General features: G+C 39.4%; 1 protein-coding gene across 2 annotated transcripts; it reads left to right on the top strand.

Moving 5' to 3' along the window:
• The first annotated feature begins 8,158 nt into the window (after nucleotides 1-8,158).
• On the top strand, nucleotides 8,159-121,405 carry PRKAR2B (protein kinase cAMP-dependent type II regulatory subunit beta). 2 transcript variants are annotated; one of them, XM_022554346.3, is made up of 11 exons: nucleotides 9,249-9,929; nucleotides 39,961-39,996; nucleotides 78,924-78,976; nucleotides 86,140-86,223; nucleotides 96,480-96,586; nucleotides 100,041-100,194; nucleotides 104,828-104,929; nucleotides 106,323-106,397; nucleotides 115,893-115,958; nucleotides 116,087-116,225; nucleotides 118,692-121,405. In XM_022554346.3, exons 1-11 carry the CDS (start codon nucleotides 9,629-9,631, stop codon nucleotides 118,823-118,825), a joined length of 1,251 nt encoding a protein of 416 aa, XP_022410054.1. In that variant the 5' UTR covers nucleotides 9,249-9,628; the 3' UTR covers nucleotides 118,826-121,405. The 2 variants fall into 2 exon arrangements, with proteins under 2 accessions (XP_089773942.1, XP_022410054.1); XM_089917816.1 differs by lacking the exons at nucleotides 116,087-116,225; nucleotides 118,692-121,405 and having other exon boundaries at nucleotides 8,159-9,929; nucleotides 115,893-116,066.
• The last annotated feature ends 491 nt before the right edge of the window (nucleotides 121,406-121,896 follow it).

The following is a 121,896-nucleotide window of genomic DNA, read 5'->3' on the forward strand; positions in this document are numbered from 1 at the left end:
TCCAATAGGATTGGTGGTCTTATAAGAAGAAGGAAAGAGAGATTATCCTCTTTCTCCAAGCACACAGACTGAGGAAAGGCCATGGGAGGGCTTGGTGAGGAGGTTGTCAACAAGCCAGAAGAGAGCTCTCACCAGAACCTGACCATGCTGGCACCCTGATCTCAGAGTTCCAGCCTCCAGAACTGTGAGAAAACAAACTTCTCTTCTTTAAGCCAGTCAGTCCATGGTATTTTGTTATGGCAGCCTGAGTATACTAAAACAGAGACATTAGGAACGGCAGAGAGAGGACAAATGGCAGCAAGACAGCACGGAAATAGAATTGACAGGATTTGACAACTAATCCAGTTTGTGATGTGGGAGGCAAAGGTCAACAGTGACTGTAAGCCAATGACTAGAAGGTGTTATGATGCCGTTTATGGATATAGAGAACAAAGGGGAAAGAACAATTCTGTGGGGCCAGAGCTTAATTTTTGTTTCTGACAAGTTTGGTGATTGAATTTGAGGTGTTGGCAACATAGGCATGCAGTCTTCCAGCAGGTGAATGAAATTGTGGGTTTGCTGGTTAAAAGAGATGCCTGAATTAAAAATCTAATTCATTTTGGAGTCCTCTGCAGAGGGATAACATCAAGGACTGATTGCAGATGAACAAAAACATTCATGCACAAAAAGATCTGAATGACCCCGAGTCTATCAAAAATGATAGCTCTCTCTATGTTTGCCATGTAGGCCTGGCTTATATGTGTTTTTACAAATTCTGGAACTTGGGCAGTAAAAGAGAGTTGGAAAATACAGAAGATCTACCTTTAAAATGGTAAATAAAATGTAATTTAAACACCTCCAAGTATCCCCTTCTGCTTTGATACATGTGTAATTTGTTTCTGTTGACAAGAAAAAGGCCAACTAGAATTTTCTTGACCATGCGGTTCGACAAACAAAAGATAATGTGACCCTGAAGCAGGGTAAAGGGTAAAACTTTTCTTCAAATAAAGCACACATTAGCTCTAAGAGAACTCAAAGCAAAAACGGAACATTCGATCCCAGAAGGATGCTGATTAGCAAGAGAATTCTACACCTGGGAACCTTGGTTCTTGAATTTCACAAGTGACAATGGAGTAACTAAATTGGAGACAGAACATGAGGAACAACAAAAGGACATAACTGAAGTAGAATAAGATATTATAAAACAAAGGAAAATTTCATAAACATTCAACTCAGTGAGACAATAAATAGGATATTTAGAGAATGAATACCTTGAAGGTCCTTCCCTGTAAGAAGTAGCTACCTGTCTTAGGAGCAACCGATTTCTAAAATTCATGAAACTTGATGCAGGTTTGGGTTTTCCCATGATATGTTCAGCCCACTAAATAAGGACTGGAAAATCACAGCTGTATGATCTCCTGAACCCAGAAAAAAAGAAAGAGTTATATGAAATGTGGGAATCCCTGTAACTTAGTACCCGCCATAGTAATTCATACTCTTCAGTTTAACAAAGTATCAATAGTATGTGTAGGTCATTCCCAGTTGCTGGAAACAACCACTTGCAGTTAAATTTAAGTTATTTCTTTTGCTACTTAATGACATATTTCTAAATAATATATATGTTAACTATTTCTTGATTCTCCCATTAGATATTTCCATTGACTTCCTGTTACAGAATGTCAGGATTTAGTGCACTTATGCCATGCTTCCATAACACATAAACACACACGCAGATGCACTCTTCCCTTTTTTCTTTTTCTGCCCAGTATAGTCATACCACACTTTTTGGTTGAATCAGTTCTCATTGTTATGACTACATAAATATTGCTCATGGCTAAGTCACATAGTGTTCTTTGATTTTATTTCCTTTCTTGTTCAACCTTCTGTTTTCCCTGGAGTAGATCTTGCTGTTTTCTTCAGTTGTAGTTTTCTCTTAAACTATTGTTCATTCATTTCCCGAACTCTCTGCCAGAGGTGTAGTTTTCTTAGTATAATCAAGCACATTAGATAATTTGTCAGTGCCTTTCTTCTTCCTTGGGGATTTCCTTCCTATGTCTCTGATTTCCTGCTTCAACTGGGCCTGGACGATCTCTAGACCTGCAAACAACTGCTATCTCAGGCCTTCTTCACCATCATCCTAAGAATTCCCTTAGCCTTCCTTCTGTGTGCATTCCCCTCCCCCAAACAACTTCTTCCTTTCTTTTCCCTTTCCTTCTTCCTTTTTACTCAGTAAAGATTGAGTACCCATAATGAGTTCAGTGTTGGACGTGGTGAGTTTGAGGTGCCTATTAGACATCTCGCTGCAGCTGGATATAGAGGTATTGGGTTCAGAGAGAGATTAGGACTGGAGATGGAAATTTGAGAATCATTCAGATATAAATGGTATTGAAAGCCACTGGGCTTGATCACCTGGGAAGTGAGTGTGGAGAAAGAAGCTATCTGGGGTGCCTCAACATTTAGAAGACAGAAGGATTAGACATATCCAGGAAAGTAAGACTGAGAAGATATGGCCATGAGGGAGAAGGCAAACAAAGAAAAGTAGTGTCCTGAAAACTAAGTGAAGAGGACTTCCCTGGTGGCACAGTGGTTGAGCGTCTGCCTGCCAATGCAGGGGACACGGGTTCGTGCCCCAGTCCAGGAAGATCCCACATGCCGCAGAGCGGCTGGGCCCGTGAGCCGTGGCCACTGAGCCTGCGCGTCCGGAGCCTGTGCTCCGCAACGGGAGAGGCCACAACAGTGAGAGGCCCGCGTACCGCTTTTATTCTACCTTTATTTTGCTGGATACAGAAATTCCGGGTTGAAAATAATTTCCTTCAGCATTTTGAAGATGTTGTTCCATTGTTTTCTAGCATCCAGTGCTGCTGCTAACTAGTCTGATGATTTTCTTTGTTTTTATACTCTTCTGTTTTTGTTACTGTTCTGAAATTTCAGTATTATAGGCTTGGTGAGAGTGTTTTCATTTATTATCCCATGGGCCTGTCTATTCTTACTCTCCAGTCTAGAAATTCACATCTTTCAACTCTGGCGAATATTCCTAAATGATTTCTTTAACAATTTTAGCCATTTCTCATTGTTTTCTTTCTTGAATTCCTATTATTCAGATATTGGGTTTCCTGGATCAATCCTCTAACCTTCTTATTTTCCTCTGCCATTTTCTACATTTTTTTCTTTGTGTTCTGTTTTCTGATGTCTTCAACTTTATCTTGAACCCTTTTATAGATTATATTTTTGCTATCATAGTTTTAATTTCTGAGAGTTCTTTCTTATTCCTTTCAAATACAGAAGGCTGGCTAAAGAGCCAGACTGCCTAGGGTCCCATCCCAGTACTATTTGTGAGCTGTGTGATCCTGGGCAATGACTTAACCTCTCTGTGCCTTGGTTTATTCATCTGTAGTATAATAATATTTATATCTCATAGGGTCCTTGTGAATATTAAATGAGTTAATAGACTTAATATGCTTAGAACAGTATCTGATAAACAAATGTTAACAATTGTTATATTTTTATTGTATCAGAAGATATTAAAGTGCTTCTTGATTTTTCTTCTGTTCACTGCAGCCTTCATCTCTCTGAGTTTATTTTTTTAGTTCATTTATTTTCATCTCAGTCTTTCATACTAAAAGTTTTCCCTGGAGATTCCTACCTGAATTCATGTTTATGAGGTGTGTAGGGATGGGGGTGGTTATTGACTGGTGAACTTCAAATAGGGTGAAAAGACAGAGAGCTAAGTTTTTCACCAAGGGAACCTCAAATGTCAGCATCTGTAGGTCTTGTTTCTTGGGTTGGTCAGTTCCCTAAAAAGGAATCCTCTGATTTCCCGCCTAGGAGGGTATCTGCAGTGTCCAAATCAGAATCTGCAGAGTCCAGTAGGGGAAGGAGGCCACTGATAAGTAGTTCACCAAATCAGAATCAGTCCCCTTCCTTTCAGTAGAGAACCTTATCCCCACAATCAGCTGTGCCAACCTCTATAGAAAGTCAACGCCTCCATCTCCTGCTGGGAGTGAAGGAGAGCAGTTGCTCGCCTCTGTAGAGGAGGGGCCAGAGAATGCAGAGTGTTGTCAACACCCGTTACAAACATTTCACTAACCCTTGCTCCTTCTCCCCCTTCAGGGGCACCCAGTGTCTTCAGATTCTCTGCTTCTGAGCCCTGGGACACAGAAGTGATCTTGCCTCTTGCTGGCTTCCTCTCACTGACCTCTCACCCGAGCTTGTGTTCCAGCATACTCTAGTTTGCTCAGTTAGTTCCATAGTTCTGGTAGACAACTGTCACTTGCTCTCTTGTCTCTTCTCCTGTTTTTTTTCTTTTAATTAAAAAAAATTTTTTTAAGTTTTTAACTGTGGTAAAATACACAAAACGAAGTTTACCATCGTAACCATCCTTAAGTCTATAGTTCAGGAGTGCTAAATATATTTAAGTCTATGTAGCGTCAAGTATATTCACATTGTTGTGCAACCAACCCCAGAATGTTTCCATCTTGCAAAACTGAAACTCTTTTACAAATTAAACAACTCCTCATCTCCCTTTCCCCTAGGCTCCTGGAAACCATCATTCTACTTTCTGTTTTGAGGAATTTTGACTACTCTCGATACCTCATACAAGTGGAATCACACAGTGTTTGTCCTTTGTGACAGGCTTAGTTCACTTAGCATAACGTCCTCAAGGTTCATCCATGTTGTAGCATGTGGCAGAATTTCCTTCCTTTTGAAAGCTGAATAATTAAAATTTTTTATTGTTATGTAAAATTTTTATTATGGTTCTTTTGTCCTTATGAGTTTATAGTTTTATTTTCCCCATTCCTTTAGCCATTATTTTAGTAGAGTTTCAGGAAGCAGAGATAAACTTGAGAGTCCACCCTAGTCCTTAACAGGAAACCCACATTCTATTTATGCAATGTAGCATTTCAGGATCCATCCTCTATTGCTTTTGAGAATCTCTTTAACTTTGCAAGAGCCCTTAAAGGAGAACAGAATAATGAAGTTGCTTTTAGTCCTCATTTAGCCAAAGAAAAACTTACGCTCTGACGTTAAGCAAAAAAGTTATTTCAAACAGTTGTTTTCTCAGAACACATATGGTATGTGTATAAACCCTTCCCTGGGGAATCTGGTGTAGAGGATCTCAAAGTGTGGTCCCTAGACCCACAGTATATGCATCACCTGGGAGTTTGAGAGAAAAGCAAATTCTCAGACTCCTCCTCAGACTTACTGAATCTGAAAATCTGGGGTATGGGCCAGCCACTGTATTTGAACAAGTCCTGCAAGTGTTTCTGGTGCTCCCTAGAGTTGGAGAACCATTGGTCTTCTAGAGGCAATCCTTTGAAAAGCTGCATCTAGAGATTAAACATTTTATCTTGTCTCAGTGCAAATGTTTACAAGATTTTCAGGCTATGAGGTGACCATCCTTTAGCATATAAGTGTGTGGTGCCTATACCACCGACAGTGCCCATGTTTGGGACTTCACTCTCTACTGAAGAGGCAGGCTTTGTCATGTATTTGTACTACCTAACCACTTTCTTTATTTTTTAGTATTTATTTTTTTCTGTTTCCATTATGGTTTATTACAGGATATTGAATATATTTCCCTGTGCTATACAGTAGGACCTTGTTGTGTATCCATTCTATATATAATAGTTTGCATCTGCTAATCCCAAACTCCCAATCCAACCCTCCCCCCCTTCCCCCTTGGCAACCACAAGTCTGTTTTCTATGTCTATGAGTCTGTTTCTGTTTTGTGGATAAGTTCATCTGTGTCATATTTTAGATTCAACATTAGATATCATATGGTATTTGTCTTTGTCTGACTTACTTTGCTTAGTATGATAATCTCTAGTTGCATCCATGTAGCTGCACATGGCATTATTTCATTCTTTTTTATGGCTGAGTAATATTCCATTGTGTGTATATATGTGTGTGTGTATATATATATATATATATATATATACATATCACATCTTCTTTATCCATTCCTCTGTACCTGACCATTTTCTTATCCTGCACCCCACTGGCCACACTGACTGAACCAGGAGAGAACCTCTCACTCAGGCCAGCCAATCCCACTGGATTCTCTTGAGAATATGAACTAGAGACACCAAAACTGTAGTCAGTGCTGAACTGTTAAAGGTATATGAGACTAAGAGTGATAGCCACAGTGGGCCCTGCTCAAGCACAGCCCCTGTGTCCTTTCAATTTGCCTACTTTTTTTCCTTGTGTGGGTATGTATTTCTTGCACCAAAGAGGCTTGATCAGGATATATCTATTGATGTATTACATAATCAATAGTTAATATATGAATTATTGAAGTGCTGTATAATTATAAGAAGTGCTGTATGATTGACTGGCCATAGTTATTATTATCCATTGTAAAGGTTGCCCAAACTATTGGCTTCTCCATGCTGTTGTCTTGTTTTAGCTGCAGCATATCAACAAACTGATGTCTCTGTCTAATATCTGTTTAATTTCCCATGTGCAAAAACAAATTTGGTAGCACTCTTATTTCATTCCAATGCTGAACTCTGAGTCCTTTTGCAATTGCTTCTGATTCTCTGAGGAACTAGTGCAAATTGCTTTGTAAATCAACAACCAAAGAATCAATATCAATGATGTTCTTTTAAAGAAATCAAAGATAAATGGTCCTCATAAGTCACTGTCACTGTACTTCAACATTCAAAAGGAAATATTCTGAAAATGACAGCAAGGGAAATCATATAATATTACCAAAACAGTTATGGGATAGTGAATAAAGCCAGAATATGATTTGAGAAGTGAACGTTTGTTCTGAGAACAATATTAACATAATAGGAATATGAGGACCAAGCTTTACTTTTTCAGGCCATGGTTATTGATTTAAGAACGGACGCAAATAAAAATTGTTATCAGAGAGCTGTTTGCAAAGATGTTTTAAATCCAACATGTCTTCTTTTAATATTGTACTACTACTATAGAATATCCCAAGATGGAAGAGACCATATAGGTCATCTAATCCAATTATGCATTTCATGTTTGACTCACCTCTATACCCCTAAAAAAATGACAGCCACGTGACCCTGGCATTGTGGTTGATGACAGACCCACCTACCATGCTTCATACAGTAAATCTACGAAAAGGAATAATGGCATTTTGAAACACAAAATATAGGATGCTACTTTGAAATATGGCTCTTGTTAATGTTTGGGGAAGTAGTGCTTTTTCTTCTGTCATTCCTGGGGGAAAGGGTGTTAAGCATTGTGGCAGACACTGATTATTGCTCCCAGAATTGGTTCTCCTGCATCTCCAAATGTTTGCTTGGCACAGGACTGCTCAAAATAAAGCTCAAATTCCCAAGCTTTCCTTATAGCCATGCATTTGAGTTACTATTGTTGTGGAAAGTAACAAATTACCTCAAAATGTAGAGGCTGAAAACAAGCTTTTTATTATGCTCAAAGATTTGGGATGGGGCATCACACGGCTGGCTGCTTCTGTCATGCTGGCACGACTTCTGTCCATGCAGTCACAAGCCCACCCAGATTCAAGAGGAGGGCAATTAAGGCTTCAACTCTTGATGGGGGAGTGGCAAGGTCACACTGTTGAAGAGCACATGGCACAGGTGAGATTTCTGAAGCCACCTTTGGAAAATGCAATCTGTCACACCATAGGTGTGGCCGTTGACTAAGTTCTGGCCAAGAGGATATAAGAGGAATTGGTGTGTTTAACTTCCTGGAAGTGTCCTTAGACGGGGGATGTGTATGTGGTAGGAGGGGAGGTTCCCTTCTCTTTTCCACTTTCCTCTTGGCTGAAATATGGATGTAGAAGGAAGGTAGAGCAGCAATTTGGACAACAAATTTAGGATTACATAGCAACAAGCTGGAAGGAGGCTGGGTGCCTAATGATCCTAGAACCACCATGCCAGCCCTGAGCTGCTTGCATTTACATTACAGAGAAATAAACTTCTATCTTGTTTAAGCTACTATATTTTGTATTTTCTTGTTAATCTTAATAAAAACATCATCATAAATGAAGAAAGATGATGCAAACTTGTCTTAAATTACTGGATCTATAAAGATAATAATGTTTATATGGTCTATATAATATTTATATGGTTAGAGTTTGACTAATATCGTGGGCCATGAAGTGAGGATCATGGTGTTTCATAAAAGCTTAATTCTTAAAATGCTTGACCCTTACCACTAGAAGTGAATGGAGTGAATATAAGTTGTGTCATTCATGGAGTGAATGTAAGTTGTGTCATAAACAAAGGATTAATGTCAAAATGTATTTTTATTAAAGGGACTAGTTTGTTACATCTTGATTTCTAGTCTTTGACGTTTCTGAACCATGTATGTACTTTTTTCTTTTTTTTTTGTGGGTAGAAAGATAAGCTAAGTGAGCTTGCTCTTGAGATATTTTATTTTACAATGATGGTCATGGTAAAAAATGATGTGTTTTTAAATACCATTTAATTGGCAAAAGACATTTTCTAATTCAAAACCGGAAACATTCGCAGAATAAGCCTCGTTTCAAAGTCCAGGACTTCTTTAAAGCACACATCTCGAATTCTATTTCTCTTTAGAGTGAAGTACATATTCCTATTTTTGGAGATATAATTCAAAACCACTGAAAGCGTAAGGGAACTTTTTAAAAATAAACAATAACAGTTTAATCAGGCAAAGGTTTTTTTGCTTGAGGGCCATCTGTCCTGACACTGACATTTTATTCAAATTGCTGCACGATCCTGTTTGAAGGGCATCGACTAACTTTAAGTGCCTCACAATAAATGGCACATTTGTCTTAACAAGTAGTAACTGCATAAAGTGGACAATGGGATAGTATCAGTGAAGCAAAACAATAAAACAGGATGGATGGAGAAAGACTGGATAAAATGTGGCGAAAGAAAAAGAAAGGTGTCACAAAGATGGGGCATTATTTCTTTGTCCAAAAGATAACCAGTACCACTATACGACTTTAAACAAAAGACATCACCCACACTTATCAATCCAACTAGATTCTCGGAGGAAAATAAAATGCCGCTACCGAGGTGGAGGCCGAAGTTTCAGGGCAAATCGAGTGGCGCCAGCTCTGCGTGGACTCCGTTGGTGAATGACGCGTGGGAATTCTGCCGAGTGGCCCGCCCGCTCCGGGGCGTGCGGACAGGCGGACGGCCAGGCGCGCCTGGGCCGGGGGATGACCCGGGGGATGGCCCCCGCCCCCAACCCGACCGCGCCCCTCGCAGTGCGCCCAGCCAGCCAGCCGGCGCCCGCGTGCGTTTTCAGCCCCTCAGCTGTCCAGGCACCCGGCGCCCGCAGGCGGAGGTTGCCATGGTTTCCTGGGGTCACGTGGGGCGCGCTGGCGCCCCCTCCCGCGCTCCGCGGCGGGGCGGGGGCGGGGGCGGGGCGGCCCAGGAAGGGGAGAGGAGCGGCCGCGGTGGGAGCGGGAGGAGCTGGAGATGCTTCCAGCTTTCCCGAGGCCGTGCTCGTTCAGCCGCCGCAGCCACACGGAGCAGCCGCGCGACGGGAGCCGCGGGCCGGGCCAGCCGGGCCTCCGGGGCCCAGTGCGCCGCGTTCGCAGCGGGTAGCGCAGCCAGCGTCGTCTCCGCTCGCTCGGCGGCCGCGGGGCCCGAGGCCGGTCCGGGGAGGGGGCGAGGGCGGCGCCCCGGCGCCCGTTGGCAGGGGAGGCAGGATGAGCATCGAGATTCCGGCGGGACTGACGGAGCTGCTGCAGGGCTTCACGGTGGAGGTGCTGAGGCACCAGCCCGCGGACCTGCTGGAGTTCGCGCTGCAGCACTTCACGCGCCTGCAGGAGGAGAACGAGCGCAAAGGCGCCGCGCGCTTCGGCCATGAGAGCAGGACCTGGGGGGACGCGGGCGCCGCCGGCGGGGGCGGTACCCCCAGCAGGGGGGTCAACTTCGCCGAGGAGCCCGTGCACAGCGGCTCGGAGAACGGCGAGGAGGAGGAGGCCGCAGACGCAGGGGCGTTCAACGGTAAGGAACCGACCCCCGCGCGCCCCCTCCCACCACCGCCGCTCCCCCTCGGCTCTTCGATCCCGCAGCTCGGCTCAGCCACCTCTCCCTGCCTTCCCCACCTTCCCTACCTTCCCTTCGCGCCCACCCCCTCAGCATCCATTTCTGTCTCTCCCGCTCGCCCACCTTCCTACTCCGCGCTCTCGTTGTGCCCTCCCCCTCGTCCTCTCCTCTGGAGGTGGGGAGCCCAAAGGTGAGGCTTCTCTGCCCACCCGCCCCCTCTCGTCCTGGGCTCGGAGGCAGAGGCCGGCCAGTTTGGGGTGGGCATCTGAGAAACAACTTTCACTGGGGTTGGAGAAATTTCCCTTGACGGATGTCACTGTGCATAAATGAAGCTGGCCCACTTGGCATTCTCTTTCAGCCTTTATATTTATTAATGGAGTGTCCAAAGCGAAAAGGCGAGGGGTGTTCAATCGGATTGGCTTTACTGTTGTTAGGACGGCAGATTCACTAAAAAGGAGCATGAAATTGGACCCACGGGGCAGAACAAAATTTATGGTGATAGCTCTGGCATTCTTGGAAACAGTCATCTATTATTTTCCAATTTAGCAATACCGCGTTGTACTATTTTGGGACACACAACAAAGGATCCCGTTTAGCCTGCAGTCACTGGGGTGTTTGGAATGAGGAAACGGGCTAATGGTTTGCTTTTTATTTGAAACAAATATTGAATGATTTGGTGCCTTAAAAAAAAAAGTGTGTGAAAAACACTGTAGGAAGTTCTGAAAGCTTGTCGGTTGTCTTTAGAATGAAAAGCCAGTGAGTAATTCTAAGGACTGTGCCAGATACTTAGGCTAGTAAGAATGAATGGGAAAGAAAAAGGGATTTTCTCAAATAATTGCTCCTGGCAGGTCCTACCTCTTCTGCTTATAACCCTCTTTCTCTGACACACGCAGACACACTTACACATTAACAGCCTTCTGTATTTACACAACGTGTCTAAATCCCATCTTTGTGGCATCCCAAGCTAAAATACCCGGGTGTGCAAATGTGCAAGTGCTTTTTCTTTGTGGTGTAAGGCAACCATGCATTCAGCATCGCACCAGCTTTTATTTATTTACACTTCTTGTGGTTTGTGTGTCCGCAGTGCATTTCATATAATGAAACCATTTTAAAGTGTCATTTCCTTATATATGTTCCTAGGAAGCTGTTTCTTTTCTTTGCAAAATTGTTGAAAAGTGTTATAAAATTAAGGTATTTTTAGTTTGTCTGAAGCAATCATAAAAAGCACTGGAAATTAGTGCTCTGAGGATAAAGGGAAGATTGTTACTTTAAAAATTTTAATTTTGGACTTTTTAGTGTTTTCAGGGGTAGGATAATCATAGTCTTCATTGTTCATTTTGCACAAGAATTTAATCGAATACTTTTCTTATTAGAAATGAGAAAAGGATAAAAGAGTACATATTTTAAACAGATGGGCAGGAGAAGCCAATGATGAATGACACAGAAGGGGTAGAGAGATCTAATATATACTTCTTTTATGCTCCTGAGACACACATGTACACACGAGTACATTCACATGCACACGGACACACACAAAGAAAAAAAAAAGGACTAGTTTCCCAGATTGGAGAAAAGCAAAGACTAAGGGACTTGATAAAGAACGTATATTTGTTCAGTACAATATATTGTTAGTATAAGTAAAATATTTTCTTTGTATAATGTTTTTGAAGTACTTTGCATTTATGATTCTGTTTTCTCTTTACAACAATGTAGATTATACACAGAACAGATTCGATTTTTGTTTTGCAATGAAATAAGCCGTTAAGTTCTGAGTGGTAGGGATCATTTTATATGGTTTTATGGTCTCCAAAGCACCTTTATTGTAAAAATTACTCAGTGTGAGTTTTACTAAATATTTGTTAACCAATTGCCCTATTTATTCCCCATTCCTACCCGCCAAAGACTGTTCTGACTGCAACCAATTTGATCATTTTCCAGTGCACACATATGCATATACGTATAACAGAAACTTTGGTGATGGTACTTCCCTTTTCTAGGTGTAGTAAAAAATATCTGTTTAGAGTATTTTCTATTCTAATCAGTTCTCTCTTAATTTTTTTAAAGTAAATTGTGAGACCCCCAGTTTAAAGAGAATTTTAGACTACCAAGGGTTGGCAAACTGTTGGTAAAGGGCCAGAAAGTAAATATTTTAGGCTTTGTGAGCAATGTATGGTCTCCATCGCATATTCCTCTTCTTTTTTTTTTAACTGCCCTTTAAACACATATCTCTTCTGGAGGTTAAGGTTGTACAAAACTGGCCACAGACCAAGGCCATAGTTTGCCAACCCTCGGTCAGAGGGGAAGAAAAAGTCAAAATAATGACATTGCGGGGCGGGGAGGGGGGAAACAATAGGAATGAGCCTATCAGTTTAATGTCTAGGTCTAAAAAAGTGCTAGAATATAAAAAATACCAGATACTGGGTAATCCTCCTGTTATAGTAAAGAATTAGAAAAGTAAGTACTAAAGAAGAGTAAAGTACTAGAAGACAAGTCTTAATTTACTGAGACATAGCACAAGACCAAGTGGATCAATCATTCTTAAACTTTGTATACATCTCAAGGATGTTTGATTCAGAAATGAACATTACCTCGTACTATTCTTGGAGAGCTTTTTTGAATAGGTTGGGGTGGACATCGGGTTTCTTTTTTTTTTTTTGCAGACATCCCAGCTCTTTCTGATATCTACAGTTCTCTGACCACACTTTGAGATATATTGGTCAACAGATAATGATGATTATAATATCACTTTCTCTTATTAACAGTTTAAAAATAGCTGCCATTTACTGACATTCACTGTGCTAGGCACTATCTGAATGTTTTAATTCATTATTCCAGCTTTATAAGAAAGATGAGACAGACTGTCACTTGCCCAATGTTTCACAGCTAGTGTGCTGCAGGGATTGGAACACCTGTGGGCCTGGCTCCATCCCTGTGCTCTTAAGTTCCAGATTTTATCTCTGGAAGGGGGTGGGGCTGGCATCACTTGAGCATCCCTTGTATGTCAAGCTCTACTTGAGGTCCTTAATGTGTTTTATCTTTAAGGCTCAGAAAAATTAACTTGTCCAAGGTCACACATAGGACTAGTAAGCAGCAGAGCCTGGTTTCTTACTCACATCTCTCTGACCCACGACCATCAGAGGTTTCTTCCTTAATGGAATTTGTATGATGGGCTGACTCACAGGTCAGGTTTTCCTGGTTATTTTTCCAGTAATGGTGATAAATTTGCTTTGATTGATTCATACCCACTCTCATGAATCCCTTAGGACAATGTATTTGTCGATGGTATTTGTGAGAGGTTGGGCAAAAAGGCAAGTTTTTGACCGTGAAGCTGGTGCCCATTGACTCACATAGAGGGATCAAGCATATGACCTTGAACTCATAGTATGGTGGTTGAATCAAGCAAGTGAACCAGGATTTGGGACCATGGCCACCAATGGCCCTAGCCCAAAAGTCAGATGGGTGAAGGTGGTCTTGACTTCTCTCCTACCTTTCCAAAGGATTTCTTCCTCTGCTGATTGCTTTCCGATTCCCCTTGTATTCTTTTCTAATTTTATCACTTCTAATGTTTACTTTCAGTTTGCTGTCAATTCTCGTTAAAACGGCAACCATTAGGTGTTAGAATGGCATATGGCGATCCCCTTTCTGGGGGAAAAAAGCTGTAATGGAGTCTCTGCCTCGCTCTTCCCCATCCTACAGAAAGCGAATATAACATGACATGTCTCTTCTGCAAGGGCAGTGTCCCCAGGCTTGGAATTTATTAGGAGGGTTACAGTAAGCCAAAGAGTTGGAATCAGTACCAATTTGTAGTGGAATCTGTGGTAATTAATACAGGCATCATTGTGAGATCTTGTGTTGCTCAATTATTTCTTCAGTGAAATGGCTGAAATTATAAAATGAAGTAAATAAAATTCTCAGTTGACAAGTAGTCAGTAACAAATTACATATGGACATATGAAGAGCAATCAAACTGGAAGAAAAATAAACAAGTATAAAATATGGAAGACCTATTGTTCTGTATTATGGAAGGCAAAGATCTGGAGTTCAAAGTGGATACACAAGGCAAAAATATAGAACCATAGCTTATAAGCAAGCATGTCAAAGGTATATAAATAGAAATTTAGCATGTAAAATCTGTGACTTAATTCTCTTAACTCTGATTTACGTCAGATGTTTTTGGAGAACTTTATCTACCTTTGCATTTTTACAGTTTAAGGGGATTGTGGAGACTTTACCAGAGATCCTGAAAATTATGCAAAATATTGGAAAGTTGGAGCTTATGGTGGGAGATTAAGGGAACAAAGGTATTTATCATGAGAGGAAATGGTTGAAAGAGAGTTAAGAGTAACATTCATGTGTCTGAAAATTTTTCTTAGAGGATTCTGAGCAAATATTCTTCATCTCTGTTATATACAGAATTAGAAGACCTAAGCTTCATTGTAACTTGAAGAATAAAAGTCAGAAATTCATCTGTCTGAAATGGCGTATGTGGTCTTCCAAAAATGAGGTGGCAAAGCAGTCAGGGTAATAGATTGACTTTCCAAGAATCTGCTGTGAAAACGTTCTTAAGCTTGTTCATACTGGGAGTGAAAAAATAGGTTGATCTGTATGTTGCATTCATGGCCTAACTGACAGCAGGAAACTATAGAGAGTAGTAAAGGAGTGTTGCTTTGGCCGATTTTTTAGGCTCACTTCTATGGGCCCTTATTTAAGAACTTGCTCTCTCTATGGCTATTAGAGACTGTTGTGGGACAAGGCAGCCAATCCTTAGCTCTTGCCTCCTACTTCATGTAGCTGTCAACATATGACTAAAGAAAGACATTTATTCTAGTGGTGGTACTTATGCAATGGACTGAAAGTTAAAATATCTTTTTAATATATTATGAAACTCTTAAATCCATTTAATCGGTTTGAAAAACGGGCATGGAAGTCAGTTTTGGGGGGTTAACTTTAAATTCAGACAACATCTATTTTCTTTTATGTATGAGGCGCTGTGTGAGGCATGTTGACATGTTATCATAGTAACAGTGCCTGCCTCATGAAGTTATTAGCGAGGATAAATGGAGTAATATTGGCAAGGTCCTTACTGATAGCGCACCCAGCAAGCGCTGATTACCTGTTAAACAAATGACCTCATTTATAAGAAGTATTCCAGAAATGTGTTCTTTCTGAGTAGCAATTTCATTGTTCTTGGTGGAGATGAATCTAACGTTTGCACTTTATAGAAAGATGAAGTAGGAAATGAGCTTACTGGGCAGTTCCTCTTAGGATTTAATGTGAAGTTATGTTGCATAGTAATAAAACCAACATCCTTTCAGCTGATAATTTGTAGCTAAGCACACCAGGATTTTGTAATTAATGAGACTTTGTGGTCTTTGGCTATTACAAATTTATATAGTAGTTTTAAATCCTCCTGAAGTGGATTACATCCTTCATGACAATGGCTAAAATGTTGAAGCCATTATTTTATTTATGAGCTTAAAACAGTAACGTTAGAGAAGATTTTAAAAATATTTTGAGTTATAGATGGTAATTGTGATTTTTCAAAGAACAGTTAAGAACATTATTCATTTTAATAGTAGTATTAAATGGATTGCTTTAGGAATTGAAATTGGGAAATCAAAGGATTTTGAAAGAGTGTCGTTTCTCAAACTCTTATCCATCTATTACTTTAAACTTTGGGAAGAGGGAGGGAGGGGAGGGATGGAGGGATGGGAAGAGAGAGAGAAGGCGGAAGAGAGGAGTAAAATTAGTTGGAACTTGTGAAGGGTTCTTTGAGTAACTTACACCTTTTCTGAAGGGATGGCAGAGAATGAAAATACCTAAACAAAAATTGAAGCACTGGATACTTTCATATCTTAAAAATCAAACTGTTTAGCTATTATTTAATGTAAGAGCATTATAAGCTTTCCATTTGAAGACATGTAAGTAAGTCTTCCATTTGAGGTCGCACATAAAGTGATGTACTGTATCTGGGTGGGACAGAGTAAATATTTAATGGTTATTTATTGTTGCAAATCTCACTCCATGGATTCCAGTAAATTTCCAGCTGTCAAGGTTTTGTTCATAGCTGTGTCAAAAAAATGTGTTTCTTTTTCAGCTGTACTAACAAGAGACTTTTGAAATTGTCAAGGAGGAGTTTATTTGTGATCCATTAAAAAAGCCACTTAATGAGAGTAGTAGCAATAGGGAAGGCCTGCGGTGGAGGTTGGGGTTGATGGGGGCGAGGGGTTCAGAGAATGTGATTGAATGACTGAGCTTGGGGTCTGCCTTAGCAGTATCAAGAGTCACAGAGTAAAGGGGCCAGAGACCTGGGTTAGCCCATGAGGAGGAGGAATGTGTATAAGTTGGGAGGTGGGATGCTGTGCTCATTCACTCACTGCAGACATATTTATAGAGAGCCAACTCCTTCCTTTTTTTTATTTTTAAGAAAAAAGAAATAATTATTCTCTTAAGTTTACTATCTCTACACTTCTTAAGAAACAATCCTTTTGTCAGAGACTGTCTCATAGATAGAATATGTTGTCTATTTCGCTTAACAGATGGAGCAGCTGAAAGCCAGAGATGTTCCTTGCCCAGATTTAGTCTGCTTTGGTCTTTTTGTTCATAGAATTATCACAATTTGTGTGCTGTTTATATTAACTTACATACTATGAATCCTTTCTGTCTTCCATCGGGGTGATAGATAAGGTCTAAAAGTCTAGGCTAAAGAGAAGTACTTTTGTTCTTTTGCCTTCAGAATTACCAATTTTTTTTTCTCTTTGATTTTTTTCATTGAGGTGAAATCTAGTATTAGGTTTTATTTTTGTATCAATTGCTTAAGAAGAGACAATGGAAAAGAAAAAAGAGTGCAGTGACTTTTCTGAGGCGGATGAGTTATTGTCATCATGTTCTTGGTCCTGTTCTTATTGTCCTTCCGCCTTATCTTTGCCGTTTAGTTGTGGTTGGGTTGGTCCCAAAACCCCATGTAAAAACCTCACTGTGATACTGATCATTATCTTTATTTTATGGGAGTTTTTGTGTTACGGAAATTCAGAATGACTCAGACTGTTCCATTATGTAATTATTTTGTGGAAAGAATTTGAGCTAAAATTTTCAGGTCATGGCTTACATGAAAACAAAACAATCTAAAAAAATCAGAAATATAAACACAGTTGGTGTAACATTTATAAATGTTTCAGCAATAGGCTCTGCCATGTGTAGCTTAATATGTTTGGAAACTAAAAAAAAAAACCATAATTCCAGTTGCTACTGTTTAAAAAATGTTTCTGTGTTTTACAAAAAGACAAAAGGTCAAAATATAAACACATGTTCTACATAAAAGTGAAGCCAAGAAGATACACTGAATGCAGTGATTCTGGTATCCGTTTGGCTGGGGACTGACACTGTTTAATTTACATTAGCTGTTCCAAGACAAAATAGTTCAAGCGAGTGATATTGAGGGGAATTTATTCTTTTTTTTTGGATAAAAAAGAAGGAAAAAGCTTCCATTCGTTTAAATACATTTTAGTTAGACTCAAAAGCATCTTTCCAAAAGGTTCTGAATTAATACATGACTCAGCTGTTTCATTTCAGTTGCTATAGAAAGCTAATGTTTGTTAAATGATATTCTTTTTATTTAATCATTGTTAACTTTTTTGGCTGCTTAAGTGCCAGACGCTGAGTAAGGCTATTTATACATATCATTCAGCTCTCCCCAAAGTAAGTGGTAGAGTCAGGATTTGAACCTGACAGTCTGAGTTCAGAGCCCATCTCCTTAACCATGGTACACAGACTTCATTTTTAGTAACTCTTACAGCAGTAACATGGTTGAAAAGAACCACATATCAAAAAATAAGCCTCCAACTTTTCCCTCTAAAAATTTACAGCCTAGCTCAGCACTGATCTTTCCCTTTTACAATTTGTTTTTTCCGTCTATTCTACACAAATTAGCACTTGGCATACTTTTTTTTTTTTTTTTTTTAAAGAGAACCTTTATTTTATTTTATTTTGGCCGCGCCATGCAGCTTGCGGGATCTTAGTTCCCTGAGCAGGGATCAAACCCAGGCCCTCGGCGGTAGAAGTGCGGAGTCCTAACCACTGGACCTCAAGGGAAGTCCCAGCACTTCATATACTTTAGAAATTCAATAAAATGTTTATTTTAAAAATGAACACCTCATATACTGAGTTGTTTAATTCTCAAAACCTTTTTGATTATGTACAGTCATTAACAAAATATATTTGAGTATACATATCCCATGTATGTTTTTATAAATTTTGTGCATGTCCCAGTATATTAGCTTACTATGTATATGAGAAAGCATCCCACAGTATAAATTTTGAAAGGGAGAAGTAACAAGTAATTGTAAGCAAGTTCTAATTTTTACTACACCCTAAATGATTGCCTTATACTCTGCCTTGGGGTGCATGACCCCATTTTGGAGACCACAATCCTAACAGTAGAACTTAACCCATACTCTATTAATATGTAAGCTAGCTGTAGTAAACTTTGGCTTCCTCTTTTAAGCTCCTGGATTATAAAGGACCTGCAGGTAGGCAGGGTCCTAATGTGTGTGTGTGTGTCTTTTTTAGTAGACATTCATTAGGTAATTGTTTGACTCAGCCAAACTTTTGCAGAATAAAGAGGAAAATTCTATCTTATAAAAAGGAAATAAAATCATGTTACCTGACAGGTAAGATCTAGGCTTTTTCTTTTAAATCTGTATTCCTGTCTGTACCTTGAACTTCAGCCTCGATTATAGAGTACTCATGTCCTTGGTGCACATATTGGGGATGTGACAAACAGAATCATACCATGTTACAGGTGTTTAGTTAAGTTTAGTCATGGAAGTGCCAATCAGAATTAGAAGAAAATCTAAAGTTTAAAATAGTTTAAAAGATTAGGACCAGGCAACATCCTAAGGAAAAACATAAAATAGTTTAAAAGAAATGCAGTTACATAGGGTATCTGAGGAAGGCCATCTCTGGAGATGACAGTTCGTTAGGAGGTAGCCTTTTCACTATCTCCCTTTCTGTAACTTTTGAAAAAAGCTTGTCATATACTTGTATTACCTATTAAATACATTTTAAGTGAAAAAAGACATGAAAGAAAGGCGATTCTTTTATAGACGTCCGGTGGGTAGTAGATAAAACACTATAGAGGCACACAGTATGGTTCGAAATTGATGTAGCCAAATATTCTTGCCTAAGTTATTCTCTTGGTCCTGGGTACCCAGTCCTCTTTCCTTAACTTTCTGCCAAAATCCCAGTTTTTCTCCAAAGGTTAGCTTACAGTTCACCCTACCAGAAAATCCTTACGAGATTCTCTGGTTGACATGAGTGGTGTCAAAATGGCAGGATGAACGTGCCCTGCTTCAGAGTAAGCTTGGCGGATGTCACATGTTCCTGGCACAGGCAGGCATGGAAACACAGGAATGAGCTCCCTCCCTCCAAGACCTTCCTGCACGCATCTCACTTGGCCCACAGAAGGTGCTCAAATACACTTTAAATTAACCTCAAGTTGAATACTGAACGTCTCATAATAGTAAATATCTATAAGTGTGTATTTCTAAAGTGATTGAAACCTTCTTGGGTGCATAAATATTAAAAATAGCCTCCTGGTAATCCTTTATATTGATGCATTTTAAAATGTTTTCATGAAATATAAAAGCCTTAGCCTGTGTTCAGTTTCATAGGTTTAGACTTCTTTATATTTAAAAAAAAAAGGTGGCATATTATATTTTGGCCTGATATTTGATCACTCTGCCACATGCAAAGAACACAAGTGCACAGGCTCGCCTTGCGGGTGAGGATTGCACATTCTCATCGAGGAGACGTTCTGACCCCCCTAAACTTCCCGTGTCACTGCTTCTGCTTCTGTGAGCCCTGTGTTAAATCCCAAATGCCTCTATTGCCCTGAACCTGCTTTGTCCTGTTTTCTCTCTCCATCTTGCCTCATTCCTGCCACGTTGAAAGCAGGCTGTCTTCCTCCCTTTATTGCATGAATCCTGCTCACCACCACCACCTGCCTCCCGGCCCCGAGGTGAGCCTTTTGGAGCCCTCCAGTTTTAACTGTAGCTCCAGCGCAGACCTCTCGCCTTCAGATTTAGGTTGACATATCTCCCTGCTTACCAGCCACCTCTGCTTGCATCTTCTTCAGGCACCTGCAGATAATTTTGTCCTAAACTGAATGTGTTATCATCTACCTCTATTATTATTCTTTCCTACTCATGTTACTTTTTTCCCGCCACTGATTTGATAAACACAGTCAATAGAACCCCTTTCCTCTGCCTCCTACTTCTTAAACCTGGTAGTTTATGGAAAACAAACAAAACAGATTGCTTTTATTGCTGAAAATTTTTAAGTAGTGCTGAAAAATCAGAAACACTGGAAACGTTTTACAAATATGACTTCACTTTGGCATAGGCTCTAGGTTTGAATCCTGACTCTGCCATTTATAACTTTTGGAACCTTAAACAAGTTACTTTACCATCTGTGCCTCAGTTTCCCCATCTGTGAAATGGGAATGATGGTAGTACTTACCTCAGAGGGTTCTGGTAAGAATAAATGAATTGACAGTGTGTGGCATATACTAAGCCTTATATATGGGTTTGTTAAAAAAAAAGAGAGGAAGGAAGAAAGAGAGGAAGGCAGGTTTTAGAAGTTAGAACCTGAGGGTTTTTAAAAATGAAGTCTGATTTGAAATGTAAGAAACTAGAGATTGTTTTCAAGGCAGTGTGATAATAGTCCTTAAAGAAAATGTTATTAATGAAAAATATAAAAGTAAAGTCTTCAGATCTTTCAGCTAAGTGTTTCAAACGTTTAAAAAAAACCCTGCTCTTTTAAGTCTCAAGTCCTCCTTTAATTCCTTTGAAATGCAAGGAAAATAGTCTGACTTAAAAAAAATAAGGTTAAAAAAAAGCAATGGGATAAAGCTTTGCTTTGTTTGCACACCGTCTTCTCCCTTGAGAATCAGTGTTTAACTGGTAGAATAAATAAATTTGTGTGTGCAGAATCTCCACGTTTATGGTTTTATTCAAGTTCTAATAAGTTATTTTAAAACAAACTTGGGAAAGAGTAAGTAGGGATATTGAAAATAGTTACTTAATTTAAATGAGGCAGATGCTTATAGTAAAAAACATGAATATGTGCCTGAAATATAAATTAATTGGAAAAAATTGGTTGTATTAACTTGACAGCTTGTTGCCATTTCCTCATATCATAATATTTATGAAAGTAAGCTCATGGTGGGAGAAACTTTTTTTTTTTTTTTTTTTTTTTTGCGGTACTCAGGCCCCTCACTGTTGTGGCCTCTCCCGTTGCGGAGCACAGGCTCCGGACGCGCAGGCTCAGCAGCCATGGCTCACGGGCCCAGCCGCTCCGCGGCATGTGGGATCTTCCCAGACCAGGGCACGAACCCGTGTCCCCTGCATCAGCAGGTGGACTCTCAACCACTGCGCCACCAGGGAAGCCGAGGAGAAACTTTTATACCTAAGTTTTACATTAGAATGTGGTTTTATTCTGAAAACCCATCATTCTGTACTTGCTCCACTACAAATTGCTATCTTAATAGATTTCAAAAAAAAAAAAAAAAAAAGACAGTTCTTTTGGATATCTTTGCTTTTACACAGAGTTATTCACAGGTCTTTGATTTTTTTTTTTTAAGGTGTCATTGATTTTTTTTTTTAAACCCCACATTTGTTTATTTATTTATTTTTGGCTGTGTTGGGTCTTTGTTTCTGTGCGAAGGCTTTCTCTAGTTGTGGCAAGTGGGGGCCACTCTTCATCGTGGTGCACGGGCCTCTCACTATCACGGCCTCTCTTGTTGCGGAGCACAGGCTCCAGACGCGCAGGCTCAGTAGTTGTGGCGCACAGGCTTAGCTGCTCCGCGGCATGTGGGATCTTCCCAGACCAGGGCTCAAATCCGTGTCCCCTGCATTAGCAGGCAGATTCTCAACCACTGTGCCACCAAGGGAAGCCCTGTCATTGATTTTTTAACGTTAGTTGTTTTTTTTTTTTAATTTTATTTTTGGCTGCATTGGGTCTTTTTGTTGCTGTGCATGGGCTTTCTCTAGTTGCAGCACACTGGTTTCTCGTTGTGGTGGCTTCTTGTTGTGGACCACGGGCTCTAGGTGTGTGGGCTTCTGTAGTTGTGGCTCATGGGCTGTAGAGCGCAGGCTCAGTAGTTGTGACGCACGGGCGTAGTTGCTCTGTGGCATGTGGGATCTTCCCGGACCAGGGCTCGACCACGTGTCCCCTGCATTGGCAGGCAGACTCTTAACCACTGTGCCACCAGGGAAGTCCTCGATATCTTATTTGACTGGCTCGAACCTGTGTCCCCAGCATTGGCAGGCGGATTCTTAACCACTGTGCCACCAGGGAAGTCCTTGATATCTTATTTTACTGTCATTAACAACAGTTTACCAACTAAGCAATATTATGATTTTGATTCCTCATAATACCTTAAAATAATTTCCTTATAATTTCTTAAAAAGAATTCAGAAGGTATTTTAGTGTTCAGATTTTAAGAAAAATGCATTTGCAGAAAGGATATTTAGTGAAATATATTTTAGGAGCACATTTAGCATTAAAAGTGTACAAGGCTTCAGTTATGCAAGATGAATGAGTTCTGGGATCTAATGTATATAGCATGGTGACAGTTACCAATACTGTATCGTATACTTGAAATTTGCTGAGAGGATAGATCTTAAGTTAAATCTTAACACACACACACACACACACACACACACACACACACACAGAGTGGTGACTGTAGAGGTGATGGTTAAATTATTTAGCTTGATTGGGATGATCTTTTCACAGTGTATACATATATCAAAACATCAAGTTGCACACCTTAAATATATGTAATTTTTATATGTCAAAGGTAATAAAGTAAAAAAAAAAAAAAGCAGTGTGAATTAATCTGGTTGGGCTGATAGTATTGAGTATACTGAGAGATTTTTATCTCCGAAACCAAGCAGAGCAGAAATTTTCTCTTTCCCTCTCTCCCTCTTCTTCCCTCTCCCTCCCTCCATCCCTCCCTCCCTCTTCTCTTTTTTAAAAATTATGAAATATTTCCAATATACAGAAATGAACAGACACTAAATAAGGAACACTCACATGAGCCATCCCCTGTCTCCAACAGATTTTAACGCTTCAGTTTTTTTACTTTGAAGAAAATATCACATGTACAGTAGGAGTCTCCTTGGATACCCCTCTCTTATCCCGTTCTCTTAACTTCCTTCTCCATAGATAACCAGCACTATGATGAATTTGGTGTTTATATTTCCTATGTATGTTTTTGTATTCTTACTACAAAGGCATTTATTCATAGATTAGAAATAATGATATTTTGCATGTATTCAAAGTTCACATAAATTGTGCCACTTACGAAAGTTGCACTTATGCAAGTTATCATCCTTCAGCTTGTTTTGTTTTTTTTTTTTTTCTTTTGCGGTGCGCGGGCCTCTCACTGTTGTGGCCTCTCCCCGTTGCGGAGCACAGGCTCCGGACGCGCAGGCTCAGCGGCCATGGCTCACGGGCCTGGCCACTCCGCGGCATGTGGGATCTTCCCGGACCGGGGCACAAACCCGTGTCCCCTGCATCGGCAGGCGGACTCTCAACCACTGCGCTACCAGGGAAGCCCTAAGCAAATAATTTTTAAGAGTGTAAAGAGGTTTTGAGACCACAAAGTTTGAGGACTGCAGTTCTAGGGTATATACCTAAGCATAGAAAGGCTGGTTGTAGGGAATGCCCAGCTTTCACTGCACGTCATATTGCCATATTTGCAAAGCTGTTATACTAGTTTATACTCTCAGCAGTAGTATAAGAGTTCTTGGTTCTCCACATTCAAGCGACCATTTGATATTGTCAGATTTTAACCATCTTTGCCAATGAGACAGATGTTAAATTGGAATCTCATTGTAAATTGAATATGCTTTTCCCTGCTTACTAGTGATCTTGACCATCTTTTTTATCTTCATTGATCATATCTCTAGTTCATCTTCTGTGAAAAAAGTTTTTTTTCTTGTCATTTTTCCTGTCTGTATTGTTCTTACTGATTTGTAGGAGTGTCTCCTCTCCTCTCCTCTCCTCTCCTCTCCTCTCCTTTCCTTTCCCCTCTCTCCCTTCCATCCTGTCTCCCTGCCTCCCTCCTTTCCTTCCTTCCTTCCTTCCTTCCTTCCTTCATTCCACATTCTGGTTACTAATCCTTTGTTGGTAACATGCATTGAAAAAAATTTTCTCCCAGTTTTGGGCTTGTCTTTTCATTTTGTTTATGTAGGTTGAACAGAATTTCCTTTGTTTTCTCTTCCAGTGTTATTGAGATGTAATCGACATACAGCACTGTACAAGTTTAAGGTGTACAGCATAATGATCTGACTTAAGTACATCATGAAATGATGACCGCAGTAGGTTTAGTGAAGATCCATCATCTCATATAGATGTAAAAGAAAAAGAAAAATGTATTTTTTCCTTGTGATGAGAACTCTTAGGATTTACTCTCTTAACAACTTACATATGTAGCACACAGCAGTGTTGATTATATTAATCACATTTTACATTACATCCCTAGTACTTATTTATCCTATAACTGGAAATTTATACCATTTGACCATCTTCATCCAGTTGCCCATCCCCTCAACCCTTGCCTCTGGTAACCACAAATCTGATCTCTTTTTCTATGAGTTTATTTATTTGTTTGTTGAAGTATAATGGACCTACAACACTATGTTAGTTCCTGGTGCACAACATAGTGATTCAGTATTTGTATACACTGCAGAATGATTACCATGATAAGTCTAGTTACCATCCCTTGCCATACAAAGATATTACATTTTTATTGACTATATTCCCCATGCTGTACATTTCATCCCCATGTTCTGTAACTGGAAGCTTGTACCTCTTAATTTCCCTCACCTATTTCACTCTTTTCATTCATGTTCATACCATTTAACTCAAGAACAGAATTTCCTGATTTTATTGTAGCCTAACATTAATCCCTTCCTTTATACTTATACTTTTTTGTGCCTTAAGGAATCTATCTCTATCTCGAATTAAAAAGATAAGCTCTTCATTTTCTTGTAGAAATGAAAAAGTCTTGAGTTTCACACTTAAGGCTTTAATCCATCTATAATTTATTTTTGTGCCTGGTATGAGATGAGAATCTCATTTCATTTTTTAAAAATATGCATCATTTATTGACTTTTTTCCCCCACTGATTTTTAAACATCAATTTTCCATTTTTATGTGAAGGTACTTACAGTCTATTCTGTTCTGTTGGTTTGTCCATTCTTTCATTACTCTCTCTTTCTCCTAATATGACTTTATATGGTCCTGATATGTGGTAAGTAAGTACATCCACCTTATTTTTCTTCAGAATTGTTTATTCATGGGCTTTTATTATTCCACAGAACTTTTAGGATGAGGTTCTTCAATGATGTGAAAAACTTTATTAGGTGTTTGTTGGAATTTATGAACAAATTTGGAGACATAAATATTCCATATACATTGCATATCTCCATTTATCTGGTCTTCCTTTCATTTCTTCAGTGTTTTGTCATTTTCTACATAAAGGATTTTCTTGTCTTTTCTTAGTTTAATTTCTAAGTAACATATTGTTTTTGTTGTTATTATAACTGGGAGATTTTTCTATTATTCTAATTAGTTGTTACTGAGAATATATAAAAAGAACTGTTAAAACTCAATAACAAAAAGCCCATCAATCTGAGCAAAATCCAACCAAGCAAAAGGCCTAAACAGTTTAATAAAGAAGACATAAACGAAAATGGCCACGTGGGAAGACGTGGAGTTAGTGTCTCCCCACAACTAGGGTGCCTGCCAGCCCATGGTGGGGGACTCTGATGCCCAAGGAGACGGGAAGAACCCCAAAGTGAACTGGTAGGATGTAGGGGGACTGAGGGGAAAGGAAAAGTGGAGGCCAGACAGGATCGGCGCCCCTGTGGCTGGGGAGATGAGGAGAGGCAGGTGGGAGGGACTCTCCAGGAAGAGCGGGAGAGGAGTGGAGGGCATTTGCCTGGCCCACTCGGGCCGGGGAGCCTGCTGAGCTCCCAGGCATATCCCCTGCCCTCCAAGTCCCCTCCAGGCTGCGTGGGTCCTTGGGGGCACAGGAGGGAGGCAGGGGAGAGCAGGAGAGGCAGGTGGGAGGGGCCCTCCCAGACTGGAGGAGCAGGAGAGGAGAGGAGGGCATTTGCCCGCCCACTCGAGCCCAGGAAGCCTGCTGGACTCCCAGGTGAGGTCCGCTGCCCTTTGAGACCAGGGGTGGGGGACACGCCTGGGCCCCTTCTGTTCCTTGAGCCTAAGCCCCGCCCCCCACTGCCCCCAGAGCCTTTTCCAGCCCTGTGGGTCCTGAGCATTGGCCCCGCCCACCACCCAAACCTCGCCCTTGCTTAGGCCGCGCCCTCCACAGCCAAGGCCTTCCCCACCCACCTTTTTTAAAATTTTCCCTCCTCCTCTTTTTTACTATTGTGGTACTGATGTACGTTCCAGTTGTTTATTCATCTATATTTTTATTTTTATATTCTTCCTAACATATCTGTTAGTTTCCTAGTCTAATTTTATTTTTTTCTTTGTTATTGTGTGTTTTTTTGTTTGTTGTTTTTGCTGCCCCAGGTGGCTTGCAGGATCTTGGTTCACAAGCCCAGGGTCAGGCCAAAGCTCCTGTGGTGGGAGCTCCGAGTCTGAACCACTGGACTAACAGAGAACCTCAGACCCCAGGGAATATTCATCTGAGTGAGGTCTCATGGAGTTCCTCATCTCAGCACCAAGACCCAGCTCTACCCAATAGCCTACAAACCCTAGTGTTAGAAGCCTCAGGCCAAACAACCAGTAAGACAGGAACACAATCCCACTCCTTAAAAAAAAAAAAAAAAAAAAAAAAGACACAGCAAAAAAATATATCACAGATGAAGGAGCAAGGTAAAAACCTACAAGACCAAATAAATGAAGAGGAAATAGGCAATCTACCTGAAAAAGAATTCAGAGTAATGATAGTAAATTGCGGAAATAGAATGGAGGCATGGATTGAGAAAATACAAAAAATGTTTAACAAAGATCTAGAAGAACAAACAAAGATGAACAATACTAGGAAAAATCAATAACAGAAAAACTGAGGCAGAAGAACGATTAAGTGGGCTAGAAGACAAAATGGTGGAAATAACTGCTGAGGAGCAGAGAAAAGAATGAAAAGAATTGAAGACAATCTCAGAGACCTCTGGGACAACACTAAACACACCAACATTCGAATTCTAGGGGTCCCAGAAGAAAAAGAGAAAAAGAAAGGGTCTGAGAAAATATTTGAAGAGATTATAGTCGAAAACTTCCCCAACATGGGAAAGGAAATAGTCAACCAGGTCCAGGAAGCACAGAGAGTCCCATACAGGATAAACCCTAGGAAAAACACACCAAGACACATATTAATCAAACTAACAAAAACTAAATTCAAACAAAACATATTAAAAGCAGCAAGGGAGAAACAAAAAATAACATACAAAGGAATCCCTGTAAGGTTATCAGCTGATTTTTTCAGCGGAAACTCTGCAGGCCAGAAGGGAGTGGCAGGATATACTTAAAGTGATGAAAGAGGAAAACCTACAACCAAGATTACTCTACCCAGCAAGGATCTCATTCAGATTCGACGGAGAAGTCAAAAGCTTTTCAGACAAGCAAAAGCTAAGAGAATTCGGCACCACCAAACCAGCTTTACAACAAATGCTAAAGAAACTTATCTAAGCAGGAAACACAAGAGAAGGAAAAGACCCACAAAAAAGCCCCCGAACTTAAGAAAATGGTCATAGGAACATACATATCAATAATAACATTGAATGTAAATGGATTAAATGTCCCAACCAAAAGATACAGACTGGCTGAATGGATACAGAAACAAGACCCATATATATGCTGGCTACAAGAGACCCACTTCAGACCTAGGGACACATACAGACTGAAAGTGAAGTGATGGAAAAAGATATTCCATGCAAACAGAAATCAAAAGAAAGCTGGAGTAGCAATACTTGTATCAGGTAAAATAGACTTTAAAATAAAGACTGTTACAAGAGATAAGGAGGGACACTACATAATGATCAAAGGATCAATCCAAGAAGAAGGTATAACAATTTTAAATGTTTATGCACCCAACATAGGAGCACCTGAATACATAAGGCAAATGCTAACAACCATGAAAGGAGAAATGGACAGTAACACAATAATAGTAGGGGATTTTAACACCCCACTTACACCAATGGACAGATCATCCAAACAGAAAATAAATAGAGAAACACAAGCTTTAAATGACACAATAGACCAGATAGATCTAATTGATATTTATAGAACATTCCAACCAAAAGTGCCAGAATACACTTTCTTCTCAAGTGCACATGGAACATTCTCCAGGATAGATCACATCTTGGGTCACTGATAATCAAGCCTTGGAAAATTTAAGAAAATGAAATCGTATCAAGCATCTTTTCTGACCACAGCGCTATGAGATTGGAAATCAATTACAGGGAAAAAACTGTAAAAAACACAAATACATGGAGGCTAAACAGTGCACTACTAAATAACCAAGAGATCACTGAAGAAATCAAAGAAGAAATTAAAAAATACATAGAAACAAATGACAATGAAAACACGATGACCCAAAACCTATGGGACGCAGCAAAAGCAGTTCTAAGAGGGAAGTTTATAGCAATTCAGTCTCACCTCAAGAAACAAAAATCTCAAATAAACAATCTAACCCTACACTTAAAACAACTAGAGAAAGAAGAAATGTACAAATTCTTGGAAAGGTACAACTTTCCAAGACCGAACCAGGAAGAATTAGAAAATATAAACAGACGTATCACAAGTATTGAAATTGAAACTGTAATTAAAAATCTTCCAACAAACGAAAGTCCAGGACCAGATGGCTTCACAGGCAAATTCTATCAAACATTTAGAGAAGAGCTAACACCTATCCTTCTCAAACTCTCCCAAAGAATTGCAGAGGGAGAAACACTCCCAAATTCATTCTATGAAGCCACTATCACCCTGATAACAAAACCAGAAAAAGATATCACAAAAAAAGAAAATTATAGACCAATATCACTGATGAACATAGATGCAAAAATCCTGAACACAATACTAGCAAACAGAATGCAACAGCACATTAAAAATATCATACACTATGATCAAGTGGGATTTATCCCAGGGATGCAAGAATTCTTCAATATATGCAAATCAATCAATGTGATACACCACATTAAGAAATTAAGGAATAAAAGCTATATGATCATCTCAATAGTTGCAGCAAAAGCTTTTGACAAAATTCAACATCCATTTATGATAAAAACTCTCCAGAAAATGGGCATAGAGGGCACCTACCTCAACATTATAGAGACCATATATGACAAACCCACAGCAAGCATCATACTCAATGATGAAAAACTGAAAGCATTTCCACTAAGATCAGGAACAAGACAAGGATGTCCACTCTCGCCACTCTTATTCAGCATAGTTTTGGAAGTCCTATCCACAGCAGTCAGAGAAGAAAAAGAAAGAAAAGGAATACAGATTGGAAAAGAATAAGTAAAACTGTCACTGTTTGCTGATGACATGATACTATATGTAGAAGATTCTAAAGATGACATCAGAAAACTACTGGAACTAATCAATGAATTTGGTAAGATTGTGGGATACAAAATTAATGCACAGAAATCTCTGGCATTCCTATATACCAACAGCGAAAAATCAGAAAGAGAAATTAAGGAAACACTCCCATTTACCATTGCAACAAAAAGAATAAAATACCTAGGAATAAACCTGCCTAAGGAGGCAGAAGACTTGTGCCCAGAACACTATAAAGCACTGATGAAAGAAATCAAATATGACATAAACAGTTGGAGAAATATACCATGTTCTTGGATTGGAAGAATCAATATTGTGAAAATGACTGTACTACCCAATGCAATCTACAGATTCACTACAATTCCTATCAAACTACCAATGGCATTCTTCACAGAATTAGAACAAAAAATTTTCCAATTCGTATGGAAACACAGAAGACCCCAGATAGCCAAAGCAATCTTGAGAAAGAAAAATGGAGCTGGAGGAATCAGGCTTCCTGCCTTCACACTATACTACAAAGCTACAGTAATCAAGACAGTATGGTACTGGCACAAAAACAGAAATATAGATCAATGGAACAAGATAGAAAGCCCAGAGATAAACCCACGCACCTATGGTCAACTAATCTGTCACAAAGCAGGCAAGGATATACAATGGAGAAAAGACAGTCTCTTCACTAAGTGGTGCTGGGAAAGCTGGACAGCTACATGTAAAAGAATGAAATTAGAACACTCCCTAACACCATACACAAAAATAAACTCAAAATGGATTAATGACCTAAATGTAAGACTGGACAGTATAAAACTCTTAGAGGAAATCATAGGAAGAATACTGTTTGACATAAATCACAGCAAGATCTTTTTTGATCCACCTCCTATAGTAATGGCAATAAAAACCAAAAATAAATAAATGGGACCTAATGAAACTTAAAAGCTTTTGCACAGCAAAGGAAACTATAAACAAGATGAAAAGACAACCCTCAGAGTGGCAGAAAGTATTTGCAAATGAAACAACAGGCAAAGGATTAATCTCCAAAATACACAAACAGGTCATGGAGCTCAATATCAAAAAAGCAAACACTCCAGTTAAAAAATGGGCAGAAGACCTACATAGGCATTTCACTAAGGAAGACATACAGATGGCCAAGAGACACATGAAAAGCTGCTCAACATCACTAATTATTAGAGAAATGCAAATCACAACTACAGTGAGGTATCACCTCACACTTGTCAGAATGGCCATTATCAAAAAATCTAGAAACAATAAATTCTGGAAAGGGTGTGGTGAATAGGGAATCCTCCTGCACTGTTGGTGGGAATGTAAATTGATACAGCCACTATGGAGAACAGTATGGAGGTTCCTTAAAAAACTAAAAATAGAAGTACCATATGACCCAGCAATCCCACTACTGGGCATATACCCTGAGAAAACCATAATTCAAAAAGAGGCATGTACCACAATGTTCATTGCAGCTCTATTTACGATAACCAGGACATGGAACCAACCTAAATGTCCATCGACAGATGAATGGATAAAGAAGATGTGGCACATATACGCAATGGAATATTACTCAGCCATAAAAAGAAACGAAATTGAGTTATTTGTAGTGAGGTGGATGGACCTAGAGTCTGTCATACAGAGTGAAGTAAATCAGAAAGAGAAAAACAAATACCGTATGCTAACGCATATATATGGAATCTAAAAAAAACAAAAAAATGGTACTGATGAACCTAGTTGCAGGGCAGGAATAAAGAGGTAGACATAGAAAATGGACTTGAGGACATGGGCTGGGAGGGCGAAGCTGGGGTGAAGTGAGAGTAGCATCGACATATATACATTACCGAATGTAAAATAGTAGTGGGCTGGGATAGGGAGGATGGGAGGGAGGCTCAAAAGGGAGGGGATATGGGAACATTTGTATGCATATGGCTGATCTGCTTTGTTGAGCAACAGAAACCAACACAGTATTGTGAAGCAATTATACTCCAACAAAGATCTATTAAAAAAAACCCAAAAGGGCTTCCCTGGTGGCGCAGTGGTTGAGAGTCCGCCTGCTGATGCAGGGGACACGGGTTCGTGCCCCAGTCAGGGAAGATCCCGCATGCCGCGGAGCGACTGGACCCGTGAGCCATGGCCGCTGAGCCTGCGCGCCCAGAGCCTGTGCTCCGCAACAGGAGAGGCCACAACAGTGAGAGGCCCACGTACCGCAAAAAAACAAAAACAAAAACAAAAAAAACCCAAAAGACAAATGTCATTTGGAGTACTAAAGACTTGGGAAGTCCTTTAATTAATAAACCTGTTTTATTAAAAAAAAAAAAAGACTTAATGGCCAATAAGCCCATGGGAGGGTGCTCAGTATTTTTAGTTATTAAGGAAATTAACATTAAAACCACAGTGAGTTGCCACTAAACACAAGAATGGCTAAAATGACATACCTTATGTTAGCAAAGAGATAGAGCAACTGGAAGTCTTGTTTATTTCCTATGAGAGTATGAAATGGTACAAAGCATTAGGAAATCAGCAGGTTTTTATAAGGTTAAACATTCACTCACCTATGAACCAGCATTCCCACTCTAGGCATCTGCTTAAGAAAAGCAAATGTATATGTTCACAAAACGATTTGTATAAAAATATTTATAGAAGTTTTATTCACAGTAGCCCAAACTGGAAAAAAAAAAATCAACAGGAGAATGAATAAACAAATTGTAGTGCATTCACACAATGAAATACTACTCAGCAATAAAAAAGAACTATTGATCCTCTCAACAGTGAGAATAAATCTCACATTTATATGAAATTCACGGAATGGCAGAGCTAAGCTATGGTGGTAGAAATCCTAACAGTAGTTTCCTAAGGGATAGTGGGAATTGACGGTAAGGGGGCTTGTGGAACCTTTCCAGGGTGTTGGAAATGTTTTATATCTTGATTGGAGTGTTGGTTATATAGGTGTATGCACGTGTCAGAACTCAGTGAGTTGTGCATTTCATTGTATGTCAGTTTCACCTTGATTAAAAGTAAAACCGTTGGAAACATGGATGCTTTTGAAATCCTCTTTTCCACATTTTAATTGAGAAGTGTCATTGCTTTCTGCACTGATTATCTTGTGAAATTTTTCATTATTTTTGCTGGAAACTAGCATCTGGGTTACATTTTTGTAGTTATGGGGCATAAGTGGGACTTCTTTTTGCAGCTTGTACAAAAAGCCAAATGCCAGTCAGTCAAGGTCTGCTGTTTTTAAGTCTGTTTTACGTTTCAGCCAGTAATGTATTTTAATTTATGGGTTTCATAAATACAGTATGTATATAAATTATCACTTACATTTGTCCAAATAATCTTTAAGTATCAGGGAATACCTTTATTATACTAATTTTTCATTAGCACTTTTCATTCAGTATTTGTTGAACCAGATACATATTATATCAAGCAGTGTTCTAGGCACTGGGGATACAGTAGTAAAACAGCCAAGGAAGGATACTGCCCTCCCAGTAGTGTGCAAAAAAACACACTAAAAAACACAGTAACACACAGTAACCACACAGTAAACATAATGTACTAGATGTCTTCTGATAATGCGTGGAAGAAAAGAAGCAGGATGATGTGATTGAGAGGACCTGGAGAATGTTTAGAGAAAGGCTTCTTTAAGAGGAGACATTTGAGCTGAGCCTAGAATAGCAGGAACATCTTAATTCTGTGAAGACAATGGGGAGGATTTGAATATGGTATTTTCTAAGACTGTACTTTTATGATTAGGCCAACCTTAATCACATTCCCCTGATTGTTTTCTCAGCCTTCATTTCAGAGCCCTTTATTTTCCTTAATTACCCTTTTCTGGGTCTGTTTTACTGTGACTTCAGGGATGTGTGACAGTTCAAACTCTCCGAGCTTTTGGTTTTCCTAGTATTGTTAGTGGTCTAGTCTGGAGTGTTCACTCTTACAAACAAAACATTAGTTTCCATAAATCTGCTTCACACATACATACTTGCACATACTTGATCCCATAAGTTTAGAAGAGACAGTTTTAGCATATGTGGAAGCAGAGATTGAATTGATGTAATTTTTTTTTAATTAATTAATTTATTTTTGGCTGTGTTGGGTCTTCGTTGCTGCACGCAGGCCCTCTCTAGTTGCGGTGAGCGGGGCTATTCTTTGTTGTGGTGCATGGGCTTCTCATTGCTGTGGCTTCTCTTGTTGCGGAGCACAGGCTCTAGGCACGCGGGCTCAGTAGTTGTGGAACGCAGGCTCCAGAGTGCAGGCTCAGTAGTTGTGGCGCACAGGCTTTAGTTGCTCCGCGGCATGTGGGATCTTCCCGGACCAGGGCTAGAACCCGTGTCCCCTGCATTGGCAGGTGGATTCTTAACCACTGCGCCACCAGGGAAGTCCCTGAATTGATGTAGTTTTGACAGTGACCTTTCCCATCTCCTGCTTTTCTTCTGAGCCCACATTTTAAAATCCTAAAAGTATTTGGGAGCCTTTTTCTCGACATTGGTATTGCATCAGCTCTGTGTGTGGTTTTAAATGCTTAGCTACCTTAGGACTCTGCTAGCTAAAGCTATATTTTTCTTCCTGTTCCTAAGAGGGTAGAATCCTCATGAATTGAAAAGTAAAGGTGGCTTCCCTGGTGACGCAGTGGTTGAGAGTCCGCCTGCCGATGCAGGGGACACGGGTTCGGGCCCCGGTCCGGGAGGATCCTACATGCCGCGGAGTGGCTGGGCCCGTGAGCCATGGCCGCTGAGCCTGCGCGTCCGGAGCCTGTGCTCTGCAACGGGAGAGGCCACAACAGTGAGAGGCCCGCGTACCGCAAAAAAAAAAAAAAAAAAGTAGAGGGACTTTTTAAGCCCGTGTGCCACAACTACTGAACCTGCGAGCCACAGCTACTGAGCCCACGTGCCACAACTACTGAAGCCCACGTGCCCTAGAGCCCATGCTCCCCGACAAGAGAAGCCACCACAATGAGAGGCCCGTGCACCACAACGAAGAGTAGCACCAGCTCACCGCAACTAGAGAAAGTCCGCGCGCAGCAACGAAGACCCAACACAGCCAAAAAAAAAAATTAATAAATTAAAAAAAAAAAAAACAGTAGAGCATCAAGTTCCTTTGTAAGCAAAAGTAACTAGGAGTGTATTTTCCCCCTATGGTAATAGTTATATTTTATGACCTCAGTATTTTAGAATATCAGTTATATTTTGAGGAGTTTGCTTTGTGAATAGAAAGAACAAAACTGTGCATCTTTTTAGTGGTCTTTAAAGCCGGCATTTTTTAAAAGCTGAATGTCTGTTTCATTTCATTCAGCCCTACCTGCAGCCATGCTCCGTGTGTAGGGTAGGTTGATGCCTGATCTCATGCTGTATAATCAAAAAGGAAGAAGAAAATTGGTCCCCCAAATGCCAGCCTCTCAAACAGTTCCCATCATGTCCAGTCAGAAGTACGTGAGCAGACATGGCTTTAACAAAGACACAGAAAATACAGTCCTTTTCAATGTCAGAAATTAAACCTGTATAAAAAAGTTTGAAAATTATGCCTGTTACATTAATTAGCAAAATATTTCAGGTTTTGTTGTTGTTTATTTGCTTTCGTTGCTGTTGATATTTTAAAAAGTTAATTCTTCCTTGGTTCAAGGATGAGCCTTATTTCAGTTTTAATTTTTGAAGCCCAGGCATAAGAGAAATTAATTTACTCTGAGCTAAGTATTTATTCTATCAAATATAATTAGTTAACATGGTTTCAGTTGACATAATTTCTAGAATCTTTTATTTAGACAGCAGATTTGGAAAGTGTTTATTGCTAGAAAAGGCAACTCATAGGAGGCTAGGTGTGCTAACTATTGTGCTGACTCCAAGATTGTTGTGTACATCTCACTTCAGGGCATATGAACACTTCTGCAAAAGTCCATTTAACCAGTGTGGCTCCAATATAGATAGGGTGGCTGTGTGTGTGTGTGTGTGTGTGTGTGTGTGTGTTTAATGACCGTAAATTACAACTCAGCGCTCTTATTTCTTTAACCTGGAACTTCTCTCCCAGCATTGTGCTCAGAGGTGCAAACTATCTGCATGACTGTCAACCTGGCTTTCCTTTCTGGAGGCCAAACTCATTGGTTCATGCTTTCAATTGACTGCTTTTGTTTCTGTAGAATTTCTTAAGTTTTCTAGTTTTCTACGGAACTTCTCTTTTTACCTAAATTTTTCTGTTAGGGCAGCTGCGTGCGTGGCATAAGCCCTTGCAGTCATAGTATGTGAAAATACCCCCGACTTGGTCAAGCTCTTCAGAGGCAGGGACTCTGTCACATTCCCAGTGCCCGGCATCCACATCCAATAAACAGCGGAATAAGTGGGACAAGGAGACTTGCTCTGTTTACTTCACAGAGTTGATTGATTCACACCACAGCTGTTAACTCAGTGCCTCTTATCTACCAGGCACTGCTTATCTTGGGCTTCAGGCATAAAGAGGTGAGAAGATAAGCAGGTCCTGCTGGCTCCGCGAAACTCCAGTCCCAGGTGTGGGAGGCTGTTTTCACTGCTAGGAACAGAGAGGCTCATTCAGCCACCTCAAGTAGTAGAGAGTTTTTCCTGTAAGGATACTCCAGGATTAAAGAAGACTTGAATCAGTTATACTTCTGGGGGCTGAGGAATTAAGACCCGTCTAGTTTGGGAACTGATGGGATCTCTGGATAGACAAGCGCAAAGACATTCATAGGAACACAGGACTCTCCGTATTGCGCTGGAATGGCACTTGGGAGAAAGTCAAACCTACATAAACATTTCTGTATTTTTCCTTAGGATTCATTAAGATCTTAGGTTATATCTCCTTAAAATGTTAGGGGCGTTTAGTATATTCTTAAATCATATTTGTTTCTCCAGGCAGATAATATGTTTGCTATATTTTTCCTTCTATATTCTCCTAGTGTGTGTGTGTGTGTGTGTGTGTGTGTGTATAAATACACTTACAGAATATCTATAGAATAGGAAAATACAAAGGTGGAAACCAAGAGTCTGAGGAAACCTAATTTGACTTAGCACATTTTAAAGCATCATCTATTAACTTTTTTGTGAATTTGTGCTGCTGTTTACTTTGTATATGCAAAAAATGTAATGTTAAGATTGGTAATATTAGCTCATAGTAAACATCAGTCTCTTATATTTGAATAGGAATTTATAGTTTACGGGCACTTTCAAAGATGTTTGTTTACTTTTTCATAAAACCCCCCTTGAATTACGGAGGGCAGATCTTACCTTGCATGTTTTTTAAGTTGAGGATTTAGGTCAAAGTTATACGATTCATCCAAGCTTTCCCGGAAGGCGATGGGGCCAGCAGTGGAGCCCACACCTCCTGACCCCAGTCGGCGCCCGGTGGTGCGTCCTTCCTCATCTTCCTCCTGCTCCCCTTCCCTGTACTTGGGTTCCTGGGAGAGAAAACACCAGGCACCCCAAGCCCAGCTGCACATCGCTTTACTTACAGCAGAGTCTCCACCCTGAATCTCAATCTTCTTCCCCATTTTGGTAACTAAACTAAAAAGTCTAGAAAAATTGTGAAGGTTATTGTTAGCTTGCCAAGAGTTGGTACAGGAAACACTTGTGTTTCATCCCTGCAAGTGGATATGAAGGGATATGTTTTGAGGGATTGGAGTTTTGGTAATTTTGTCAAAACCCAGTGTTTACCTTAACTACTGGGTACCACATGCCTGGTGCCCCCATCTTCTTAACTGCCCAGTCCTGTGCCCCATTTACTATTGGGAAATGGAAGTCACAGTCATAGAACTTCTCTACTCACAATTTAAACATTGATATAATTTCTAGCAAAAATATAAAGGAGAAATGAGGCAATTAATTTATAGTAAGTAAAATGTGTTTCAGAAGGTATGTGCTTACATGTACACAAGAAGGCATAATGCAGTTAGATTCTCCCACTTACATATAGAATCACTAAGAATATGAAAGCTGCAAATGTAGTCTGATCAGGTGTATTGTACTGGTTATTCAGATACCACAAGTGATACAGCAGTGACATGATTTTTTGAAATGATGAACATCTATTAGTAAAACTGCAAACAAAACAAAAATACCCCCCAAAACCCCCAAATTCCTTTGATTTATGTTGTATTTGTGTTGTAGAAAATCTGATGTATATTAAAACTGCATATAATAATCGTATTTATGTATAAACAGTGTTAGAATTTAGGCTCAGGTGGTTATAAATTGACTTGTTTGCCAACATGAATGTCCAGTGGGATATGTGAAAGTAGTGCAGGACAAAAGTTTTGGGATTCATGATAGTTCTCTGTTGTATAGGATTGTCCTGTACGTGGTCTGTCAGATGCCAAGGATGTCTTCTGAATTATTGTGACAGTTGAAAAAATTGCTCCCACAACTTTAGAATACACCTCCTAGATGGTGATGCCACTTCGTTGAAAATCTCTGCCTTAAACACTTCAGAAAGACACAGGGAATTCGCCGGCAGTCCAGTGGTTAGGACTCCGTGCTTTCACAGCTGAGGGCTGGGTTCAATCCCTGGTCAGGGAACTAAGATCCAACAAACTGTGCAGTGTGGCCAAAAAGAAAAAAAAAGGCACAGAAACCTAAGGGACCGCAAGGGAACAAAGATGCCCCAACATTTCAAACCAGTGCTCACAGTGCTGTGATTTCATTGTCTAGAGAGACTAGAGGGGGAGGAGAGTGTCTGCTCTGTTTTTTGCCCCAAGGCTGAGATATGCTTTTTTACCTTCATCTTGCCTTGGGCAGCCAGCACTATCTATTCTGCATTCCTGTGGTTGAAGTTTCCCCTGTCCTTGTAGCTTGCTGGGGAGGCTTTTTTTAGACTAGGTTCTGAAGGAGTTGTGCAAAAGGGGGTTGAAGGTGTCCAAGAAAACTGATGAAAGTTTTTTTGTGCGTGCGATATATAAAATATAACTACACTTTACCTGATGAAAGGTTTTTATATAAGTAATTTGTGACTTTGCAGCTATATGGCTGAATTATTTTGGTATATAAGTAGTGGGAATTTTCTCTTGCTCAGTTTAGAGTATATAATTTTGCTATACATTATAGTGTTTTAATAATTGGGTTTGTGAATGATTTCACACAGTTAATCCTTAGTAACAATGGAGATCAATATGGAAGGAAATATTTACCTGTTACGTGGTGATTTCAGGCGTCAGTATTTTTGCTTTCTGTTCTTGGCGGGGCAGCTTTTTGGTGCTAGAAGTGCCCGCGTTGGAATTCTCAAGCTCTGCCACAGGGTGACTATGTGATCTAAAGCAAACTAATCCATATCTCTGAGCTTTACTGTAAAATGTTGTCATCAGTAATGTTGCAGTGCTGCTACTTAATAGAATGGTTGCAAGGATTAGTGTGAAACATCTGACAGTTTTCTTCTAGTACTTATTCTGAAGCATCTATATTTTTTGTACTCTATAACCATAATGCTGACAAAAATTTTAAGTCTTCTTTTTTTACTTGACCTATTTCCATAGTGTAAACAGTCTTTACTGTTTAAAAAGTATTGAAGTATTAAAAAGAATCATAGTAGACCCATGACATCCTGCTACTAAAATATACAGTGTAATACATGATGTCATTTCTGTATATAATATGAACTGTAAACTTACCTGCTTCTCTCAAGAAATAAAGTTTTTAAAAACCTAATGTCTTGAGATAACTGTAAGATATCTGTAAGCAAAACCAAGAAGAAACAACAGAGCTAAGTTGAATGCAGGGCGTGGGCCAAGGTTGGGCTTACCAGCTGAGCAATGCATTCCCATACACCAGCCTGAAATTGCAGCCTTCCACAGATAGATTTGCATATCATAGACCTTTGGGTCGCACAAAAATTGTCAAAACCACAAATATACCATCCTTTACCTAATAATGATATCAGTATATGTGAGCATTTTTAGTTTTGTTTCCAAATATTTTCACTGTAAAAATGATGCTGTTGAATAGATGTGTGTGTGTGTGCGCACACGTGTGTGTATCTTTTTCCTTCTCTAGTAATACTTCTTTAGGATAAATTTCTTAAAAGTAAAATTACTCTCTTAAAGGAGACACACCTTTTATGACACTAGATGTAATTGCCAAATTATTTACAAAAATATTATATAGGTTGGCACTGTCCCAGTTAAGTAGTTTCAGCCACACATAACTAGGGATTTTCATTTGAAGTGTGTTGGGGGGACTAATTTAACAGGTGAAATATTGATTTTAATTTATATTTCTTTGGCTACTAGTGAATTTAAACATTTAATTTTCATATATTAATGTTTTTTTCTTCTTGCATTGTTTATTCATTCATATCTTTCTCCTATTTAATTTATGGGATCACTTAACAATTTAGGTCGTTTTCAGGGTTTTGGATAAATTAAAATTTTATCTAATCACATTATTCCGCTTTTCTCTTTCAGCTCCAGTAATAAACCGATTTACGAGGCGTGCCTCAGGTAAGTCTGATGATGGATTTTGCTCACTAATGGTGGCATTTTTAAAATGGATTGGATAAGAAGGTATGAAAAGAATAATTGCTATAGAGTAATAACTTATTTGTCAGTCATTTTCCCAGAAAACACAACCATCTGATAAAATCAAGAACTAGGAAATAATTGGAAATACACACTGAGTGGCTAAACTTAAAACAACACTGTGCACTGAGGCTAATGTATGGAGACTCTTGCCCCAATTTGTTTATTTCTGCTCTTGATAAATTATTACCTACATGGTTATCTGGTTTGCCAGTCACAGTTTAGAAGAAGTAATTTAGAACTTAGGTAAAGAACACTCTAGAAACAGGGAAGGATGGAGAGTTTTTAATAAAGGACAGGAAAACTCATAACACTCCGATATAAGACCTTGTCATCATGGGGTCCTATTCAGAATAGGAGCAAATTGCTTTATATTTGTTCCTGCCCCAGGAGCTATTGCTGTCCTAGAGATACCACAGTAACCTTCTGCATTTTCACAGTGAGGGTGACCTTAACCATTGACAGGTGCTTAAATTTGGTTCACTATACTGGGCACCACCTGCATTACATTGGTGGGGAAGTAAAGCATTTCTATCCTAAATGAGTTTGGGCGCTGAAATGGATAAACTATTGTTTGGAAAATTCACTTCTGTGAAATACCTTCTTCTCTAAAGATAGAGGACAAGTGAAGTACTACCATGTTTGGTTTGAGAAAATGACTTTCTTTTATATATAACTAGAGTTTTTTGGTTGAAAAACACAAGAAATAATTTCAAACAGATATCTTTGACATTTATATAATACAAATGAGTCATTTGTTTCATAAAATTACCTAATTTCCATCTGTGCTATATTATTAAATGTGTTTTAAGATTGAGTTTTATTTTTAATTTGTCAGCAGTTACTGGTATAATTTACTCTTATTATGTGGTGACCAGGTCTATAAGGAAAAAGACAGGGATTAGGATAATACGCTGTATTGTGATGGTACCTACTTTATCCTCCTGAGCTTTTTGTAATGTTGAGGCATATCTATTTTTAATGTTGAAAACAAAGTGTAGATTATAATGCCTTTCATGGAATGAGAGATTATGTCAGTAAGGCATCAATCAGACTTTATCCCAGAGTAGAGCTATCAAGAGTGATCATATTCTGGTGTAATATGTAGTCTTTCATGAGCAGTGGTGGAAACAGAGAGGAACAATAAGACAGAATCAGTAGTGAGATATCTTGTCTCCGTGATGTAAGATTCTTTCTGTAGGAACATAGTTAAGACTCTTAAAATAAATTGTCTCCCTTTCTGCCTCAAACTGACATGAGACATTTATTTCTGGGCAAATTCCATTAATATTTGTTGTTCAGTATACTTAGCATCAGTTGAAGGATCAGGGGCTCTAGTATATAGGTTCGTTTTGAAACACCCTATTTCACTCCTCACCACCACTGTTGAATCTGTGTCCAGTGTATCTCAGCAAGATTGGCTGGAAATGTAGACAAGCTAGAATGCCGGCAAAGAAATACACGTTCAAGTCAAATGTTGCATTTATTCCAAGTGACAGGCAATAGGAAATGCCAGTGAAAACAACAGGGAGCAGTTCGATTTAAAGAAAAATGAAATGATATCACGTTCAGAAGTCATGTTGTAAAAGCCTTAAAAGGTGTAGGTATTGTTACCCTAATAATATAACATGCTGGAAAGCACTATGAGAATGAATTTTGACATTAATTATTGGAAGGAAAAGAGAATTGACTTATGGAATACTCCTGATGGGTCAGGCACTGTGGTAAGCATTTTATACACATTTTCAGTCTTTCAGGCAAGGGAAATAAAATTATATTTACTGCCTTGGATAAGAAGAACAATGGTCTTTGTCTAAAACTTTTTTGACAAAGAAAGCAGAAACTGTCTTAAGACATCTTGGGGAGGAAATTCTACAGTTCTCTTTGTTAATTTAATCTAGTGGTGAAAAGTAATTCAGTGCAGTAGTAGACTTCAATTTCTTTGGAAGTAGCATTTCCTGAACATAAAAAAAATAGACATCTACTTAAAATAGGGAAATTCATATCTGATAATTAAAAATATTTCTTAGGATATCTTTTTTTGATAAAATTTTAATTCAGAAATACTTTTTCTTTTCAGAAGTAAATTGTAACTTTAAATTTGTAATGTAATACCTTATTTTTAAGGGAAAAAAAATAAGTCAACCAGAAACGTAGGATACAAGAGTTTACTTCTTGATACAAGAGTTTATTTCTTACTCGTCTATTTTTTTTTAATTTATTTTATTTATTTATTTTTGGCTGTGTTGGGTCTTCGCTGTTGCGCGTGAGCTTTCTCTAGTTGCTGCAAGCGGGGGCGACTCTTCGCTGCGGTGCAGGCTTCTCATTGCTGTGGCTTCTACTGTTGTGGAGCACGGGCTCTTGGTGCCCGGCATTCAGTAGTTGTGGCGCGCAGGCTCTAGAGTGCAGGCTCAGCAGTTGCGCAGGGCTTAGTTGCTTCGTGGCATGTGGGATCTTCCCGGACCAGGGATCGAACCTGTGTCCCCTGCATTGACAGGTGGATTCTTAACCGCTGTGCCACCAGGGAAGCCCCTTACTTGTCTATTTTTTAATAATAATTACAACAATAAGTACTGTATGTATACATTATAACAATAAATATACTATGTGTAGTGCTAGGTATTCAATCACTTTTGATTGAATGAAAATTTAAAAATAGTGTGTTATGATATAGTCCTGATTTGACTGAGTTTCCTACATCTTTGAGGTTTTGGCTTTTGATATTCATACCGCACCTATCAAAAGTAAATATTTCAACCTGAATACTTCAAACAAAACATTTCTCCCTTTTATACATTTTTCTTTTGTTATGGTTCATGAGGATGAGGGCAATGTTTATATTAAGGATGTGTTTAACAAATACACAATTTCAGATCATTTTTATAAATAACACTGTTTCTGCTGAACTCTCCTCATGTGTTTTCAGTGCCTGCCCACAAACCTGTTGGTTTTTATTTCTATAAGTAAAAGGAATCAGTTTCACTCAGTATTTTCAAACAAAATTCATTCCTAGAATTTTAAGAGTTTGTAGCGGTTTCAGGGTTTCGTAAGTTAGTTTTCCACTTGGTTCAGGAATGAAAGGCATGTAGTGGAGTGTGATTAATGGATAAAAACAGGTGGGCATTTGGAACAGTAGGGTCTTGCCTTATACGGTAGAGAGGATAAGTTCTACAAAACTTATGATGATGAAACTGTCAGATTTTTTTTTTTAACATCTTTATTGGAGTATAATTGCTTTACAATGTTGTGTTAGTTTCTGCTTTATAACAAAGTCAATCAGCTATACGTATACATATATCCCCATATCTCTTCCCTCTTGGGTCTCCCTCCCTCCCGCCCTCCCTATCCCACCCCTCTACGTGGTCACAAAGCACCGAGCTGATCTCCCTGTGCTATGTTTCCCACTAGCTATCTATTTTACATTTGGTAGTGTATATATATACCTGCCACTCTCTCACTTTGTCCCAGCTTACCCTTCCCCCTCCCCGTGTCCTCAAGTTCATTCTCTAGTAGATCTGCGTCTTTATTCCCATCCTGCCCCTAGGTTCTTCATGACCTTTTTTTTTTTTAGATTCCATATATATGTGTTAGCATACGGTATTTGTTTTTCTCTTTCTGACTGACTTCACTCTGTATGACAGACTCTAGGTCCATCCACCTCACTACACATAACTCAGTTTCGTTTCTTTTTATGGCTGAGTAATGTTCCATTGTGTATATGTGCCACATCTTCTTTATCCATTCATCTGTCGATGGACACTTAGGTTGCTTCTGTGTCCTGGCTATTGTAAACAGAGCTACAATGAACATTGTGGTACATGACACTTTTTGAATTATGGTTTTCTCAGGGTATATACCCAGTAGTGGAACTGCTGGGTCGTATGGTAGTTCTATTTTTAGTTTTTTAAGGAACCTCCATACTGTTTTCCATAGTGGCTGTATCAATTTACATTCCCACCCACAGTGCAAGAGGGTTCCCTTTTCTCCACACCTTCTCCAGCATTTATTGTTTGTAGATTTTTTGATGATGGCCATTCTGACGGGTGTGAGGTGATATCTCATTGTAGTTTTGATTTGCATTTCTCTAGTGATTAATGATGTTGAGCATTCTTTCATGTGTTTGTTGAAAATCTGTATATATTCTCTGGAGAAATGTCTATTTAAGTCCTCTGCCCATTTTTGGATTGGGTTGTTTGTTTTTTTGATATTGAGCTGCATGAGCTGCTTGTAAATTTTGGAGGTTAATGCTTTGTCAGTTGCTTCGTTTTGTCAGATGTTTTTTGAAATCCAGGTAAATGTATCTCTGGTATCTTCCTGACAGCAGCCCATAACCTTTGTTTGCTTGTTTGTTTACTTATATTTTTATTGAGATATAATTGACATGTAACATTGTGTGTGTTTAAGGTATACAGCATGTTGATTTGATACATTTATATATTGCAGTATGATCATCCATAACTTTACAGTACCCCATAATCCTATTGTTAAACAAAAGAAAAACTGCTTTTGTTCTTTTTTAATCCATTTATACTCTGAGTAATCACTTCTTATCTTATGTCTTTTTAAATACACAGAAGTCATATACATAATCTATTTTAGAGTTTTGATAGAATTAGCACTGACAGTTTTGCATTTAATTTCTCTTAGAGCTTATTATGGACTTTCTGTTTTGGAAGATTATTCTTTTTGGTGGAAAAATGGGAAACATACCATTTATTGTTGTAATTATTATTAAAAATTATTGGTAGTAGTAGAGGTAGTAGCTGAATAAATCTTTGAAGAGTAAAACTTCAACCAAACAACAATTCTGTTGCTTTGTTGTTCATCTAGTATATTATATGGGAAAGACTCTAAGATGTAGAGTTATACAGACCTGAGTTCAAACCACCCATTTACTGTGTAAATTTGCTTGTAAGTTATTTACCTCATTGAGTGTTACTTCCTTATTTTCATTTTCTTTCATTTTGGGATCACAGCAGCTGTATTCACTTTTGTTATGATGGTTAAGTTAGATGGTTTTTATAAAGCAGAGTGTCTAGGCTCTCAAAAATGTTAGTGGTCAGCTCCCTTGAACATAGCTTAAGACAAAACAAAACAATAAAATGCTCATCTCTGTGTCTTAGTCTGTCATAAAAAGGCCTTAAAGAGTCACAACACTATTTGATGTTCATCCTTTAATATGGGCCTCTCTTTTTATTGTTTGTACATTAAAGTTTTTTTTAAAAAAGAGTATAATGATTTTCCTCTGTGGTTTTGGCTCTGAATTGAAAAACAAATTGAAATGACCCATTAATCTTGAGCCAGTGCCTTCTCAGGAGGTCAGACCTCTCTGAATTTCTTTTAATCTCAGGATTTTATTTTGAAAAAATCAGGCTTATAGGAAAGTTTGAGGAATAGTTCAATGAACACCTTTATCTAGATTTCCCAGCTGTTATTATTTTGCCACATTTGTATGCTCTTTTCTTTCCTTCCTTGCACATGCACTGACACACACTTTTAGTTTTTTAACTGAACCTTTTAGGAATCCTAAATACCTCATGCATGTCTCCTAAGAACAAGGACATTTTCTGAATAACTTAATGTGCAGGGAATTTAACTTTGATACAATGCTGTTATCTAATCTATAGTCTAGACTGCAGTTCCTCAGTTGTCTTGCTGTGTCCTCTCTCCCTCTCTCTCTCTCTTTTCGTTCAAGCTCATCCAAGGATTTTATATTGCATTTAATTGTCATGACTCCGCTGTCATTGTCTTTCACAAAATGGCTCCCTGAAATTTTGAAATCTGCTTTTTTAGAGCTCTGACGGTTATCCCCAACAGTGGGGCAGTTCCCGGTTATCACCTGTTATGAGTTCTTACATTGTATGGGCATGTCCACTGTCTGGTCACGATGCCCCATTGATTGCCATGTATTGCTTTCACGGACTGCTGTTGAGCACTACTTGCTCTAATATGTCATTATTTCTTATAATAGAAGTGAAAATGGAGCTCCAAATTATGAATTGGCTAATTTTCTTTTCACGTGTAGATAATTAGCCACTCTTCAATTTTTAGCCATAACATGAGCATTGAATTTTATGGTATATTTTTAACAGATCTAAAATCTTCTAATTTTCCCTAAACTAGCATTTGGAATAATTCAGAGGTGAAATTAACTTTTGAATCTCACACACCCACTGTGTAAAATGGCACATTAAAAACTCAGTGAAATCACCCCAGACAGAAACTGATTAAGTCCCCAAGAAAAGTAGCGAAATAGCAGAAGTTCAGATCTTGTCTTGAATCTGATTCAGGGAACATATGCTTCCTTGATTCAGGGAACATATGCTTCCTTCTGTTTTGTTTTGGAAAGATTTTGTAGCCTTGGTATTAGTTTTTATTTTAAAGTTATTTGACAAGAGCTTTTAACCCCCAAATTATTTTTTCCCAGAGGTCATTCTCATACTTTCAAACCAATTTGCTAGTATGAATATATTTACATTTATATTTTGTTATTAGAAGCTTATTTCAAGCTTGGTAATCACCAACACTAGATAATGCATTCCAGGAGAATACTACTTTAATTCATTTACTAATCCGTTCAGCAGACGTTTACTGATTCTTTACTTTGTGCCAGATACAGTGCTAGGGATGCAAGAAGAGTAAGATAGGGCCCTTAGGAAGTTCACAGTCTAGCAGGGAAGCTGGCTGTGACTCAGAGTGTGCTAAATACCACAGTATCCACAAAGTGAAAAGCAGAAAATGTATAGTTCTTCCCCGGCATGGGGCTCACAGAAAGGGTGCTATTTGAGCTGGTCTTTAAGGCTTATGACATGGGTTTCAGCAGGAAGATAAGAGTATTTGTGTTTTATCACTAGTAGGGGCTGTTTTTATTATAAGTCCTTTTTCATAGTATGCTGCTCTGCACTTGACCTCTGCCGTCAGTGGCGTGGAGTAAGCAGATGCCCAAGGCCATGGACAGCAGTGGCTGAAGGCCAGGAGTTATTTTTGCGTTTAACTTAACCATTGCTTCAAAATGTTAGCATCTCTCTCATCAGGGGAGGCAGTTTAGGCTCTGGATTGAGACCTGGGTTGGAGTATTTGCTCTGCTACTCACATATCCACTTACTAAAAGTGTGTGTGTGTGTGTGTGTGTGTGTGTGTGTGTGTGTTGGTCTTAGTTGCCTTTGTTCTCCAGGTAGAACATGGAGATAATACCTATCTCACAGAATGATTGTACTGATTAAACAGAAGATAATCCATGAAAAACACTTCACACTATATTCTCCCCAGTTTAGTTTCACACTTTCAGCCTGTTGTCCACATGGGTCTCCTAGACGGGCAGGGGGCTTCAGGAGCCTGGACTGGATTTGAGGGGGGTCATAAGTAGCTCATGGACTGCAAAGCTTGACACAGAGAATTCTTTAGAAAGATGACACCCTGGGTGGGGCTGAGATCAAGAGTCAGACAGTTCCACTGAGACAGCTGGGTGAAACCAGAGGTGCCCGCGCTGGGCAGGGAGCTGCAGCTGGAGAGGGCCTCTGAGAGGCCAGAGCACAGATCCCGGGGCTCTTTGGGGAGGGAGGGGTTCCAGACCACCTCCGTCCCTGTTCTCTTTCTGTCCCCAGGCTCCTGTTAAAACAGACCCTCCCCTGGGACTCATCACAAGTCAGAGCAGGTGAACAGAGCAAGTGCTGCCCCCTTCACACCCTCAGCTTCTTCCCCCCTCCTTCCTCTCTGGCAGTACTAACTGACTGGGGCTTTTGGCATGCAGTGCGAAACAGAGCCCAGTGGGCTCCACGGCAAGTGTTCAGTCTCTGGTTCTTTTTTGTTAGGCTCAGGAATGCTGACGAACTATCTCAAGGCCAGTGGGAGATGATCTCTTGAGCTTTATTGCATTTTCTCCAAAGTTCTCTTAGAGACCCCCGGGGAAGGGAAAGAGAGAGGCAGCAGTAAAACCTTGATCTACATACAGATGGGGGCTGGGCAGGACGTCTCCTCTGCTCCTGTAGTGTCCTCAGACCAGCAGATGTGGAGGGATTTGAAAGATGGCATGGAGGCCTATGCAGTCTGCTCAGCCCCTTGTGTGCCCCAGTCCCTGGACACTGCCTGTGAAACAGACAGGAGGAGATAGAGTGGACATTTGAACTTATCGCAGCCGTCCTCTAAGTGTGATCAGAGTGGAGGTCACTGCTCTGCAAACTCTCCGTGTGAAGGCCCAGATCCTCCTGCGCCTTCGCCCCCAGTCCACTGCAGGCCCTTCCTTTTGTAAACGGTAGTGAAATTGCCCCGGTGGTAACACATCGCTGTACCAGTTGTAATAGTACAACTATTTCTATTAGATGCTCCCCCTCTCTGGACTTATTTCACTGTGTACACTGAGGTTTAGGTGACATGACCTTGGAGTGATCTGTATGAGACATGGAAGTTACCATAAGAAGCTTTATAAAGGGAAAATGCACATTTATCTAAAGGAACTGATGATTAAAACAAAACCAAAAAACATATTTTACCACTTGGGCATTTTGTAAGAGCAGACTGCAATGTGAGCGGTGCCCTTGGACAGGTAGGATGCTGGTGTGTGGGGGAGGGGAGGGGCGGGCCGGGCCGGCCCCAGGTTCGTGGCACACGTGTCCTTACCTCTGCTTCCGGCATCCATGCGCCTCCTCACGTTGGGAACGCTTCACGGGCTTCGCTTGTCTGGCCTTGGGACAACTCACCCCGCACCATGTTCCCCACCACTCAGCACTCTTTCTTTCTTTCTGGATGCCATCTGTGAATAGAGTATGCATCCATGTCGCTCTTACTGTTGCACATCGTTTGATATTGTGGTTGTTCTCGTGTCTCTTTCCCTCTACTAAACCGTGAGCATCCTAATTAATGAACTGAGGGAAAAGGGCATTTCTGGATGAAGTCAAAGAAAAAAAAAGAATGGAAAGTAAGGAAATGGGCATCCCAGAAAAATGGGAAGAATTGGCCAGATGTGTTATAACGGGGTTTAAGATTCCAGAGGAGTCATGACCAGCGTGTATTAGTTGCGGGGTGAGACTGCTAAAGTGGATATTGGATGAAGCTTTATTGGAGTCAAGGAATTAAAAAAAAAATTGAGGGTGGGCATGGACATTGATGTGTTCTGTGATAATGGCAAAACTGGAGTGGAAAGAATACAGAGCTAGATGCCGGTCTGGAGGGTACCTGAATGCCACAAATCTAAGGGGAGCAGGGCATCGGCAAGGACTACCAAGTCTGGTCTGGATGCCAGAGTGGGGAGCCAGGGGCACCCCTCACTATCATTCAGATCCCACTGTGTGTAGGGGGTGGGACCTTCTGAGAGTAGTGGTTTACTTACAGTGGAGGGGGGCAGGGGGGTGTCCCGCAGGTCAGCTGCTGAGAGATATTTATTGAGCAGTTAGCATCACCAGGCACAGTGCTGGGCACTGGGTACAGCAGCAGTAAACATGCCCTGCCTTCTAGGACCAGTGGGGAAGCTTAAAGTGTGGAGATGAAATTGGGGAAAGGTGGTTGTCTGGAGGGTCTTGCATCTTGTGGATGACCAAGGATGACAGAGCAAAGAGGGCAGAGTTGGATGGAGGGTGTTTCGGTTATAATTTATTCACTATGAACGCTTGTTTAACTAAACTTTCTTTAAGGCTAACTCTGTCAGGTTCCCAGTGAGAGCACCTTAACCTTCTGATGTTTACCGTGAGTACGGAAGGCAGGAGGTGTAGAAACGAAGAGCTTGGAATGGCCATTCTTCCATTTATTGATCAAATATTCAACGAGAGCCTACAACGTGTCTTGCACTGGTTTGGGCCAGAGGCCAACAGACGTAGTTTAGGATTTTAGTTGCATCATTGTTTAGCTCTATGAACTTGGGCAACTTACTTAAACCCTCTTCTGAAAATTCATGAAGAGATGTAGGCAAAGTTTTCTTTGTTTGTTTGTGTGTTTTTTTAAGCACAGTGCTGACACACAAGTGCTAAATAAACTTTTATATATCATTAGGCTCAATTTGTCAAATTTTAATCTAATGAAAATGCCACAATTTTAGTATCTATGATATTTTCTCCTGTAATCTCTCCCTCTTAATTTTAATTGGCCAAAGTGCATAATTCAGTGTATCTCTTACAGCTAATTCCCTTACTTCAAATTTGGATTAACTTAATTAACACTGCATTGATATTTGTGGGGAGATGGGAGAGATTTCTCTCAAATGTAACATCCTTTAGCTTTTTAGATAAAAACAGAAAAGCAGCTTCAGTCTCCCCTAAATTATAAGCTGTATGATCTGCTTTTTAAGATTTAACCTTTAATTTTAAATGGGTGTATGTACAGCCCTCCCTTCCCCCCCCTTAATCAGATTGAACCAGCTGCTTCTCGGAGCTGATTGCTGGAGAATGTTACTGTCATTGGATTCTGAGACTCTGAGAGGCCAACAGTGTCTAGCTAATCCTTTGATCACGTTTTCTGAAAATTAATCGTACAGCTAAAAACCACAGAACGTATCCAAGTAATAAGCGGGTTTCACCACCACCACCGTTTTTTCCTACCTTCAGTCTTGCATTATTAAAATCAGAGAACATTGATTTTTTTGTTGTTGTTTTACATAAGACTGTATAATCAAATTGCTAAAAAATGAAAATATAGATTAATGGTATATTGTTTTCAAGATGGTAGAAAAGAGGAGCCTTTCATTTGAAAGACTAAACAGCTTAAATAATTGTATCATTATACATGTTTCATGGAATTATGAATGTTATCATCTTTACTGACCTTCATCAAAAAAGGTGGAACTGACCTTCTACTTAGATATTTTAAAGCAGAATTCTCAGTTATAGCTCCCATTTAAGAGCAGATGCACGTAGTTTGATATGCTCACTGCATAACATAAATAGGGTACCAGATGCAGAGTGCTCCAGAAAATGTACATGGCTTTCATGCTATAGGGTTCTTTTCACAGCTGAGTTTCAACAGGTTGCTGAGTGGTGAGCTGCTGTAGTAACTGAAAACTTCAACTCTTGTGGCTTTCTAAAAATAAACCGCTACTTTCAGGTTGCCTTTTTATTTGGCATTTTCACTTTATTCAGATTTTGTGGCCCTCTTATAGTGTTGCTTTTCTTTTCTTCAGCACATTTACGTGAAGGGGACGATTTAATCTATTTTAAGTAACTTTCTTAAATTTGAGAGCTATTCTGGGAATTAGAATAGTGAAAAGGCTTATAATCCAGAATTATTTATTTCATTTATTTATTATTATTTATTTATGACTTATTTATTTTATTTATTTTTATTGATTAAAAAAATAAACATTCATGTTGTATCACCTAGGCAGTTAAATTAGAAGTTAAATAAAACTGAAGTTCTTCTCTAGTTAAATCTTTTAGAAGGGATTCTTCTTGTTAAACTGTATAATCAGAGGGACTGGTGTCTCTTGGTTTGTTGTTGTAGCCACGGGAGAATCACCCTGTTTGTCTCATCCTGGACAGAGATTCAGAGGCAGAGACCATTACATATTCTGAAGGCAGCCTGTGAGTCCTGTTAAAAGATAAACTGAGGCATATTAAACACTTCAGGAGTTTACTTGAGCAAAAATTGTTTCGAATCAGGCAGCGTCCCATCTAGCAGATAGAAAGGGGCTCCGAGAAGCTGCCGAAAATGAAATAATTTTATGGGCAGAAGGGAGTGGGAACAAGGAAGTTACACTAGGAAAAAAGTGAGTTGGTTATTGCAAGGTCCCTTTCCTTTAGGGAGTAGCAGGGTCTATCAGGCAGATGACCTCCCTAGGGCTGACCAGGCAACTCCTGATTGGCTGATCTAAGATTCAGTTTCTGGGAGAGCAGAAACTGTAATTAAGTCAAGTCTCAGTTTGGTGACCTGAGGCTTATTAGAGGCAACTCCATTTTGGGCCTGTAGTCTTGTTTTTAACAGTCATGAATGTTTCTCAGGAATTTATAATTCCTAAAACTCTCCCCCTTGCTTTCATCCAAGAATAAATTTCTCTAACGAGAAGTTGCTCAAAAGCTTATTCAAAGAACCATTTATTTTGGTTATGAACCGTTGTAGTCTAATTTGTGAAGGTATTGTAGATGGTGATGATGATACTAAAATATATGCAGGATGGACTGTGTGCCAGGCACTGCTTCTTAGCAGCCTTCCCCATGATAACCGACGAGAATCACTGCTGCCATCTTTGAAGGAGGGTTTCTTATTGTCTCCATTTTACAGGTGTGAAAACTGAGGCATAAAGAGTTTAGCATGCTTAAGGTCATGTTTTTATTTTTTAAATATGATTAATTTATTCTTTAAAATTGAATCAAAGTAGTTTTTAACAGTTTTATTAAATGGAATTCACAAGTTAGTAGTACTATAAAAATTTTGGATACTTCACAGCCAAATCAAGCCCTTGTTTGTGAAGATTCTGGAGTACACTAAATCGAGCAACTCCTAGCTATATTTCCATTATAATTTTCATCCTGAATTTTGAAATTATGTTATATATTTTATACACTAAATTCCAGCAAAGTAAAGGAAAAGCACTGGTTTCTAGTACCATTCTAGCATTGTATTTCTACCCATACTTGTACAAATAAAGCATTTAATTTACTGTTGTTGTTTGCTAACAGCCAAGGTTAGTCAAGTTTTCTGTGCCCAAAATTACAGAATGGTTTACATTCAGATGCTTTTAGCCATCAGTTTGAGTGATTCAGATTTCTTTTTCTTATTTTTCTTTCTTAGTATCAGAAAAGGTTTATTAAAAAATCGTCACCCTGAACTGCTGTAGCATGTGATGCTACCATTTATTAAAACCAACTTTTCCAAAGTGGTCCTTATACAAAGTGTATAAAAAGCAGTTCCTGGTGTGACTTATGCTCTGCCTCTGCCCCTTGACATCTTGATTCAGATTAATTTTGATGTAAATTTAAGTATTATCCCCTTTCCTTTTCAGCTAGATATCTGAAAATACTGTGTTGCCACCCAAATTAATGGATAAGTATCTGGAAATATTATAAACCATGATACTACTTGTTTATACATAGAATTAACTACATTTTTAGAAACGATTTGCTTGCAGTTTAGTTAGGTTTATTATGTCTCTTTGTTTCTCCCTGGAGAAGGAAAAAAAACTATTAATATTGGGAAAAATCAATTTAGTTTATATTGTCATGACTACCATCTCTATGCTTTTCAGATGTCTGCAAATCGAACAGAAGATTAATGATGCAAGTATACCTAAGGAAGGTGCTTAGAACTGAATAAGTCATGTTTGCTTGGTTTATAGAATTGTATTATTGCAATTATGGATCCTCTAGAAAATAAAAAGACCTAGTTACATCTGTTTGTATAAACTAGGAACCACTGAGTCCAGCACTCTGAGCAGTCTAAAAACAGTATGTGAGATGCTCCGTGGGGACAGAAGGGAGAGGGTGAGATGAGAAGCACCAGGGGAGGTAGGCATGGACGGAGGGGAGGGCCGAGAGGTGATGGTTGTTCATTTTCTCTGTGTTGATTTGAAATCATTTTCGGCTCTCCCTTATCTTTGGCAACAATAAGTCAGCATCTTTTTTTCCTTTTTCTTTTTGGCCTTTTTAATGATGAGGTTTCCCACTACATATTAAGTGCAACTTTTTTTTTTTTTTTTTTTTTTGCGGTACGCGGGCCTCTCACTGTTGTGGCCTCTCCCGTTGCGGAGCAACAGGCTCTGGACGCGCAGGCTCAGCGGCCATGGCTCACGGGCCCAGCCGCTCCGCGGCATGTGGGATCTTCCCGGACCTGGGCACGAACCCGCGTCCCCTGCATCGGCAGGCGGAGTCTCCACCACTGCGCCACCAGGGAAGCCCAAGTGCAACTATTAATATGTTTCTAAAATGGAATCTTTGTGAATCAGTAGCCATGGTTTTTATAGCTGTAATCAGTGCATAATGTACCTTTTATATCATTTAGAGATTTTTTTATTATAAACTTGGTACATGCTCATAGTAAAAAGTCAAATGGTACAAAGGGTATAAAATGAACACTACAGGTGCTTGTTTGTCCCATTGTTCCCAATCATTGTCCTGGAGGTGACCACAGTTAATGGTTTCTTGAGTACTTTTCTGGACATTTTTATGCACATACATATTTAGTTAGAATTAAAATTATATCCAGCTTTGCATATTGCCTTTTTCACTTAACAGTATGCCCTGTACTACTCTTCATGTCCTTACATCTAGAGGTATACCTCATTCTTATTTTAATGACTGAATGATATTCTATTATATGGACACATTAAAATTTATATAACAGGCTGTTTACATTTTAGGTACATGTGTCTTTGCATGATTGTGCAAGTACATCCAGTGGATATATTTCTAGAAGTGGAATTGCTTAGTCAGAGGTATGAGAATGTGAAATTTGTGTAGGCATTGTCCAATTGCCTTTTAAAATAGTATACTAATTTATACTCTTATGTTTAACATATAATTGCAGAATTTTAAAATTTGTATCAATTCGATAGATCAGTATGTTTTAGTTGGCATTTAAAAAAATTTATGAGTGAGGCTTGGCATCTTTTCATTAATTTTGGCCATTTGTATTTATTTTTCTGTTAACTGCCTGTCCAAAAAAAAATTTTTTTTCCCTTACTGATTTAAGTGTTTGAGCTCTGAGGTCAGATGGCTTTGGGTTCAAATTTGGGCTTTGCCATTCACTAACTGCTTGACCTTGAGAGGGTTGTTTAGTCTCTTTGAACTTTAGTTCATTTTCTGTGGTGGTAAGAGGACCTAACTCATGGGGTATTCTCAACTAATTGATGAGATAATCAATGTAAAATATTTAACCCATTTCCTAAAGAATAGTAAGAATATAATATGTTTCCTAGTAGCATTACTAGCACTACTGAGATTTTTTTTTTTTAAATAAGAATAGAATTTGTCAAATACCTTCATGGCATTCATACAAGCATTTGTTTTTTTCCCTTTTAACATAATGGTATGGTAAGTTGCATTAACAGATTTTCTAATATTGAACTATCCTTATATTCCTAGAATGAATCTGCTCGATCATAACATCAATTATTAATTGTGTTCTTAAAATATAACTGACACACATCAACTATTATTTTAGTACAAGTCAAAACACATTTTGTAACACAGAATTCAGCTCTGAATTTTAGGTATATTTCAGAGAACATTGTTGAATACGCTTTCCCGTTTTAGGTGAATAATGAGGGATCAGAACTAGGAATGATCTATTTAGAAACTGTTGGTTGAAGCACCTCGTAAGCCCAACAAGAGGCATTAATTATGATTCAGATGTACTAGTCAGTATATATAACAAGCAACCATTGTTCTATCCAAACTATAGAGCAAGAAATGGCATAGGGAAATGACATTTTGTTTCTGCATCATATTTTCATGTTCTTTGAGATTATATATACACTTTAGGGCTTTTAAAATAATAATCACAGTGTAGTTTTATAAAACTGCAAGAACACTTTTTCATACATAGGAGGTTAGTATATGTTCTAATTTGTGCCTTTTAAGGACATGTGCAGCTCTGAAATAGTATGTTGTATTGTTTCGATGACTCAGATTCGGTTACTTAAGGTTAATTTTAGACTGGGAATCTAGCAGAGAAATGAAATAAATACATAAGGAACATTTGTGTAAACCACTTCTCATGGTTTTCCTTCCAAAACCATTTTCATCCATAAAATACTGACTTCTTTTTTTTAATTCTTCCTTTTTAACTTCAAAAGTACTAAGGGCATTAGAAATGTGGTATGCATGAGGTGAAGATATTTTATACTGAAAAGTTAGAATTTTAGTTCCATGCTATGGGTCCATTCTGTATACAAACTTGTATATAATTAGAACCTGGAATTCCACTGAGAAACCCTTTGAATAATCATAATAGTTACCATTTATTGAGGGCTTACCGTAAGCCAGGAACTGTTCTGAGTGCTTTGCATGTAGTAATTAATTTTATTCTTAAAGCACCTCTATAGGGCAGGTAGTGTATTGTCCTAACATTACAGGTAAGGAAACTGATACACAGAAGTTAAGCCCTTGTCCAGGGTAACAGCAACAGAGGGGCAGGACAGGATTCAAATTCAGACCTTCTGTCTGCCAACCCTGTGCTCTTTCAAATATTCCATTCTGCTGACGAAGATGGAGCTACTGCCATTCAACAAATATTTATTGAATGTCTTCAGTGTGCTGGAAATTCTTAATTGTAGATCTGAGGCATTGCCATGGTGAGCAAGATACACAAGCTCCCTGCTGTCATGAAGAGTACTTTCTTGTGGAAACAAAATAAAGGCATAAACTCCATAGTTTATGAAGGTCCTTCATAGGTATAGCCAGTTGTGTTTTGCAAAGGTATTTTATAATAACGATGAATGTTGTTCCCCTTTTCTCCGTTTACCTAGTTGGTTCATGAAATCCCTGTCTTGGCTACCCGTGATATGTTTTGTTTTTATGTAGACCCAGGAGACTGGGCATTGTAGGGGAAAATTCCTGTGCTTTGGCATCTGAAGACGTGGGTAAGAATCCAAGCGCTCCATAGTGTGCTAGCTGTGTGTGAACTCTGGCTTTGGTGTCTTCATTTATAAACTGGGCATTGGGTGCCCTATCCCCTACAGTGGTTGTTAGGATTAGGTGAGCTCAGGTCCCTAGCACAGTGTATGACATAGAAGGATCATCTATTAGTTTCCTACTTTCTATACCTTTCCTAGTCTTAATAATTTTCAGTGAAAGATACAAATGCAGGTAGAGGGGATAAATTGAGTTCCCTGTAAATGATGTTTAACTTTTTTCTCACCAGAATGCTATATTTGTTCAAGTAATTTTTGTTTGAAATCATCATTTAGGCAGATGTTGAAGAAAGTTGATGTTGCAGAATAACTTAGAATATTCAAAAAATATTTTCTTGAAAGAGTTAAGTATAAAAAATGCGTCTTAACAGACTGCTTTCTCAAAATGTTCATTGGTATATTATATTACTGTGCTAGAATTTACTTCTTGTTCTGTACCATGAAAATAATACGTTTTAATTTCATATTGCTTCTTTTTTTTTTTTTTTTTTGCGGCACACGGGCCTCTCACTGCTGTGGCCCCTCCCGTTGCGGAGCACAGGCTCCGGAGGCGCAGGCTCAGCGGCCATGGCTCACGGGCCCAGCCACTCCGCGGCATGTGGGATCTTCCCCGAACGGGGCACAAACCCTTATCCCCCGCATGGGCAGGCGGACTCTCAACCACCGCGCCACCAGGGAAGCCCCATATTGCTTCTTATTTGCTTATATTTAGTAATACCCATATTCGTTTCATTAGAAACATTTGTTTCTGATATTCAGTAACTCAGTGTAATGTGATAATCAGATTTGGTTGTACTGTAGTGAGTTCTTGATAGAAACCATACCTGTTAATTAAATTATTCATGTGTACACTTAATAACCTTGACCCTGTGTCTAGTCTGTCGCTGGATTAGTGCTGACTTTCACTGTGGCTTTTCCTTTCTTTCTATTTCTGTTGGCACTGTACCACTTACAACACACATAGGTCGCTGTAACAAGGCTAAGTAATCTCTCTTGCTTTAGTCTTCCTTCTTTTTCCTAACTCATCTGGCACATCTTTGTCATAATATGCTACATATCACACATCGTAAATTCTATACATTTTAAATTGATATTCGACTCAAGGCCCTGAAGAACTTAGACTCAGTTACCCTGTAACCCTGTTTTCTCTTACCCTTAACTCAAACCTCCCCATCCAGTCTAGCTGTGGCTGCCTACTGTGTTGTAAACATGCTTTGATTTAAAATATGCCATGTAATCCTCTCATCAACTTTTTGAGTAAGTTATTATTTTTATCCCCATTTTGTAAACAAGGAAACTGAAGCACAGAGAAGTTAAATAACTGGTCCAAAATCCTTCAGCTTGTCTGGGGAGTAAAGCTTGAACCCAGTGAGTTTCCCTATGGATGTGTGCTCTTCAGCCCAGACTTTCTTAGGGACTAAAGCCCCACTCAGGTGTCATCCTGAATAAGAATCTATGGGGTGACTCAGTTCTTCACTGAGTGACTCATGACACCTGTTGACATGGGGGAGAATGCCTCTCCCAGGAGGTGACATTTGGGCCAACAGGTCGGAAGCACAGGGTGGCAGGGCTTGGGGGGGAGCGTTCCAGGGGAATTGTGTGTGCAAAGGACCGCAGCTTAGTCTCATTCATAGGCAAGTGTGAATGTTTATGTAGTCTACTCCGTCCTTACGCCAGCCAAATATGTCAATCTGTTTTTCAAGGTTTACACCTCATGTGATTCCTATACAGCTGGCATTTACTTAATCACAGCAACTCTGTGAGGTTGGTCTTAATAGCCACATTTTACTGCTGAGAAAAGTTGAGACTGATAATGCTTAGTAATGTCAAGAGGTCACACAGTAAGTGGCAGGAAGAAAGTGGTAGAGCTGGGATACACCTCAGTTTTTTGTAAATCCCATGCCCTTTCCCCACACTGTAGATCAGTCACTCTGTATAACCACGGATAATAATTTATACTCCTGTCTTAGATGAATCAACCTCCCTAAGCAGGATATAAGCTAGTAGGGTGCAGGGACCCTTTTTAGTACTTTATTGTCATAAATACCAAGCACAGCTTTACAAATAGTCAGCAATGAAAGGTCGTTTGCGTGTGTTAGTTAGATTTAGAGGCATTTTGCATATAGTAAAACAAAACTTTACTAGTTAAAAAATGAGTTGTTTGCAGAGTGCATGTGTCATTTTCATAAAAATAATAAAACTATTAAAAATACCAGTCAATGGTTCTGAAATCCATGGAACATAAAAACTAAATTGAAGACCTAAGGCCAACCTTATTTGTTCTGCAAGACAGCAAAACTTGGTGGAAGAGAAGAATTTCAGTTATGCAGACTACCTTTATCATTTGCGTTCTCTGACTAATATCATAGGTAAAGAATCATGGGTACTTCTGTCAGAACCATACGTGGTCCCCGAGTTACGTATCACCCACTTCTGTTGTTAGAATTCCATTGAATAGTCATTAGATTTTGAACGTGTTATTTTGCAAATACTATCAATGACTTTTGCAAATACTTATCAATGACTGCTGTATGGTTTTATTTTTAGTTATTTTTGGTATTGGTTGGACCTTTATTATCTTGTTTCCCTTATTGTCCTGATCTTTCTGAACCAGTGTTCCCCTTAATTTCTGAGGTCTCCATGACTGTGAGTGACTGAAATGCACGTTGAATTCCATCAAGTGAAATTGGAAGGTTTATTGAAATAATGGTGGCGGTGGGGTTCTCACAAAATCATCCAGCCACAGGGAGGGCAGGAATGCAGCTGGGCACCTGGCACCTGGACTTTGAACAGTGGTAGGGATCTCCCCATCTCTTGTCTCTGATTCTCTCCCCTGCTGTAGGCTGCTTTCTCCACGTGATGGGAATATGACCACCACAGCTCCCCACTTTACAGCAGTAGCCACCAGAAAGAGTCCCACCTGGCATTCCCTCTGGTTCAAGCCCCCCAAAGATCCCAGGAAAGGGTTCTAATTAATTAGGCCAACCATCCTGGATTGACCTGGAAGTTGTCTCGTTTTCCTGTCAGGGGTCTGCTAGGACACAGGGCTTGGAAACCCTGACCTCCCCAGGGAGTAATTTTATCTGCTCTATTTTGGGTTATTAGGATCCTGTCCGCTAGCTGATTCCTAGGTTAGAATGGCTGCCCTGAAGAAGCCCTCTGTGTTTGTGGAAGGCAGTTTCTCCCATGGCTCGTGAACTTCCTTTCCAGCCTAAGGGGACATCTGCAGTGTACTCAGTACCTTTGTGAATCAGAGACAGTTGATGAGCCCTGAGCTCTGGGTGTGAGGGACGCTCCTGTCACTTGTTTCACCACCTGCCTGTATGACTACAGGTGACCCATTTGGATTTGTCTTTTTCTGTTGAGAAACAGTACCGTTTCATGATAGAATAATGCTTTACACGCAGAGTGACAGTAAATAACAATACCAGACAAATGTCGCTTCTCTTTAGAAGAATGGAACTATTATCAAAAATATCAATTCATCTGGCTACTAATGGAAAACGCCTCAAAGAAGAAATAATACTTTACATTTATACAAGTTTTTCTAAGAGATAAAATGGGAGGCTAAAGGTCACTGTAATTTTCCCTTCACAAACTTTTTTTATGTTATTTTCTTCTGAACATTAAGAGCAGCCAACCACCTGGCTCCTTCGTATTTTGCAGTTATTGAATTTTTAAATCAGATTGGATTTTTTTTCTAGACTTGCAAGGGTTTGTAATTTGTGAGAGAACTGCTTTTTTTGTGCAAAAAAATGTTTGTTTTTGGAATGTTTATACTCTGATAACTGTAGAAGAGATGGCTTTGTATCTGGTTGGTTGTGCTGTCCCTTCAGTTAAGTTAAAAAACATTTACCATTAACTCAGTATTTGCAAGACACTGTTCAGTGAGATTGCTAAAGATGTGTAGGATTTAGCTTGTGCCCAAGCCTTTGGAAGAGCTGACCTTGTACCCATGACTGCCCTACCAGACAGCTGTAGGACGGCACCGCAGAGCTGGGTTATGGTGCCACCACTCTGATTCCATAGTACACACTCTACAGGGAGCTTGTGCGCAAAGGAACAGAGGGACAGTCCGTTCAGTGAGTTTGTGCCCTCAGTGGGTGAGGCAGAGATGGGGGTCTCCCCTTCTTGCTGGCTTGCTCAGTTCCTGTATGCCTCTCAGAGTAAGAGCACCTCTAGGGTTCAAAGGAATCCATTTTCCACACAACATGGCTTCTTAATGTAAGCCAGCAACAACTTCTGCTGCTCAACAGAAAAAGAAGCAATCTGTTTTAATGCTGGAGAGAAAACGCATTGTTGTGGACTGAGAACTATATGGCCATCTTCAGCAATGGCTTCCTGTGGCATTTTCAAGAATAACATTGACTGTTGGCGATTTTGCCTCATATATTGTTTAGAATTTAGCCCCCCACATGATTCCACTGAAATGAAGATACAAATAAGGTGCATTCTGTGTTCCCACCTAGAAGGGAACCTTTAATTCTAACTTTCATGCTTGGGGAAAGTGTCAGGGAGGATGTGGCATTTGTGCAGAGCTTTGAGGAGAGAGTAGGGTTTTGATAGGTGGGAATGGGGAGTGGAAGGGATACATTTCCAGTGGGGAAACCATGTGAAATAATAATGTGTTGAGATAATAGTGAATAGTCTAGTAAGGTTAGAAATATATGAGCTTTATTATAGTAGGAGGAAAGTCTTGAAAAATAGGTTAGAATCAGATCATGGTTTGGGGGGGGGTCCTTGAAAGACTTGGTAAGAATTTGGGCTTTATTCTGTATGTTGTGGGAAGCATTAAAAATTTTGGTCAGAGATATCATGCCCAAGAATGGTCAAGATGGATTCCTGATGTTTGAAAATAAGTGCATATTGTCCCCCCCGACCCCTTTCACCTCAGTTATTACCCAGGAACAAACTGAGAAGAGGTGATCTCTTCCTGGGGATAGTCACATGGAACGATCAGACTGCCTTACTCAGGTGTGTGAAGTAGGAGTGGAAGTAGGTAGGGTTAGACAGTCAGCTCGCTGTGCTGTTATTGACATATGTATTATATATGTTACAAACCCAACAGTTTGGTGTTATAATTATTGCTTTATGCAATCCTGTCTTTTAAAGTAAAAATTAAGAGAAAAAAGAGCAAATGTGTGCATTTGTACAGTCTTTTATATTTACTCAAATGTTTATCTTTCCTGGTGCTCTTCGTTTCTTCCTGCTGATTTGAGTTAGCCTCTGGTGTCATTTTCTTTCAGCCTAAAGGGCATCCTTTAGTATTTCTTATAGGGCACATTTGCTAGCAACACATTTTCTTAGTCTTTGTTTATCTGAGAATGAATTCATTTCACCTTCATTTTTAAAGGAGCTTTGCTGGATACAGAATTCTTGTGAGAATCTTTTTCTTTCAGCAATTTGAATATGTCATCAGTGCCTTCTGATCTCCATTGTTTCTGATAAGGTAACCATTAATTATTTTATTTTTCCCTTATATATGATAAATCTTTTTTTAGCTGTTTTGAAGATTTTGTTTTTGACTTTTAACAGTTTAACTAAGATGTGCCTAGGTATGAATTCCTTTGTGTTTATTCTAGGCTATGGTTCATTGAGCATCTTGGGTCTGTAAGTTAACAGTTTTCATAAAGTTTGAGAGTTTTTTGGCCATAATTTTTTCCTGTTTTTCCTACGTCTTTCTCTCTTTTTGTGGAACTGCCATTATGTGCAGGTTAGTATGCTTGCTGTTATCTTACAGGTCTCTGAGGCTTTCTTCATTTTTATTCATTCTTTTTAATCTGTTCTTTAGATTGAATTATTTCTGTTGATCTTTCTTCACGTTTCTTCATTCTTTTTTCTGCCAGCTCAAACATGGTGAACCCATCTAGTGAGTTTTTCCATCTCAGTTATTGTACTTTTCTATTTCAGAATTTCATTTGTTTCTTTATCATAATTTCTACCTCTTTAGTGAGATTCTTTGTTGAGTTATTGTCATCATACTTTAATTTTTAAACATGGCTTCCTTTAGTTCCAGAGCATTATGGTTTGCTTTGAGGTCTTTGTCTGAGAAGGCCAACAGCTGGGCCCAGTCAGAGACAATATCTATTGACTGTCTATTTTCCTGAGTATGGAACACACTTTCGTGTTTCTTTGCATGCCTTACAAGTTTGCTGAGAGCTGGCATTTTAGATTATATTTTGTAGCAATTCTAAATTCTGATTTACTCCATCTCAGGCTTGTTTCTGCTGTTTTTTTTGTTTAGCAGCTTTGCTGGGCTAAATCTATGGACTCTGTCTTCACCATGGTGTGTAGATGCTAATGTCTCTGCTTTTTAAATAAATTTTATTTATTTATTTTTGGCTGCGTTGGGTCTTCGTTGCTGCGCGCCGGTTTTCTCTAGGTGCGGCAAGCGGGGGCTACTCTTCATTGTGGTGCATGGACTTCTCATTGCAGTGGCTTCTCTTGTTGCGGAGCACGGGCTCTAGGCGCGCGAGCTTCAGTGGTTGTGGCTCGTGGGCTCTAGAGCGCAGGCTCAGTAGTTGTGGCGCATGGGCTGAGTTGCTCCACGGCATGTGGGATCTTCCCGGACCAGGGATCGAACCCATGTCCCCTGCATTGGCAGGCGGGTTCTTAACTGCTGCGCCACCAGGGAAGTCCCTTAAATTTTTTAATTAAAAAAATTTTAACCCTGGCTCTCCAGGGTTAGCCCCTGTGTCTGCATGGCTTAGTGGTCAGTCCGTGATTGGTTAGAAGTTATAGTCAAATGCCTTTAGCTGATGGATCTCTGTGTGAGTTGGGGAGCATGTTCAAATTTCAGGTAGCATTTTTTCCCCTCTGACAACCATCAATCTGTTCTCTTTGTCTGTGAGTTGGATTATTTTGTTTGTTTGTTTAAAGATTCTCTACATGTGAGATCATACAGCATTTATCTTTCTTTGCCTTATTTCACTTAGCATAATGGTCTCAAGGTCCATCCATGTTGTTGCAAATGGCAAGATTTCCTTCTTTGATGCTGAATAGTATTCCATTGTATGTAAATACCACATTTGCTTTATGCATATTCACCCGTGGATGGACATTTAGGTTGCTGCCACGTCTTGGCTATTGTAAATAATCAAGACAGTGATTTTGTTTTCTTCAGATAAATACCCAGAAGTGGAATTGCTGGATTGTATGGTAGTTCTATTTTTAATTTTTTGAGAAACTTCCATACTGTTTTCCGTAGTGCCTGCACCAATTTAATAATGCACAAGGGTTCCCTTTTCTCCACATTCTCACCATAGCTTGTTATTTCTTGTCCTTTTGATAATTAATAGCCATTCAGACAGATGTGAAGTGACATCTCATTGTGGTTTTGATTTGCATTTCCCTGGTGCTTAGTGATGTTGAGCATCTTTTCATGTACCTGTTGGCCATTTGTATGCCTTCTTTGGAAAAATGTCTCTTCGGATCCTATGCCCATATTTTAATTGGATTGTTTGGGGTTTTTTCTCTTGAATTGTTTCAGGTAGTTTTAAAGTGTATCCTAACATCTGACTGCCATCTCTGTGTTCCCTGCATGTGCTACGGTCTCATGTACAGCCGGGGATATTTGGATAGCTTGGGCCCTGTCTGGTTTCTCCTGTGTGCCCACATAACCTTCCAGTGGGCCCTGGTTGCTTGGAGAGCTTTTGAAGCTCTTCTGTGGTTGTCTCATTTTTAAAAATTTCTGGTTAGTCTGTTAGTGTGATGTTTGCTGCAGCCAGGACCACAGCCTCCAGCTAGGTAACCTGATAGCCTTGCTGTTTGTCTGCCACCGTGATCACCATTGCCAACTGTGTTGCTGGGCATGGAGTTTTTTGCACTTTACTCTTAAGTTTAGCCTTCTCCAGCGGCAAAGCTGGTGAAGCTACGCTGCTGACCATCCTGGGGCTGGGACTTTTGGGGTAGCAGTCCTAAGCAGCAATGCCATAGGCTCCCTGTGAAATAATGGAAAAAATGTATGCTAGTCTCTGTCCCCAGTTCCTGGTACAGGGCCCCTAAAACCCTTGCGATTTTCTAAGAGCGGTAGAAGCCTCTTTTGTCCTAATGTTTGGTCTTTGATCCTTGTTCCTAACACAGAGCTCCCAAATCCTTTGAAATTTCCTGGGTGTTAGGAATGACTTTGTTCTAATGAGGAGACTTCTGGTGGGCTTGGGGATAGCTTCAGGATGGGGGCTGGTCACCAGGAAGACCAAGCTGTGATTAGAAGCTTGGGACTTTCAGCCCTACCTGCCATTCTCTGAGAAAGGGAGAGGGGCTGCAGATTGCGTTAGTCATCATCAATCATGTGATGATGGTCAGGCTATGTGAGGAAGCCTCCATAAGAATCCCCAAAATACAGGGTTCAGTGAGCTCCTGCACTCGGGGCCCTTCCAGCCCGTGTCCTATGTATCTCTTCATCTGACTGTTCATCTGTACCCTTTATCATATCCTTTATTATATAATAAACTGGTAAACATGTTCCCCTGAGTTTTGTGAGCTGTTCTAGCAAATGATCAAATCCAAGGAGGGGGCCTTGGAGACCTAAAAAATATAGACACGTTGGACAGAAATTGTGGGTAACCTGGGGACCTACTACTTGTGATTGGCATCTCAAGTTGTGGGGGGGTCTTGTGGAACTAAACCCTTGACTTGTGGGATCTGATACTAACTCCAGGTAGATAGTGTCAGAACTGAATGGAATTGTGGACATCGGCTATTGAAGAAGGATTGGTCAGTGTGGGAATCAGCTCTCTCTCACGTGTGGTGTCAGAAGTGTTGTGAATGTGGTAGTAGCTGGGAGTAAAGGAAGAGCGCAGGAGTGTTTTTACAGTCCCGCTGTTCTAACTTTTGAGGTTCAGTAGTTTTTCATGAATAAATGCTTTTCAATTTGTATGCCTTCAGTTGATTTCCAGAGTCCTGAAATGTTTTTGTTTTACTTTTTTTGTGAAAATTGTATTTTGTTTTATCACTGCTTTTGGGGTGAGGAGTTGCCATACTCCTCACTCCGCTGTTCTGAACACCTGAAGATGGTTTTCCAGTATTCAAGGTGTAGAGGAAGCCATATTGTTAGAAGATTAAGGTAGACATCAAGTCAGTATTTTTATTTTATGTGAAGAGTTCTATTAGAGTTCAGTTTTACAATAATATCCTTAATGAGATTTTTTTTTCCTAACTACTTTCCAGTAAGTTTTTGTACCTTGACTCTGCCAATTGAAGAAGCTATATGTTTCTAGGAAGTATTAAATTATAAAAGTAATTTTGAAAAAGGATTCGATGCATTTAAAAGAAAGACTGATTTTTAGCAAGGTAACATTTATTATGTTTTTAAGAAGCCCTTTTATGTTTGAGATATGAATGTTTCAAAGAGTTTTACAATCATCTCTTTTTGGAAAAAAAACCTTCTGATTATAAACACAGCACATTGAAAAAGAGGAAAATCTAGGAAGGCACAAATAGGAAAATTAAAATCATCACAATCACACCTTGAAGAAAAAAACCACCATATGCACTCTGGTACCTCCTCTGCAGACTTCATGCATACTGTCTGTGGGCTCAGGTCATTTATCTGTCTTGAAACCTGTTTTTTTAAACAAACAAACAACAACAAAAAAAACGACCTAATTCAGATTTGGTGAACATCTTCCTGTGTTATTAGATATTTTTGTAAAACACAATCTTTAAATGGATGTAGAGTATATCAGTAGTATGTATGGATATCTATCATAATTCGTTTGTTTATTGTCGGGAATTTACATTTCTTCTGTTTTCAGCTGTCAGGATGTCTTCAGATTAGATTACTTGCAGAGCACTTGCTGAATTGAGCACGAACATTTTCAAGGCTTTTAATAACTATTTTCAGACTGACCCCTCCATCTCCACCCCACCCCCTGCTTAGAGTTTCACAGCAGCGTATGAAAAAGTTCACTCTAAGCTGTGCACCCTCTCCAAAATGAAATTTGGGTAGAATCATGTCATTTTGCTAATTTATTAGATTTTAAATGCTTAATTGCTATTTTGTTTCTGTATCTCCTATCTTATCTTTATATCATTTTTTAAATTAAAAATTCTTTTAAATTCATTATCATTTATTGCCTCACAAACCTTGACTTTTTTTTGAAGTTTTCCTTTAAAAAATTAGAAATGGATTTTTTCTTTGCTCAGAGAAGAAAATCCTACTAAGCTGTTTATTAGGATTAATTTCTTTTGACTTTAAATAATGAATAAGCTAGACTGACTTGCTTTTACTTGTATATATATATTATAAGTGTTTGGATGTTAGTATGCATTGTCTTGTTACGGTTAGATGATATTTTTCTAAAATAGCATCGAAATTCTCATTAGACTTCTGATAATCACATAGAGAGACTTAACTGAAAGATATTCCTGTAATGCTTACATTTAGTTTTATTACTAAATCTGGAAGCTGGGAATTGACTAAACTATTTTCCTGTAACTCTGGCTATATTTAAGTCCAAATATCACATCCAAGAATCATCTTGACAAATGATACTGGTTCTGAAAGTTTATTAATAAATTAGAAGAATCTGTAGTTTTTCTCTGTTCCTGTAATCCTCTCATAGGCATGTTAGGCAGTGTTAGTCTCAAACAGTAAGCAAAATTATTTTCAAGCTTTAAGTAGCTCTGCTGTGTCTGAAGGACAAAATTCTATTTTGATAAATATATCATTCATTATCAGCTAGAACTTGTATTCATATTACTTTAATGTGATTCAAGGTCTCAGACCAATGCCAAGAGGTGATCACATTATCTGAACAATAGAGCATTTGCACAAACTCTTAGGAAACTGTTTGCTGGCCTTTTAATCAAAGAATTAGAAATCTTTTTTGATTTCTCCTTGGCTATTAATTTCTGAAAACCCACACTGTGCATCAAATATAATTCTCAGAAGTTTTTCAGCAAAGCATAAATATGATTTCTATTATACCACTGTCCTCTAGTACAAACAGATCCACTTGCTGTCTGCTACTTAATAGTTCTGGAGAATATCTTTGAGGAATTGTAGTGACTAGTAGCAAGCACATACAAGGGCTTTGAAGTATTAATGGTTATCAAAATATGTTCTCAGAATTATTCTTAAGGCTCTTTTATTGTATCTCTTTGTCTTACTCTTGGTCATTTGTAAGTTTTTATACTTTTACTTAAAGAACATTTGTTTGGAATATATGATCTGGAAAATACCCAGAAGTTGGGTCCTTTGATTACATGCACTTGACCTTTCTTGTATCTTCACATTGTTAATTTTCTTAAATCCTTACTGATGGAAGGAATGTCAGTAGCTACAGGGGGACCATTGTTCCATGTGAGAGGGAGTGAGGGCACATATGGTGTTTCCTCCATTCTCTGAATCCCACACGCTACTCATAGCCTATGAACAGTGGTATTCTGTAGAGTATTTGAGCCTATCCTATTCTGGATTCCTCCTCACAGAAACACTTCATGTTGATTGACATGCTTCTTTTTATAAACCTGTTGAATTCTTTGTCCTCTTAGTTGTGCCATACTCCTTATAAACGAGTTAATTATTAAAAGAGGTGATGGGGCTTCCCTGGTGGCGCAGTGGTTGAGAGTCCGCCTGCTGATGCAGAGGACACGGGTTCGTGCCCCGGTCCGGGAGGATCCCACATGCCGTGGAGCGGCTGGGCCCGTGAGCCATGGCCGCTGAGCCTGCGCGTCCGGAGCCTGTGCTCCGCAGCGGGAGAGGCCGCAGCAGTGAGAGGCCCGCGTACCACAAAAAAAAAGAAAAAAAGAAAAAAAAAGAGGTGATGGATATTTTATAGACTGAATGTATACGGGTTGAACATGTGGTGGAAAGAAAATGGATTGGGGATAGATTCAATGATTGAGTCCACGTACTTCATAACTAAAGTTTTTCATTGATTTGCGACCCAAGTCTAGAATAAAAATTTACTTGCCATGTGTATATGGGTTGTGACATAGTTAGTCCTTTGATTTTCCTTGGGAGGCATTTTTGAAGAAAAATTTACACTTAAAAAAAATACAGTTTATATACAATATTATGTTAGTGTCAGGTTTACTACATAATGATTTGATGTTTATATACATTATGAAATGATCACCAGGATAAGTCTAGTAATACCTGTCCGCATACAGAGTTCTTGCAATACTATTGACCATATTCCTTATGCTGTGTATTACATCCCTGTGACTTATTATATAACTGGAGGTTTGTACCTCTTAATCCCCTTCACTTATTTCATCCACCCTAACACCTCCCTTCTGGCAACCACTTGTTTTGTTCTCTGTGTCTATTAGTCTGTTTTTGTTTTGGCTTGGTTTGGTTGTTTTGCTTCTTAGATTCTGCATGTAAGTCAAATCATGCAGTATTTGTCTTTATCTGTACGGCTTATCTCGCTTAGCATAATACTGTCTAGATCCGTCCATGTTGTCACAAATGGCAAGATTCCATTTTTTTATGGCTGTGTAATACTTCACTGTGTATATATAAATGTATGTATATAGATATGTATTTATTTATATACCATATCTTCTTTATCCATTTGTCTATCGATGGACATTTAGGTTGCTTCCTACATGTTTTTTAAAAAACAGATTAAAGAATGTTTTGGTTTCTGTAGCTTTAATAATAGGAAAATAGCAAGTGATGGGCAAATTCTCATTTGTTTGAAGCTCTCTGTTGCTGCTCATTTATGTATCTTAGTGACACTGATCCAGTAGTGTCCTGAACATGGTGGTTTACTTGTGAGGTATGAATGGTTCTTGATAAATATAACTAAATCACTTTGCTGTACACCTGAAACTAACACAACATTGTAAATCAACTGTATTCCAATATAAAATTAAAAAAAAAATTTATAGAGAACCAGAAGATGGTTTTGAGGGGCTGATTCTTAAAGCCCCATTGATAACCTTGGGGAGAGGTAAAACCAACTATATTAAGTGGAAGCTGTATTTCTTTCATTTCACCAAGACAGGATTATACAGTTAAGTAGCTTTGCTAAAATCTTTAAAATTTTTCTGACACGAACATAACTGATTTGGGAATTAAATATTCGCTTAAGTACTATTTAATGAAGCCTGCTAACACTCCTACAAGATAAGTTCAGGATGTGTTTATATTGCTCTTTTTGTATTATAGCTGAAATATAGGCAGTAACATAGTAGATTATAATGAGTTTTTAAAAATTTATTTATTTTATTTTTGGCTGCATTGGGTCTTCATTGCTGCACGTGGGCTTCCTTTAGTTGCAGCGAGTGGGGGCTACTCTTCGTTGGGGTACTCAGGCTTCTCATTGAGGTAGCTTCTCTTGTTGCAGAGCATGGGCTCTAGGCACATGGGCTTCAGTAGTTGTGGCTCGCGGGCTCTAGAGCACAGGCTCAGTAGTTGTGGCGCACAGGCTCTAGAGCACAGGCTCAGTAGTTGTGGCACACTGGCTTAGTTGCTCCGCGGCATGTGGGATCTTCCCAGACCAGGGATTGAACCCGTGTCCCCTGTGTTGGCAGGCGGGTTCTTAACCACTGCGCCACCAAGGAATCCCCTATAATGACTTTTAATGTTTTGATGCAGGAGATAGTAAAATGTTAAGTTATATATTGAATAACTGAATAGTAAATTAATATTTGAATGGCAGTTTTAAGGAAATGGTAATGATTCTGCTCAGAGTTTATGGGGCTTACTCTGTAGATTTATTTATTTATTTATTTATTTATTTATTTATGGCTGAGTTGGGTCTTTGTTGCTGTGCACAGGCTTTCTCTAGTTGCGGCGAGCGGGTGCTACTCTTCGTTGCGGTGCGCGGGCTTCTCGTTGCGGTGGCCTCTCTTGTTGCGGAGCACGGGCTCTAGGCGCTCAGGCTCCAGTAGTTGTGGCTCGCAGGCTCTAGAGCGCAGGCTCAGTAGTTGTGGCTCGCAGGCTCTAGAGCGCAGGCTCAGTAGTTGTGGATCATGGGCTCTAGAGCACAGGCTCAGTAGTTGTGGCACACGGGTTTAGTTGCTCTGCGGCATGTGGGATCTTCCCGAACCAGGTCTTGAACCCATGTCCCCTGCATTGGCAAGCGGGTTCTTAACCACTGCACCACGCTTACCCTGTAGATTTTTAAGTTAAGTTTTTTTTCACTGTTTGTAAGTAAACTGTAAGGTTGATTTCAATACTCTCTCTCTCCCTCCCCTTCTAAGCCCCTAATAGAGAGAGAAGGAGGGAGAGGAATCCTTGGGTTTAGGGCCATCAGACGGTGTTCTCTCCTCTGGGCACATGGTAAGATCACACTTCCATGTCTCCGTGACATTAGGAAAGATCATGTCACTTGTCCTATGAAATGTGATGTACATTCCTTATTGGCAGAGGTGACATGCATCACTTCCACGCTGAAGCTTTGGGAGCAGAGGGGAGGAAAAATTCTCCAGTACCCTCTTGGGGTCTCTGGCTGGGCTTAAGAATTAAACTGACAGGATTAAGAGAAGAAAAGCATACACATTTTATTGAAGTTTTACATATACACGGGAGCTTCACGAGAAAATGAAGACCCAAAGAAGTGACCAGAGCAGGAGGCTTTTACACCTTTTAGACAAAAAAACTGTAAATTTGTGAATAATTGACAAGACAAAGGATTTGGGCTGTGGGTAATTAAATGGTGAAGGAGTAACAAGGTTTGTTTATACAGCGTTCTCTGCCCTGGTGATAAGAATGTCTCCCTTCCTCCTGGTACAGGGAGAAGGTATCTTTCACATGGGAGATTTATCTCCTACTTCCAGGGAAGAAAGACAGGGGAAGGGGTTGAAGGTCAGAGTGACCTCCCTGCTTCTGACATTTTCTCAAACTCCCTCAGCCTAAGATAGTATGCCAGTGTGCCATGTTTTGGGGTACCATGTTTTGGCGTGCTGTGTCTTGAGCCCCATCAGGAGCCAGTGAGTAATTTGCCACTGTCTTGGGGACTGGTGACATTCTAAATGGTGGCAGCTCTGTCAGCCTGCATCCCTCTGTAAAGAACACATGGGGCAGAGTACCCACTGTCCTGAGATGGACATATAGTGTAGGCAAGATGTAAACTTCTGTTGTTTTCACGACGATTTGGGGATGCTTGTTACTGTAGCATAAGCCAGTCTACCCTGACAGATGCAGTTTCCATAGGTCTAAGGGGCAATGAATAGTTATTAAAATAACTATTCATTTCTTCAGCCATTTTTGTTAACATTTACTGTGTCCCATTCACTCTTCCAAGTGCTAGAAATACAGCAGTGAACAAAACGAACTCCTCTTTTCTCAGGAAACTTCTTCCCATTCTTCATTAACTATTTAGGGAGTCTGTTTTTCTGCAAAGCCTTGTTCTCTGAGCAGCAGGTCACCCCTTTCTCTTCTGTACTCCTGCGTACTTTGTACACACCTCCATCGTGGCACTAATGTTATTGTGGTTATTCTATTTCTGTTTTCTTGTTTTCTAGTCTGTGATCGCCTAGAGAACAAATGGTTTATACGTGGTACATAGTTCTATATAATATTTGTCAACAAGTACCTACTGTATAGCACAGGGAACTCAATATCTTATAATAACTATAACTTATAATAACTTATAATAACTATAATGGAAAAGAATCTAAAGAAAGATACATGTATATAATAATAAAGATACATGTATTATAATAACTTATAATAACTATAATGGAAAAGAATCTAAAAAAAGATACATGTATGTATAACTGAATCACTTTGCTGTATACCTGAAACTAACACAATGTTATAAATCAACTATATTTCAATAAAAATTAAAAAAATAAAGTGATATAAAATACATAGATGTAACAACTTACATAGTATAATACAGAGTGATAATATAGGTATTTTGCATCTTTCTTTTTTGCATCACCTCCCACATTTCAAAAACTTTTTTTTTGAATGAATAAATCAGATTTCCTCTGGGTCCTTTTGCTTGAATGTGATTTGGGATCTAAATGTGAACTTCTGTATTTTGACATATTGTCCAAATGCTTTTGCTTTGTGAATTACACTCTAAGGTGATCACTGATATGTCACAGCGGATAGGTACCAAGTTACCTGGGCAAAAATGTGAGTGAAGCGGGGAGGGGGAAAGTCTATGCCTTGTCATTGTGCCTCTTCCCTTTACTTATAACTAGTAGACCTGTATACCCGTGTTGCGCAATCTTATTTGTATCATTGCGTCTACCCCAAGTCTTCTTAGACTTTTTCTCCCTAACTGCCACACCCCCCATGAGACTTTAATACAATAGATATACTATATATCTGGTTAAGAATTGCATGTATATCTGTGTTTTACATTGAAAAACAAGGGTTGTTGTTTTTTTTGCCCCTTCCTCCAGCTAATCTTCTTGTTGGAAAATGCATGCCTTAAACTAGTATTTGTAAAAGGTACATTTATCTCCCTTTGTAGGAGGACATTTCCACTTCAATAAGCTAAGTTTAACCATATTGAATCAGAACTCTGTTGTCTAATACACCTGTGCTTTTATAATAGCTTTATTTTAATCTGATTATCATTTAAATAAGTGTGCTGGAATCTTAGTGTATTGAGAACATTGGGAAAGTAAATTTCATATATTTTGTAGAAGTCCATTTTTCCCTAGGTTTTAGGCCTCTAAACCATGCAGTCTTTCTGTACAGGCCACATTTGCTTTTGATTCCTTCAGCAAATATTTATTGAGGGTATACTGTGTGCAAGGCTCCGTGCCCAGTGATTCATGGGGCTCGGTCTGCTTCCTTTATTCTTTGTTAGCTTTGTCAGAGCGCACAGGGTTATGTAAACTTGTCCAGGTCACAGTTGTTTTGACTGTACTGATTTTTATACATTCCTGACAAAGTATAGTGGGCACTTGGTGAAAAACCCTGGGAGTTGGTGTAATCCCTTGTGTGGTATAATAAGAGGGCTAACTTGGTCTTTGTCCCACCGCCTGGCACAGAGCTTCCAAAACCCTGGGGATCTCCTGAGTTTCTTTGGTGTGCTAACCAGTGATTCTTGGCTCAGGGGCTCCTGGATAACTTCAGAATGGGGGCTGGTCCCAGAAAGACCAAACTTTGATTGGAAGCTTGGAGCTTTCAGCCCAACCTCGGAGAAGGGGAGAGAGAGTGGAGATGGGTTTAATCACCAAAGGCCAATGATTTAACACTTGGTGCCCATGTAATAAAACCTCCATAGAAACCTCTAAATGACAGGGTGCAGAGAGCTTGCACAATGGGGAGCACATCAAAGAGCTGGGAGAGTGGCACACCCAGAAAGGGCATTGACCCCCTCCCGCTATATCTTGCTCTGAGCATCTCATCCATTTGGCTGTACTTGAGTTGTATCCTTTGTAATAAACCAGTAAGAGTAAGGAAAGCACTTCCTGAGTCATTCTAGTGAATTATCAAACCTGAGGAGGGTGTCGTGGGACCCCCCAGTTTACAGCTGGTCGGTCAGAAGTATGGGTAGCTTGGGAATTGTGATTGGTGTCTGAAGTGGGGGCACTCTTGTGGGACTGAGCCCTTTAACGTGTGGGATCTGATGCTAACTGCGGGTAGGTAGTGTCAGAATTGAATTGAATTGTTGGACATTCGGTTGGTGTCAGAGAGTTGGAGAAATGGTGTTGGAAAAGACAACATGTATTTGGCACCAGGAGGAAAAAAACCCTTGTCCCTTGTCTACAGTTGTCTGGCTGCACCAGTGCACATTACACTGTCTGCAATGTGGGAAACTACTTAAATTCTTGGAGCATTCTAGATGACTAATGTATTATCAAAATACATATATGCACAACATGACAGGAAAAACTCAATGTAGGGTTCACATAAAGAAAAAGACTCTGCTCTTCATTACTGTGTAATTGCCAAACAAAGAATAGAATATATAGCTATAGCTTCAGCTCAATTTCAGATTGCCCAGGAGGCAGGGGGCACAATTCAGAAAAACATTCGAGGCAGCTCAGCTTATCTGGAGGCTTTGGTTTGAGGGTCCATCTAGACATAGATTCATTCCTTGTATAGATATTTACTGAATTTCTAATCTCTGTGCTTGGCCCCTGAATTTCATCCATTCATTCCTTGTATAGATATTTACTGAACTCCTAATCTCTGTGCTTGGCCCCTTGGTGAACAAGATAAAAGGTCCTCATTTTCACTCAGCCTCTCTGTCCCCATTTTTTTGGACAAATGGTGTAGGATATTTTAACAAAAAAGAACAACTTTTTATTCATTCATTCATTCATTCTACGTGTGTTTGTTTGAGAGTGTATAATACAGGTAGACTATTGGGAGATGTTTAAAAGAGACATTGTGTTTGCCTTCAAGGACTGTCAAACTTGTTTGTTCATCAGTCAGTCATTCATTCAAAAAAATGCATTGAGCCAGGCACTGTGCCAGGTCAGTGCCAGGGAAATATAGAAATGAACAAAGCACACAGTCAGTCCCTGAAGGGCTGCAGTTCCAGCCTGAAGGGGCAACAGGTGGTAATGTCTTTGGTAGAGTGAAGTGTGGTAGGTGATGGTAATGAGCTGTGCCCACACTCTAGGGACAGTGCAAAGGGAGCACAGCAGTGGGGTATCCTGAGTTAGCCCCTGTGTAGGTGAGAGGTCAACAGGTGACTCTTAATCTGACTTTTTAGTTGGGGCTGGAGAGAAGGGATGGCTTGGAGAGGAGGAGACTGTGTCAGTGAAAATAAGGAGGTGTGAGCCACCATGGCTGTGCACAAAACTGCAGGTGCTGTATTTTGATTTGGGTGTAGGAGGTGGCAGTAGGTGAATTTTAATATAGTGAAACAATTGCACATCAGTGCCAAGAACTAAACCTTGTAATATTGGCACAATAAATGGTTCAATGAAATGGATAGCCCAGAAATAAACAAACATGCAATAAGGTAGGTATCACAGATCAGAAGGGTGTTAAGTAATAAATAATACTGGGGCAATTGATAAGTTATTTAGAAAGAAAATAGATTCTTACTAGTGATGATTTTTAGTCAGCATTTAGGGGCTTGAAACTTAGAAATTAGAGGATTAAGATTTCATTCTGTGAATTAAAACTTAAGATCAACACTAATGGGTCAAGGCTCTATATAACAGGTTACCTCAAAGAACATAGTGTCTTATCGACGCTGTCACCTCACTGAACATATAGATCCTATGACAGTGGTTGACTTCACGGACCCCACCCTCACAAGGGCCTCTAATTTGGTTTAGTGTTCTGCTCTTGCCCTCTTAAAAATCTTAACTTTTGAAAACGGGTGTATATTTTCATTTTGCACTGAGCCCTGCAAATTATGTGTCAGTCCTGCCAGTGAGGTTGGTCAAACATGGAAACAGAAAGTTACGGAGCCAAGCTTTAGAGGTAGATGCTGTCCTGCTTTTAGGAAAGTTGCAGCAACACAGTTCAAGAGTCTGGGCCACAGGAGCAGGACCATGTGTACTGTGTATGGATGCCTTGGGCTGTCCCAGACTGACGCATTCAATAGTCAATTTATTTGACAGACTCTCTCTTCCTCCCATCTCCTTCTCACCAAGGAACCTTTTTATTGTGATTTGGCTTCTCCTGTGGTCTTCCTGCAGGGACAGAGCTGGCTGGTCACGCTGACTCCGTACTGATTCAGGAAGTTAGTTACTAAGCTGGCATTCTGGTGATATGCGTCAGTGAGGTTCTTTAATGGGAGCCTGTCCCGGGAAGACGGTCCCCTTCTGTTAGGTTTCTGAGGCGGAACGCTGATGTCCAGGCATTGAGCTGGTGAATTCACCAAAGCCGTCATGCACGGAACAGCGGTTAAGGACAAGGCCTTTGCATAAAAAGGAAAGAGGTTCTGACACCTGCTACAACATGGATGAACCTGGAAGCCATCATGCTAAATGAAATCAGCCAGCCACAAAGGACAAATATTATATGATTCCACTTACGCGAGGTACCTAGAATAGTCAAATTCATAGAGTCTGAAAGAAGATTAGAGGTTACCAGGGGCGGGGGACAGGAGGAATGGGGAGTTGCTGCCTTATGGTTTCAGAGATTTTGCTTAGGGTAATGAAAAAGTTTTGGATATAAATAGTGGTGGTGGTTATACAACATTGTGCATGTACTTAATGCCACTGAATTGTATACTTAAAAATGGCAAATTTTGTGTTATATATATTCTGCCACAGTTTTTAAAAGTTAATAATGTAGTATACCAAAAAGCATTGAATGCACGCTTTTCATGGGTGAATTGTATGGCATGTGAATTATATCTCAATAAAGCCGCTTTCTAAAACATTAAAAAAAAGAACAAGGCCTTTGGAGTCAGCGAGACAGCCCTAGGGTCAAGTCCTGTGGTGCTACAAGATGATGTACGATGTTGTGTGATGTTGGCCAAGATACGTAACTGTGCCCTGTTCTTTCATCTGCCAGGTGGTGATATGACACCTATCTTAGGGTTGTTGCGAGATTGAAGGGGAAAATGTACACCAGGTCAGGGTTTCTCAGCTTCAGCACTGTTGACATTTTGGACCAGGTCATTCTTTCTTGGGGAGAGGCGGGGAGGGAGCTGTACTGTGCAGGGCGGGGTGTCTAGCAGCATCCCTAGCCTCCCCCAGCAGCTTCCTCTTAACCTCCCACAACTGTGACAACCAAAATGTCTCCAGACATTGCCTAAATGTCATGCTGGGGGGCAGAATAGGCCCTGGTTAAGAAGCGCTCACTGGCTCAGGTGTATAGAGCAATACCTGGAGAAAAGAAAGCTACCGGCAGGTTTTGTAATAGTAATGACAGTCGTTGAGCTAAAGATGACAGTACTCCTGAGACCATCCTAAGGCCCCTGGAAAGACATTTGTCAGCCTTTCAACTGTCCTCTGCTCTTATTTCTACATCCATGCCAGAATCAAGTCCACATGGATTAAAGGGTAAATGTAAAAAGGTCTACCTTTACAAACTGAAAGAAGAGAAGTTACAGATCTGTAGATTTGCAAGTAAAGAAGATTTACAAATACCAAACTCAGAAGCAGTGGTACTTTTGTGATGTTTAAAATTTTAAACATCATATTGGGGTTTAAATCATATTGGGGAATTTTCTTCCCTGATGTCATTACATTAAAAACAAACAGCATGCATAATTGATCAAAAAAACAAAGACAAAAAAAACTTGGTAATTATAGTTAAAAAGCAAACTGGAGGGAATTCCCTGGTCGTCCCCTGGTTAGGACTCTGTGCTTTCACTGCCATGGCCCTGGATCAATCCTTGGTCGGGTACCTAAGATCTTGAAAGGCACATGGTGTGGCCAAAAAAAAAGCAAACTGGATAAAATGATTATAAGAAATATGACAAAGTGGTATTGAGAAACTGGTGTAAGTCAGAAAGAAAACCAAATACAAAAATAAATGCCTCAGACATAGGGACAAAAGAGGAAATACAGTCAACTTACAATCATTTGAACATTGTTCAAATTCAGTAATACTTAAAAATTTAGATCTTTTTTTCATTTAAATTGGCAGAGAGTTTGAGCATTAATATCTAAGTCTGCGGTACCGTTTAGAGGAGTCTCCTTACACATTGCTTATAGGACACTGGATGGGTATAATCCCATTGGGAGGAAACATGGTGATAAATATGCCTTAAAAGTTGTCATACCTTTTAGCCCCCAAAATAACATTTGGGAATAATTCCACAGCATAATCTGAAATGTAGACAAATGTTTATGCATGAAGATGTTTATTGCAAGGTTGTTTGTTAACAGAAGCCAGCTTCGTGTCTAGCATTAGGGGTGTGGTAAATTATAGCTTATGGTAACTAGTTAGCAATCCTTAAAACAATATTTACAAAATGTTTCTAATGACATACAGAATTCTTAAGTGTTAAATGAAACAGCAGGTTTTAAAATTGTGGATGCGGTATGAACTCAGCTCAGAATAAAGACTGGAAAGGAATATGCAAAATATTAATAGCATTTGTTCCTGGAAGATTGAGTTATGATAATTTATGAAAGTTACTGATAACTGCTTGATTAAATTGATCATTTCAAAGCAGACTTAGACTTTGTGTGTGTTCTTTCAGGTAATTTTTTGATCTTATGCATTTCTGTAGCTTGGAAATGAAGGTGAAAGAGGTTAGCTATGTTTCTCTGAATAAGAGAAAGGAAGCAGTTATCAGTGTCTTAAAGTGCAGCTTTATATTTTAGTAAATTCCTTATAAATTGCAATAGCAAACTGGCTTTGGGGGGTAGACTGCTTGCCCTGGATGAGGTGAATTAATGGTTTTTTACACCACAGCCCTCTTTTTGTTCACTGATTTTTCAAGATATATTTATTGTAGCATGTTTCTTGGTGAAGGAATCTTTAAAATGTCCATTTTTATTTTTATAGTATGTGCAGAAGCTTATAATCCTGATGAAGAAGAAGACGATGCTGAGTCCAGGGTATGTAATGTACTGAATGCGTTAATTTTAAATTATACTCCCGTATTGGATAAAGAAAATAATAATAGAAAAGATGTTAACAGGCATATAGGTTAACAGGGGGCATAATGGAATTATTTTGACTGTTTCTTTTCCTAGTCTTATCTCCTGATAGTTTACGTCTTCTTCATGTTCTGTATAATTACTTCAATCCAAAGCATCTCTCTCTTTGGATGAGAGGAAAGATGAACATAAAAACTCACTGAAGTTGTGGTTTGATTTCTCTTGCAAAAATATAGTCTGTGATGAAAAATGTTTTTAGCTATCTTTCCCAAAGTGATAATGTTATTTTTCTTAGACAAGTAAGTATTTCTAGGAAAGAAAAACGCTGGGAAAAGCCTTCTGCTCCTACTGTTTTATCACAACAGGAGCTTACTCTGAAACAACAACAAAAAATCACAGTAAAATTACATCTAAAATGTCAGTACAGCAGTTACTGTGTTTTAAAATCTGTGAGTCTGATAGTTTGCTCAGAAGCTGATTTCTTGGAGGTCTTAAAGTTTTCGCAAGACTTTGTCCAGTTTGGTTTGAAACAGTTTTTAAGCTGTGTCCTTTAGCTCCATTCTCCTATTATTTATTTAGTAGAAAGTAAACTCAATAGGAGATTACTGAGCCTGGAAATGGAAAGTAATCATGTACTTTTTTTTTTTTTTTGAGTACATACTTTGCAAAAGTTTGTTTTCTTCTATTTGGCCTTAAATAAAAACAAAAATCTGTTTCTGTAGCTCTGAAAAATACTAAAGTAAGATTGAGTTTTAATATAGAAAAGCAGATACTGGATCCCTAAGTCATTGCATCATTAAGCTCCCTGAAATGTAAATAAAATCCAGTGGTAGAAAGATCAGGAGCTTTAAATGACACGTAAGATTTTGGAGAAAATCCCATTTCACTCCTGTCCCCATGGGGATTCGCAGCACCAGACTTGCAGTGTTCATTTCTCAGTACCATAACTTACATATTTTGATCAGGTCCATAAATTCCAGTCTGAAAATTATGTTGCCTTAGGATCAAGGTATCGTCTCTAATGTGTAATGTGCTGTTACCCCTCCATGTAGTCTGAAAAACCCTCCCCTCTCCTACACTTTATTTATGTATCTCGCAGAAACACTAGTGGGTGACTTCGAAGACAGTGTTCTTTGTGTATAAATGTATATGATAAAACTTGATACTTGAGATGTTTGATGAGCTTGTTTAGCTTAGTAAAAATCTAAATTGGAAAGAACATTTAAAAATACAGTTTGAAAACAATATACAGTATCTCATAAACTCGAAAACTGTTAGCTACCACTTGGTCCACGTGATTGATAAGGTGGTTTGGCTGGATCACTCCAACTAATTTCTGACAGTCTTGTTGGGGAGGCTATACCAGTTAAAATTCATTTGGCTGTGGGAAAAAAACAATCACACTGAGATTAAATACAAAAGAAAACATTGGGGAATTATTGGACATATGCTTGGATATCTTGTAGAATTCCTGAAAGTGTTAAAGAAAACCCTAGGCTGTGGCTAGGAGGCAGGAGCCAGCCCCCTCTGGGGTCCTTTCACAGCATTCGTGCAGCACCTAAGAGTATCGACATTGAAAGGGACTCAGCTGCCCGTCACTCTTATTGTGTCTCTCTCAGTTCAAAATCCCAGCTTCCCTGTGGAGAGTTTCTCACAGACTTGACTTTGGCTGGGGGACCCCACTTATAAATGAGGGCATCCTGCAAGCCCACTCTTGGGCATATACCCAGAGAAAACTCTTAATTCAAAAAGACACATGCACCCTTATGTTCATAGCAGCACTATTTACGACAGCCAAGACATGAAAGCCACCTAAATGTCCACTGACAAAGGAATGGATAAAGAAGATGTGGTACATATATACAAGGGAATATTACTCAGCCATAAAAAAGAATGAAATAATGGCATTTGCAGCAACATGGATGGACCTAGAGATTATTCTATTAAGTGAAGTAAGTCAGACAGAGAGAGACAAGTATCATATGATATCACTTATATGTGGAATCTAAAATGATGTAAATGAACTTATTTACAAAACAGAAATAGACTCACAGACATAGAAACAAACTTAGGGTTACCAAATGGGAAGAACGGGGTGGGGTGGAGATAAATTAGGAGTTTGGGATTAACATATACACAGTACTATCTATATATAAAATAGATAACCAACAAGAACCTACTGTAGCACAGGGAACTATAATCAATATCCTGTAATAACCTATAATGGAAAAGAATCTGAAAAAATATATATAGGTATATATACATATATATAACTGAATCGCTTTGCTGTATACCCGAAACTAACATAACATTGTAAATTAACCATACTTAAATTTTTTTTTTAATGCTTAAACTTTTTAAAAATGTTTAAAAAAATAAATGAGGGCAGTTCCTAGAGAAGGAGGCATCTTTGTGGGTTGGGCATTCACCCTGAGTTGTCCCTGTAACACCCTTCAATGTTACTTTAATTTTTAAATTAATTTATTAATGATATATAATCATTATAATGAAGTGTCTTGGGTTCTCCATTAGGTTGACTCTTCTCTACTAAAAACTGTAATTTTTTTTTACATACTAAAATAAAATATTAAACATTTTAATAAATATTAAAATATTTTAATAAATATTAAAATATTTTAATATTTTTTGTCTTAGATACTATAAGGCACTTGTACCATAGCCCTTGGAAATGATTATTACAGATTTCAAAATTTAATTGGCTCTAAACTGATACTGGAAAATGTCTGTAAGGAAAACATGAAGTGTATTTTGATAAACTAACATTTCATTTGGACATTTTGTCTTATTTTAGAGACCCTATTTATATTATCAAATCCCAAAATCTCAGAGTAGTATAAATAGATACTTATTCTTTGATATGTATTCAAAGAAAATTCAAACACTTAAGACTGATTTTGGAAAACAACAAATTAGATTTTGGTTGGAATACCTTTAACAAATGAAAATATAAGGGTTATATGCATCTAGCATGTAGAAACTGGCAGAGAAGAGCTGGTAAATTTAAGAGTGGAGCATTTCTTTCTTCTGTTATTCCCTGAAGTGTTTTGGGAGTGCCTTCTGCATATCTGGCCGGGTGCTGGGTATACAGTGGTGAGCACGATGGAGTTCTTGCCATCTTGGAGCTTAGAGTCTTAATAGCAGAAGCCGACCACAAGCTAGTAGATTAACAGTCACAAAATATGAAGTGCTAAAAAGACAGTGTAACAGGGTGTAGGAATTAAAACCAAACCAAACCCCCCAGATCAACAGCGTCCCTAATGAAATGGAATAGTTGGAGAAGGGCTCCTTGAAGTGAGACCAGAGGATGTACGTGGAGAGTGTCTTGCCAAAAGCCCAGGAGTGCACTTTGGGTTGACCCAAGCCCATCAGAGTGGGAGGAGTCGGAGGCTCTGAATAAAGGCAGCTGTGGCTGAGGCTGAGTGGCTGAGGTGAGGGTGGAGAAGGAGTGGGGATTAATTCTCTGTGAATGTGATGGACTCCATTGAGGTTTTAATCTGGAGAATACGGTGTTCTGATTTAAACTTTTAAAAGATTATTTTCACCTCTGTGTGGAGAATAGATTGGACAGGTATGAAAATATCTTGTACAGACTTGCCTTGCTTAACAAAATAGATGCACGGTGTTTCCTTTAAAGAAAACATGTAAGTCAGTGTTACTTATTGTTTTTCTAATTTTTTTTTAATTGAAAGGCAACAGAGGTTATGGCAGGAGTTGACAGACTTTTCCTGTAAAGCTTTTTTTGGGGGGAATTTTTCTATTTTCAGAGAATAAATACTTTAGGCTCTGGGGGCCGTGCTGTTTCTGTCACAACTATTCAGCTCTGCTGTTATAGCAGGAAAACAGACATAGACAACACATAAATGAACGGCTGTGGCTGTGACCCATGAAAACTTTATTTCTGGACATTTGAATTTGAATTTCATATAATTTTCATGTGTCAGGAAACATTCTTTTGATTTTTTCCCCCAATCATTAAAAAATGTAAAATCATTCTTAGCATAGGGGTCATGCAAAAAGAAATTTGGCCTTCAGGCCATGGTCTGCTGACCCTGGTTTCTGGTATGAACTCTGTGGCCAGCCTACAGCTGCGGTGAATCCCAGCTCTACAGCTTCTGAACTGTGACATGGAAGAAGTTACCCGGGCCAGTTAATTTTCTTACTTTTTTTCTCTTGAGAGATCACACAGTATTTGTCTTTCTCTGTCTGACTCATTTCACTTAGCATTCACCTGCTTCATGGGGTCTCTTACTAGGATAAAGCTAGTAATAAAGCCCTTTTTAAATTTTTAAAGCCCTTAAAACAGTGCTCGGCACATAGTAAGTGCTACATCAGTATTTGTTTAACCAATAAGATTTTTATCCTGAAATCAGAAATAAATTTTAATAAAAAACAAAGTGGCCTCTAGTATAATAAAAATCACATTCGGGCACATTGCCGAGGCCTTAGTTATCCAGATGCAGATCTTGTATGTCGGATCACACCAAACCCAACAGAAGGAAATGAGTCTGTAGAAGTAGGAGAGCGTCTTCTGAGCAGTTGGTACAGGGCAGGGGAGCCAGAGCTTCAAAGATTCACCCGATTTCTGACTGTTTGCTTTCCAGGACGCAGAGCAGGATTTTCATGGCCGGGGGTGGAGGCTATGATAGATAATGGACTCTGGGCACTGAGGAGTGATGGCAGGTAGACAGAAGAAAGGAAAAAGGGAAACAAAGAGGAAGGCAGTAGACAGTAGTAGGGGTGGCAGGATGGAGAAACAAGATTTGGACATATGAATTCATAAGAAGAGGAGTAGCTGCAGAGAGAAAGAAGAGGAAAAAGGTGGGTTTTAAAAAAATTTTTATTGACATATAGTTGATTTACAACGTTTCAGGTGTACAGCAAAGTGATTCAATTATATATATAATTTTTTCAGATTCTTTTCCATTATATATATATTTTTTACATCTTTATTGGAGTATAATTGCTTTACAATGGTGTGTTAGTTTCTGTGGTATAACAAAGTGAATCAGCTATACGTGTACATATATCCCCACATCCCCTCCCTCTTGCGTCTCCCTCCCACTCTCCCTATCCCACCCCTCTAGGTGGCCGCAAAGCAGAAGGTGGGGTTTTGTGTGAGGTGTTACTACAAAGTGAATGGGTCAGGAGAGAAAGACAAATTGATGACAAGGGTAAAGCAGGTACAAGCTGGTGTTAAAAATGATTTAAAAAGACAGTTTAAGTGATACAAACATTATTTAACACTGCACGAAGTGGGCAGTCTCCATTCCCAAGGGTCCAGAGAGCTGCAAAATGGGGTGGAGGGTAGGAAGCTTTTATAGGATAAAGAGTAAGGAACAAGGAAGTAAGCGTAGAGCCCAGATTTGGCTTGGCTTTTGGGGATTGGCTGACTGGATACACTGTGTTTCTGGCAAAGCGGGGCATTTATAGGGACACGAGAGTTATCTGAGCTTTGGTTTGCTGACGTGGCACCCCGGGCAGAGGTGGCTCCATCTTGGGCCTAGGAAGTCATTTCAACATCAGCGACACGTTATCCCCAACCTTTTCTCTCTGAGGATAGAGCTGCTCAGCAGGCAAACGTTTATGATTGCTTCAGTTCGAAGTTCCAGATGGCTTTTGTGAAGTGAGAAATAACTTTTTGTTTTATTGTGTTAGCCTTCCTTATTTGAAGTAGGCACGTGTGAATTTCGGTTGGCATGATTTAGTTCATATCCAAATTTTTTAAGTTTTTTGTATAGCAGTGAGTTCTTAGGCAGGAGGATCTGCTTTTTCTGGGTCCACGTGCCGTCGTAGAATCTAGGTTGAGGTGAATATTGATTAGATAGGAAACAAAAATTTGCATATCCCTTACCCTTAGAGGAAAAACTGCAGCAACGTCCTCTCTCACTGGCTAATAGTATGTAGCAGTATACTGTGTATACTGCTTTTTTGTGTGTGTATAGTATATAAGCAGTACACACATAAATAGTACACATATACCGTACATTTCCTCAATTGTTCTTGGGCCTCTGATTTTTAGCCATGTGAGATGGGTTTGAAATGCCAATTTTAATTTCCCGTCGCGCGTTTTGATGCATTCACGGGCACAGAGCTCACCGCTGCCTGATCCTGGTTGCTGTGATGGTGGGGCTCCTGCTCTTCAGCATCTCTTCCAGTCACTCTGTGTGTCAACGTCAGAATAGGAAAAGGTGGTGTATGGGTCTCCAGGAGACCAACTCGATGTCTTCTGCTTTTAGGACCATCTCTTGCCTCGCAGACTCATCTTACAGTTACACAGTACCCGCGTTCGCAGAAGAATGGGCCTTGGGGGCCAAGTCCGTGAGCCTTCTGCTGGTCGGAAGGGACTCAGGAGAGTTGGCCGGCCGCACTTACAGAAGGCCTTCTGTTGGCCTTTACCCTCGGGAATGAAAGTTTCTGAGCAAATAGTACACTGGTTTTCTTTGAACTCGTTCTCAGATGAGCGCACCAGGACTGTTGGATTCATTCTCCCTCAGATCCATAGTATCCTTGGTGTGACAGCGCGTGATTGCTTGCTCCCTGTGGAAAAGCAATCTCCGTGGGCGTAGTTATTTTATATACATTGTGCATAAAAATGTATTTAACATCTAATGCAATATACAGGTAAGAATTTACTCACTTCTAGAAACTTTATCAAGTTTTGAAGGAAAGAGCTACATCCTGAAAGAGTATTAAATTCAGTGGTAAAGAGTATGAAACAGTATTAAAGAGTATTAAGCAGAATAAAGGCAGTGTGTAGATTTTCAACATAGCTGTTACAACAAGTTGTCCTTTTGTTTGTTCCCGCTGGCTGGAGCCTTGGTGTCTTTAGTGATTAGCCAATGCAGACCCTCACAGAATGACCTTGCTAACCTGGGGGAAACACTCCTTTGAAAAACTTTCAAATACTGTATTGATGAATGTACACCACCTCCCTGAGACGAACTGTATTACCTTCCCCTATTTAGCAGGCTGGTAGTTAATGTCTAGTCACCTAAAGTGAACCTCAGCACTAACCGTTCTTCCTTCTAATATCCTGCTAGGAAATTTTATCCCTTAAGAGCAAGGTGAGTAGACTAATTGTTAATTTGGTGTCCTTCTAGATTATACATCCCAAAACTGACGATCAAAGAAATCGATTGCAAGAAGCTTGCAAAGACATCTTGCTGTTTAAGAACCTGGATCCGGTAAGATAAAATCTCAATAGTAGCAACGTTTTTTTTTCAGTGTCCGTGTGGAGAACCGTGCAGGATCTTGGATTTCACCCTCTTTACAAGCTAACATCACCCAGGGCGATGTAAAGGCCCCACTGCAGATGTCTGCACAGGAAGTGGGTTGTGTTCTAGGAGCTGGGGAGGTCACTGCTGTCATAGCAAGGAGTGAGCGCCTGTTTCTCGGCGGAAGGCTTCTCATGCCTCAAGGTTACTTGCTGCAAACACAGCCCTGAGAAGTGGCCCAGGTGAAGAGAGGTTAAGACTTTGCATTCTTTGCCCACTCAACAGGAACACGTAGGGATGTGCAGGGCCCATGGGGGAATGCCTCTTTCACCAGTCAGTAATAGTCATTATTTTAATGTATGACTTTCATATTATACATATTTTTAAAGTAAAGTTTTACTTGGCTTTAAAGGTAGAGGGATTTTTTTTTCTTTGTAAAGATTTTGAAATCTCTGGTCTTTGGTTTGGGGTGTATTTCTAGAATGACCGTACTGCTCAGACTTTGCTCTTCACCCTGACCTAAATGCTCTGCTTCCTTCATCATGGATTATGCTTATTCACTGCTATATGGTCAGTTGGGAAAGAGGCCCTGCTGCCGTGTTACCCATGTGAAACCTGAGTCAACTTTGGTAACTTACCTCGATTCTTTTTTTGGTCAAACCCAACATCTTAATAGTTTTCGGATTGATGCCCTAGAGAAGAACGCATTAATCAAGACCCACTCTTTTAAGATGAGGTCTTTTTAAAAAGGCCATTTTTATAAAGAGGAAAGTACTGCTTTATACAGTGTCTTCTATGCTGGGTCATATTATACCCTGAAATTATTTTTAAAAGCTCTTTTGTTTCTAATACCATTTATGCTAATATTATGTCCTCCAGGATCACAGATTATATTGTGTGACTTTGGAGATTTTATTTTAGGGCCACATAATACAACTTTTGTCCACTTTGATCCACGTCCTCTAGAGTTATCACCAAGTCTGCAAAACTAGGAGCTCTAAAGAAAGGGTTGCTGGTGGTTCTCTCTCATAATGGAAGAATAAGAGATGAGATTAAGATAGAAAATTTAGGAATTTCTTTTATGAATGGAAAATCTTCCTGGTAGTATTAAATAGTAGAATAAGTGACTAAAAGGAACTTGTGAAATTTTGATGGGCTTCCAAGTAATCTCAGATTTCATTTATCTAGAATGATAATGATTCTGTGAAATAAAGGACATGAAACTATGATCTCTAATGATCTCCCACCAGAATGAGACCAAATAATTATTAGTGGAAAGATACAACTTTATGTGTGTATAAGATGATAATTTTGCTATTGGAACTAAACTAAGTATTTAATTCTTTTGCTTCAGATGCACACAGAAGACAGCTGTGGAATTAATCCTTAGTTTTATCCTTAGGGGTAGGCCCTAGCCAAGAAGGTTCTGTATTTTCAGGCCAGAGCTTTGCATGGGAGAATTTCAGGGTCACCAAAAACAGTGCTTCTCAAGCTTTAATATGCCTATATATCGGGCTTCCCCGGTGGCGCAGTGGTTGAGAGTCCGCCTGCCAATGCAGGGGACACGGGTTCGTGCCCCGGTCCGGGAAGATCCCACATGCCGCAGAGCGGCTGGGCCCGTGAGCCATGGCCCCTGAGCCTGCGCGTCCGGAGCCTGTGCTCCTCAACGGGAGAGGCCACAGCAGTGAGAGGCCCGCGTACCGCAAAAAAAAAAAAAAAAAAGGCCTATATATCATCAGAAGATCTTGTTAAAAATGCAGATTCTGGTTGAGTAGATCAGTAGTGGAGCCTGAGAGTCTGCATTTCTCACAAGGTCCCAGGTGATGGCAACGCTGTCAGCCCACAACCATACTTTGAGTAGGAAGGACCAGAGCCCAATGTGAAAATGTTCGAGGTCAGTATTTTGGTACTACCATATGTTATTTTGTTTGCATGCTTCCCTATTCAATTCAACCAGTATTTTAATGCTTCAGCAGTGACCGAACAGTGATACTGTGGAGTCAAACACTACGTGATGAACAGGCATGAGTGAAATCACTGCCAGTGATAATTTCCTGGCATGCTGCCTATTCTATTCCATCCTCTAAATTAAATTGATTTTTCTTGCCATTTCAACTTTAACTCTTTTAAAGCATTGTGAAAATTTTGGTTGCATTTAAAATAATTAAAAAAAAAACTTTTCCTGGTATATTCTGGCAGGGAGCATCTTTAACTAAAATGGTTATTTTTATAAACATAGGTGTTTTTTAAGCCTTTTTTTAGATTTTGCTGCTCTGATGAAGGTCTTCAATATATATATTTTAAAGGTCACAGTTCATAGGGACAAAAAAGAAAAAGCCCGTTGATGGAATTACAGAGTTCATAAGTTATCATTATTGAATGTTTTATAGGGAGGAAGTAAATATATTTACATAGTTGTTTACAAAAGACCTTTTTTGAATTTGAGCTCATACCATCTTGATTTATTTCCCTACTATCTTAAATCCTTCTAAGAATGATACAAAATATAAATAAGTAACAATTAACTCTTCTCAGCAAATAACCACCTGGAATAAGAAATTTTTCCCCAAACATAGCAGATTGAAGATTTTAAGTTAAGTTCATATTTTAAGCAGCTTTCTAGTTTTTTATTGTATACATTTTTTGTCATAACCCAAATGCATTTAAATTGAATTATATATTCCACTTATATAATCTGCCTATCATATAGCAGCTCCTTTCAGGTCAATTCCTTGACCAACCACTGTGTTCCAAGGCCTGTATGAAGGCGTAGGATGCCACAAAAATACTTAGACATGGTTCTTGTGCTCTTGGAACTTATCATTTAGTGAGGGATTCAAATACACATACAAAGCAATTTGGTAAAACATGATAAATGCTGTAATACGGTCAGGGCGCTATGAGAGGATGAAGGTCTCTCAGCCCCACGTGAGGATCCAGGAAGCTGGAGAGGCCACCTGAGACGAGCCTCAGAAAATGAGTTGGAAATCGCCAGTTGAACGAAAAGCACAGAGCGCGTTAACGCTGGTGTCTAAAGTGAAAGACGTCCAGTGGTGGGGCTCAGACGTGCGCGTCGTGTCAGGAAGGAGCACCGTAGCAGTGGACACACACTATAGGCAGTAGCATTTTAAGCAGAGAAAGTAACAGTCAGGTGTGTCTGAGGTCACTGTGGTGGCAGGGTAGCGCGTGGAGTTAAAGGCGAGAGACGGATAGGTCAGGAACAAAGGAAAAGAGCTCAGTGAGGAGACCGCACTGCCCTCCGTGCCAGGAAATGGATCCAGGAAAGAGCCGTGCTGCGGTCCAGGGAAAAGAAACGCGCCCAACTAAGGAGAAGGGGGGAAGGGATGGTTTCATAAAATACTCAGGACGAGCAGAAGTTGGTACCTGCTGACTGAATGAATCGAGACCTGACAGAAATAGTCTCGGATGACCCCCAGTGTCTGGCAGCGGAGGTGGTACCGTTTCCTGAAATGGAAAAACTTGGAAGGAGGAAGGGGAAGCCGTAATTACTAACCAGCAAGAAGAACAGTCTTGGCTTTGCATCCACTATCTCACTTGACTTTCCTCAAGGCGTTGTTTAGCTTGAAAATCTAGCACCTCCTAGACCTCAGAACAGTTTTCCTTAGAGTTCTGTATATTCATACATTGAGCACAGCATTTATAATTATTAACCTCTTTGAAGATATTCTTTTCATGAATATTTTAATGCTCGACTCAGTAGGCCATTTTTCTTCTGAAATATTTCTAATTTTAGGCAAACTGAAATAATCTTCTTATGCTATATGATAGGCTCTTTGATTAATGGAGAGTAAATTGTTATTTTTTAAGGGAGTCAAAGCCCTTTTACCAAGCTCAGTCTCTAATTTACATTCTGTAGGCGAATAAGATGTGGATTTCCTACAGTAGCTGTCAGTCACCGAGATAAGCCTCTGCATATTGAATATTTCCTACGTTCTTTTCACTCTGTGCATAATTATGGGGAAATTACATTTTGATTGACTAGAAGAGACACCTGTCACATAGAGAAGTTCTAAAAGAAATAGATGTTCTGTATTTTATCAGGGATTACTTTTTCATTTATCCATGTACAAATTCTTAAGCGTGATAACGTTTTAAAATGCAGCTAATTCCAAGATAACAAAAAAAAAATTTACTATAGCGCTATATTTCATCTTTTTCTCCACTTGACATTCAGGGCTAGAGCTAGCTAATCAATAAAGCCGATAGCCCCCCTCCATCTGCTCTAAACGAGTTGAAATATAAATAATAAGCAAAATTAAATATTAGTAAACCATTTAATCATACTTCATAATTTTAATAGGTGACCGTATGTCGCCTGGGTTGATGAACTCCCAATTAGCAGCACATCGAGAAGGCACTGTCTTACTGCCCCCCATTGGCTTCCTCTTCAGCCCTGGCTGCTGTTTCACACATAGGTGCTAGAGCTTACACAGGAATCCAGGGAGGGGATGAAAGCCACGTCCTGCAAACCCATCACCATCTTTCTTCTCAAAGTTTTTCTTACCCACGTAAAGATGTAATGTTATATTCTCTGTTTAAATGGAGAGTTTGGTTTTTCAATTAATTAAAAAATTTAAATCAGTATGCATATAGAATTGACAAAAATTCAAAAGGAACAAAAGAGTAGTCAGTGAAAGGAGATCTCCCTTCCATCCCTGTCTCCCAGCAATCCAGTTTCTCAGGAGCACTATCGTGCATATTTTTCTAGGGTTACTCTACGTATATACAAGTATATTCTTTTTAAAATTTTGGTGGCAGCAAACTCTACACGTAGAGTTCTTACCCAGTTCTTTTTTTTTTCTAACAGGTAATCTGTATTTATAGAGTTTTCATATTCTTTCTTAAAATTATTTTTATCAGTATTTATTTTTATAAAAGTTTAAATTGGTAGCATTTACGTATTATAAAGCTAAACCATGAAAACACATTGCGTTTTGCTGTTGTCTAATGTATTAACATTGTATATACAAGAAGAGGCACCCCAGATAATATTGAAAAAGAAGAACAAAGTTGAAGGACTCACACTTGCCAATGTCAAAACTTACACCTCAAAGCTGCAGTAATCAAAACAATGTGTTGGGCTTCCCTGGTGGCGCAGTGGTTGAGTCCGCCTGCCGATGCAGGGGACACGGGTTCGTGCCCCGGTCCGGGAAGATCCCACGTGCCGCGGAGCGGCTGGACCCATGAGCCATGGCCACTGAGCCTGCGCGTCCGGAGCCTGTGCTCTGCAACGGGAGAGGCCACAGCAGTGAGAGGGCCACGCACCACAAAAAAAAAAAAAAAAAAACAGTGTGTTACTGGCATAGGGATAGACATACAGAACAATGGAATAGCATTGAGAGTCAAGAAACAAACCCATACATCTATGGCCATTTGATTTCAACAAAAATGCCAAGATCATTCACTGGGGAAAGAATAGTCTTTTCAATAAATGGTGCTGGGACAACTGGGTATCCACACACAAAAGAACAAGGTTGGACTCCTACTTCACACTAAGTACAAGAATTAACTCAGAATGGATCAAAGACCTAAATGTAAGCTGTAAAACTATAAAACTCTTAGAAGAACTTTATAGAAGGGCCTCGTATTCAGAATATAGAAAGAACACTTAGAACTCAACCACAAAAGGACAGACAACCCAACTTTAAAATGTGCAGAGTTCTTGAATAATAGACATTTCTCTAGAGAAGATATACAGATAACCAATAAGCACATGAAAAGATTCTCAACATGGTTAGTCACTAGGGAAATACAAGTCAGAACCACAGTGAAATACCACTTCACCCCCACTAGGATGGGTATTGTTTTTTTAAAAAGGAAAATAACAGGTGTTGGCAAGGATGTGGAGAAATCGGAACCTGGTACATCGCTGGTGGTAAAGTAAAATGGTCCAACCACTGTGGAAAACAGCTTGGCCGTTTCTCAAAAAGTTAAACATAGAATTACCATATGACTCAGCAATTTCGCTCCCAGGTGTAGATCCAAAAGAATTGAAACAGGTGTCCAATAAATACTTGTATATGAATGTTCATAGTCGCACCATTCACAATAGCCAAAAGGTGGAAAGAACCCAAGTGTCCATCGACAGGTGAATGGGTGAGTAAATTGTGGTGTGTGTTCGTATATATATATAGTGGAATATTTTTCATCCGTAAAAAGGAATGAAGTATGATATATGCTGTAACATAGGTGAACCTTGAAAACATTATAATGAGTGAAGTAAGCCAGACACAAAAGATCATGTATTGTGTGATTCCATTATATGAAATATCCAGAATAGGTAAATCCATAGAGACAGAAAACATATTGGTGACTGCCAGGGCCTAGTGGGAGGGGAGAATGGGGAATGACTGCTTAATGGGTGCACGGTTTCCTTTTGCGGAAACGTTTTGAAAGTAGGTACAGGTGGTGGTTGCACAACTTTGTGGCCACTAGTCCACTTTAAAATGGTTAATTTTATGTGACATGAAATTTTACTTCATAAAAAATGTATATGTAATCCATCCGAACATGTTGATTTACTTTAGTTTTAATATTTAGTGGTTAGAACACACTTTAAGGATGAGTTTGGGATTAACATATACACACTACTATATATAAAATAGATAATCAACAAGGACCTACTATATAGCACAGGGAACTATATTCAATGTCTTGTAATTACCTATAAGGGGAAAAAAATCTGAAATGTATGTGTATAAGTGTTTCAGTTTGCTGTACACCTGAAACTAACACAACATTGTAAATTAACTATACTTCAATTCTAAAAAATGGTTTAAAAAAATCAGCTGTTTACAGAATCAATCACTGAAGCACCTCCTCAAAATCCCTGGCTTCCAGAAAACAGTTTGAAAACCACTGAGCATGTGGAAGGTGGGGAGCCTGTCTTGACAGGAACAGGGAGCTCATCTCTTTGCCCTGTCACTGCTAGACAGCTGTCCTTCTTAGGCAGGTCTTTACATTGTTCCAAAATCTCCAGAAACTTCCACCCAGCAGTCCCAGTCCTGGCCTCTGGAATCACCGACATCATCATTGTGGCTGCAGATAGCATGTGTTCGCTGAAGTTCCTCCTTCAGCAGGGTTTCAGATTTCCTGATTGCCCTTCTTTGAGTGTTCGCGTGCTTGCCAGCAACTCCAGTAAAAGATAGGGGTCTTAAAATCCATACTTTTTTTTTTAATAGCTGCATAGCTTTCCAATGCATGGATGTATCAAACTTATTTATCCAGAGACCTGTAGATAAACTTGAGTTTTCAATTCTTTGCTATTACAACGTACATTTTGCAGTGAAAAATGCCCATGCACATGTCATTTCACAAATGTGTTATAGAATAACTTCCTAGACAAGGAATAGTGAGGTGACGGGTAGCGTGTTTGAAATGATACCGACTGTTGACAGTGCGCCCTCTGAGACCCGTTCCCATCAGCCGTCTGCCGGAGGAACCCTCCTTCCCACACCATCTCCACCAGTGTGTTAGTCTAACATTTTTATGTTTCTGAATCTGGCAGGTGAAAAAGGGTATCTCCTTTCAATTTTGATTTGCATTCCTCTTTATTTTGAAAGAAGTTGAACACCTTTTTGTGTTTTTAAGAGCCCCTTCCCCCTTTTCTGGAAGCTTTGCAGGTCAGGTCTGTATCTTTGATGTTCTAAAACCACACTGTCGTGTGTGTGTGGAGGTTCTGGTCCTTGATTGTGCCGGGCCCTTGAGTGAGCCCTTTCAGTCTGAAAACTTATATCCTGTGGTTCTGGAAAATACATCGCATATTTCTTTGATTATTTTCTCCCCTTTGTTATCTCTAATATCACTTTGTCTGGAGCTTCTGTCTTTTCATCTGTCGACCTTCTTTGAAGTTTTTATTTTAATTTACCTTCTTAGTTCTTTTACAAGAAAATTCTGTAATGGGGGGTACATGTTACATATTTGTCAAAACGCACCAAGTGTACAGCACCGCACCAAGGGTGAACCCAGATGTCAGCTGCGGACTTTGTGTGATAATGATGGCAGTGTAGGTTCATCACTTGTAATAAATGTACCTGCTGGTGGGGATGTTGACAGTAGGGGAGAGGCTGGGTGGAGGCAGGGGGTTTATGGAACTCTGTATGCTTTCCACTCCATTTTGCTGTGAACCTAAAACTGCTCTCAAAAATCAAATATTTAAAAGGCAGAAAAAAATGTAATCATGTTTTCAGTTTTCAACTTACCCATTTTTCTCTGATTGGCTCTTTTTCTAAATAGCCTGTTTTTCATCTCATGGATATAACATTGTCTTGAACATCTCTGGGTATACAAAGTAGAACTTTCTGAAAGCTCATCACTGTTCTTGAATTTTCTAGCTCATTTGGTGTCATACTGCTGTTTATCTTAGTCTTGTAGGCTACCAGAGGGGCCACGGAAAGCTGATGTGGAGCCCTGAATAAGTATGGCAGGGCTGTCCACCAGTGTCCTGCTGGTTGAGTGACAGAGGGCCAGCTGTTAACATGGGGGAACCCCTCATCCCAGCAAGTGAAGGTCCTTGTTCCAGGGCACCAATCTTCACAGTAGCTGTTCTAGTTCTCTCTTATTTATTTAGCTTCTCCCAAGAACCTGACTCTGATCTTTTGTCTGGGAAGAATTGGGGTTAATATTTGGTTGCCAGGTGTTCTGTGTTCAGGGTTGAGGCATTTGGAAGGAAGGTATCAACTGATCGTGGAGGATTTTGAATCGGTCTACCTGTTTCAGCTGTGTCTCAGTCCCGTTCTGACCGGACCGGGTGTTTCCCAGTCTGGAGCCTCTGGAGCTCTGATAGGTGGTCAGTCCCTCCACACTGCAGGCCCACCTGCCCTTCTCTGGGCTGCATGCTCTCTCTGCCCCCATTTAACTTCCCTTTGCTCTAGAAATCTCTCCGCCAGTTTCCCCTTCCCATTCTCATGGTTGTGGAGTCGTACCTTGATAGTCTCTATGAAATGTTAATGGCGTCTCAAAAAGAAGAGAGTCACACATGGTCTGTTCATGCTCTGATCCAGAATATTTTGTTTCTTCAACCTGTGTTTTCCACTTGCATCTTTTTCACCCCTAATCTGTCCTCAGCTCCTTAATTTGTTTATAATACTAATTGATTTTGGCCTGGGGGTTACTTGAAGCCTTCTTATGACTTCTGACTTTTCTGTTACTGTGCACCATACTGTTTCTCCATATCCATTTGTTTTTAACTATTCAGAGGTTTTTGAATTGTTCCTGTATTTGTTCTGAGGAAAGATTTCTTTTGCCTCCTAGTTTATTCTCACTAGGTAAGGTTTATCCTTAAGCCTTGACAAGCACACTTTAGCAGAATAAAAATTTTTAAATAGTTGCTGACTGATAGGTTTGATGTTTCTGGCTTCAGTTTTAATAAATCTGTCCTAGGGTGGTATATGGTTGCTTCTTGAAGAGAACCTTAGTGACAAAAGATAGTGGTGGAATATTGGCTACAATCTTTTTTGGTTTTGCTTTTGTTGGTTTGGTTTCTATTTTGTTTTTAGTGCTAAACCAAGAAGGATTGGAGTCAGGATTTAAATTCACTAAATATTTAGGTAATCTCTATATAAATTCCAGTGATGACTAAAATAGGGAAGTTTTTTAAAAGTTTAGGTATCTTTAAAAGACATTTGCAGTAGTTCTTTATTAACTTGATCATATTAGTTACTAAGGTTATATTTCACAAGGTATATGATGGCTTGGTGGTTAATTTTTCATATTAAAGTAGTGATAGTTGCAAATTTTCTGAAATAGGCTAATTATAATTACTTTTATTCAGGTACTGAATACGAGAGTAAATATATAATCATCTGGTTTGTATGTGGTGAGGAGGACTATTCTGTGTTTTTTTTTTTTTTTTTTTTTTTTGCCGTACACGGGCCTCTCACGGTTGTGGCCTCTCCCGTTGCACAGCACAGGCTCCGGACGCGCAGGCCCAGTGGCCGGCTCACGGGCCCAGCCGCTCTGCGGCATGTGGGATCCTCCCGGACTGGGGCACGAACCCGCGTCCCCTGCATCGGCAGGCGGACTCAACCACTGCGCCACCAGGGAAGCCCTCTGTGTATTTTTTTTTGACAAGACTTAATGGCAGTGACGATATTTCCATTTCTTTGAGCTTGTTCACAGAAGTATAAGCTAATTATGGTTCTTTAAATATAAAGCTAAACATGTTCTAGATAAACCAAGATTGTCTTTTCTTTTTTGAAAAATAGGAGCAGATGTCTCAAGTATTAGATGCCATGTTTGAAAAATTGGTCAAAGAAGGGGAACATGTAATTGATCAAGGTGATGATGGTGACAACTTTTATGTAATCGATAGGTAAGTTTTGTGTAACTTCACTGCTGAAAGGTAATGAACCTTTTGTGGAAATCTCAGTGGCTATTATAACGCCTGACAGATTAATGTACGACAATTGCTATTCCCTCTTTACCCATATTCCTGTGTAACTGGCCCTACACACCTACAGTGAACCCATGCAGTGAAACCGTGCTACATCATGGAAAGAGGCATAGTGTATGGAAGACTGGTGACTTTTGGTTAATCTAGAAATCTGTCATTTACTGGGAGCCTCCTCATTTGTTAACTTCTAATTGAGAGGTAGTGATGCCTGTTACAGAGTTAGAGATGGCTGTTACTGTGAGAATAGCAGCATAATACAACATCTGGGATATTGAATCCATATAACTCAATCTGTTATTATGTTTTCTAAAAAGTTTCTTCTGTTATTACTTAATGAAGTAAAACATGCTAATGGTTTAAAAGATTCAGGTATTTCAGAGGGGCCTAAGGTGAAAAGTTAGTCTCTCTTCCTACTGCTTTAGCATCATCTAATCAGCAGAGTGAGTAATTTGCATGTCTTTCCAGAAATTGTTTATGCATTATCATATTTGTCTGTTAAAAACTCTGTAGAGAAGTTATTTAAGTGAGAAGGCCTGCATTTATATTGAAAATCTAATTTCAGAAAGTTTAAGTTGTGCTTGACTTCATCCAAGAGCAGTGTGCTTTTCAGATGTAGAGAACAAACGTATGGACACCATGCAGGGAAAGCGGGGTGGCTGGGGGGGATGAATTGGGAGATTGGGATTGACATGTACACTCTGATGTGTATAAAATAGATAACTAATAAGAACCTGCTGTATCAAAAAATAAAATTAAATTAAAATCAGCTGTAAAAAATTAAAATAACATAAAAAAAAAAGAACAGTGTGCTTTTAGCAATACTTAGGTAACAACCCTAAGATGTAAAAGGTGCGCAGCCTGGACTGAGTCTTCATTTCTGCACTTCTGTAACATGGTGATGAGGTGTCGATGAGACGTTTGGATTCCCCAAGCACCCCACCACCACCAACGCCCGCCCTGTTTGCATGGAACACAAATCATCTCCCAGCCTGATTTGTCGGATTACATTTGCTTCTCTGGGCCAAGTTGTGTTCTACTCAAAGGCTCCGCAGAAAATCCCCCCGCCGCCCCCGTCTGCTTAGCACTTGTTCCCTGATCTGGGCTCTGTGGGTGGTACCTTTCATGCATCAGTAGCACATGCTCTCTGAGTCCCTCAGTCCCTCACCCCTAAGTCCGTGGTGACCCGGGAGAGCTGCACTAGCCAGGGCTGGGGCTAGACTCTCTGATTTTAGAATTGTCCCACATGTAAATTAAAGTCATGATTCTTGTACCATTAACAGCTTTCATCAACGAAACACCTCAGAAGTTCACTCAGCTGTTTAACCGTATTGAATTGTAGGGGTCTATGCGAACCCCAAAGGTAGTACAGGAATAATTTTCTTTTAGTAGGTATTTTGACTATAAAAACGCCTTACGTTTGTATATAGCACCTTCCCTTTTCAGTTAGATCCTCGTCACCCTTTCGACAGATGACAGTTTTCAGGCCCACAGAAGTGATGTGAGTCGGCGAAGGTCACCCAGATGATGAGTGTGGAGCAGACCCAGCATCTGGGTCTCTTGGCCACTGTGTGTGCTCTTTTCGTGGCTCTGCCCTGCCCAGGGCTTCATGTTCTCGGGGGAGAAATCTATATGAAAATGCAGCACACGGTATTTTAGCAGATTTTTAGACTGATATGATTTCAACTGGACTAGTAGCTCACTGTACTTCTCGTCAACACGTTTGTTGTGTATTTTATCCTATTCAAAGTAGAAAACATAGAAAACAGTTTTCGTGCAAATGTGTAAAGAGTATAAATAGAAAAATTAATCTATACTTGAAAAATAACTATTCGTGAAGCAAATTCTGGAGGGTATCCCTGAAACAGCCATTCTAGCTGTGAATTATATTAAAAGCCAGTTATTCATGAATATCTTTTGTCTCTAATATCTTATGTGTTTGCTTTTGTGGTATCTTTACTATTCATAATCCTTTCTTAACCTTAAAAGCACTCCCTGTTTTGTCTTTGCTAGAGTTTAGCCAACAAAATAAAGCCAAAGAATTTCTCCTGTCTGCCCTCACAGGTGTTTCAGCAAGCCTTGAAACCGTGTTCTCTGATAACATACAGTACATGGAAAACCAGTCCTCCACAACGAGAATGCAGTTTCCAGAAATATAGGGCCTGGATAATATGCAGCGCAGTGACTGTTTTACTTGCCTAGAAGAAGAAACCCAATTAAAAGATAAGCACAGAAAGACTATAAAAAGACCAGGATCAGATATTTAGCCTGCATTTCTACCACTTTTAGATTGTGGGGTCAGACTAACATGAAGGGCCAGATGGTATAAAGAGCCAGAGAGTAAATTTTGCAGGCTTTCTGGGCCATGAGGTCTGTGTTGCAGCTACTCAACTCTGCTGTCATGGCACAAGTCAGCTACAGAGAATGCAGAAACCGCCGGTGTGTTTGTCTTTCCAATAAAACTTGATTTACAGAAGCAGGCAGCCAGTCTTGGGCCTCAGCTTGCCGGCCCCTCCTGTAGATTATAAAGGACCCTGTAAGTACTGTACAGCAGCGCCTGACCAGATTGTTAGAGCTATATTCTTTTTAAAAATTATTTTCTTCTGATCTCAAAAGTAATACATATTCGTTTTAGAAACGAAAACTCTTGAATTACACAGTGAATGTCCGTAGAATCCTTCCCAATTCTTACACTCAGAGGTCACTGCAGTCAGCAGACTCACACACATTCCTTCAGGTGGTTGTCTTGGCATATTGCATTTGGTTGCAGTCTTAGTTATATTTTTATCATTTATTTCAATACCTTAAATATTTGTTGTTTAGTCTCATTTGCCCCAGACGATGAGACAGCAGACACATGGATGGGCCTTACCCTCGTCCCGTGGATGCTCTCTTCTTCCTGCTTGTCTGGAACTGGTGGTGTCTTTTTCACATATCGATGCCCTTTTATTCCTTGTTGTCATTAGAGGGGAAAGGAAACTAAGAGCCCATCCTCAGCTGCCCCCCTTGGGTGTGTCCTACGTCTCAGGGAGGACCCCTGCTGCCTTACCGTGCCTGCGGAAGGCTCCCAGTGCACCCAGCCAGCTCCTTCCTGCTTCTCCCCGATGTAAAGACCTCTTCAAGGATGTACAAGAAGCTGGGGGCAGTGGCGGATCTGGGAGGAAACTGAATGGCTGGGCCAGGGCACTATTCACCCTTCTAGACATTTAAATTTTAACTGGGTGAATGTGTTATGATGTCCCAGCAATAAGACTAAGCCATAAATGATTTTTTTTTTTATAAAAAGAATGAGGTTGTATTTCCCAGGGCTCATGTTTCATCGTGATGAGATTTTACTTGAATTACTTTTACGTCTTCTTTTTCACATGTGCAACAGAGGAACATTTGATATCTACGTGAAATGTGATGGTGTTGGAAGGTGTGTTGGCAACTATGACAATCGTGGGAGTTTTGGCGAACTGGCCTTAATGTACAATACGCCCAGAGCAGCTACAATCACCGCTACCTCTCCCGGTGCTCTGTGGGGCTTGGTGAGTGAAGTATTTATTTGACCTGAATGTCATTTGTAAAAATCACTATGACAGAAGCCAGGTGGCTACAGTATTTTAGTTCTAATAGGTAGATTTATTGGGGATCATCATCAGTCATCAGGGAATTTATTAAGCAACTACTAGATGCTGAACGATTGGACACTAGGACTGTGCTGAGTTAAATCTTCATGTTCTTTTCCCAAATTGAGTCAGGAGTTTAACCCACTGGCCGTGGGAAAGACACTCAGATCCAAAATGTTCCTCTTTTACTCACTCTTAAAAACCAACCAGCCACACGAAGGCTTCAGTGCTCTTTTTTCAGATAGCTGTCTGTGGTAAATATTATCATCTGTGGTTCCCAGAGTGTGGGCCCCTGACCTGTAGCATCTCTATCACCTGGGAACTTGCTAGAAATGCAAATTGACGCCCCACTTACTGATTCAGGCCCGTTGACTCAGAAACTCTGGCGATGGGACCCAGCAGTCTGTATTTGAGCAAGCCCCACTGGGTGATTCTCATGCATGCTTGAGAAACCACTATAAACTGAGTCTCTCCGTGCTGTGTAAATTGATTGGTAACAACTTTGCATTGCCAAGCGGCTGTGTGGAGAAAAAACACTTGGTGCCTGTGCTTCTCGCGTGGATGTACATCAGAATTTCTTGGAGGTGTTAAAAAAGAAAATTCTCTTACCTAGGCCCTACCACAGACAAACTTAATCAGACTCTCAGGGTTGGGACTCTCAGACCTGGGCTTTTAAAGAAAATTTCTTAATGGTGCTGTTTCTACAAGACTTAAAAGTTGGTTTAAAGACATTTGGGGGACTTCCCTGGCAGTCCAGCGGCCAAGACTCCATGCTCCCAGTGCAGAGGGCCCGGGTTCAATCCCTGGTCAGGGAACCAGATGCTGCATGCCACAACTAAGAGTTTGCATGCTGCAACTAAAGACCCCCGCATGCCGCAACTAAAGATCCCACATGCTGCAACGAAGATCCCATGTGCCGCAACTAAGACCCGGCACAGCCAAGTAAATAAATATTAAAAAAAAAAAAATTGGGGTTGTGGGGGAGGGAGATTCTTTTCATAGATGATCTTAGGATGCAGAGTAGCCGACCCAAGTCAAGCTGATTATGGACTGTGTTTAGTCTGGTGCTTAGGGATCACCTGGGAATCCAGTTAAAATGCAGATTCACATTCACCGGGTCTGGGATGAGGCCTGTGATTCTGCATTTCTCACCAGCTCCCAGCAGACACCAGTGGCTGCCGGTGCCCAGAACACACTTTAAACAGCCCTGATTTAAAGGGAGTGTTGACAATACTTGTATTTCGTTTTAAAATTGTTGAAAACATCCCATCCTATAGTTCTGACATGCGTTTACTCGGTTATTTCTCTCAAATCCTTTTGTGGAAGGAGACGAGGTTGAAGTAACAGGAAGTTTGCTAACAATCTCCTTCCCAAGGACTGTAGCTTCAGAGAAGTTACACATTATTCAGTCACCACTCAGCCTTTGACTCCGACGTGGATCCAACTGATAAAAATAGCTCTTGATCAGAGAAACGACATATTGTGCATTTCTTCTTATTAGACCCAGGCAGTTGCTGTTTACTTATTAAAAATGTGATGAGTCACTTTTTAAGTGGTGGAAGCAAAATTGGAATTGTTTCAGGTAGAAGGGAGCTGAAGTGTCTTAAGGGTTATCAAAGACTGGAAAAGCCAAAGCCAGCAAAATAAACACTCCAAACCCGAGCAGACTTGGCCCCTAGGAAGCATTTGCCTGCCCTCACAGCCTCGGGTCTCTAACTCTTTCATTAAGGAAGGTATCATTTAAAATTTAATCATCCTGATAGGGTTGCCAGCCAGGGTCAGACTGTCATGGTAAGGAAGGCTTCTCCCTGCAGGTCCTTGGAACAAGGTCACACACTTAGCGGGTTGGCCCTTTGAATACTGAAAGTTCTCAGCCCTGGAAGGTACCTTAAACTAGGGACAAAGGCCCAGCATTTCCCAGTGCGTGTGATACTTACGTTCTCAAGTAGGATTAAGCATTTTCAGAGATTTTTTTACTAATCTGTACATGTTTCAAGCTTTATGAAAGTGGGCAGTTTGTGATGATCACCTTGGGGATGTGCATAAGTGCAGCAGGTGTTTTTAAAAAATTATAATAATTAACATAATCAATTAATACTTCGAACCTGCTTTCTTAGCAGCTCGCCTAACTAGCCCCCTTTCAGCAAAAGCTGAGTAGAAAAGAGATTTTGCTTTTAAGACCAACGGGTTGGAGCTCTGCCACATAAGTGCAGGTGTAAAGATAAGCAAATCTCAAGAGAAAAGTCCTTTGTAGAATAGTCTTAACTTTGTAAATAAGACTAGGTCACTGTTAGCCTTGGGGGATCAACTGATCTACAAGACCATGCTGGTGATTCAGAGGAGCAATGATTGATTGAAATGACTAGGATGAAAACATTTGAAATGGGACTTTGTGGATTTTATTTATATGTCACAGTGGGTGTGAAGAGGTGGGCCAGTAATAGAAAATTTTTCCTGACATGTGTAGCTCATTACGGTTAATTTCTAAATTGCTAACCTATTTCTAGTCTTCTCTGTTTTGCAGTAAACTCTGTTCATAAAATGGTGTTGCATCTGGTTCCCAGACCTGATTATATATCTGAATCACTCGGGGAGCTTTTACGAAATACAGATCATTATAGAGTCCTATATGCAGAGATTTTGAGTCATTAAAGTCTGGGATGTTAGAATAAACCTTTTTTTAAAAAAACACAACAGCTGATTCTGATGCAGAACCAGACGTGGAAATTATTTCAATATTTTTACTAATTATCTTGAAATTTTTTCTCTTTTTAAGAAAAATGATTAAGAGTACAACAAGTCCAAATTACAGCCCTTATAAAATTGTAGTAAACTAAATTGGAGAACAGGATGTTTAATTTCCTAGAGACATCCTCACTGGTATTTTTCTCCATCGTATCAGTTCATTTAAATTCAGCCCTAATATGTTGGCATAGTAATTTATTAATTAAAGAACATATCCCAGTTAATTTTATATTAAGATGGTATAGTTATCAGTGTATGCCGAAGTAACATAATTCTAGGGGCTCTTAACTGAGAACTAAAATAATGTTTTGTAGGAATTTTTAAAATATAAAATTTGTAGGAAAAGCATTTTTTGAGCCGTCACCTTTAAAGTTTTCTCTAGTTCCTTAATTCATTGTGGTATCTTTGAGGTTAAGTAGTATAAACATAGGGACATTTTAGAATGATGAGTATGATAAACACTGGGATCAGAGTCTACTCAAGAAAGTTGTAGTTTTTCTGTGCACCTTTTTAAAAGTGACAGAAACCGTAGAGTCAGTAATTTTTCAGCATCTCTTTACATTGTACTTTCATGATTTAAAACCATTTTCTAATACTGATTTTCATGTATTTTTTACCGCAACCCACAAGAAACACATTAGGAAATGCCACCACCAGTGCATGGGTGTGTGTGCCTTTGTGTATAACTGAAATAAATATATAACTCAACACTTTACTAAAAGGGATGCACACTCAGATTTCCTATTCTGTTTTTTTGGGTTTTTTTATAAAAATGCTGGCTGGTCATGGGTGAAGGGAGTCAAAAGGTACAAACTTCCAGTTATAAATACATCCTGGGGATGTAATGTACAGCAGGGTGACTACAGTTAATAATACTGTATCGTATATTTGAAAGTTGCTATGTGAGTATATCTTAAAAGTTTTCATCATAAGAAAAAAAATTCTGTAACTATGTGAGGTGACGGATGTTAACTAGACTTACTGTGGTGATCATTTCACAATATGTACAGATGTTGAATCATTATGTTGTATGCCTGAAGCTAATATAATGTCGTATGCCAGTTATACCTCAAAAACAATGCTAGTCATGTCCCACCGAATTGTAACACTCCAGGGCTGTTATCTGTAGCAAAAGAACTCAGTGCTAGTTTGAACTCATAGAAACGGAGTAGGATGGCGGTTGCCAGGGCCTGGGATGGGGGGCGGTGCAGTTATAAAATGAATAAGTTCTGAGGATCCAGTGTACAAATGATGATTATGGTTAACAATATTGTGTTACATACTTGGAAGCTGCTAAGAGAGTACATCTTAAACGTTGTCACCACAAAAAAGTGGTAATTATGTGAGGTGATAGAGGTGTTAACTAACCCTACTGTGGTAATCATTTAACAATATATATCAAATCAACATGTTGTGTACCTTAAACTTCCACAATATTCTGTAGGTCAATTGTATCTCAAAAAGCTGGGGGTGGAAAACGAGCAAGGAGCTGGTATATTTTTTAAATGGTGCGACAGCGCCACCTAGTGGGTGTAGCCCGCCAGTTACATGTTGGTCAGATCTCTGTTCTGAATAAAAAGTAAACTTGCTTTCTTTAAAAAACATGAATATGGTTCTATATTTTTGCTTAAAGAAATAAAAATCTGAAATGAGTCATATTAGAAGGATAGTAATGTTAATTTTCTATTTCAAAATCTTCAATTATTGTTTGTTCCTTACAGGGAATAAATGAAACTATTTCTTCAAACTTTCTTTTTCCATAAAGTCTACCTTTTAACTATCTTTGTATTTGATATTCTGCCTTTAGGACAGGGTAACCTTCAGGAGGATAATTGTAAAAAATAATGCCAAAAAGAGAAAAATGTATGAAAGCTTTATTGAGTCACTGCCATTCCTTAAATCTTTGGAAGTAAGTATATGTTTGTGCTTTTATTTTATTTTGCTTTAAAAGATTCTGTTTTGTTAGGAATACTTAGTTCTGTAGAAGGTTTCTTTGAATAATAATCTATCCATATTTTCATTTGAAAAGATTACAGTGTTTTTTTTACTGCCTGTAACTGCATTTGTTTTGTCGTTTACAAGTAATAGACCCCTAGGAGCATCTATAGCAGATTTATGTGTGGTCTCTATCTAAAAGCAGACTTAAACTAATCACATAAATATAGGCAAGGGCCTTTATAGGAAGAGGTCATCTAAATACAGAATGTCCTCACTGGCCTTTCCTTCTTTATTCCTTTCCTCCTTTCCTCTTAAAATTGACAGTCTAAGGTCTCTCTTTTTTCAGGCTACACTTATTCACACAGTGAACTTGGCAAATCCCCTGGCTTTAAATGTCTATTATGGTGATGCTTCTTAAAATTGACATCACCAGGCAAGGCCCTGCCCTTGAACACTAGGCTCATTTATCTAACTGCATATTTAACATTTCTTCTGGGATGTCTAAAAGACATCTCAGACCTAACACATCCCACACCTTCTTCCCTCTCTTCCCCACCTTAGCGAAAGCAATGCCGTCCTTCTAGCATCTCAGCCAGAATCCTTGGGGTTGATGGACCAGTCTGCTAACATGTCTCTTTGTTGGCTTGTCAGTATCCACCGAGTAGCAAGCAATTCGGGCCACATTTCAGAATGCATATTGGGCAGCTGATCTTCTTCAGCAGTAGATCTTTTTAAATAAAAATAGGTCAGGGGTTGGAAATTCAAATGCCTTCAGAGCTAGGTACATAAAAAGAAGAAATGGTAAACTTGAAAACATGTGCTCTATCTAAAGAAACAGCTGCTAGTCCACCAGAGTTTATTTTTTGCTGCATGGAAATAAGGGCTGAGTGTTGCTGAATGCCCTGATTCTTCAAGAGAAGCTGGAAATTTAAGTTTTTATGAAAAACTTGTTTAAAATGCTGGCAGTTAATATAACACACACATGCGCACACACGAACCCACACACGGCTCAATTTATTTGGCCTATAGGCTACCATTTTTAAACCCCTGAAATAGTTACGATTACCTGCCTGATTAGTCTGTTTAATATAGTTGTCCCTGTGTTTCCACGGGGATTGGTTCCAGGACCACCCCGGTGGACACCAAAATCTGCGGATGCTCAAGTCCCTCACACTGGTCCCTCCTTAGCCCCCGGGTTCCACATTTGTGGATACAGAGGGCCAACTGTATATTTATTGAAAAAAATCTGCATATAAGTGGACCTGCACGGTTCAAACCCATTTATATTATCAAATACAAGTGTAATTGTATTATTAAATACAAATACAGTATTATCAAGGGTATTATCTTTTTTTCCTTTATAGGTTTCTGAGCGCCTGAAAGTGGTAGATGTGATAGGCACCAAAGTATACAACGATGGAGAACAAATCATTGCTCAGGTATAGTACTTTTTATGGATTCAGTTTGGGGTTATTTTCCAAAAGACTCTTATACACTGTAAGTCTTGATAAAATTTTCATGTGTGTCTATAATTAGTATGTAGTGATGGGTTAAATGAATATTCTATCAAATGACCTGTTAAAAATGGTTTAATTTACAGCCATCAAGCTATTTTGAGTATTTTTATTTTTGTAACTAACTCTTAATGAATATGTATTAAATCATCAAATGGATTTCTGCATAATTTTATATTTGTACCTGACATGAAGGTCACATGTATAAAGAATGTCATTTATAAGAGGAAAACAAATGGTAATCACTCCATGAGATTTATTAAGAAGGACCCAGAAGGTGCATCGGAAGATGTAGAAGTTTGCACAATCGGTTCATTGGCAAAACTTCCTGAGGCTGCTTCCTGATGAAATAAACCAAGAAGGGAACACGCTGCACCATGTACTGTACTGGCTTCCAGGCGCTACAGGCACTAAGGGGGCCAGCATGCTCTTTAACCCCTAATGCTTTTCTAAGATCCCATTGGAACCAGAAGCAATACATACGTATCTTGGTTAGAACAGACCTACCAAGAAGTAGGATTTAATGAAGACAGTTAAAGTTTATAGATAAAGCATACCAACGATAGTACCTTATTTCCTAGTTAGAGTTTTGAAGCATTGATTGCATGATTTAAACAGATTTTTAACAAATTCTGTAATTTTTGTATCACAATATTACCCTGTATTATAATCTTTATCTGAAATATTGTCTCTTTCGATATATGTGAAACAAGATTCAAGGTGTGTGAGGCTGAGAAAAGAGTAATTATTTTATTTTATTATTATTATTTTTTAACATCTTTATTGGAGTATAATTGCTTTATAATGGTGTGTTAGTTTCTGCTTTATTACAAAGTGAGTCGGCTATACATATATCCCCATATCTCCACCCTCTTGTGTCTCCCTTCCACCCTCCCTATCCCACCCCTCTGGGTGGTCACAAAGCACCGAGCTCATCTCCCTGTGCTATGCGGCTGCTTCCCACTAGCTATCTATTTTACGTTTGGTAGTGTATATATGTCCATGCCACTCTCTCACTTTGTCCCAGCTTACCCTTCCCCCTCCCTGTGTCCTCAAGTCCATTCTCTACGTCTGCCTCTATTCCTGTCCTGCCCCTAGGTTCGTCAGAACCTTTTTTTTTTAGATGCCATATACATGTGTTAGCATACGGTATTTGTTTTTCTCTTTCTGATGTACTTCACTCTGTATGACAGACTTTAGGTCCATCTACCTCACTACAAATAACTCAATTTCATTCCTTTTTATGGCTGAGTAATATTCCGTTGTCTATATGTGCCACATCTTCTTTATCCATTCATCTGTCGATGGACACATAGGTTGCTTCCATGTGCTGGCTATTGTAAATAGAGCTGCAATGAACATTGTGGTACATGACTCTTTTTGAATTATGGTTTTATCAAGGTATATGCCCAGGAGTGGGATCGTATGGTAGTTCTATTTTTAGTCTTTTAAAGAACCTCCATACTGTTCTCCATAGTGGCTGTATCAATATACATTCCCACCAACAGTGCAAGAGGGTTCCCTTTTTTCCACACCCTCTCTAGCATTGTTTTTACATTTTTTGATGATGGCCATTCTGACTGGTGTGAGGTGATACCTCATTGTAGTTTTGATTTGCATTTCTCTAATGATGAGTGATGCTGAGCATCCTTTCAAGACTTTGTTGGCAATCTGTATATCTTCTTTGGATAAATATCTGTTTAGGTCTTCTGCCCGTTTTTGGATTCGGTTGTTTGTTTTTTTTGATATTGAGCTGCATGAGCTGCTTGTAAGTTTTGGAGATTAATCCTTTGTCAGTTGCTTCATTTGCACCTATTTTCTCCCATTCTGAGGGTTGTCTTTTCCTCTTGTTTATGGTTTCCTTTGCTGTGCAAAAGCTTTTAAGTTTCATTAGGTCCCATTTGTTTTTTTTTGTTTTTATTTCCATTTCTCTAGGACGTGGGTCTAAAAGGATCTTGCTGTGATTTATGTCATAGGGTCTTCTGCCTATGTTTTCCTCTAAGAGTTTTATAGTGTCTGGCCTTACATTTAGGTCCTTAATCCATTTTGAGTTTATTTTTGTGTATGGTGTTAGGGAGTGTTCTAATTTCATTCTTATACATGTAGCAGCTGTCCAGTTTTCCCAGCACCACCTATTGAAGAGGCTGTCTTTTCTCCATTGTATATTCTTGCTTCCTTTATCAAAGATAAGGTGACCATATGTGTGTGGGTTTATCTCTGGGCTTTCTATCCTGTTCCACTGATCTATATTTGTTTTTTGTGCCAGGACCACACTGTCTTCATTACTGTAGCTTTGTAGTATAGTCTGAAGTCAGGGAGCCTGATTCCTCCAGCTGCGTTTTTCTTTCTCAAGATTGCTTTGGCTATTCAGGGTCTTTTGTGTTTCCATACAAATTGTGAAATTTTTTGTTCTAGTTTTGTGAAAAATGCCATTGGTAGTTTGATAGGGATTGCGTTGAATCTGTAGATTGCTTTGGGTAATATAGTCACTTTCACAGTGTTGATTCTTCCAATCCAAGAACATGGTATATCTCTCCATCTGTTTGTATCATCTTTAATTTCTTTCATCAGTGTCTTATAGTGTTTTGCATACAGGTCTTTTGTCTCCTTAGGTAGGTTTATTCCTAGGTATTTTATTCTTTTTGCTGCAGTGGTAAATGGGAGTGTTTCCTTAATTTCTCTTTCAGATTTTTCATCATTTGTGTATAGGAATGCAAGAGATTTCTGTGCATTAATTTTGTATCCTGCTACTTTACCAGATTCATTGATTAGCTCTAGAAGTTTTCTGGTAGCCTCTTTAGGATTCTCTGTGTATAGTATCATGTCACCTGCAAACAGTGACAGCTTTACTTCTTCTTTTCCAATTTGGATTCCTTTTATTTCTTTTTCATCTCTGATTGCTGTGGCTAAAACTTCCAAAACTATGTCGAATAATAATGGTGAGAGTGGACAACCTTGTCTTGTTCCTGATCTTAGAGGAAATGCTTTCAGTTTTTTACCATTGAGAACAATGTTGGCTGTGGGTTTGTCATATATGGCCTTTATTGTGTTGAGGTAAGTTCCCTCTAAGCCACTTTCTGGAGGGTTTTTATCATAAATGGGTGTTGAATTTTGTCGAAAGCTTTTTCTGCATCTATTGAGATGATCATGTGGTTTTCCTCCTTCAGTTTGTTAATATGTTTTATCACATTGATTGATTTGCATATATTGAAGAATCCTTGCATTCCTGGGATAAGCTGCACTTGATCATGGTGTGTGATCTTTTTGACGTGCTGTTGGATTCTGTTTGCTAGTATTTTGTTGAGGATTTTTGCATCTATGTTCATCAGTGATATTGGCCTGTAGTTTTCTTCCTTTGTGACATCTTTGTCTGGTTTTGGTATCAGAGTGATGGTGACCTCTTAGAATGAGTTTGGGAGTGTTCCTCCCTCTGCTATATTTTGGAAGAGTTTGAGAAGGATAGGTGTTAGCTCTTCTCTAAATGTTTGATAGAATTTGCCTGTGAAGCCGTCTGGTCCTGGGCTTTTGTTTGTTGGAAGATTTTTAATCACAGTCTCAATTTCAGTGCTTCTGATTGGTCTGTTTATATTTTCTATTTCTTCCTGATTCAGTCTCGGAAGGTTGTGCATTTCTAAGAATTTGTCCGTTTCTTCCAGGTTGTCTATTTTATTGGCATATAGTTGCTTGCAGTAACCTCTCGGGATCCTTTGTATTTCTGCAGTGTCAGCTGTTACTTCTTCTTTTTGATTTCTAATTCTATTGATTTGAGTCTTCTCCCTTTTTTTAAAAGATGAGTCTGACTAATGGTTTATCAATTTTGTTTATCTTCTCAAAGAACCAGCTTCTAGTTTTATTGATCTTTGCTATCGTTTCCTTTATTTCTTTTACATTTACTTCTGATCTGATCTTTATGATGTCTTTCCTTCTGCTAACTTTGGGGGGTTTGTTCGTCTTTCTCTAATTGCTTTAGGTGTAAGTTTAGGTTGTTTATTTGAGATGTTTCTTGTTTCTTGACGTAGGATTGTATTGCTATAAACTTCCCTCTTAAAACTGCTTTTGCTGCATCCGATAGGTTTTGGGTCATCGTGTTTTCATTGTTATTTGCTTCTAGGTATTTTTTGATTTCCTCTTTGATTTCTTCAGTGATCTCTTGGTTATTAAGTAGTATATTGTTTAGCCTCCATGTGTTTGTACTTTTTACAGATTTTTTTCATGTAATTGATATTTCTAGTCTCATAGCATTGTGGTCGGGAAAGATACTTTAATACGGTTTCAATTTTTTTAAATTTACCAAGGATTGATCTGTGACCCAAGATGTGATCTGTCCTGGAGAATGTTCCGTAAGCACTTGAATAGAAAGTATATTCTGTTGTTTTTGGATGGAATGTCCTATAAATGTCAATTAAGTCCATCTTGTCTAATGTGTCATTTAAAGCTTGTGTTTCCTTATTTACTTTCATTTTGTATGATCTGTTCATTGGTGAAAGTGGGGTGTTAAAGTCCCCTACTATGATTGTTTTACTGTCGATTTCCCCTTTTATGGCTGTTAGCTTTTGCCTTAGGTATTGAGGTGCTTCTATGTTGGGTGCATAAATATTTGTAATTGTTATATCTTCTTCTTGGATTGATCCCTTGATCATTATGTAGTGTCCTTCTTTGTCTCTTGTAATAGTCTTTAAAGTATTTTGTCTGATATGAGAATTGCTAGTCCAGCTTTCTTTTGATTTACACTTTCATGGAATATCTTTTCCGTCCCCTCACTTTCAGTCTGTATGTGTCCCTAGGTCTGACGTGGGTCTCTTGTAGACAGCATATATACAGGTCTTGTTTTTCTATGCATTCAGCCAGTCTGTGTCTTTTGGTTGGAGCATTTAATCCATTTACATTTAAGGTAGTTATCGATATGTATGTTCCTGTTACCATTTTCTTAATTGTTTTTGGTTTGTTATTTTAGGTCTTTTCCTTCTCTTGTGTTTCCTGCCTAGAGGAGTTCCTTTAGCATTTGTTGTAAAGCTGGTTTGGTGGTGCTGAACTCTCAGCTTTTGCTTGTCTGCACAGGTTTTAATTTCTCTGTCGAATCTGAACGAGATCCTTGCTGGGTAGGGTAATCTTGGTTGTAGGTTTTTCCCTTTCGTCACTTTAAATATGTCCTGCCACTCCCTTCTGGCTTGCAGAGTTTGTGCTGAAAGATCAGCTGTTAACCTTATGGGGATCCCATTGTATGTTATTTGTTGTTTTTCCCTTGCTGCTTTTAATATTTTTTCTTTGTATTTAATTTTTGGCAGTTTGATTAATATGTGTCTTGGCGTGTTTATCCTTGGATTTATCCTGTATGGGACTCTCTGTGCTTCCTGGACTTGATTGACTATTTCCTTTCCCATATTCGGGAAGTTTTCAAGTATAATCTCTTCTAATATTTTCTCAGTCCCTTTGTTTTTCTCTTCTTTTTCTGGGACCCCTATAATTCGAACGTTGGTGCATTTAATGTTGTCCCAGACGTCTCTGAGACTGTCCTCAATATTTTTCATTCTTTTTTCTTCATTCTGCTCTGCGGTAGTTATTTGCACTATTTTATCTTTCAGGTCACTTATCCGTTCTTCTGCCTCAGTTATTCTGCTGTTGATCCCTCCTAGAGAATTTTTAATTTCATTTATTGTGTTGTTCATCATTGCTTGTTTGCTCTTTAGTTCTTCTAGGTCCTTGCTAAACGTTTCTTATATTTTCTCCATTCTATTTCCAAGATTTTGGATCATCTTTACTATCATTACTCTGAGTTCTTTTTCAGGTAGATTGCCTATTTCCTCTTCATTTGTTTGGTCTGGTGGGTTTTTACTTTGCTCCTTCATCTGCTGCGTGTTTCTCTTTCTGCTCATTTTGCTTAACTTACTGTGTTTGGGGTCTCCTTTTCGCAGACTGCAGGTTCGTAGTTCCTGTTGTTTTTGGTGTCTGCTCCCAGTGGCTAAGGTTGGTTCAGTGGGTTGTGTAGTCTTCCTGGTGGAGGGGAGTGGTCCCTTTCTTCTGGTGGATGAGGCTGGATCTTGTCTTTCTGGTGGGCAGGACCACACCCGGTAGTGTGTTTTGGGGTGTCTGTGACCTTATTATGATTTTAGGCAGCCTCTCTGCTAATGGGTGGGGTTGTTTTCCTGTCTTGCTCGTTGTTTGGCATAGGGTGTGCAGTACTGTATCTTGCTGGTTGTTGAGTGGAGCTGGGTCTTAATGTTGAGATGGAGATCTCTGGGAGAGCTTTTGCCATTTGATATTACATGGAGCTGGGAGGTCTATGGTGGACCAATGCCCTGAACTCGGCTCTCCCATCTCAGAGGCACAGGCCTGACACCCAGCCGGAGCACTAAGACCCTGTCAGCCACACAGCTCAGAAGAAAAGGGAGAAATAAAGAAAGGGATAAAGAAAAAAAATAATAAAATAAAGTTATTAAAGCAAAAAGTAAAAACAAATATTAAGAATAAAAAAATTAAAAAGTAATAAAGAAAAGAAAAAGGAAAGAAAGAGAGCAACCAAACCAAAAAAAAATCTACCAGTGATAACAAGCCCTAAATAAAAACTATACCAAAAAAAAAAAAAAAAGGGACAGCCAGAACCCTAGGAGAAAGGGTAAAAGCAAAGCTATACAGACAAAATCACACAAAGAAGCATACACATGCATGCTCACAAAAGGAGAAAAAGGGTATATATTAAAAAAAAAAAAAAAAAAGGAGCACAACCAAATCAATAAACAAATCCACCAATGATGATAAATTCTAAATACTAAACTGCGATAAACGTAAAACCAGAAGCAAATTAGATGCAGAAAGCAAACCCCACGTCTACAGTTGCTCCCAAAGTCCACCTCCTCAATTTGGGATGATTCGTTGTCTATTCATGTATTCCACAGATGCAGGTACGATTGTGGAGCTTTAATCCGCTGCTTCTGAGGCTGCTGGGAGAGATTTCCCTTTCTCTTCTTTGTTCGCACAGCTCCTGGGGTTCAGCTTTGGATTTGGCCCCTCCTCTGCGTGTAGGTCGCCGGAGGGTGTCTGTTCTTCGCTCAGACAGGACGGGGTTAAAGGAGCAGCTGATTCGGTGGCTCTGGCTCACTCAAGCCGCGGGGAGGGAGGGGCACGGAGTGCAGGGCGAGCCTGCAGCGGCAGAGGCTGGCGTGACGTTGCACCAGCCTGAGGCGCACCGTGCGTTCTCCCAGGGGAGTTGTCCCTGGATCCCGGGACCCTGGCAGTGTCGGGCTGCACAGGCTCTGGGAGGGGTGGTGTGGATAGTGACCTATGCTCACACACAGGCTTCTTGGTGGCTGCAGCAGCAGCCTTAGCGTCTCATGCCCATCTCTGGGGTCCACGTTTTTAGCCCCGGCTCGTGCCCGTGTCTGGGGCTCGTTCAGGCGGTACTCTGAATCCCTTCTCCTCACACACCCTGAAACAATGGTCTCTTGCCTCTTTGGCAGCTCCAGACTTTTCCCCGGACCCCCTCCTGGCTAGCCGTGGCGCACTAGCCCCCTTAATAAGGCTGTGTTCTCACCGTCAACCCCAGTCCTCTCCCTGGGTCTGACCAAAGCCCGAGCCTCAGCTCCCAGCCCCGGCGGGTGAGCAGACAAGCCTCTCGGGCTGGTGAGTGCCGGTCGGCACCAATCCTCTGTGTGGGAATCTCTCCGCTTTACCCTCCGCACCCCTGTTGCTGTGCTCTCCTCCGTAGCTCCGAAGCTTCCCCCCACCCACCCCCCGTCTCTGCTAGTGAAGGGGCTTCTTAGTGTGTGGAAACCTTTCCTCCTTCACAGCTCCCTCCCACTGGTGCAGGTCCCGTCCCTATTCTTTTGTCTCTGTTTTTTCTGTTCTCTTTTGCCCTACCCAGGTACCAGGGGGAGTTTCTTGCCTTTGGGCAAGTCTGAGGTCTTCTGCCAGCGTTCAGTAGGGGTTCTGTAGGAGTTGTTCCACATGTAGATGTATTTCTGATGTATTTGTGGGGAGGAAGGTGATCTGCACGTCTTACTCCTCTGCCATCTTGAAGGTCTCTCAAGAGTAATTATTTTAGAAGGCAAATAAACAAGTAAATCAATCAATCCTCCCACACTTCCCACATACATACAGATTAGCGCAGTCAGAGATTGGGACGACATAGAGACAAATTAGAGAACAAGGCTGAGGGTCTACGATATAAATTGAAAAACCGCAAAGTATAGAGCACTTTTGAAATGATTTTTTTCAGATTACTTTGAAATAATTACAGGTTCACAGGAAGCTGCAAAAGGTCCCACGGACTCTTCACCCAGTTTCTCCCAGTGCATCTTGCATCACTAGTACAATATCAAACCTAGGAACGTGACATTGGCACAACCTACAGGACTTAACTCATTAGTTTTACATGCAATTTGAGCACGTTTTGAAAGCAAAATTACATGGCTGTCGATAGACCTATTATGATTTAAGATACTTGAAAATTTAACATGAAGCTCTTATGAAAACCTGATATAAAGGTAAGGGAAAGGAGATATGTATACTATACTTAGAATTTATTAAAGGTATCTTTAGATACTAGTTGTCTTTTAAGCATTTGTAAACATACAGGTCTGCACCATAGTATAGTATAATCGAGACTCAACATTCCTTGTGATATAATCTGATACCGTATTTCTTGAATTGTACTAAAGAGTTTTGAAATACCTCAGTTTCTCCAGAATCACTTTGAGAGGCTTAGGGAGGTCAGTATCTGCTATCTTCTGTAATTATACTACTGTACTTAATTCAGAAGGCATCCTTAGAAGTCAAGGCAGTTTGTTTAAAATCCAAAACGAGAATATGGCTATGTGTAGTTAGAAATGGCAACACTTCCTTTTAGAAATCTTTTTGGGGCCTTGAGGTGGCTTGTCAGTAAACTGGCATCTAGAGCTTGGTCTGCAGCCAGATGCAGGACAAACATCTGGGCCCACACATACTGCTCCCTAAGCAGTCTGCTTGCTTCCTTCTATTTGGGAGTCGCTGGGTTATCTTGGGTCGCCATGCTGATGCTTGTAGATTAGGACACACAGAGTGGCACATTTTAGCATGGGAGCAGCTGACAGAGGCAATGCTGCTGGGAAACGGTGCTAGCATTTCTAACTATTTATGTGCTTTATCCAGGCTGCAGTTCAGGCAAAATTCTTACCTCAGTGTTGTTTGCCATATTTTCTTGGCTAGTTTTAGCAGAAATACCTTGCTAGATAGTATATCATTTCAGATAATTTTTTACAAACGAAGTTGTTACAGTGTAATTGTCGATCTTAACGTCTCAACTTAGAAGGGGACATAGCCTGCTCCTGTGGGGTTTCACCTTTCAGGCAAATCATGGTGGGATTGATTTCAGGGGTGTGACGGGCGCCGGGATTGCCGTCAGCTAAACTTGCATTTTCACCCTCAGTTTTTGTTTTATTCTGATAGGGAGACTTGGCTGATTCTTTTTTCATTGTAGAATCTGGAGAAGTGAAAATCACCATGAAAAGGAAGGTAAGTCCTAAAAATCCATGAAATATTAGCAAGAAACATAATAGATTTTCCTTCTGATGTTTAGACTAAGGTTAACTTTTACTTTTCTTGAGCTGAGTCAAAGTTAATACTTTCCATCACCTTGTCAGGGTAAGTCAGAGGCGGAGGAGAACGGTGCAGTCGAAATCGCTCGGTGCTCTCGGGGACAGTACTTTGGAGAACTTGCTCTGGTAACTAACAAGCCCCGAGCTGCTTCCGCACACGCCATCGGGACCGTCAAATGTTTAGGTAGGACTCACGCAGCCCTGGGCATGCTTACCCTGGTTGAAATCATTCTGTCTGCATTGTACGTATTCATGTTGTACAGATTATCTTACTGGGTTCACAAGTTTTATGGTCCCCACAAAATACAACAAGGTTAGGATTCATTGCATTATAAAGTCGATTTGTAGAAGCCAGCATTTTTCCTTTAAAATTTTTCACACACTTATAATTTTGTGTTCTTTTTTATAGGCACGAAATAACATTTTAGTATGTCGTTAAAATAAGAACCCTGAGTACCAAGTTTTATATCGAATTTTTTAAATAAACAACATACACTGTGTTCCTCAAAAAAGGAAGGCTCAAACAGCATTTTTATAAGGTGCACTAAGCTTTGAAGGGCAAGCTGGAATGTCTGTAAGAATACTTACTCATCTTGTACTAGGAATCAAAGGTTCAGGCTTGTCGGAGCACAATAAAATCTCGTTCAGCTGTTTATTACTTCTGTGTACCACACAGCAGCTCAGCAGAAATGCCATCTTCAGCTGGAAGACATCTATATATAGCTGAGATTTTATATATGAGACATAACTTAGTTTAATAATGAAAAATATCAGGAGCTATCAGTATAGGTGACATTTTCTCTCTTTTTTAAAAGATTTATTTTTATTATTTATTTATTTTTATTTGTTTTTGGCTGTGTCGGGTCTTAGTTGTGGTGCATGGGTTCTTCATTGCGGCACGCGGGATCTTTCGTTGCGACGCGCGGGAGTCTCTCTAGTTGTGGCGCATGGGTTCCAGAGCGTGTGGGCTCTGTAGTTTGCAGCACGGGGGCTCTAGTTGAGGCGCGTGAGCTCGGTAGCTGTGGCGTGCGGGCTTAGTTGCCCCGTGGCTTGTGGGATCTTACGTCCCTGACCAGGGATGGAACCTGCATTCCCTGCATTGTAAGGCGGATTCTTTACCACTGAACCACCAGGGAAGTCCCTAGGTGACGTTTTCTTCAAGGAAATGATTCAGAAGTAATTAGCCACTCTGTGCTCTTCATCCACAGTTCAGTAGCATAAATTTAGCTTCGATGTTCTTAAGATTTGCAAATATCCTCAGAATTTTCTTAGAGAATTGACTTTTTCAAAGGTTTTAAATAATATAATATTAATCAAGGGTTATACTTGGATGAAAAAGAAGACAATTAGAAGCTGACAGGTAATTTCCCTGAGTAGAGGTATTAGACAGTAGGAGTAAAGGCGATGTGAGTGGAATCCCATTAATTTTTTTCTATAATAAATTATTATATTCACATTAAATTTGAGAAATACAGAAATACTTGCCTTTCGGCAAGTCTGAGGTCTTCTGCCAGCGTTCAGTAGGGGTTCTGTAGGAGTTGTTCCACATGTAGATGTATTTCTGATGGAAATACAGGAAAAAGTAAGAGTCACCCAATACCGCCACCGCCCAGCAATTTCCACGTCCTATTATAATTCCTTCTCATCTTTTTTATTTGTATGGGTTTTCTGTTTTAAAACAGTTTTGTAAACTGCTTTTTTCATCCGTTATAGCTTAGGCATTTTCTCATATTTATTACATCAGACTGTAACATTAGGTAAATATACACATTATGAATTATTTAATCATTCCCCACTGTTAAATAATTTGGGGAGTTTTGGCTCCATTTTGGGGGGTTGGGGAGAGCTTTTTTGTGTGGGTGTATGCAGAGACTACTTTTCCACATATAGGACTTTTCCTGAGAAATGCTTTTTGGAAGTGGGTTTTCTTTTTATTGTTTTTGGTAAATATTGCCAGATCACTTTTATTTGTACTTATTTACATGTACCAGCAGTACAACAATGTTTGTTCACTCTATTGTCAACATTGCCTTTTTTACTTCTGCAAATTTGAGAGGCAAAAAATAAAGTACTTTAATTTGTATTTGTATGATAGTATGATCATATTTTCATGTGTATATTATAAATTCAGTTTTAGAAAATGCTCGAGATAGGCAAGCTAAGCGACATAGAGCACATACTTACACAGTGGCTAAAAGCATTATTTTGGCTGCCGTTTTGAATTGACCGTAGTGTAAAAGAATAAAAATCATAAAAGGTAACATTTGGATTCTTCACAACATAGCATCGTAAACCCTGAGAAGGGAAAACGAGATAGAAAGCACTCCCTTGCTGCCCTTGAGTTCATATTACTAAGGTGGTGACATCAAAACTAGTTTATTTTTAAAATTCCAAGGTCTTGACATAAGAGTCCCTCATTCTTTTAACCTGGATCAGGAACCACCAATAGGACATCATATTGCCAAGGGACACTGGCTGCTTCCTTTCCGAAGTGGAATGTTTTTATCTTTATGCCTTCTTCTTGTATCTGATATTTATCTAAAAATGCCATTGCGTCATTGACATATGCGGAATAGATACCATAAATGACTTAGAAATTCTGCAGATTTGCGAAGAATGTTATTTTTCTTTTATTCTCCCCTCTTCTTAGCCATGGATGTGCAAGCATTTGAAAGGCTTTTGGGACCTTGCATGGAAATTATGAAAAGGAACATCGCTACCTATGAAGAACAATTAGTTGCCCTGTTTGGAACAAACATGGATATTGTTGAACCCACTGCATGAAGCAAAAGTATGGAGCAAGAAGACCTATAGTGACAAAATTACACAGTAGTGGTTAGTCCACTGAGAATGTGTTTGTGTAGGTGCCAAGCATTTTCTGTGATTTCAGGTTTTTTCCTTTTTTTACATTTACAGTGTATCAGTAAACAGAGTAGTGATTCAATAGTCAATAGGCTTTAACATCACTTTCTAAAAGAGTAGATCAAAACAATATCGACATACTGATAAAATGACTTTCTACTCCACAAAATTATGATTTGACTGAAAGGTTTATTCAGATGATTATAATATACTGAAAGTATCTGTGTTTAAGAAGATAATTAAAGGATGTTGTCATAGGCAATGTGTGTTCATTTTGACTCACTCAGATTGATATGTTATGACTACGCCCATGTAAGAGGGAACTTGGCAGTGAATCATGCTATACAGCATGGCATCACATTCTTTTTACAACTCACTATATATAGTACGTACAACTTAGTAATGTTTGTTTTCGAGTTTTTCTGGCTTGGTAAGTTATGTACCGGCCTTGGCCTATTGGTGAAATGGTATAAAACATCATATGCAATTTTAAGACCTTTTCTATTTTTGCAATAAAGTACCTTTTGACTTCTTTGGCATAATGTCAGTAACCTACATATTCCAGTGGTTTTAAGGACAGGCAGTTTAATCATTACAACAATAGGGAAGACTCTTTTTAGGTGAAAGGTCATTATTTTTCTCATAAAGCATCTATCTATGCTTCCTTTTTCCATTTTGCAGTTCTCTGTATTTGTTATCTTTAAAAATTTGAGTTTGACATTTAATGTCACAAATTGTTTGTTTTTTTTTTTTTTGCGGTATGCGGGCCTCTCACTGTTGTGGCCTCTCCTGTTGTGGAGCACAGGCTCCGGACGCGCAGGCTCAACGGCCATGGCTCATGGGCCCAGCTGCTCCGCGGCATGTGGGATCTTCCCAGACCGGGGCATGAACCTGTGTCCCCTGCGTCGGCAGGCAGACTCTCAACCACTGCGCCACCAGGGAATCCCTGTCACAAATATTTTTAAATGCTCTTTAAACTTATGTGTTGTCTTCTGAAAGCCTAAGATCTTATTATATATGCTAAAAAACAAGTCTCCTATACCAAAAATATTTGGGGTCCTTATCAACATGCCCTTAAGATATCTCTGTGTTCTTCACTAGATGTACATAATACAATCCTTTTCAGACATCTGCTCCCAGGGGTTTCCTCCAAGGTGGGAGAAATAAATTTTTATAAGTAAAACATATATAAACATAAAAGGAATTTCTGTCCATTCCATATATACCATTAGGCCTTGCCACTTGCTTTAATGTAGACTCTCAAAAGTGCAGAATGAACTCAACTGAATAGATTTTTGTTGACAATTGACATGATTATTCTGCTACATAAAATGAATTTAATTATGTTCAACCAAAGGAATATATTCTTACATGATTTCTAGGCCTACATGACCCCAACGTCTAGAGAGATTAATTCTAACCAGTTGTTCCCTTTTAAATGAGCAATTTCATTTTGGGAAACATGTTTCAAAGAAATATACACATGGGTAAAAAGATTCTGTGGCTAGTGTGGTCTTACTAGAGAATGTTTATGGTCTTGCTTGTATAATGAAAACGTGGTTAAAATATGTTAATCAGATATGTATATATAAGAAGTATGTAAAGTATACCTTCAGCCACATTTTAGAACAGTTTTAACAATTTTGCAAACTTTCCCGCAGGAAGAGAGCTTACTACATGAAGAGGACTTGTTTTCTATTTCAGATTTTAAAGGCCATGTCTGCTAAACAAAAAACACAAAGAACCCCAAATTCCTCGTTCATCATTCTGTATTCTCAATTTTATTCACTTTTTCAGGTTACCTGTTTTGTTGCATAAGCTGATTGTTAACTATACATGCCTGTTTAATGAAGAACTCTGACCAAGGCTGTAAATGCCAGTAACATTATTTTCAGTATTGTTGGTTATATTTAAAATTTCCTTATAATAAAGCACACTTTTATAATAAAGTGTTTTCAATGAGTTTTTTTTTTCCACTTGTTTCTTTAATGTGACTTCCATAGTGCACATTGTACTGTGTGAAAAGCATGACAGAGATAGGGCATATGTGAAAGGTAAGCCCTGAGCATCATGCAGCAAGGAAGTATGGTTCTGTAGGGCAATAGGTTTTTAAAAATCTTAACTATTGGTCATATGTGATTTAAATAGTTGTGGTATGTTACAGACTAATTCGGCCATTTAGAATAACCAAGTAAATCTAGCACACTAGGGAATTTATGTGTTAAAGTAATTAAAACACCGCAAGTTTGAGTTGTGAATGCCATTATTTAATCACAGACCAAGAGTCCTTACTATTTGGAAATTCTCTGTTGATGTTTCATTCAAGGGTGCATTATGTTGCTAAGAATTATGGGAGGACACTCTTTTAACACAAAGGTGTTTCCCTTTATGTAGAGAGAGAGAGAGAGTGTGCGTGTGCGCGTGCGTGTGTGTCCTGACTTTCGATATGAACTAGGGCTTGGTGCATATACTTTATTTTTTAATTTTTTTAAACATCTTTATTGGAGTATAATTGCTTTACAATGGTGTGTTAGTTTCTGCTTTATAACAAAGTGAATCAGCTACACATATACATATGTCCCCATATCTCTTCGCTCTTGCGTCTCCCTCCCACCCTCCCTATCCCACCCCCCTAAGTGGTCACAAAGCACCGAGCTGACCTCCCTGTGCTATGCGGCTGCTTCCCACTAGCTATCTATTTGACATTTGGTAGTATATGTCTTGGTGCATATACTTTAACATAAATACTACTTGTGACGCATGCTGTGTGAATGTGTTTTTGGTTCGTTCTTTAAACCGTGGCTAGCAGACTATTTAAAATGCTGCAAGTGAAACATAGGGCATGAAGCAAGGAATTTTGGATTTTACTGAAATATGTAGGATTAAGTGCTAAGTCCTTTTCCTTTCTAAAGCATCTTTAAAATACGGATATAATTTTTCCTAATTTTTTTCAAGAAATGTTATATTTGTAACAAGGACTAGATGGCCTTTGG

This window comes from Delphinapterus leucas, chromosome 9 (assembly GCF_059928025.1).
Source record: "Delphinapterus leucas isolate spDelLeu-1000000601 "Yukka" chromosome 9, BTC_Dleu_Yukka2, whole genome shotgun sequence".
Taxonomy (NCBI): Eukaryota; Metazoa; Chordata; class Mammalia; order Artiodactyla; family Monodontidae; genus Delphinapterus; species Delphinapterus leucas.

Bases quoted from the DNA above. Each gene is read 5' to 3' on its own strand.
- PRKAR2B (XM_089917816.1), top strand. From the start codon at position 9,050: ATGACGCGTGGGAATTCTGCCGAGTGGCCCGCCCGCTCCGGGGCGTGC. The intron at 104,930-106,322 runs GTAAGTATATGT...TTTCCTTTATAG, and splicing joins CATTCCTTAAATCTTTGGAA to GTTTCTGAGCGCCTGAAAGT. The intron at 106,398-115,892 runs GTATAGTACTTT...TTATTCTGATAG, and splicing joins GAGAACAAATCATTGCTCAG to GGAGACTTGGCTGATTCTTT.